This window comes from Martes martes (genome assembly GCF_963455335.1).
Source record: "Martes martes genome assembly, chromosome: 6".
Lineage (NCBI taxonomy): Eukaryota > Metazoa > Chordata > Mammalia > Carnivora > Mustelidae > Martes > Martes martes.
In genome coordinates this window covers 17,926,323-18,070,501 of record NC_137893.1, presented here as the reverse complement: position 1 = coordinate 18,070,501, position 144,179 = coordinate 17,926,323, and positions in this window count along the sequence as shown.

Genomic DNA, 144,179 nt, shown 5'->3' with positions numbered 1-144,179 from the left:
GCTAAGAGGAAACAAATGAAAATCAAGGGTTTCAGTTAAAAATATATTACCATAAAACAGATTAGTAAATTTCCATGAAATCTACCTATTCCCTAATGACTGAATCAATATAGCCATACAGAAAAGCTTTAAAATTTAGGTTCATTTTATTCATCTTATGGAATTTGTTATTTATCTGAGAAATATTAATCACTATTTAAATCATTTTAGTAAAAGAAAATATATATGTACACAGGAATCTTACATACTACTGTTACATAAAAATATGTTTTGAACAGAATATATCTAAAATATTATGCTTTTTAGCATGGTTCCAGAATCTTTACTTAAGCCTATCAAAATGTCTAACTGCAGTAATGTTTCATAGAAACATTTGCAGTGAAAAAAAAGAACTTTCATTAAAAAAATGCAAGATACTTAGCATAAACTAAGTATTAGTAATATGAGAGACTGTATAAAATGCAGAATCATTCAAAATTCCTACCCAGAATTTATATTATAAAAGCAATGAGCTACAATTACACAAGACAAAAAGATAGGCATCAAAAAATGAAAAAATATCTCATTGAAGCTTAAACTATTCAAATTGCTCATGGAGATTTGAACAAGGTTTTAATTCTAGGTAAAATACATCTTATTTTTCACTGACTCTTGCATCCACTTTTATTGTGGCATATATAGCCCTCTATAATGTTCTGGTAATGTTTGAATGTCCTAGGAATTTTATGTCCTATACTCACATCCAAAACCTGTCATTGTCTTCATCAAATTTATGTATTTTTTTCTCTTTGACTTAAGTATACCTACTTAGTTTTACAGTTTTCTTTATAAGTGCCAGATTAATGTTATGGTTTATTTTTTATAACACAATTTTTATTAAAAGATGTTTCTTTTTGTTTATTCTTCTCCTATTCCAGATCTCATGTCCTTAGCATATTCAGACAGAAGAGCACGGTAAGGTGGGCCTGGAGATAATTTTGATGTTATTCTCTGCCTAGAATCGCTCATGAAACAAATTCTTAGCTGACTCTGGCTTCCCCTGGAGAGGACAACTTCCAAGGGGGTCTCTGTCAGTCACCCTTATACCTGCAGGAGGAAGCACTGCACTGTTCACAGATGTGCCCCAGCACCACAAATTATAACAAAGAATGGGAACCAAAGTGAAAACTCAAAAATATTAGCTTGATTACTATGAGGTAATATACTATATTATATAATTATATATTATATATTATATAGCACTATAAAAATTGTGCTAGATGTCTTTGCTTTTTTTTTTAAGATTTTATTTATTTATTTGACAGACAGAGATTACAAGTAGGCAGAGAGAGAGGAAGAAAGAGAGAGGGGAAATCAGGCTCCCCGCTAAGCACAGAGCCCAATGTGGGGCTCAATCCCAGAACCCTGGGACCATGACCTGAGCCAAAGGCAGAGGCTTTATCCCACTGAGCCAACCAGGTGCCCCTGGTTTTTCAATTAATCTCATCCTTCACCATGTAATGACACTCCTTACCCTTCAATAAACTAAGTCTTAGAATAGTCTTGTTCCAAGTCTCATGAAAATCAATTGTGGAAGAGTGACGAGAGCCCAGATTTGTTTCAACAGCCCTTGTTTCTTCAGTTATGACAAATTGCTTCCTGATGCTCCAATCTTGGAATCGTAGGCTCCTATTGAAAAGATTTATGTTCAAATTAATTATATCCTACAAAGTGGGCTTCTTTAAGGAAAAATGAAATACTATTACTATGCTTTTTGTTTGTTTGTATTGTTTTATTTTTAACAGAACTACGTAACTGGTTCTCTGAGCTAAAACTTAATTTAAAGATGAATTCGGTACTCCTCAGGGACCAGTGGTGGTATGTCAGGTACTAGCTTCTTTCTGTTAAGATAAAATAAGTGTTAAATTGATTTAACTGACTGAAATAAATAGATAAGGGCATGAATAGTCAAAAATTGAAAATTCTTTTTTTGATTGTTTACCACATTTAATTTGGGATTCTCTACAATTTATTGCACTGAGTCAATAAAACGTGGGTGTATGTGTGGGAAAACAAATATAAAATAGCTTTATTTTCTCTAAGATTCTCCTTAATCATGCTCTGGAAAATCTCCCTTTCCCAGCTCTTACACACGTCTCAGGGAGATCCTTAACTCCCTGATCCCTTTCAGATTATAACATGAAATCATTCAGTTCTATCCATTTGTGTGATCTCATCTCTTATATTTCTCTGAGACCTCGCCTTTCCTCCACATTATGCTTCACTCTGGCTCTGGGGCCTACATTAGAAAGGTATGTATGACTGATTATACCCATCCTTATGTTGAGATGGAGAGAAGGAATTGGAGTGACCACCATAGTTCTGTTCTTACCTGCTTTCTGTTGATGATGGAAAGACATTGCTGATCTCACTCCAGCCAGATCTGCCTTTGCTTTCTCCTAGCAGCTAGTTTCTGTTATTGTGGTGATCTCCACATGGATGGCATGCCTGTTTTCTTAGTGTTTACCATGGCATCCAACATCATGCTCCCTAAGGCAGGTTCAGCTTCGTCATTCTCAGTCCCTGGCAGCCAGCCTCTCAGCCCTGACTGTAAGTTTTCTCATTCTCTTTCCTTGGCAGCCACCTAGGCAACATTTTATGTTCTTTTACTTTTATGTTTCTTCAGAGAGAGCCACAGAAACCATTACTATGCTCTCCAGATTTCCAAGAACCGTTGAAAACTTGAGAAGCTATGGGGTTCTTGTTCAAGGCATGGAACCCTGTAATCCCTACTTCTCATCATAATGTGGGCTTCTTTAACAAACATCCTACTGTCAGAATTATGCAGAAAGTAGCAAGCACTGGTGACCATGTCTATGTACAAGAACGAAATTGCAGGGCAGACAGGGCTAGCGGCTCCTCTCTCCCTTCCTGAGGGTTCCTTTCCTCAAGGGAAAGCCCCTTCTGTAGCAAGAAGCAGCTTCTTGCTACATAGTGGGGCAGAGGTTCAAAGTACATGGAGTATCCCCAGTGTTTATGCAGTAAAAGAAAATGGATGTCTAGCAACTCTAAGGATAATTGAAATGGTCTTTTCTTTCCTGAATTGTCTGCCTATAGACATAAAAAGTGTGCTTCTGGGTAAGGGGGTCTGGAGGGCAATAATTGCTGGGTTAACAAAGCCAATTATGTGGGCATCTTCAGCAGTCTCGGAAGGTTATCTAGCCCTGATCATTTTCTCTTTCTTTAAAATGTCAAAATCATTAAACTTTGTCTTCACTGTTGGATTCTAGATATAAATATCTGTGCAACAGAAAATGTGTATTCACACCTTTACATTTTATCACCTTATTTTAGCATTACTTGGAGATCTAAAAACCTATCTTGTGAAAAAAAAATGACATTATGTCTATAAGACATACTGAATAAATATGCCTGATGAGCAAATATAAGCCTTTGGTCTTCTTGACAAGTAGATTTCTTCAGGAAGATGAATTTACCAAGCTCTCAGAGCTCCAGGACAGAAATCCCTGTAGTCATTTAACTCACTCCCTTTGCTCTGTCTGCAAACTCTATGAGCAAGCATTTAAATTTTCTTTTTTCAAATATGACTTTCTGTAGATCTTCTTGACCATCAATATTAAATGTTCAGTTTTATGGTGTTCTCTGTGTAATTTTCCCAATCTTTTCCATGTTTCTAATCATAATTCGGGTTGCCTTCTCTTTGCTAATTTATTCTGTTTGTGAAAGGAATGTCCTCTCCATAAGTAACTATTATGTGCTAGTGTTATTGTCCAATTATACAAAGACTTTGGCTTCTCAAAGATAGTATGCAGAAAAATCAATCCATAGATGTTACCATTGGCACAGAGAGAAAGCAGAATAAATGGCTCTTTCAAGGAACTCTCGTTGATATTCTTAGAATTCTCTGTGCATCAAGTAAAAGTTAAGCATGTTTCTTTATATAATAAAATACTTGTAAATAGGCCATCTTCCATTTACTTTCTAATAAAATAATTTTATATTAAAAAATGTAAAATTTTCAAAGAAACCTATGAATATAAGAGAAAGTTAAAGTGTTCCCTCTCTCTCCCATTCCAACTGCCTTTTTGCAGGCTATTACCCTACCTATCAAATTCAAGAATAATTTCCACTAGCATTTTGGTTTTTCATAGCATAAAATTAACTTTTGTAATGATCTCTAACAACAGGAACAACGAAATTCCAAATACATCTGTTAGAGATATACACTGTAAATTGGGCTAACATACAAAGGAAAGTAGTTCTTTATCCAGTTTAAATGCAAGTGAACATATGTATTTGGTCAGTTTCTTTATCTACAGAGAAAGACAATTTCATTACTGTGATCTTAGAGGTTCACCTTCTGTTCAGAATCTCAAAGGATTTAGCAAGCTAGAGCAGGTCAACAAATACAACTCAGTAAATGTGATAGCACCCGCTAGCTAGTTAGACAAGCAATAAGGAGACCTTAGTTATAAACTACTTAATCTAGACTTCAGTAAGGAAATAAGAGACTTGAAATCTGGTTGTGTTAATTCCCCCCTCCCTTTATCGAACACTCCTCTGCTTTTCTCTACTTGTTCCTCAGATCCTAATGTAGTTATTATAGTTAAAATACTAGACAACATTGACTCCATTCATCTAGCACTTAATCTCTATTATGCAGAGGTTAGAAGTCAAAAAATGATTGTTCATATCAGTGATTTTGGCAGAAGATAGCTGCCGAACCATGTAGGGCTGTTTAAGGGAGAAGAATGAGTTTCCAGCTATTTCACAAGTTATATACAATAATGGAATCACATTATAATCCTTCACTGCTAAAGGAAACACTGGATCACACAGGATTGATGTTTGCAAAAGTATTGTATCTTAAGAAAACATAAGTTATCTCATCAATTATTTTCACTTAAATAGAAGATTTAACAATTGTCTGTGATCAGTGTTGTCTATTGATCTATAGGAAGTAATAAAGATTCTTATATTTGTCATCATTTAGCAATACTTATGAAATTTGTCCCTATGCTTAGAAAAATAGTTATTTTTGAATTTCTAAATTTGTAAATAGATGAATCTTTTTAAATTTTTGGAAACCAAAATGTAGTTAAAATCTGAGATAAAAGACACCTATTTTTAAGATCTCCCTTGAAATTCTTTTGTGATGTGAGAAAATCTGTTTCATTATGCAAATATTCTTTCATTTATCTTCTTACACCTTTCAGCTTCCCTCTCTTTTTTAAAAGATTTTATGTATCTGATTGAGAGAGAGCATGAGGGGTTGGAGAAGGAAAGGGAAAAATAGACTCCCAGGTCAACAGGGAACCTGATGCAGGTCTTGATCCCAGGACCATGGGATTGTGACCCAAGCCAAAGGCAGCTGTTTAACCCACTGAGCCAGGAAGGTGCCTCCCCCACTCCCCTTTCAGCTTCTCTTAAAGTAACATGTTTATTATTTAGCAAATGATTTTTTAAAAACACATTAGCTCATACATTTCTTCAGTCAATCTTTAACTCTTTTCCATAAAAAAAAAATACAGTCAGTACAGGAATAAAATAATGCCAACTGCTTCCCACCCCCCTTAGTGTATTACTGCTTTTCTTTCCTAAAGGCTTGAGTTCTCTTTACAAGACTGGGGGCATTCTATTTTGGTAGCCTTGTGAACCTCTGATAATCATCTGCAGGGCATATGGCTTTAGCACAGCCATATTGTGATGGAACATTTCAATCCAACAAACAAAGGATAAGACGTTTGAAGAAAATGGGAGAAAATCTCCCTGACAACAAAGACATGTATCCATGTGCAAAAATGATAGACGGAGTCACTTTGGCACCTTGACAATTCAGACACTGCACTCCACAGTTCTGCCTTCCTGGCTGCTTTTTCCCAAGTCCATACATAAGACAAGAATGAAAATCGTTCAAGTGGTAAATTACTCTTTCTGGAAGGAAAACTTCAGTTTGACCAGTATACAAATGAGGTTTGAGAAGGGAGATGTAGAATATTTTTTGTAAGGATTCTTTTTTTTTTATGTTTAATGGACAGAGACTGATACCTGGGGTTGTAGACACACTTATTCTCAACATCTTATAGCTCAGGAATTCCCTCGATTCCCTCAATATTAACTTCCTAGAAACTTTCAAGGGAAGTTTGAATTTTCCATAGAAAAGTTCCCATATTGGCTTTAGAAAACTGAAAAAACTTAACTATCATTTTAATTTTTCTGCAGAGACCACTGAGGTCTCTCCATACGGTTTTTACAGGAAAGAGATCCATCAAGCATAACTAATGAATACACCCTAAGCCAGGTGCCAACGATAGACATACTCTTGGCTAGTTAAAGAATGAAATATTAACATTTAATAATTTTAAACATTGGCACCTCAGTTTATTTTTTTATTTTACCTTTTAAAAATACTTATTTATTTATTTATTTATTTAGAGAGAGCACCCAAGTGAGGGGAGGAGCAGAGGCAGAGACTCTTCAAGGAGACTCCCCACTGAGCACAGAGCTCCAGGCAGGGCTTGATCTCATAACCCAGGCGATCATAATCTGAGTCAAAATGAAGAGTCGGATGCTTCAGTGACTGAGCCACCCAGGAGCCTCAGTTGACCCCTAGGTAGAAAATTTTTGAAAAAAAAAATCAGGTAAACAAAGACAGATTTTTAATGATACAATAATCTCTCTTTCTAATGATGGCTACTATATATTTTTCTGTATTTCTGTATGCATACAGTACATATATTATTGATACTCCTTCTCATAAAACTGGATCCATATAAAAATCATTAAAATTATGTTTTTGATTAATGACTTTTCAGTCCTTAGATCTATAAAAACATTTTATTATACACATAAAGTGCTTAATTTTGTTTTTTTCCTATTTAGTTTTAGTGTCATATTTAACTATACTTTAGAAAAATCCCTTCCCTCATCTATAAAATATTTCAAAAGAAAGCATACAATTTGGGAATGTCAAAGAAAACTGCACCAAATGAGTTATACAGGCAAGATACACTTTATTCAACACAACTGCTTCACTAGAGGGGTGAAGACTGTGATGGTAGAGGAGAGATCTTCAACAGAACTTCAGTGAAATAAAACTCAGGGGAATTTTTTTTTAATTTATTATTGAAATAATAGTAGTTGGCATATACTGTTATAATAGTTTCAGGTACACAGCACAGAGATTTGGCTATTCTATATATTACTCAATGTTCATCACAGTATGTGTAGTTATCATCTGTCACCATGCCATATTATTATATTACTGACTATATCCCTTATGCTGTACTTTTTAACTCTGTATCTTATTTATTTTGTCACTGGAATTTTGTACCTCTTAATCCCCTTCACCTGTTTTACTGCTTCCCCTCTGGCAACCACACATTTGTTCTCTGTATTTAAGAGTCTGTATTGTTTTGTTGTTTGTTTCTTTGTTCATTTGTTTGTTTTTTAGATTCCACATGTAAGTGAAGTCATGTGGTATTTGTCTTTCTTGGGCTGAGTTATTTCACTTAACATAATGCCCTCCGTGTCCATCCAAATTGTTGCAAATGACAAGATTTTATGGTTCAGTAATATATATATAAAAAATATATATTATATATAATATTATTATAATATTATAATATATATAATATATAATATCTTCTTTATTCATGTTTTAATGGACACTCATGTTGCTTCCATATCTTGACTATTATAAATAATTTTTAAATAATTTTTAAATCTGGGGTGAGCTAGTGGGAAAGTACTAAAAGATGTTAGAAGGGGCTTAACTAACATGATTAGTCCCTCTGTGTTTACTAACTGGTGCTTATCTTACCAAAATTATATACCTACCTTCACACAGAGACTAGAATATAGGGGCCTTATTTTTCTTGATTGCAATTTAAAATGTTGGCTTTCAGGTCTTTGAGAATGCCCATCTTAAGCTGTAAAGATTTTTTATCATAAAGAGGCTGACAAATAGTTACAATTCTGTTTTCTAGAGTGAATTCTCTAAGGGAAGGGAGATCAGCAGCCCCCAGTCAGGAAGACACTTATTGAAAATTCAGTCAAACTGAGGAGAACATTAAGGCCATCTTTGTCAGTAACAATATATTTTGTAAATTGTAATTAATTAATGAATTTTTGTTTTAATTCATCTATTGGGAGCATATGAGTGTTTGGGGTGAATGTAGAGCTGCATAACATCAGAAAAACAAAAGATAATGCAGCCAAAGCTAGTACAGCTCAAATCCAATCAATTATCAGAAAGTATTTAATTTCTATATAGAGTAAAGATGTACTACATGATATATAAAACAAATTAGACATGTTTTCAAACTCATAATTTCATAAGATAGCATACAACTAAGGCTATAAAGTGGGTGTTGGATTATTGAGCCTTTTCAAATACTATTTTAAGAGAAAGAATTCACAAACACGTATCATTATAGAAAATAATTCTTCCACTAAGTAACCAAAACTTAATAAGAAAAAAAAAAGATGCATGTGAATGAGATCATAAATAAGCCCTTACAAGTATTTTCATAATTAATTTAAAAGATAACATTTCAAATAAACAGAATATCAATATTTCAATATTGTAAGTTAGTAAAAATGTACAATTATTTTCAGTTCATTTTCTCTTCCTGTGAGAGACTTGGTAGTATAACATCCATCACCCATACTTCCGCTCCTTGTTAGTTCCAGAAAGATTTAATCAAAACAAATCAAATTATAGATAAAATGAATCCCAAATAACATTTCCTCTGTGTCTACTCCTTTATCCAGATGCTCCAGATGTTGTAATTCAGGGTCATTGATTCTTGTTTCTCTAGACTATCTCCACAGATCCTAAGTTGAAGAAAACTTGGTTATGTTGTCTAGATAGCTTTTACTTAATCATTTTTTATAGATAGACAGATATTATAAAGATATATATAGACAAATGTATACAAGGAAACTGATAAAGATGCAGATACAAGTTGGTTACATATATACATACATATTTATACATATATATTTAAATATAATTTTTTATATATCTTTATCAGTCTCTCGATATATGTTTGCATTCCTTAAATATATTTGCTTTTACAACTTAATTTTTCCCATGATCATTTCTTTCCAAAACATAAGCTGCCAGTTATTTCCTTCATAGTTATTTTTCACTCTCTGTTTTCAGGGTTTAAAAATTTTTTTACTCCCACCAAAGCCATTTCATAAAAATAGCCTATTTCTTTACTGCATGTTTTGTTCTCAAACTTTAGTGTTCACTTTCCTGCTTATGACAACAAGAATCACTTCCACATGCTAGAATTTCCAAAAAGGATTGTAACCTACAGGTGAGATTTCTGTATTCAGGAACAAGTAGAAAAGCAATAAAGGACAAAAGGACTCTAGGGATATAATTTTATGTTTTGTATTATTTTGGTCTTGTCTTGATTGCTGTTGTTCCTTTAAACTGTCTTAATGGTTTAAATCTGAGATTTGTGATGCAAGAAACATAATGATAGAGTCATAATCATCTCAAAATCATTTTCGCATTCCCCTCAATAGGGGGCTGCAATTTCATGTAGTCATGGAAATTAGTGTTGGCCACAGGCCTAGAAGGGAAAAGAATGGCACAACTAGAAAAAGTTACACTGAGAACTATTAAGTGAGCTATTAAAAAAAAATCCAATCCAATCCCCTACAACAATTTTTTTTTTCCTGGAATTCTGTACTTGCTTACATTAGTGTCTACATAAAACATTAAGTATGAGAAGTATGAGAAAGATATAAGGAAATTTATCCATTTAGTTCTCTGAAAGAGGTAAATAAATTGAAATGTATTTAGGGCCTATTGTAATTCATACATATGTTGTCAATGACTAATTCTGGTAACTACACCTATCTACACATTGTTGGAGTTCATATAAGACACACTCTCAGGATACTGAGGGCAAAAATTAGAGCTGCATCTCTGAGTGGACCATGGCAATAGCCTTGTAATCCAATCTCTGATTTTCCCTCATAAACTGTCAGTCAGTATTTGCTTGAAAAGCCGAAGTCCATCATTCAACTTCCATAATTAAAACTCTCCACAAGCCTCTATTCTGTGGGACAAGTTCCCATGCTCCTCAACACAACTGTGTGACCATTTGCGTGACAGACCCTGATTTAGTCTTCAGCTGCATTTCGCACCACTAACCACTAACTCCCTCATAATCTATGCTTCCCCCATTCCAGATGTGTGGAACTCCTTTCAGTTCCTCAAAGGTATCCTGTTCTCTCTTCTCTTTTGGACTTTGCATCTAAATCAGAGTACTGGAAAACGGACATGATCCATACAGGCAGAAGGTGCGACGGTTAAGAAGATAGTTGCAAGAGCAGGAATGTTAACATCTGAGTCCTGGATATGCCTTTAAATGTTACCTAAGCAAGTCACTTTTCCCCATTCAGCTCTTTGTTTTATGAGCAAACATGGAGATAATAATGGTATTCTACCTCATAGGTCTACTGTGTTGTAAGAGTGCAAGCAAAGTGCAGAGAACAGTGGATGGCACATAGTAATTATTCAATAAATGCCAGCTGTTATTACCATAAAGAACATGTTATGTAAGGGTGAAGAATTTGGCAGGTTCTTGTCTTTCCTTGGACGAAGCAGAAAGAGATGTGTTACTGCCTAATACAGCTCCGGTGAGAAAAAGCACAAATTTACAATATTATGTAAAAAGGGTCCTGTAACTGAAATGTTGGAGTTTCTCTTGTGGTTAATTTACTCATACAAATTTAAAGAAGAAACTAAAGGGATTCTAACTCTCCAAGCCTCATCAACATGATTATCTAGAATAAATTGTAATATTAGTGTTCTGCAGTTGACAGGGGAAGAACATTTTCAGATGAGCCTCCGGGTAATCAGATCTTTTTGAAATAGAGAAAATTAGAAGGTCAATTGTACTTTGAAGCTCCCCAGTGCTCTTTTTTTTTTTTTTTTTTTTTGTCAAACATGCAAATCCACAATGTTGCCTATAGAATCATCTTCACAAGTACTATCAGTTTAATAAAATACCTACCTTTATCTTTCTTATACACACATTATTCCAAGCTCACATCTAAGTCATTCTTCATGGTAAGAACTAATCTCATTTCCTCAAACCTGTCACTGAATCATGTTAAATATCTCACCAAGAATAATTACCTCGCAGCTAAACTTCCCTGGCCTTCCTGGGTACAAAAAAAAAAAAAAAGGAAATGGATTTATCCATTCAGAAACAGAGTCTTCCAGGATAGTCATTTTTATGTTCTGCAGAAGAGTGAATATATTATTTTGACATAACTCAACTATCTCATCAGTTCCAATATAACACTTGAGATATTTCGGTTATTTGTGTCCAAGTTACGATTCTGTGGACTTTGGAAATATGGTATCATCTCAGGAACTATTTCAAAATTCGTATTAATCTCTACTTTTCATATAAAGTAACCCTATCTCTCTCAAAGAAAGGCAACAGAAAAAAGCTAACTTCAATATCCTGAGTTGCATGTGAGCAGCTTGATTAATGTGCTTGTGGATTCTTAATAAGGGATGTGTGCATATTCATAGCGATGTTTATTAATTCATAAAGCAGCTGCTCAAAGGCAGCTAGTGGAGGGAGACATCGTCTCCTCTCACAGAAGCCTCTTGGCAGTGATCAGGCCTTTTCCCTGCCTGGTTGTAGATGGCAGCCCCAACATCCTAAACCAATGGCCCTTTATCTGCCCTGGGAAAGGAATCCCTTTTGCCAGCAGGAGGCCTAAGGGATCGGAGGTTCAGATCTAAATCCCCAATGTGTGGTGTTAGAAATATAAAGCTTAATGAGACTAGTAGAGTCCACAGCTCATTTCAATTATTCTTAATTGTTTTCAGATGCTGCCCGGCATGCTTCATTTATTTCTGCAATAAACAGAGCATGCAGTATGGTGGTGGATCTCACTTGAGACCCTGAGGAAACATCCCACAGGAAATGATGAAAAATAATAAGAGAGTTACATGTATTGGAGCATGTACTAGGCAGATGAGATGGGAAGCACAGGGGGGGAAGAAGTAGTGACTGTGCCTCATCTACCTGGAGATTTATAGAAAATCTCATGTTTACATTCTTATAACCACTCCTGAAATTAAAAACAAATAAAAAACCATCGAGATTGCAGTGAACTGCAGTTGACTGAAAGTTACCCATTTCTAGGCTCCTCTTTCCTGAATTATTTTCTTCTTACCTACTTGAGGTAAAGGCTGACCACACTTTCGAAGATTTTGAGAACTTGAGATACACAAAGTTACCGAATATAGTTAGTAACTTGAGATAGCTCGTTATATCAAAAGTATCTCCTAACTTCTTGATCTGAAGTGTGAATGCATATTTGTACGTTGCTTAATTCCAAAATTTTTCACTGGGCATCATTAGGGAACAGGCCATTCGATGAAATAAACATATTTTATTTTAATGACTTTATAATATTCTACCATTGACTAGAAGATTGTATAGTGAATTTTAATATGTCAGCTTGGCTTGGAAGGGATATACAGATTTTGGTCAAAAACCAGTTTAGTTGTTGCTATCAATGTGTTTTTTTTAACATATAATTAACAACTAAATCAGTAGATTTGGGATAAATCAGATTACCCTTCCTCACCTTGCTGACCTCATCCAATCTTTAGAAGGCCATAAGAGAAAAGACAGGTCTTTGAGGAAGAAAGAATTCTGCCTCGGATGCCCTCAGACTGAGGACAACAACGTCAACTTTCCTCTGGGTCTTCAACCTATAGGCTGCCCTGCAGATTTCGGACTTGCCAGTTTTCACAATAGGGTGATCCAATTTCTTAAAATAAATCTGTTTTTCCTTCTATATACAAATTTATTGGCTCTGTTTCTTTGGAGAACCTTGACTAATACAAGGACCAAGACAGAATCTTTAGAGCTCAATTGAAACACATATTTCTAATAAAAATCCAAATGTACTACGGGGCTTATTAAACAAGGTATGGAAGTATTTTGTCCAAGAAAATCCTTCTCTGAGTCTATGCCCAATGATTTCTAGCTTTAAGCATGAGTAAACAACAATAAAGACTTCTAAACATGAAGATGTCCAATTCCCACTCCCAGCCTGATTAGAATAGTGTTGCATGAGACTAGGGTATATTATTTTTTAAAAATATCCTAGGTAATTCTGATGTTTAGTGTCTGTAACAACCTCTGACTCATGGATTCAGTAATTTAAAATATGTACACATGATCCTGGCCCCCAACACACATCTGCACGTAACAAAACACTATTTGTGCTTTATATACACAAACACACACACACACTCATACACACACATGCATACATAAAGTATATGATAGAGTTAGAAATATTATGTGAAAGATGGAAAATATAACAAAATGATTATGAGCTCTGCTCTACAGAGCACTGTTGTTCTGAGGTCCATACAAACATGGTGGCACCCAGAAACAATGGCTTATGTAGGTGTTCTGGGGGCAGCTGGGGCCCATCCCGGTACAAGTCTCCTGAAGTCTGTGTCTTTAGAAGGTGGTTCTCCTTTCCATCTCATATTATCTTTATTTCCTGATATTTATATTTTATATTATTTTTTTCTGATAACAGAAGTATAACATGGTAATTAGGGGTAATTACAGAAAGTATAAAGATGAAAACATAAATTACTTACAATCTCACATTTCAAGAATGATTATCTATATATTGAAATAATCTCTTCCATTTTGCATTCCAGATACATATTTGTATATATGGTTTTGGGTGACAACTCCAATTTTTTTCAATAAATATTACATGATTAACATTTTACCATGTGATGGAATACTATTCTGACATAATTTTGATGATACTTAGTTCTCTTTCATAGCTATGTTCTACAATTTATTTACCAAGGATCTATTGAGATTGTTCCTAATGTTTACTTTTATAAATAATACTCTGAAAAATGTTGTTATACATTTAGGTCACATATATACATCTGTGCCCAATTTTTTTCATTAGGAAAAATTGCAGGAAAAAATAGCCAGGTCAATTGAGGACATTATTAAAGCTCTTAAAATATGTTTCCCAACCATTCAAAGTTCTTACAGCAAACACTCTCACTATGAGGGCATAAGAGTGACTATTTCATCTTCTCTTTCAGCCATATTGACAATTATAAGTTTGTAACATTTTAACCAATTCATATTGAAGCAATGCCACTGCTGCTGTAATTTTAAACTCACTCATTACTAATGAAGATGAACACTCTGGGAATTATCAGTTCATGGCCTTTATATTGGTTTATTAGTGCTTCCCCATCTATTTTAGGATTCCTTTATATATGGCACTAACCCAGTGCTTATCATATTTGTGGCACATATGTTCCTAGTTTTTAAATTGCCTTATAACTTAGTTATGATAGTCTTCTGCATTGAAATGGTTATTTTTATAGTGCCAAGTTTAGTGATGTACCTATGTATAATTTCTATCATTCTTCGTAAACTTAGAAAAACTCTTTTGCATTGTAAGATAAGATCAATGAAAAATCACTTTTTTTTTTCTAGTTTGTGTGGTTACTTTTTTTTTTTTTTTTTGCTTTTAAAATGTTTAAATGACTCAGAATTTATTTTGGGTGTTGTATGAGTTGCAAGCCAGCTAACTCGCTTCCCTCCCTCCAAACTCAGTTTATTAAATAATCAGTTGCTCGATGTTTAGATTTATTTAATTTTATACACTTACATAGGTATGTTTACATAGAGAGACTATTTGATCTATTTTTTTAACTTTTATTCCAGTATCAAGTTAAAAAGAAAATGGTCTAAGCTTAAACATTTAAAAATAGCTTAGATGAAAATTATCCTCTTGTTTTTCCCCCTTTAAATAAAATTTTCTCAGTTCTTCAGAATTCAAGTATCATTTTAATTTTTCTGTAACATGTGATGATGTGATGTTAATTTGGTCTCCTTTCACCATTGTGTACTTGGATCATTTTATTTTTAAAACCCATTCTAAACAATTTAGCCATTTAATATGAGATTAATTTATTTAAATTCACTGTCACCTCTGAGATGTTTGAATTTCTGTCATATTTTAGGCAAATTTTCTAGTTCTCCTTTGTTTAACTTCCTTGCTCTTTTTGTTTTGTCTTCTAATTTGTTTGACTATATTTTGTGTTGCTTTTTATAGTCAAGATAATATGACACATATGATTTTCCATCATAAAGTATAAGAAGTTAATCTTAATATTTTTCAGGCTTTGTTTATTTAATCCACTGTTATATACCCAATCTATTATACATAATTATTACTTCAATGATATGGTTCTTTCCTTCTGAAAAATAACTTTTGACTTCTTTATCAGCAAGCAAAACACCAATGCATATCCTGAAGAAGTACGTAATTCGCAAAAGAAAATAAATTGCTACTAATTGTACAAAAATATCAGCTTCACAACTAAAAATTTAAATAACAGCATATCAATGTTGCCTATTAATCACAAATTTGTACTTAAATTAGAGTAATCATTTTCAAATGGAAGAAGGGAAAATTTATCCTTCACATGTTTTCATATACTCTGTGGGTAAGAGTACTTAAAGTATTAAAAGCCTTTGAAAAAACCACCTCACACCTGTCAGAATGGCTAAAATTAACAACTCAGGGTACAACAGATGTTGGTGAGGAAGTAGAGAAAAGAAAACATTCTTACACTCTTGGTGGGAATGCAAACTGGTACAGCCACTCTGGAGAATAGTATGGAGGTTCCTTAAAAATTTAAAAATAGAATTACTTTACAACCCAGTAATTGCACTACTAGGTATTTTCCGAAGGATACAAAAGTAGTCATTCCAAGGGGCACATGCACCCAATGTTTACAGCAGCACTATCCACAGTAGCCAAAATATAGAAAGAGCCCAAATGTCCATCAATTGATGAATGGATAAAGAAGAGATGGTACACACACACACACAGACACACACAGGAATATTATGCAGCCATCAGAAAGAATGAACTCTTCCTATTTACAACAACATGGATGGAGCTAGAGTGTATTATACCCAGCAAAATAAGTCAGTCCGAGGCAGATAAATACCATATGATTTTACTCATATGTGGACTATAAGAGACAAAACAGATGAACAATGTAAAGGAAGGAAAAAGAAAATAAGATGAAAACAGAGAGACTCTTAATAAGAGACTCTTAACTATAGAGAACAAACAGGATTGCTGGAGGGGAGGGGGTTGTGGGGGATAGGGTAACTGGGTGATGATTCTTAAGGAGGGCACTTATTGTAATAAACACTGGGTGTTATATGCAAGTGATGAATCACTAAATTCTACCCCTGAAACTAATACTATACTATATGTTAACTAACTTGAATGTAAATAAAACCTTGAAAGAAAAAAAAAAAAAGATTTATCTAGCTTTGTGGGTAGCATTTTCATGCAAATAATAAGGGTTTTATATTTTGTAGTTTTTGGTCCTATTTTAATGCTCTTAGTATGGCAGTATGTGTATAGTGTGTAAAATTCCTCAAAACACTCCTTAACAAAGGTTGGATAAAGTTTTTTTGAATAAAACCATGACAGTGTTAAAAACAAACAAATAAATGAACACAAAAACAAAACAAACAAAAAGCCTGGAAATGTTCACATATTCTGACCTAGAAATTCTACTTGTAGGAATTTTTCCAGGGGAAACAATGGCATCCATATAAAGAGACATACCAAATGAATCAAACATTATTTATAATAATGAAAAAATAAAATATTTAAAGAGCTAACAGTAATAGTATCTATCATTTATCAAGGACTTACTATGTGCCAGACATATAATTTTATATGCATAAGTTTCACAGCAACTCATGGAGGCAAGTGCTATTATATTTCTGTTTGTCAGATTTGGAAACTATTATATTTCTGTTTGTCAGATTTGTCAGAGTTGTAAAGCTAGTAATCGTTCATACCCAATTTGAACCCAGGAAGCCTAGTGTCAGAATCCAGGCCTGAACCATGGTACAACAGATGCTTCTCAGAAAGGATGAATTTAATTTAATTTTTTTGGCCTCAGCAACATGAGATTAATTACCTATTCCATGCCTATACAATGGAATAATGTGCTTTCACTTGTGAGTTCCTGACTTTGATTAGTTTAAAATTATGTTTTGTCTTTGGGTAGACATTTAACAAATATGCATAAGAGTTTTATATATTCTGAGTCATGTCTTCTGCCCTTTTATACACATCTGGCAATTTGATTCAATGCAAAATTCTTGGGTCACAATATTTTTCTCTCGATAGATGTAGCTCCATTGTCTGCTAGCACCTAATGTTGTATGAGATACTTACAGTTAAAAAGCTGTGAACTCTGTTTGGACAAAAACATTTCTTTAAAGTACATTTATTTGGCTTATATTCTTAAAGTGATTTTCAAGAATGTGTTCCTTTTTTCATCAAACTTTCTTTTTTTTCTTTCTTCCTTCCCTTTCTTTTCCTTCTTTCTTCTACCCTTCTTTCTTCCCTCCCCCTTCCTTCCTTTCTTCTTTTCTTTTCTTTCTTTCTTTCTTTCCTCTCTTTATTTAATAGCTTTCAAGGTTCCTGTGTTGTTATGTGTCTGATTTTGTTTTTAGCCTTAAATTGAAAAGAGATTTTCCAGATCTCATCAGATTGTTACAGATTAGAAAGAATGATTTTATTCCTTCTCAATACCTTTTACTCAATATTTTCACCTGTTGCATTATTAAATAGTTCAGGTTAATGAGTACACTCCACTTGCAATATTTCAGCATCAATAATATACTTTGAGGCTGCTGGATAAAGGAAAAATCTTTCCTGACTTATATGGTCAGATATGCTAAGTTATGGGTACAGACGTTGGAGTCGACTTCAGTGCATGAAAGTCTACACCCTCAACTGCATGGTTCCCATAACTTTTCATGCTTTTCTTGTTTTCAATTTCCCCCTAAAAGAAACGTGTTGTCAGTGTGCCTTTTTCTCATTTTTCTTCTCTTTCATCTGTGTTATATCTGGTAGGTCAAGTCCTAGAAGAAGAGGTAGCAGATTTTTTTTTTTTTCTGGTTCTTAAAATGCTTCAGCATAGCAAAAGGCAATTATATAATATTCCATTCAATGTGTTAATTGTCCTGAGGTAGGGACAAAGGGTGGGAAAGTGTTAATGTCTTTTTCCATTTCCATTAAAAATACCTGTCTTATTCTGCTTCAAAGCGTGGAGCCCAAGGCCATAGTCTAGGGAAGTGTTTCACAATTTACACCATCCACAATGGAAGCAAAATAAGTGTCCCAAATACTGGCCAATGCCTTTGTCTTTAGTTCTCAGTGCAAATGTCAGTTTTTCAGCAATTTCATGGGAAAAATGGAAAGCGGCGTATGAAAATCATTTAGTCTATAACCACATTAACTCAAAAAGACTTCCTACACTGTCTTTACAGTTGCAAAAAACACACAACAAAACAATCAGTGACAGATACTTTATTTCTTTTCATGTGCAATTTAGATATTTACTCTGTCCTTGCCATCTTTTTTTAAAATTCCCCCTTGCATTACTGGCAGTTGCTGATGACATTTTAAGGGACATGTGAGAGGCAGATTACAATTCACATCAAATAGCAAAAAAATTAGTTTTCTTTTATTCAATTTCCCTTCCCCGTCAATTCCCAAACCAGGATTCCCCTTTCTGCCCTTAGACAATAGAGTCCTCAGGTTTATTGCTTTTAGTTGTCTTGCTTTCTGATTCCACTTTCCTCTGCAGCAGGGAGGATCTATCCAGCTTCTATCTCCAAATGTCATAATATTACCTCAGCCCATCTTTAATCTTCAAAACAAAGACTTTCAGATAAGGGCTGGAGCAATGGAAGAAGAGGAGAGTTGTTGCCTGTTCAGTGAGGATAAAGTTTCAATCACACAGGATGGGGATATTCTGAGGATTGGTTACACAACGTGCAGGTGCCTAACAGTATTGTATTGTGCACCTGGGAGGATGAATTTTATATGTGGGTTTACTTTTTTTGCCAGTATTAAAATAAAAGACTATCTATTAAACATCTTATGTAAGTCCCGTGATGAATCATACCTTGTTACTCAAAATATGTCTTTAAACTCTAACCCTCATCCTACAATACTAATCAAAATAATTCTTCAAAAAATAATAATTCTTCCAAACACATACGACGTCGTCTTCAAGAGAAAATCAGATGAATAAAACTGACGTCATCTTTCTTTACAGGCTGTTTGTTATAATTATGAAACATGACTGTATTTACTGTTTTCAGTACTGGCCGATTCTGCCTCTCCTTCCAAATTCAGGTCAGTTCCTATTTTCAAACTATTTCCAGTCTTCACGAACCCAGAATTGCCTTTTCTTCTCATGCACTTAGAATATTTATTGTTTATAGCAGTTATTTGTTAGTTAGATGTCAAGGCTTTCTAATATCTCTTATGTTAGCTACATTGAGTGAGATTAGCAATTTAAAACTTTAATAATTTGTTCATCATAAAACTTTGCATTAATTTGATTAAAATACTGCATTAAGCTGTTGTTTAATTAATATTTTGACTTTCTGTTAAATTTTTTCACCCAGACAAGTGCCTTGTTGGCCTCATCCTAGAGCTCATGACTTTAAGTCAAATGTCTGCTAATTGTGCTCTTTGGCTCTATTCCCAGTTGAAACAGAAATCCAAACTTGAGTCCTTCTCTTGATAATATATTCCAAGATCCCAAGAATGTTATCTCACTTTCTCTAGAATGAAGTATGTGCCTAGAGATGAGATTCCCTTATGTTTTACTCTGATGCTAAGTGGGGGTCTCATCTCTGACTTTGAACCATCTGCCTGTTTCTTGAGTATCATTTGTCATGGGGAGTGTACACGCTGGGATAGTCCTCTGTTGATGGACCACCTCAATAATGTCCACCTGACAACTCTCACCCACTGCTTAACTTTGTCTTTACTGTACACAAGTCTTTCTGATTTCCAGATCCATCCACAAAGCCTGCACTTGCCTTGCTGGCTATCTCAGTTTGGCCCATTAATTCTTAAATTTCAATTTCTTAAGTAAGTTCATTCTGCCAGATCCTGTTTTGACCAATAGAATGTGAGTAATTTCATGAAAGTCAATAGAAAAAATATTCCAAGGAGAAGGTATGGCTCAACAGTGTCAAATGCTATACTAAAGTTGAAATGACAGAAAATTCAGCTAGGACCATTGATTCGATTTTTTTGAGGTTTTCTTGGATGTCATAGATAAATAATTTTGTTTCATTCAATTCAGCACATATTTATTAAAAAGCTAATACGCTATACTCTGTTCATTTTTATTACAAGATTACAGAGGTTAAAAGCAGATGTACAAAAAATAAATATCATCGTGGCTTTTAACTTTCACCTATGATCTTTAACACAATTTCTGTAGAATTATTAGTAAGACCTTAGTAACCTTCAGGAGATTTTCAGTATAATGGCTGAAGAAGAAACTGAAGCGCAGAGTAAAGAGTGAATGGTGATAAAATGGGGCTGACAGGTAGATTATTTTTCAAGAAATGTGGTTATAAGAGGAAAATGGCCATTGTTTTAGAAGGAAAAGTACTATTTGTTTATTTATGGCTTTGGGATTACTGCTGTTTGTGCATATTTGGTATAGCTATAGCCTGAGCATGTTTTCTGATAATAAGGCAGCATATAACTGATAAGAAAAGCCTGAAGGATGTGACAGGGAAAAAATGATAAATCAAATCCTAGAGACGGGAAGTAGTATATATCAGTTGTATGTGAAAATATTCACCTGAACAAAAACTTGGCCTATCCTTCCACCAGGAGAGAAGGAGATAAACATGAAGAAAATGGGTATTTTGTTTGTTTCAGCTTTACAGAGTAAATTGGAACATTTGTTGAATGGCCTTGATTTTTTTCTTGTCATGCGCTACAGATGATCTGATCTCCAAATGGTGAAGCGTTTGGGGATAAGACTCAAAGCTATTAAAAATCAGAAACTACCGGGAATAATCTTCAGGCAATATGATAGGAAAGAGATGCATAAAATATTTGGCAAGGATAATTGAGAGTTTATTAGTTCCAGGTAGCATGAATTTTGGCAGACTCCATCAATGATTGCCCATCAACCCACAGTGACAGATCAGAAATGGAGTAATTAGTTAAATACGTCATTACTATCTCATTATGACATGCTTAATGACTTTTACCTCAAACAAAATTTAAGTTTCTTGAGTGCTAAAGCCATATCATATTGTTCATTATTTTCAAATTTCCATAACACTTAGTATTTTGTAGATGCATATCATATATACATAAATAATTCATTGATAATGATGTCTTTTCATAAATTTCAAACATGATGTTCTTTACCCTAAATCTTATGCAAGACCTGATACAGAAGTATATGTTTAAGTCTCTGGTATTAGCTCATAATTTCCAAAGGCTCAGGACAATCATTCTCAAAATTTCTATAGTAGTGTTTGATATGATGCACTCCAAGTTAGCAAAAAGACTTATGTATTTTTAAAATAGCTACCAGATATGTAGGAGAGAAGATGTAGCATTGCATAAAGTTCTCTCAAATTATTTATGTAGTATTTACAGGAAAAAAAATTATAACACATCATAAACCACTCAAGTTACTTTAAGGATTATACATCATATCGTGAAATGTTTGTTAAATAATTACAGAGCATTTGTATCTGTGTACAGTTTTCTATTATTCGGATGGCTTAGGAGATGGTTACAACTACTCTCAAATCACCCTAAACACATTTATATTATTTTAGGTTGTATATTTTTTATTGCAATATGTTCACTGAAAATACACTATTTGTAATATGATAGAAAATGCCTATAATCAATAAACACCTTTAAACTGGTAGTGTTCTAAGGGGATTCTAAAGTACTTAAGGGTAAATAGGCTTACCTGAGAGTAGTGGGTTTAAAAAATGCAATAGCATAACCTTAGGAGACATTACTTATATAATCAGGTAAGAGAAGAGCCTCTCTGCCTGGAAATATTAGCTCAGGCTGAAGTTCACTCAGCTTCACCTCAGCACTTCTCCAACCAGAGCAGCCCTCGAGCTGCTATAGCAAAATCCCTCAGGCTCCAAGAAAATAATCTTGAATCCACCGTTTTGGATGATGGATAATTTGTGAATTCTTATACCAACTATTCATGGCCTTGTTGGAGAGAGCCCTGTCAAGAAAAACATTATTTTTGAGATATGAAGATGTTGTTTTCAAATATTGACCAATTTTTTAGGATTGTATGGTGGTTCCTTGGTAATGGACAAGAGTATTAAGATAACAGAACTTCTGCCGCCATACCTTCAAGATCTCATCTATCTTCATGATGAATTGGAAACTGAATTCTTCTTTCAAGTTCTATGTAATTAACCTTGGGAGAACTCTTCACAAAGAAGAAACATTTCTGGTCTACAAGGCTGAATTTCTTCATCTTTAGCAGCCCAGCAGCATTTGACACTTTACAGGCTGTGTATCACACTGCGGTCCTTAACAGGTCTCATTATGGTTTATTGATGAACAGTTGCTAAGAGCACTGCATTCTTTTGTCACCAGGGAGTTCTTATTCCACTAGCCTTGTGATGCCTGTGGCTTGGAGGCTGATATGCCTAAACTGTTAAAAATAGAAGTTGAAATTGAACCTTGTCACACTAGGTTTAGGTTTTATCCTGAAGGCAATACAAAGTTATTGAGAGATTATAAGCTGGGAAGTCATATATCAGTTTTTATTTTAGGAAGATCAGTGTGATCTTCCTAGAATAGACAAGAAAGCAAAAACAGAGGAAATAGGGAGTAGTTGAGCTGTTCTTGCAGTAGACAAGATATGTAACAAATATAAATGGCAATTAGAGTGTATTAGAGAAGTAGATTGGGGGCGTGTCAGATGATACAATTTGCAGATTTTGTGTTTCAGCCAGATAGGGAAGGTAAGAGAGCTGGAGTGAACTAAGATTATTTCCGTATTTCTTGCTTGGTAAATAGTGACAAAGATGATTTAAAGAGTGCTTACCCTCTGCCATTCTCAAGGGATTACATTAATTAATTAATTCATATAATCATCCCAGGAAATTTATAAAAGAGGTATTTTCATTATCATCATTCTATGGAAGAGAATATGGAGCCACAAAGAACTTTCCCATAGGTAATCAGTGGCAGAAATGGGTTTTGGATCTATTCAAGTTCAAAGTCCATATTTTTAAGTTGTTTTGCAAATCATGACAGAACAAATGGGCCTTATGTATATCATGACAGGGAATATAAAAGGAGTAAGTGAGGTAAAGAGATGAATTCCTACTGAGATTTAGCTGGTGGTGATTGTTCCAATAGAAATTTGGGTGTATAGGTCTGAAACTCATGGGTAGGCTAGAAAGAGAAGACATAGATATTTAAGTTGAAAATTTATTTCATTTCATAGATTTTATAATGACTTTTCCTATGAATCTATTGTTAAATTTTTTTATTCTTTCAATCATTGAATATGAGTGAACATTAAATGTGTGCCATTTGCCAGGCATAGACCTTGGTTCGGGGGATACAGTGATGAAAACACAAGACAAGATCTCTATCCTTGATAAGCTTAAATTCTAGTGAAGGGAAACAGAGGAAGTAAGTAAATGTCAAAATATACTTTTCAGTTCCATGAAGGAAATGAAATAAACACATATGACAGTGAATGAGTAGGGCACAGTAAGGACTTGTTAAAACTTGGTAAAGGACTGTGCCTCACAGGGAATGCAATTATCGGAGACACTACATAAATGACAAGAAATAGCCAGCCATGGGAAGATTCTAGACAAAGGAAATCTTTGGAAGAAGGATAGCCTTATAGTAAAGAATGAATAAAGGTAAGAATGGATTTGTAGCATCTCGTAGGTAAAACTGATATTCCCTATTAGGGACTGCTTCGGCATTACACATTGCGGCCAGTATATCTGGTGAAATTTCCTACCATTTGTTAAATATTTACTTCATATATCCCACACACAGACACAGTAATAACCAAGAATTTCTCTCTAAGTTCAAAATAAAGAAGTATAGACATGAGAAGAGCATTGACATGACCTAAGAAGCTTATACATGATTTGAAGGGCATTGACGAAGATTTCTCCAAGGCTAATATTAGATGAATTAGATTAACTAGGTGCTTGAATTACAGAAATCAGGTGATGATTGTGGTAGTAGAAGAAGATTATAAGGGGCTTAGTAAGAGTGGTAGCAATACAGGTGAAGTTACACAGACAGAGTTAACAAATTCTAGAACTCTCAAAGTTAAGTCTACTTGCTGATGGCTTGGATGTGGGTTAAATGAAGGGAAAAATGAAAGTTGGTTATTTTTCTTGAGTGAGGGGATATTCTCAATTACTAAAAAGAAGAAGAGTGAAAGAAGAATAGCAGTATGAAAAAGTCAAGAGCTCTGTTTGAACATACTAAGCTTGAGATATTTATTATACAAAACAAGTAGAGATATAAAATAAGCATTAGGATAGATGCATTTGGAATTCTGTGAATAATTTAAAACTAGGGCTAGACATATGCATTTGTAATTGTCTTCGTTTGGGTTCCCCAGAAGCAGACTTTGGAATAAAAAATTATATGCTAGTAATTCTTTAAAGAATTTCTTCTGGGAGAAGCCAGTAAGGAGGTAGGAAAGGAAATCAGGACAAGAATTCCACTGGGAGCTCCAGAGGAAAACTTTTACTGTTACTCTGAAAAGTTTCCTTTCGTTCATTCTTAAGCAATGCCTTTACCTATGTTTCGAATCCCCTTTCCTACCACCATTTCAACAATTTTATTCCTTTCTCTGTTTTTAACCTTTTTTTTTCCTTTTTTTTTAATTTACTGGTTCCTTGCTGTTAATATTTTCTTTTAAGTACTACCACCACTTTTATTTTTTAAAGATTTTGTTTATTTATTTGACACAGAGAGAGAGCAAAAGCAGGGGGAGCAGGAGGCAGAGGGAGAAGCAGGCTCCCCACTGAGGAAGGAGCCTGATGTGGGCTCAGTCCCAGGACCCTGGGATCATGACCTCAGCTGAAGGGAGATGCTTAACCAACTGAGCCACTCAGGCATCCCAACTGAGGCCACTTCTAATGTAAGAACAAAAAACATCTACTAAAATAAAACTTAGGAAGAAATCTCTCAGGGTGCCCAGGTGGCTCAGTTGGTTGAACCCAGGCCTTCGGCTCAGGTCATGATCTCGGGGTCCTGAAATAGAGTCCTGTCTCAGGCTCCCTACTCAGTGGGGAGTCTGTTTCTCCCTCTCCCTCTGTTCTCTCTGAGTATTGGTCTCTCTCAAGTAAATAAATAAAAGAAAAGAAAAGAAAAGAAAAGAAAAGAAAAAGAAATCTCTCAGTCTGTCAAAAATTCTTACTCTAAGTACTGGCCTACCTCCTTCCTTTCACAGCCAAATTCATTTTGCATTGTCCAAACTTGAAATATCTACTTCATCTCCCACTTACCAGTCAAATCACTATCATTTGGCCTTAAAGGCTCTATGTTCTTTCCAAGGTCACCAATGATATCTTTGTCCTGAAATCAAATGAGTGCTTTTCAGATGTTACCTTTCTTGATCTCTGAGGAGAATTTTAAAATTTCACGTTTTTCTTCTCTTTTCAAAACTTCATTTTTCTTAGCTTCTGTGGCATTCAACATTATAGGTCTGAGACTTCATACTCTGTAATTTCCTTGTAACACACATATCTCTCTCAAACCCCTCAGTCTGTGTTGCATGCTTCCCTTTCTTCAAATGTCACTTATATGTTGCTAATGCCAAGATTCTCTTCTCTTATTTCTTCACTCTGCACTCACCAGTTGGGTACTCTCAGCCATTTCTATGGATTAAGTTACCATCTATTTATATATGAATCTCAAATTGAACCCAATGAGAGTCTTTGAGATCCAGATTCATATGGCTAACCAGAGGTAATCACTGGGATCTCTCACAGGTTCTTCAAAATCATTTTGTTCACTTCCAGTGCCCATTGAGATGGGGTAAGCCCATTACAACCTATCTCCTCCATTAATTACAACTGCAAATCCTGGACAGATGTGAAAAAGAACTAACTAAAGACATGAAAAATAAGCAGCAATAATAGGAAGGCTAGGGAGGGAAGCCAAAACTTGAAAAAACAACAAAATCAGTGGCGAGTTTCTTGGTTACTTTTTCCCCTTTAATTTTCAACTTTGACATAAGTTTAGTTCTTGAACTGAACTACCTGCACTACTACTACACTACCCTAAAGAAAACAATAGTGTGGATACCAAAACCTAGAAAGAAAATAAATTCCTCTGGCCAGGAGAATCAAGAAAAGGGTTCCCTGAGGACCAAATAGTATGTTTCAGGAAACTGATTTTTCACATTTTTTTCTTGTGCTGTTACTTCAAGGGAAGCCCCAGTTGCACACACCTATACAAGAGTACAGGGGCTAAAACCTTGAAATAAACCAAATTCTCTACTTAGATGACCTAGTAAAATGGGTCTCAGGGAGACCAAGCATATACAGGAAATCAAAAACAGGAGAGCGCTAAAGAAGTCCATAGGTGCCCCAAATCTTGAGGCGCACATGCATGCAACTGACCCAAAGAAACACAACATAGGCTTTGAGACCTGAACTGTTTCATAAACCACTGACCAACCACATTAACCTCAGAGTGATACATATGTAGTGCAAAAATAAAGAGGATAGCAATGGATTTGAAAACTGAAGTTAACATTGGAACCACTGCACACAGAAGGTGGGACTAGGCTTGTATTCTAAATCTGAGTTTATTGACCGCAAACACACACACATGCACACACACATACACAAATCAACATTCTCCAGATGCTTCTTATTTAGGATATAATCCAAAAGAAGGAAATGTCATCAATTTGAAGAGAAAGGAATATAAGGAGATGTCAAAAGCAGAAAATATCAGACTATAAAAGCCATTAGTATAACCATACTTTATGATGTAAAAATGAAGTTTCTAGAAATGTGTGGAAATACATGTTTTCAATGAGAGACAGAGAGAAGCTATAAATGGAAACCAAATGAAATTAAATATCTAAAAAGTATAACATTTAAATATAAATTCATTTATTGGGTTCAATAGTGGAGCAGAGGTAGCAGAGAAAATAATAAACAAATACGAAGACGGACTGATAGAAACTAGCTACTCTGAAGAACAGAGACACATAATAAAAGATTGAAAAAAAATGAACAGAGACTCAGAGAACTGTGGAACATCATCAAAAGTTTTAACATTTGAGGAAGGTAGAAAGGAATAGGTGTGAAAAAAATATTTGGAGAAATAATGGCTGAAAATTTGGTAAAAGACATAAATGTACAGATTCAAAATCTCAGCTAGTCCTCAAAAGGATAAAGATAGGGAAAATCACACTCAGAATCATCAAAATAAAACTGCTCCAAAATGTAAAGAATAGGGGTGTCTGGGTGGCTCAATTGGTTAAGCGACTGCCTTTGGCTCAGGTCATGATTTCAGGGTCTTGGGATTGAGCCCTGCTTCTGGCTCCCTGTTCAGGAGGATCCTGCTTCTCACTCTCCTGCTCCCCTTGCTTGTGCTCTCTCTCCCTCTCTGTCAAATAAATAAATAAGATTTTTTTTTTTAAATGTAAAGAATAAATCTTGAAATGAGGCAGAAAAAATGATCCATTTATGTGTAAGGGAAGTGTAATTTTTCCTAGAACAAATGGAGAGCAGAAGGCAGAAGAACACTATCCTCAAAGGACTGAAACAAAAGAAAGGTCAATACAGAGTTCTGTATTCATGGAAAATACCTTCTAGGAAAAAGTAAAACAGACATTTTCAGCTGAAGGAAAACTAAGAACGTGTTACCAGCAAACTGATCTAAAAGAAATGCTCAAGAAAGTTTTTCAAACTAAAGGGAAACAACAGAGGGAAACTTGGAATGGAATGAAGGCAGAGCCACAGAAGTGGCATATATCTTAGTTAGAATAAATAATTTTCCCTTCTTAAATTTTTAAAAATATAAATAACATTTCAAAACAAACTATATATAAAATAAACAAACAATATATATATGCATATATATATATTTTTTGATGATGTTTCCATGTCTGTAGATCTAATACATATGCTGTAAAGGGACTGTCTAGTTGTAAGATTTCTACATTTTAGCTGAAGTGGTAAAATATTAACCTTGAAGAAGTTATAAAATCCTGGTATATATACATTGTATTTCTCAGAGAAAATATTAAAAACAATAGAAAGAGGAAAAAATAAAGCACAAATAGATAAATTAAAATTAAAGGCTAAAAATAGTCCAACAAAAGATAGGAAGTTGGGAAAAGAAGAACAACAACAAGAGAGAAGACACCAAAAAACAAAAAGTAAAATAGTGAACCAAAATCCAACCATTTCAATAACTACAGTAAAAGCAAATAGTCTAAATACACTAAAAGACAAAGATTGTCAGGCCATGCAAAATTACAATATCCAGTGATGTACAGCCTTTAAAAACTAAATTATAGTACTACAAGTAAATTAAAGGTAACAGCACGGGGAAAGTAGGTAAACATTAATCAAAGGAAGATTAATAGCTATGTTAGTTGCAGAAAAAGTAAATTTCAAAACAAGAAAACTCATTAGCTAGGATAAATAGATTTTATAATGATCAAAGTGGTAAATGCTCCAAGACATAATAATTCTAAGTACTTACACAGAAGTTCAAAAGACATGAAACACAAACTGAGGAAGGTGAAAAAGAAAGTAAATATATCCATAAGTACACATGGAGACTTCCACATTCCTCTCTTCATGATCAATAGTTCGATACAAAAGAGACACAAGATTTTAGAAGGCCAAATAACATCATCAACATAATTTATCCAACTGACCTGTAGCAGTTATACCTAACGACAGCAGAATACACATTCATTTTGAATGTACATGGAATATTCACCAAGATGGATATCATACATTATAAGATAAGCCCTAACACATTTAAAAGGAATAAAATTATACAAACTACATTTCAGACCATAATAAATTGAACTCGAAATTAATAAGAAAATTGTACTTGGAAAATACCCAAATACTGGATATTAAGCTACATTCATCTAAAGCTTTCACTGATCTAAAACTCATTCCTGGACCTTCACACTTATTCTGAGAAAAAAAAAAATCCATGCCTGCTGCCTTATTTTGCATGGCTAATTCTAATTTACATAAGAAGTATCATTTAAGCTTTATTTTCTCAATACATCTTCTCTGGTCACCATGGAATGAAAGATGTGTCACTGCATTGTGTTTTTGTTACATTTTTATTCCCTCTTCCTTACTTCCATAGTGTTCTATGTAATCAAATGTTAGGGCCTTTTGTTGGAACCTCATATTCCAACCTAGAGGCCAATCTCTCCATAGAATAACATCACAAACAATAATAGAAAAATAAAATGTAAGAGCCAAAATCTGATACCAGTTACGACTTTCCCAATCACTTGGCCCAGCAAACAAAAAACTTCTCTTTCTTTAGAAACAGGTAGATGAGATCTTCATTACTTATAATTTGTTATTTTATTTTCATGTTAGTTCAGTTGCTTGTTTTCCCTATAACACTCCAAACTTCATGAGGAAGAAGACATCTATCTTACTCACCCTTTCACCTGGCCAAGTGCCCATGAGCAGTTTGTTTTTACCATCTGCTGCTTCTTCATTAGTGGTCGGAGCCACTAGTGCTCTGGGGCAACTTAGAAGAATCAAGGAAAGTCCAGCGCACAGAATCTTTGGAGAGATGATGATGATTATTACTATTTATGGTGTCCTTGGACATCAAAGAAATTGTTCAAAATGATGATCCACGTAGCTCTGAAATATTCATATTATAACCCTGTCTGCAAAGCCAGTTTCTCCATGCAAAGCCCTATTGTCTTGAGACATCCCATATCACATTTTATTGTTTGTATCTTATCTCTTTGTCCAGTATTAACAAAGTATTTCCAGAAGGCAGAGCATTTCTTATTTGTTCTTCCTATATCTACAGCCATACTCAGCAGGAATATAACTGCCCCTAGCAAAGAAGTGTCTGCTGAGAAGAAAATGCACTCAGGAAAGGCATTATGTGAGCAGAGACATTTCACTTCAGGGAAATTCAGACTTTACACTTATACAAGGTATATGGAAGGGAATGGCTTCAAATTACTCCACCTCAACAAGCAGGATACCAAGATGGTTCAGTTAATAAAAGTTTCACAACCAGTGAAGCTTCCACCAACGTATTCTGGAAAAACAGTAACTTATAAATAAAAATAGGTGAATAAAAGGACATTTTTCTTGTAAATATTTTAAAGGCATTTGTTGATTGAGATGTAGGAAACATCTACTGAGAGTCAATAGCAGAACCAGAATCAACAAGGAAAAAAAATAGTGTCTCTAGTATGACACAACCATATTGCATCATTTTCGTGACAATAATATGAAATCACTTTTTGCCCTCAGGATTAATATATACTTACTCAATTGATACCTTATGAAATTTTATATAAACTTTAAAACATGACTTAGAAAGTATGTAAATAATGTCTCCTACCACTGTCCCCCTCCTCCATATAATTACCGTCATTTGGTGGTGGGGGAGATCTTCTAAAATATCCCCGAAAAAACAAAGGCCTGCAATATAATTTGTGAACATATTGCATTAATATCAGTTAAAACAAGGATCTGATTAATGTGGCTTAAGAATCTCAGACAATTTATTGAGCAGCTCGCTGATTACAATCTATGATGCTCTCCCTGTCCTGTGTAGATATTGATTTGATAGATAAAGTGGGAGCAATTTTTCTTTTAGAATGCTGACATTAATGGCCACTGAACTCTCATTGACAACAGTAGTGAGCCACATTTATTGGAACTCCAGTAGTTGTTTCAGTTATTTTCCCCTTCTCTTTTGTTCCCCTCCCCCCTTTTCTCTTCCTTCTTATGATTTCCACCTTTTAAGGATGATGGGAAACCTAAGCCAGGAACGTAAGCCAGGATTTTAGCTTTCTTTGAAAGGTAAGATTAATTGAAAAAAAAAAGGGGGGGAGGGGGATAAGACACTGCTTCAGGGTTTATCATATGAAAATCTTGGTTAACTCTGACTTCACAATTGTTTTGTTTCTCCATTGTTTGAAATCATTTCCTTATTTTCACCAGGTCATACACCAGGGTTCACGATGTTGTTGACAACATCAATTAAGCCATAGGTGTTATCTTGGACAAGAAATTCTCTCAAAGCCAGGGGAAGCAGGAAAGAAATATGCATATCCCCTGTTTCTCATCATGTCGGGGCATCTGTTAAACAAGACGTTTCAGTGAAGACACCATGCTTTCCATGAGTTCCCCATCTTATCTGAAAAAGTATAAGAAATTATCTTTGCCAGTGGAAGAATAAATAAGCTGACAGTAAACTTGGATGTTTGCTGTCAGCTGTTTGCAGGAGACTATTGGGAATGTCAGTTGCCCAGCTCTTGCAGATTTGGGCCTGAAGAGGATTGTTTTCAACCCTGCCAGAAGGAAAAAAAAAATCAGTTTCTTGAGAAGCTGAGCCTGAGTACGTCAGCTCTCATTGAGAGGAGAGCGTCCCAGGTAGCTCAACATCTTGGCAACCCGGAGTGGGCCCCTAGGGTCATTTTCAGAAAATTTTATTTTCCTTATATAAGAAAATAAAACAGAAGACATATGTAATTTATACATATTTAGGTATAACATATCACAATTACACAATGTTTATCATGTTTACAACATGTATATTATATATGTACATATGTATATAATGAGCATGATATGTGTAATGTAATTGTTTGCTTATATGTGCATATACACACCCATGTCAATGGATAATTTACTAAAAACAAATGTTATCTAGGCACTTTCTTGAAGGCCTTTATGTTATAATAGACATGGCGTAAACTGGGGAATCAAATGTGTCAAGTGTGAATATTTACTCTGTCTCTAAGGGAGACCTAGGGAGACTTATGTTTTCTGAGCCTCAATTTGATAATAAATTAATGACAATCATACCTTCTCTGCAGAGTATCTTGAAGTCTCAAAATAATAACTGTAAAGCACTTGGTATACTATCTCACATAGTAAACACTGACATCTCCAGGTTATTACTGTAATATATTCCAAGAAATTGTTAATTTAACAGAGAATCAACTTCACTCAGTAATTTAATCAAGCATAATTTATTATAATCCATAATATTACAATTTATTTAGAGATATTAAAATGAAAAGGCCATAGACCCTAACTTTACTGGCTTACATTCTAGGGTGGCTACCATGACCATGAAGGGCATGATTCTGTAGTAGGTGAACAGTGGTATGAGATACTGATTGAAATCTACCTGCCCCAGAAGTTTTTGTTTTTGGTTTGATTTTTTTTGTTTTTGTTTTTTTTTAAATAGTGTAGAGAATATGAGTATAGGTAGTTTTCCCTTGATATATAGGGGACCTCATGCTAGCCATGAGAGTCTTTAAGTGGAGGAAGAGTGGTGTGCTAGTTTGGAAGTCTCTACCTGGAGAGGCATGTGAATGGAGAGGGAGCTTGGGGTCCCTTTGTGTAAATATATCATTCTGTAAGAAAGGTTATTCTCTTGCCTTTCTTCACCATCCTATCAATTAGGTGCATAGGCTCAACTGGTTCCCCTTTCTAAAGAAAGGGAGGAGGTCCCCAAGGAATCACCTATAAAGTGTAATTGAGGATGTGGAAGAAGAAAGTTAGTATCTCATATTCTGGTTAAGAATATCTCATATTCTGGGTGCCTGGGTGGCTCAATGGGTTAAAGCCTCTGCCTTCAGGTCGGGTCATGATCCCAGGGTCCTGGGATCGAGCCCCGCATCGGGCTCTCTGCTAAGCAGGGAGCCTGCTTCCTCAAAAAAAAAAAAAAGAGTCTGTTTTTTAGTTTGCCTCTTAAAAAAAAAAAAAGAAAAGAAAGAAAGAAATACATTCACAGGTGCCTGGGTGTCTCAGTTGGTTAAGTGGCAGCTCTTAGTTTTAGCTCAGGTCATGTCCTGGGATCAAGCCCTGCATCGGGCTTCATGCTCAGTGCAGAGTCCGCTTTAGATTTTTTCCTCTTCTCTCCCCATCCCTCCCCTACCCTCCCTGCTCCCACATTCTCTCTCTCTCTTAAATACATAAATAAAATCTTTAAAGAAAGATATGTGTGTGTGGGAGTGGTGGCTTAAATCTTTGAGTACATTATTTTATGAAATCGGAATGGAAACATGATTTTGTAATAGTATACAACGCAGAGAAAGAAATGTTCAATAGAGTACTGTTAGCAGCAAGTATTAGAAAATTAAAATAATTTTATGATGATAATCCCAATAAATTTAGTTAGACAGTTGTATTTATAACACACTAAAGTAAGTACAAGCATAAAGATATGCAGAGTTTTATTGTTGAACTGTTGTGTCATAGAAGGCCCCTACATTAGTTAAAGCCCATCCAATGGGGCGCCTGGGTGGCTCAGTGGGTTAAAGCCTCTGCCTTCGGCTCAGGTCATGATCCCAGGGTCCTGGGATCGAGCCCCGCATCGGGCTCTCCGCTCCGTGGAGAGCCTGCTTTCTCCTTTCTCTCTGCCTGCCTCTCTGCCTACTTGTGAGCTCTGTCAAATAAATAAATAAAAAATCTTTAAAAAAAAAAAAAAAAAAAAAAAGCCCATCCAAAATTTTAACACAGAAGTAGGCATTATATAATCAAATCTAGCTTGGAAGAATATTATAGATCATTTCAAGGAAAAGATGAACTAAAGAACTGAAACAAGAAACAGACAATGACAAATTGTGTTGCATAATTTGCTACATTTATTATCTGTGATATGTTTTCTCTTCATCCTAGTAAATCACAGATAAGGGAAATTAAGCTATTTCTCACACACTCATAAACAAGATGGAATTATTTTCTCCCACATGGAATGAAGCACTTTGCAGTAATCTTTTCTTTGCCACAGAGTAAAAGTAAAACAGTAATTTTGTTCCAATCTTTTTCTAATAGGAGGATCTTTGGGTAGATATCCAGTTGGAATGGAGAGCTAGGACACTTGTCAAAATGTTTTATTTACACTGCTTTTGCTTAAATTATATAAGGATTTTGGTGGGGATGAGAAGGGTGTGGTCTTTCATTGAATACCAATGGAAATAAAGCAGTAAATTACCCTGCAAACCATTTATTTGCTGCTGACATTGAGAACTCATTCTGTATATCTCTTCAAATCATTCTTTAATACATTGTATATAACCCACTGAACATAGATGATAGCTCTTTGCTTCGAAGATTGTTCTCAATGTATTAGTTCTTTAAAAAATAATTATTAACTAAAACATCTCAAAATCATTACAATAAGCCTTGGAGATACAAGGTCAAACAAAGTAGATACTACCCTTTTGTACAAAGAGTAAATGATTGAAGTAGATTTAATTTCTTTCAGGAACGGAGTGAGAGATACTTTTGTTTTCCTTTAGAATCTTTCTCAACCATCACAAATCACTTCCCCAAAGCAGTGATGTGCTAACTGATGTATTAATACCATATGCCCTGCTCACTACTGACAGAGGGTATAGGGAAATGAGGGCGTCTAGTTCTAATTTGCTCATTTATTGTTGATAAGGAGACCACACAATGTGCTAGTCATCTATCCAATAGTGAGGGTTCATTCAGATTTTAAATTCCTCTATAAGCTTCTCTTGTCAAAGAGAATTATAATACGTGGTCCATGATCATGATCACTTTGTTGCCTGTGAGTAAGCTGTGTTCAATACAAGTGTGAAGTTCCTTTAGACATCCATATATATACACCACTGTTTTGTACCTGTGAATATATGATTAGTTCAGTGGAAAGAAAAAAAAAATGATACTGTTTATGAATGCTACAGAAAAAACCCACCTTGATAAACTATTGCAATTTTCAAGAAACACTGTTTTAATGGAATATTGGGGGGGGGGAGGAAAGAAAGAAAGAGGGAGGGAGGAAGGAAAAGAAAAAGGGAGGAAAAGAGGCAGGGAGTGGGAGAGGGAGGGAGGGAGGAAGGAAGGAAGGAAGGAAGAAAAAGGAAGAGAAAAGAAAGAAAGAAAATTCTTTCGGTGAAATTCCTCTATTCCAAGCCACATTAAGTTGAATTTGAAATAATTCATAGTAGCTTCTGTCTTCGTTAGAGTAAAATAACACCACCACTAAAATTAACACTAGCATATAAGTAAACACTGGCAACAGGAGAGAAATTTTACTGTTTATGAATGAGGCATGAAAAGACTACAATTTTGGCTAAATGTTCAGAGGAGGAAACCACGTGATCCATACAGCTCCCACAGTAAAGCCAGTAGTTTCTCTAAAGTAGGCTGATTGCATTGAGATCCCTAAATTTAGGTTGACAATTTTCCAATCACCAAGTTGCCCCCCCAAAAGAAACAATTTTTAAAAATAATAATAATTGTGTAGAATTCTAAAAAAAAAAAAATCAGTTGCATCTCTTCCAATCATATTAGTCAGTGGCATGAAAATATGTGCACTCTTTTGAGAACATATTTATTTTACCAAAAGATATTGCAAAAGAGAGATAAACTAGTGTTTACTTTGTATCTTTATGAAAGAAAAGAAATTCTTAAAAATATATTTGAATATTCTTATCCTTATTAGGAACAGAATAAGCTCAGAATGTTGAAAGTATTACTGGGATTCTGCATAGTCATCTCCATTAATACAGCAATTGGAAAATAAAATTTACCATTCATGACCATAAGAAGAATTTTCTCATATCCGATATTATCTGCACAATATGTTGTCCAGAAAAGGCAGGCAACCCTGATATACAGAATTTGTTCTGCAGCTATATTCTGTTTATTTTATTTTATTTTATTTTATTTTATTTTATTTTATTTATTTGACAGACAGAGATCACAAGTAGGCAGAGAGGCAGGCAGAAAGAGAGGAGGAAGCAGGCTCCCTGCTGGGCAGAGAGCTTGATGTGGGGTTTGATCCCAGGACCCTGGGATCATGACCTGAGGCGAAGGCAGAGGCTTTAACCCACTGAGCCACCCAGGTGCCCCCATATTCTGGTTTTCCAGTGTACAATTTGGTGAATTACAGTTTTGATATTTAAAATTATTTAAATTGAGTACACTTAATTTCTTATTTTCCTCTCATGTAAACTGTACTTTAAAAGATGCTATGTATAGATCCTATAGATGCTATATATATTCAATTTTCTTAATGAGAAAAATCTATAGATGTGCTTGGTAAATATATGAGTTCATAAATCAAAGATTTAAGGTGAAAATTAAAATAAAGAAATAGAAGAAGATTCATATATTTCTATTAAATTGGCTCCTTAATATTTAACATAATATAAAAAGGATCTTCAAACTGATAATTCACGATTTAGTGGAAATATCAATTCTATGCTAAGGTGCTGAGGCTTGATTTTTTAAGGGAAAAAGAATGAAAGTGCTGGAGAAGTCAATCTTAACATCAGTAGTGGGAGTCAGGGAGTGTGTTCAAATTAAAGGTGAGAGACTATCAGCAAGTTATTGCAATAGTTAGAAGAAACAGTTAAGAAGATCTGCCCTGGGGTAGAAGCTGTGGGAATGGAAAGAAAAGCACAGATGTAGAAAGATATGGAGATAAAAGAACCAGCATGGATGGGAGTTGAAGCCTGATTACATGGTTGTAAGAGACAGGGAGGAACGAGAGACACTGCTGGGGTTCCCAGCTTGAGTTACTTGAAGTAGGATATTCAGGGAGAATTCTTGAGCTTGTGTGTACATTGGCACAGCTCCTGGGAATGCTGATGCTCATGTTCACAGAATTATTGTAGCGGTTGAAACTGTCCCTTTGAAGATACAGAAACAAGCTTAAAACGGATAAATGAAGATGGTATTTTTTTTTAAAGGTATGCAGTTATTAAAGCATAATTACCTTTCAGGGAAAGCAGAGGAAATGTAGAATTTGGATTGGTAAGTGGTGGGAACAAGCATGGGGATAAACAAATTCCATTAGAGACGTATTTTGTTTCAAAAAAATCAAGTAAAATCTGAGAATGTGTTATACATTTGTCCTGGGAAATTGGTCTCAAACAGAGGTTGACTTCATAAACCTTCTACCAGCCTATACACTTATATCGAACTTGCAAATCAAGCTCAGATCTTAGAAACACCACTGCGGTCTTCTTCGAGGGGTTTCTGAACACTGCTGTTAGGTATCTAGTCAGTCACAGCTGCCGTACGATTAAAAATTCTGCATTTGAGCAGTCAACAAGGTGCAGAGAAGAATCCAGCGGCCCTTAACACTACTAATTATTAAATAGGAAAAATAGTTGGAAGCTTAAGTCATTCGAGAAATATGAAACTGACATACACTGAACTTCAATCCGTTTTTTTCCCTGTTGTAAATGAGTTAACCTAATGCAGTTACAAATGGTTTTCTGAATTCCACGGCCCTGTGGGTGTGCCTCATTTCTAGTAAGGCTTATGGCCTTGATCCTCACATGGCTCTGCCTCAGGAAGCCTAACACGGGAGCAGTTGCTGTTAATTTAGAATTTATGCCCTGCTTACTTGCAGAAAAGATTTGACTTGGTGGGGAAAAAATAAAACACAACATTAAACAGAAACACACTCACATGTGTGTCAAATATATATCAAAGCCGTAGAGACATCAATATTACCATTCCAATGGAATGACTGAACCACTACAGTCTCCATGAAGACCCAGCACAGGCCCCGGGGGGTTTACATCGTGTCCTGAAAGGGAGGGACACAGAAATATCAATCTTTATCTTCTTGGCTTTTCTGGTTCATTAATAGCCCCAGTCCTGCTAGCAGTGCCATTACTACAATTAATAGCAGAAGAATTACTAGTGCGTGTCTTATTTCCTCATTTGGGGAAGGAAACACAAACCACATTTTATACATATTGTAAACACATAGAATGTTATAACATCAGGGTATATTACTGATGAATAGAATTAAACACTTGAGTAAACAGAATATGCTCAGCAACAGATGACCCCCAAGGAAATGTTCCATTCCACTGAAAAGCACATAATTTTTACAAAGAATAAAGAGACTCTTAGACATTGTTTCTTTTTTGGCCCACTTAAAGTATTTGGAAATATTTTAGTGATGCCTAAGGAAGAGAGAAGGAGAAACAATATAATAACCATACTTACCTATAACCCAATTATAATAAATCTTAACTTTTTGTCTTCTAATCATTTTTTTTTAAATTAAGCCTTAGAAATGCAGCTGAGAAATCTTCCATTTTTTCTTTCACTTCTAATGATAATCGGTCACCTAAAATTATTTAAGAGGCACTTGATATTGTCATCACATTGTGTGTACTCCTCAACAATAATCTTAGTTTGCATTATTTTAAAAATCTATATAAATTATATTATACATCTACAGCATCTTTTTTACATTCTACATTGTTTTTGAGATTAATAGTTGTTGGTACAGTAGTTCCCCCTTATCCACGGGAGATGCATTTTTAAGATCTTCAGTGGATGCCTGCAGTCACAATAGTACTCGACTCTGTATAAACTGTGTTTTTTCCCTATGCATACATACCTACCATAAAGCCTTAAAATTGGGGACAGTAACAGATGAACAATAGTAATTAATAAAATAGAACAACTGTGACAAAGTAGTGTATTAAAAGATATAAGAATGTGGTTTCTCTCTCAAAGTACAGTACCGTGCTGACCCTTCTTTCAGTGATGATATGAAATGATATAATGCCTATGTGATGGGATGAATCGAGGTGGGTGACGTAGGTACTGCGACATGGCATTAGGCTATTATTGACCTTCTGACAATTTTTCAGAAGGTGGGTCATCTGCTTTGGGAGCATGGTTGACTGTGGGTAACTGCAATCAAGGAAATAAAAATACAGGTAAGGAGACTACTGTGTATATATTTCCTAATACAGTTACCTTAACAACAGAATAGTATCCTACCTTATGAAGATACCAAATATTATTTGTAATTACTATTTTTTAATGAAGTAGGCTCTGCGCACAATGTAGAGCTTTAACTCATGACCCTAAGTTGCATGCTTCACTGACTGAGCCACCAGGTGCCCCCTATCCATTTTACTATTGGTGGACAATTGTATTCTAATTTTTGTTCAGTAATAAACAGCATTTCGATAAATGTTTTTGTACATGTCTTCTTTGCACATATGTTAAGGGTTTCTCTAAAAGTTGAGTCATCAAGACTTAATGTAGGTGAACTTATCTATGCAGTGGCAAAGTTTTCTTCAGAGTTAAAAATAATGTTCATCTATCTTTTTAAACAGTGATTAATGAGATTCTTACTGCTCTAAATCCTACAAAAAATGTAGTAGTGTTAAAGAATTAAATTTTGCTATCTGGTTGATATTAAATGGTTTCACATTGTGAAATTAATTTGCATTCCTTTCATTACCAGAAATATGTACATTTTTTAAAAAGACTTTATTTATTTATTTGACAGAGGGAGAGAGATCACAAGTAGGCAGAGAAACAGGCAGAGAGAGAGGGGGAAGCAGGCTCCCTGCTGAGCAGAAAGCCTGATGTGGGGCTTGATGCCAGGACCCTGAGATCATCACCTGAGCCGAAGGTAGAGGCTTACCCCACTAAGCCACCAGGCGCCCCAATATGTACATTTTTAATATATTCATTGGCCAGTTGGGTGTCCTTTTCCGTGAAATACTTACTTGCTTGTATCCTGACTCATGTATCCATTGTGTTGTCTTTCTGTACTCACATATATATTACATAATATTATACTACATATATATGGGTTATTAAGGTTTTGGATTAATCTGTGGCTTCCTTTTTCACATTAAGTGTGATATGTTTGGATTAAAAGATTTCTATTTGGTTATTTGTTTTGATTTTGGTTAAATTATCTAAATGACAATGTAGTCAAACTTATCATTTTTAACTTTTTTAGTTTGTGTTTTTTATCTTATTTAAAAAGTTTTTTCAATCAGTCTTAAAGATAATATCCTGTACATTTTTCTTAAAAATTAAATGGGTGTTTTTCACATTCAGAACTTAATCAGTTAGAAATTAGTATTTCTAAATGGAGTAATGTAGTCATGTAATATTATTTCTTTCAATGAATAAAGTCTTTTCCAGCCTAGTTACTCAATAGAAAGTGGAAAAGCATTTCCCTATTAAATGTAATACTACTTGTGCACTATATCAAATTCCACATACAAGACTGTCGTTGTGATTCATGTATCTCTTTGTTTATTTGTGTGCCAAAATCACACTGTATTAATGATTTTCTCTAATATATTATCTCTAATGATTTTCTCTAATGTTTTTCCTCTTCAATATTAGGACAACTAAGAAATGAATGTCTCATAAAGAAGGAAACTTGCCTGTCTTTTTAAAAGATTTATTTATTAGAGGGAGAGAAAGATGTGGGGGAGAAGGGGCAGAGGCAGATGGGGAGAGAAAGAATCTCAAGCAGACTCCACATTCAGCACAGAGCCCAACTTGGGCTGAGCCCACAACCCTGAAATCATGACCTGAGCTGAAATCAAGAGCTGGATGCTTAACAGACTGAGCCATCCAGGTGCCCCCAAACTTTCCTGTGTTAACACTAAATTTGAATAGGGATAAGAAAGATGTTCCTACAGAATAGAGAGCCCAGAAATAGACCCTCAACTCTATGGTCAACTAATCTTCGACAAAGCGGGAAAGAATGTCCAATGGAAAAAAGAAAGCCTCTTCAACAAATGGTGTTGGGAAAATTGGACAGTCACATGCAGAAAAATGAAATTGGGCCATTTTCTTACACTACACACAAAAATAGACTCAAAATGGATGAAGGACCTCGATGTGCGAAAGGAATCTATCAAAATCCTTGAGGAGAACAGAGGTAGCAACCTCTTCGGCCACAGCCACGGCAACTTCTTCCTAGGAACATCACCAAAGGCAAGGGAAGCAAGGGCAAAGTGAACTATTGGGATTTCATCAAGATCAAAAGCTTTTGCACAGCAAAGGAAACAGTTAACAAAACCAAAAGACAACTGAGAGAATGGGAGAAAATATTTGCAAATGACATATCAGATAAAAGGCTAGTATCCAAAATCTATAAAGGGCTCAGCAAACTCAACACCCAAAGAACAAATAATCCAATCAAGAAATGGGCAGAGGACATGAACAGACATTTCTGCAAAGAAGACATCCAGATGGCCAACAGACATATGAAAAAATGCTCCACATCACTCGGCATCAGGGAAATACAAATCAAAACCACAATGAGATACCACCTCACACCAGTCAGAATGGCTAAAATTAACAAGTCAGGAAATGACAGATGCTGGCAAGGATGTGGAGAAAGGGAAACCCTCCTACACTTTTGGTGGGAATGCAAGCTAGTGCAACCACTCTGGAAAACAGCATGGAGGTTCCTCAAAAAGTTGAAAATAGAGCTATCCTATGACCCAGCAATTGCACTACTGGGTATTTACCCTAAAGATATAAACATAATGATCCGAAGGGACACGAGCACCCGAATGTTTATAGCAGCAATGTCCACAATAGCCAAAGTATGGAAAGAACCTAGATGTCCATCAACAGATGAATGGATAAAGAAGAAGTGGTATATATATATATATATATATATATATATATATATATATATATAAATACTATGCAGCCATCAAAAGAAATGGAATCTTGCCATTTGTGACGACGTGGATGGAACTAGAGGGTATTATGCTTAGTGAAATAAGTCAGTCAGAGAAAGACAACTACCATATGATCTCCCAGATATGAGGAAGTGGAGATGCAATGTGGGGGGCTAGGGGGTAGGAAAAGAATAAATGAAAGAAGATGGGATTGGGAGGGAGACAAACCATAAGAGACTCTTAACCTCACAAAATACAAACTGAGAGTTGCTGGGGGGAGGGGGGTCAGGAGAGGGTGGAGGGGTTATGGACATTGGGGAGGGTATGTGCTATGGTGAATGCTATGAAATGTGTAAACCTGACGATTCACAGACCTGTACCCTTGGGGATAAAAATACATTATATTTTTATATAAAAATTAAAAAATAAATACATAAATAAAATACTAAAAAAAAAAAGAAAGAAAGATGTTCCTATATAACTCATAATCACAAATTCTCACCATATGTTTAATGACTGAATTCAAGTACTGTAACAGTACAAAAAACTAAAATTGAGAATCTAGTTTATTTCACCTAAGGCACTCACAAAAGGAAATGCAAATATTCCACATAAGAAATTATTCAAATTATAAGTGTCAAACAATTTCCAGAGATAATCTGTCCAAAAAAATTGGTGTTTAAAACTCAAACATACAGGCGCACACACGCACACACACACACCCCAAACAAAAACCAAGACATCTGTGGGAATTAGCTAAAACAAAATTATCCATGTGAGCCTCACAAAGACTTAAAAAATTTGAATGATATAACTTGGAATATGTTGAAAAATAACATTTGGGTATTGAATGTATTTAAAAAATACCTTTCCAAAAGCCTATAATATGTAAATAACAACACAAGGTAAAAAGCTAGCAGATTTTTGAAGCTATATAAATTTTAGCCATGAAATAACTACAAAAACACAAAATAAAAATTAAATGGATACATTCAGCAAAAGTTTAAGCACAGGTAAAATCAGTTATTGAATATATGATATTGCTGAAGAAATTTTCCAGGATAGATTTCAGATAATGAAAGATGTGGGAAATAGTGTTTTTATAAAACAGAGGTTTAGAAAGTTGTAGGAAAAAATGAGAAGGATTAGCACCCAACTAATCAGGTTTTAAGAAATATATAACAGGGATGATCAGGAAAAGCTGATATTTACTCAATAATGGATGGGAATTATTCTTTTATTAAAAATGTGGAGAATAAAAAGCGTATGTCATATCCAGGAAATTGATCATAACCTATTTTGCTTATAGATATCAGAATTTATAGACTTTTCTTTCTCTAGTTACAGAAATGTTCACCACATTTTTATTTAGCATAAAACCCTTAGTTTTTAATGCTCAAATGCTTTATCGAAAGACATTTTCAGTAAGATTATAAAGGTTCTAGATGTATGCATTCTGGAGACCACAAAAATATATTGTATAAAGAATGCAAATAGAACACTAGGCAAGTGGGCAAAATTCCTATTTAAATTAAAATGTTTATATATTTTATTTCTTCTCACAATCAGGGCTTGAATCACAGTCTTGAAGCACAGCGAAGGGATCAAGAAGCTATCCCGTTTATTCAGCTGTAACTAAAATTTTCAGTTTTTTTCCTGTAATCTAACTTTTAACCTCAAGTCTTGTCATCACCAAAAACTTAAAAGACACATCTACTGTGGGAATTATACTAATCCATTCAACTATGGAAACGTATTTATTTCAAAACAATATGAATAAGTTAGTTACTGCTTCTGAGTGGAAATGAAGTCCTGGACAGCAGAGTCCAAGTTTAAGCTGCAAATGACTCCCGTATGTAAAAACTGGTGAAGGAGAAGAATATGACAAAGGAGAGCATAAGAGGATCAGCTGAAGTTGGGGCGGGGAGTATGGTAGAGTCCTAGAAGCCATGAGAAATAATTTTCAATAGTGTGAATGTGGAGGATCTCATTGAATATTGAGTAAGCTACATGCAGAAATATCATTAGCAATATGGTGACCTTGACCTTGAAATATCATTAGCAATATGGTGACCTTTTTAAATAGAGTAGTAGGAAAATGATGAGCTTGGGTTGGATCAAAGTGTGACTGAACACATAAAGTTGGAGATAGCAGTGCAGACAAATCTTCTGAGCAGGTTGGCTCTAGGATAGGTCAAAGATAGGGCCAAATAGTTGGAGATAGTGTGGAATTGGATGTTTTATACTTTTTCCTCTTTTGCTTCTCTTTTGCATAATGGCGGAAGATACCAGAAGATGCTGTTACAACAACATAATTGCCATGGAAAGGAAGGAGAGAAGAAATTAAAAAGCAGAGTTGTGTGGAGAGTTAAGGGGAGGGGCTTCCGAGCACACATGGAAGACCGGCCTTTGGTAGAAGGAAAGACACTCCCCTTGCAGTGAAGAAAGAGATGAATGGAGGCAGGATTACAGATTTGTTGAGGAGAAGATAAAGACAGTGAGAAATTAGATGAGGTCAGCAGCTGGGAGTGAATATTGAAAAAGGCTAGGGAAAACTGTGGGAACTGAGTAACAAAGATAATCTAAGAAATAATCTCACTTTGTTTCTTCCTTTTTGTTTTGTTGTTCATGATGAACATGAGTGAAACAAATAAAACCATTTTAAAAATTCTTCCCTAACAATAGTCAACATTTCTGCTTTAGCTATTGCTTCTGTACATTGTAGGGTTTATCTAAATTTGGTGTTTGTGTCAAGAGGTGGTTGACAAAGATCAGTTATAATGGATTAGTGTAGTATTTAGTTTGGTCAAAGAAAAAAAAAAAGCAGGGGAGAGTATATTGCTAGAGAGGAAGTTGTGAGGCTGTAGATGAAGTAGATTGTTTTTGATGAAGGGGATATTTGAATGGGCAGCTTCCAACTGATATTGCAGAAGTGTTACAGCGGCTAATGGGGGACTCCATGCAAAATATAAAGAAAGGATTGTTAGGCAAAAAAGAGATGGTAACTCAGTTTGAACATAAGAATAGCCTGAAGGTACATCTACTCATTCATCACGCCTTAGTGACTTTGTCTAGAAAATCCAGAAGATCACAGTCAAATAAATTTCCATAACTGAAGCCAAGAAAAACTATAGGTTGGCAACTTAGAGAAAATTGGTGAAAGAACAGTTGGAAAAGTGTGATTGTAACAGCTGGTTATAAGGTTTTGACTTGGAAGAGAGGCAAGTGATGCTAGAATTAGAATTGGGAGAGAATATGCTACAAAAGGGACAACTGGAGATCTCCGTCTTGGTAAGGATAAAAATCTAGTTTCATAGAAATTTAGAAATGGGAAATAGAAAGCATCAGGAGGCACAATCAGACAGTGAGATTTGGGAATTGATCATCCTAAGGAAAAATTCAAATGATAGTGAAATGTACACTGTCACTACTCGTGTGAGCGATTGGAACCTACTGGTATGGAGGTCACTGTTCCCAAGAAGCTAAATTTAAGCCAGAGTGAAAGGAATATCAAATAGTCAAATGAAACACCACATATTTCTTCTAAGCAGCACCAAGAAATTTCACGTGTTAGTTTTAGTGCTGAGTGACAAAAGTTAAATAACCAATTTATTTTCCTAAACTTTTGATTAATTTCCTTACTGGAGGCTATCATAAAGAAAATTGACAATTTTAGAATTTGAGATAAAGGTCAATCATATATTAAATGTCATTTCTAAGACAAGAAATTGAGTCTTGACAGTAGAATAGATTCAAGGAGAACCACCAACTTTGTCCCCTGTTAATGCGGTTAACTATAGATTCCCTTGCCCCTACACCCCAGAAAGTAATTCTTAGCTACAGTAATTATTTGAAATAAGTAAATAGAGACAAAGTCTTCTCATGGAAACTGTTAAAATTGTCCTGAAATTGAGTAGGAAAACGTGTGTGTGTGTATGTGTGTGTGTGTGTGTGTGTGTGTGGACATGTGCTCACATGACTTCAGATTTTGGATTAGTTTTGGGTATCAGTATATATATTGTAGACAGATAAACCTGAATTGACAGTAATGAAGGACAACTTTCAAATGTTTTTCAAATTATAGTCCAAAGGGAGATGCCAGAAAAGCACACACTTGCTATGAACAAATCTAACATTTACAAAATCCTTTATACAAATAATAAATTAAACAGGTTGATTATTTGTTTTGCAAAATATCTGTTATAGTATTCCTTTAAATGTCAAGTTTCTTCATTGAGCTTTAATAATCAGATAATTCTTATAGAGCTCAATTATTTTGTAAATCAAGATATTGATATATGTTAAAATAAACTTAAAAATAAATTCTTGGAATAGAATAAACTTTTCAAAGACATCAGTAAGAACTTAGTAACTAAAGAAGCAGATATACTAAAGAAGGGGAAATTCCATGCACTGAATAAAATAATACATAGTCTTGGAGATCTAGAACTGACATATAGATTCTCAAGATGAAAATTAGTAAAAGAAACATAACTGATGAGAGATTATGAAAAATTCTTAGTGAAAAAATGCCGTGTTAAAAATATGTTCCTTTAAATATACTAGATTTAATATATATTAATATATGTGTAGAAATACAAAATACTGTTTTAAAATTAGTATTTCTGAAGTTTACTATGACTAATAAAGAGAAAGAATAAAAGTTAGGAAGTATGGTATTCCCAGAGTCTCCTACCTGTGAGAAAAGAATAATTATGAGTGGAAAAAGAAGGATATGATGGTCAATGGGACAGAAGAGCTTTTCCTTATTCCGATCTAAATGCAGGCATTCTTAGACAATTTTTCAGTTAATGTTAAATCAAGTTAAACTACATTATAAGTAGAAGATGTGGGAGCATGTAGACTATCACTCCCGAGGGTCCACAAGTACTATCAACAGAACTTTGACAACCTCTACTCTATTTATAGCCTAAAATGAAAAATGTATGTGTTTGCTTAGACCAGTGTTTGGAACCTAGAGGTTTATAAAAAGCATTTGGCATGCAGATTACTTTTGCTTGGCCTACAGAGATTTAAAAATATGTAAACATTTAAAAATTGGGAAATTTTATGTGAAAACAAACTTTCTGGCTTCATTAGAAAAATCATAATGTCTGGTGACACTGAGAATTGAGTAGCAACTGGTCCCTTTTCCCTGAGGCTTGCACTCTACTCTTCATAGTCCATTCCTCTTACCTGGGTGTCTGCTTACACCTGCCACTTAATTTACTTTGTTGGCACTTGTAAGCATTTGATTCTGAGATGCTCTGTTCAGAATGTAGGTTGTGAATACCAAGCACTTCTTGTAAATCCCATCTTTTAACAATATGTGAAATTTATGGCTTTATCCATATGTAGAACCATATTTTACCAATATGTAAATTAGAAGTATGAAAAGTCTTAAAGCCCAGGAAATAAGGGATTAAATGTAGCTTCACCTATGCCTGTGAAAATGCCAAGGAAGTAGAGAACAGAAAAATATCAACCTTGTGTGCTTGTGTTCAATAAAACATAATAGTAGGATGCATGGCAAAAGTAAATAAAATAGTTAATAAGAAGAATGAGAAGCATTCTATAAAATGATCAATTGATTGTGGAAATACATTTCACTTTCCTTTCATTATTTCACATCTCAACTTCCCTGTTCAATTAATGCAGTAATGAGAGTCTTTCTCATTTTCTTATTCCCTTGTCTTCAATTAATTAATGCAGTAAATTAGTGAGAAGTCAAATTTAAGAGAAATTTCTTATAGAGAACAATTAAGTCCACGGAAAAGATTTTGACTAGAATTTAAATAAGTAAATTAAATTCATAAAAAATGATAACCAAAATTATCATATTGTATTTTGTAATTTCTTTCACAATTTTGGTTGGATATTATTTACTTACCCTCATTTAATGGGCACAGAGATTCAGCTTTGTGAGATGAAAAGAGTTCTGGAAATGGGTGGTGGGGATGGTTGTACAACAATGTGAACACATACTCGGTACTACTGAAACTGTACCTAAAAATGGTTAAGGTGGCAAATTTTAGGTGCATTTTACCACCAAAAAAATGAAATAGAAAAGAATAAAAAAATAATATATTGAACCCAGCTGAAGGATTTTATGGAATCCCAAATAAGGAAAGTATCATCTTATTTTTTAGTTAATATAATAGAAGCAAATACAAAGAACTGCGGGTGGTTGAAGTTCAGAGGTTTCCTCACAAAGGTTAATTGAGGACATGGCAGGGAAACAATTGTAGGGTGCAAAGCTTACAAATGTAAAGTCCTTGTTTCTCACCAACACTGGTAGATATCCTGGTATAGAGTCTATGAGGCTGACTTTCCATGAAATTTTGAAATATTCCATCTTAGAATCCTTCAAATTCTCTTTAAGAGAATTTGAAGTATCTTTATTTATTTTTTAGAAAGATTTTATTTATTTGACAGAGAGAGACACAACAAGAGAGGGAACACAAGCAGAGGGAGGGGGAGAGGAAGAAGCAGGCTTCCTACTGAGCAGGAAGCCTGGCAAGGGGCTTGATCCCAAGATCACAGGATCATGATCTGAGCCAAAGGCAGACACTTAACCACTGGGCCACCCAGGCACCCCTGAAGTATCTTTAAAGTAGTATTACATAAACAGTGAATCTTGGAACACTGAAAAAATAAAATAAAATTTAAAAAAAAGTAGTATTACAGAAACAGATTTTTTTAACTTTGCTGATGCAACCTCTACCATTCTCTTTTTTGATTTAGGCTTTTATTTCTGAGAACTTCTGGTCTCTGCTTCTAGTTAGAAGAAAAATGTCTTTTTCCATTAAAATATTAATGGATCTTCATCAGAGAAAAATGAGAGAAAAAGAGAGAGAGACAGAGATAGAAAGAGAAGATTGAGACCGAGTCTCAGATGCTGAGAATCTAGTGAGAGCCAAAAATATCCAGCTGTGAAAAAAGGAAATGATAAGATGCACCCATTTTATTTCAATCAGGATTTCTTAACAGCTGCACTATTGGCATTTTGGGCCAAATAATTCCTTGTTAGTCTCCACTCACTAGATGACAGTAATGTCCCCTCCCTGAGTACTGGCAAAATGTCTCCTAGGGACAAAACTGTTCCCAGAAAAACTAGTGCTCTATATTTTTCCAGTTTCTCAGAGGTAAAATTTTTTAAGATACAACCATTTTCAATGTAAAGTTGACTGACTTAAACAAAAACTATCCAAGTTTTTACAACTCAAGGAGTCTCTGTTTTAATGTATTTTTATTTTAACTTCTGATTAAAATTACTTAAACCATATCATTTAAAAAATTTAATTCTTCATTTCACAGAGCATGCCTAAATATGTTGAGCTGAAACATAAAATCCCAAAGCAAAGAAATGTATCCACAAGGACAAGAAGCTCTGATCAACCAATATCTAATATCATGTGATATAATGATGTGCCTATAGATGCATAACACCTGTTTCCCTGAGTTTTTAAAAAATTTTACTTAATAGGAATAATGTTTTCCATTCGAATATAACACCTTGGTAAATACTGATTTGTAATTATGACATAACTCAAAATAGTCATCACTGTTGAATAAAAATATTCATTTTTATTCTCACATTTTTAGAAAATCATTTTATGACAATTTAGTATCATTTTCAAATAATTGCTGAAAATAATGCTAAATACGAAGCATAATGTTTGTCACTGTGAAGGATTCCAAGAATTTCACGTTGACATGATCGTTTAATAATGCTTCTTAGAATTATTACTTTCAGTGATTAAATAGACTGAAAAAAGGGAAGCATTATTTCTTATTAATAATTATAATGAACAATGGTCTCAACATATATTTTACTTTCAGATTAATCTCCTTTTCATTGACTATTAAAAGATCTAATTAAACACTTAATTGTACAGAATATTGCTCCAAATCATGTACAAGTTAAATTCAATGATCATCCTATATGAATTGGTCACCTTCGAAAATACTTTGCTGTAGATCACCCTATTAAATTTACAGAGTACTATATTCTCTGTGAATGTCCCTCCAACCCTAATCTTAACCCCACTCTCAAAGAAGAATTAGCTATCCCTTATTTTGTGATGTATACATTTCTATAATTATTCAAATTACACTGTATTATAATTTTTAAGCCAAAATCTTTTTGCCACTGTCTTATAGGTCAACAACAGAGAATTATTATTGTAAAACTATGTTACTTATCAGAATCTCTCAATGCTAGAGTTGGCAAATCTCTGAACTTCCTGAAATCCAATAATTTTTCATTCAAAAATGAAAAACTAAGGACCAAAGAGGAAATATCTGTACAACTTACATAATGGTGGAGCCAAGACTTAATCAGAATCTTTAGGTCCAAAATCTTCTACTAAATTGCTAAAAGGATGCTTCCCAGAAATTTAGAAGTATCTTAGCTATTTCTACATTATTTCTGATAGAGGGTACTAGAGTTGGATCTTGTTGCCCAAGTTTCAAGTAATGTAAAGAATTTCTACCTCCTTGGCCCTAAAGGTTCTGGTGTCATTCATCTATTGTTAGAGATTAAGAATATTCTCAGTTACTAGTAAAGACTTAACCTGAGGTACACAACAGGGAGTTGGATAGCTCTTTGGAGCAACTGCATAACTTGAATTATAAAAATATTCCCAAACATTGTGAATGTCTTATTTCATTAGGTAAATCAAGAAAGTACTTCATTCTAACAAGATTTACTGCCTAGGTAAAGCAGTGATGTCAATGGCCACATTCTGGGCTTCAAATGACCACAGGAACTCAATAAAATTTCCAGTGGATATCAGGGTCAAATTATAAGTTGATTTATACTATACATGACTGATTTTGAAAATGACCTTTGATCTCTCTCTTTAACAGAAGGATAAAGCCCAAGCTTTTTGAAAACAAATGTATTGACTGCATATTGTAGCTACCTCTACAAGCTCTTCTAAATTTTGACATTGGTTCGTCAGAAGGAAGTATTGTTTTATTTTGAGTCAGTCCTGCTGGAAAAATTTTATTTGTCTCCTTTTCTCTGGTGTGACTTCAAAGTATATTCCCAAGGAGCGAATCTCATTTGGAAGATCTTTTGGGTTCTTTGTCCTAATTCTAATGTCCTTATAAAGGCTTCCCTGCACCAACCAGCAACTCTTGGACACCAGATGGGTTCCTACGATTCAACTTGATTCTGACACTAACAACCTGGAGATACATCCGATTCCACATGTTAAGGGTTTAGTCCTACAAGACTGGATTCCACCGCAGATACCAATCTCAAGCCCAGGTTGTTACCTGTGCTTCTGAGCAACTGGCTACAAATCAGAACATCCATGATCCCCTCCCACTCCTGCTGTTTCAATTAATTTGCAAGAATGGATCACAGAACTCAAGAAATGTGTTTGTTCAGTAGATTACCAATTTATTACATAAGATGTTAAAGAATACAGATCTACAGCAGGTAAAGGGGGGAAAAAAAAAAGGCAGGTATGGAGAAAGAGCATGGAGCTTCCAAGCCAACCAGGTGTACCACTCTCCCAGCACCTCCGTGTGTTCACCAACCTGGAAACTCTTTGAACTCTGGCCTTTTCAGTTTTTATGGAGGTCTCATTACATAGGTATGATTGAATAAAACATTGGCCATTGGAGATTGATTTCATATCCAGCCCTTCTATTCCCCAGAGGTAGTCAGAGACTGAAAGTTCTAACCCTCTAATCCCATAATTACTCTACTAAGGATCAACCACATCTAGTTCCCAAAGTCACCTCATAAACATAACAGAAGACTTCTTTATGGCTCTCATCACTTAGCAAATCCCAATAGTTTTAGGAACTCTGTGCCAGGAAAGGGGACAAAGACCAGAAATACATTTCCTATTATAAATCACAATATCACACCAGGCAAGCTAGGTGTTCTGATTTCTAGTATATATTGTTTGACACAGTTTAGAGTCTCTGGATAGTTGATGCTGGTCTACTCTTTGAGCTGGTGGCTGTAGCTCTTACCCCTGATGACCTGGTCATCCAAGGCTGTTCTATGCTGTACAGTGTTTGGACAAGGGGGAAGATCAGCAAGGCTTGCTTTCTGGACTTCAAGTCTACATTGAGTCTTATTATAATCATTTTTTATAGATTTATTTTTTCTGTAGTACAGTCACCTCTTTAAAGGTAGAAAACAGAAACATTTAAACACTTTTATGTCTTCACATAACACCAAAATTAGCACATAGAAGGCCTTAAATTTTGCTTTTGTGATGAAAAGGGTAAGAAATGAGTATTCAATGGGTTATTATAGAAAAAATTATCATCCCAAGATGTTTATTTGTTTATTTATTCTTTAAATCAATTATTAATTAGGTTTGTTAGGCATTTCATCTTCTGGGCATGTTAGGAGATCTTAAAGATACAGAAAACAGATATAGTTTTGGTCTTAGTTTTCAGATCCAAGCAGTAGTCACACAGAAACATATGTGTAGACACAGTTATCATACCATGTTCTGCATTTGCACTGCCTATTCTCTTAGTCACAGCCAGCCACATGTGGTTATTTAACCCTTGCAATATGGCTAATGCCAACTAAGTGACTAAAGTTTGAATTGTATTTCATTTTATAATTAATTAAAATATGAATTTGTATTATATTGTATTATATTATTTTATATTTTAATTTATATAGGTATGTGTGGCTTAGGGTTACTGTATTAGAGAACATAGGTTGGGTAGTAATAGAAAAAAAAAATCAATGCAGTGTGGTACCCTCTGATTAAAATGTCAAGGTTCAGTGTTGACTAGAAATGGCACCATCCAGATATGGGGTAGAGCTATAAAGGAAGTGTCATCTAAGGCCAAGTGTAGAAGGATAAACAGAACACAGGTAAAGATGTTTTGATTTAGGCAAAGGCAGTGGCCTTTATAAATCAGAAAGGTCATTTGAGGAAGAGAAGTAAAGTAGTCATGGGAGAGGACTTTACTAGGAAAAGAAGTGAGGATAACTGGATAAATATAGAAATGGAGTTTTGTGTGGTGGTAAGAAGATGACATTAATTTTATGATTAAATTCAATGCAGAACCCTGATCAACAGCTTTGTATCTACCTGGGAGGTTTACAGGGTTGAATGAAGCACTTGACTACGGGGATATAGTTCCTAGCTGAAATGAGACATAGATATGAATGACATCAGAGAATTAGACTTCTTAGGACATGAAGACTGAGTGGATATAATAATTGAAAGACATTTTGAGTTTTAAGAATTAGTAACTCGCAGACTAATACAACTATTAATAGAAATAATCATATCAATCCACTTTGATGGAATTAATTACTCTTTTATAGGACTGTTGAAAAAAGAAATTAGATGATGCGTACAAATATTTGAACATAGTGCCTGAAACATAGTAGGCAATTAATAAAATTGGGTGACCCTAGAAATGTGCGAAAGAGTGGTAGACGTCTCATTTTCTTTTCATGGAGTGTAGAAATTGATGCTGGAATAACATTGGCCTGAATTACACCCTTCTGAGTCCAAGTCTTGGCTAGTCCACATACTACCATTTGACTAACCTTTCTGAATCTCAATTTCTTCATCTGTAAGTTGTAATAATGAATTTTTCAGAGTAGCCTAAGTATTAGATAAAATAATAATTGTAACAGTTATCCAGTGTGTTAAATTATACATCAATAAACATTTACAGAACATTTATTGTGAGTTAGCCAAATATACTAACTTCTGGGACCACTATGAATAAAAAATAATGTTTCTTTTATTCAAACATTATCAAGCAAAAGTTCGGATACGACATAGCATACAATATGAAATAAACTCAAATCCACTTCAATATATGAAGCCAGCTGTTCATTATTCATCAAGCAAACTAGCAATTCTTCCAGGTCTTCTGGTTTTGGATTTGCTGTTTTTCTCAAGACTTTTCCTGTCTCAGTGCCATTGTCTCTGACACAGCCTTTCTCTATTTTAAGCTATGAGGCTCTAGTCTAAGATTAAAGAACATTCCTGTTTTCTTTTAAAAAAAAATCTTTTAATGTCCAATGTCTGCATCAGATATTTTGGTTCTTAATAATTTTAATCCAATGTTATTTCAAGCTCTTTGGTCATCTTATTCTAAATAATTTCCTTTGGTGACTTCTTGTACTTCCCTATTTTTAACAATAGTTTGAAATCTGTGGACTTCCAATATGTATATCCAATCCATTATATCTCTTAAATTGCAGATTCATATTTCCAATTCCCTGGAAATTCCTGCTTCACAAAAGAATTCCCTCAAATCAAAAAAGAATCATCAATCAATAATGGAGTACTTAAACCCTGAACTCTTCAGTACAAACTTTATACCTCGCCTTGTTATTTATTAGCTTACTGTCATGTTCTCAAGGTAGCAACTTGAAAGTCAACTCATAGTCCTTGCTTCTTTCCCCCATAATTTTTCATCAAATCATTTTGACTTGATCTTTAAAAACAGGAATAATGCCACTGTCCTAACTACAGTCATTGCTGTCATACTCTCTTGGATTATTATCTTTACTCCTAACTGTACTGCTGTCTCTACGCCATACAGGCAGTAGTTCAGAAATGTAAATTTGTCCATGACATTCTCTCAATTAAAATTTTTCAATGACTCTCCATAACTCATAGCATAAAATCCAAACTCTTTAGCAAAAGAGCCTTCAAAATCTGTACCCCAATGTTTATAGCAGCAATGCCCATGGTCGCCAAACTGTGGAAAGAACCAAGATGCCCTTCAGTGGACGAATGGATAAGGAAGATGTGGTCCATATACACTATGGAGTATTATGCCTCCATCAGAAAGGAGGAATACCCAACTTTTGTAGCAACATGGACAGGACTGGAAGAGATTATGCTGAGTGAAATAAGTCAAGCAGAGAGAGTCAATTATCACATGGTTTCACTTATTTGTGGAGCATAACAAATGACATGGAGGACATAGGGAGATGGAGAGGAGAAGGGAGTTGAGGGAAATTGGAAGGGGAGGTGAACCATGAGAGACTATTGACTCTGAAAAACAATCGAGGGTTTTGAAGGGGCAGGGGGTGGGAGGTTGGGGGAACCAGGTGGCGGGTATTAAGGAGGGCACGTATTGCATGGCGCACTGGGTGTGGTGCAAAAACAATGAATTCTGTTACGCTGAAAAAAAATTTTTGAAAAAAGGTAAAAAAAAAAAAAATTAAGGGGAAAAAAAATCTGATTCTGACTACCATGCCACATTTATCAATACTTCTCTCCATCCATCTGTATCATAAGCAGCAGTATTAAATTAGCTTGCTTTACCTAAATAAGCTGTATATTGAAGTTTACTACATTTTGTGTGTGTGTGTGCTGTTACTAGTGTTTAAACTGCTTATTTTATATCACTGAGTGAAATCCTAAAGCTAACACTCAGTCAAGACTAATCATGTCTTTATTGGTCCTACTAATTTATTCTATATGTATTTCTACTACTCATTCAACATGTTACTGTGATTGTTCATATGCATTTGTCTTTCCTGTATAGACTTGATTCCTTTGGGAGCAGGAACTGCATTTCTTTCTCTTTGCATGTCCAACATAGTTTAGGTAAGTTAAAAATGCATGAATGAATGAAAACTGTACGTTCTCAGTCATGTACACGTATGTATATGCATATGTATATACATATATATGTATATATACATATATGTATATATATGTATATATACATACATATACATATGCATATACATACGTGTACATGACTGAGAACTTACACTCTGACTTAGGATATGTTATAAAAAATGCTTCATCTTATGAGTATTGCAAATTATAACATTCTCTAGAAATTGATGTAAGCTTGATTTTCTTGATTCATGATTTAATATTTATTTTCTTGACAACTGAAACTAATATTGAATAGCTGTCTAATCCTGCCCAGTGTTAATGTCTCTTGCTTCAAGACTTATAGTTCTTCCAGGAAGACTTGCTTGGCTCTTCCCATTTATGCTGAGTGTCCTCTTTGAACATTCATTGTTTTCACTCACAAAAACAGCATATCTTTTTTCATGTGCTTGTGGTTAGGAATTATGCATCATACTTTCTTTTTTTTCCTCTCAAGTTGTCAAGCTTAACACTGGGCATGTTTTCAAAAAACTGAGAATTAAAAAAGAAGAAGAAGAAAATTCTAGAAATAGAATTCAAAATTTCATTTCTGAGAATGGTCAGAATAGAATAGAATTCATTCTGAATGAATAGAATTTCATTCCTGAAATAATATGTGTCAAACCATGAAAGTTAGGGAATTCACTATATCTATACTGATGGCAAAAACTACAGTATTTTTGAAATTTAAATGGTTATTTAACTTTGAAAGATAATGGAGATATTTTCGTGCCAGTAAAAGAGTAAAAGGCTAAAACACTATTCTGCAGCCTTTGTTAGTGTTTTGAATCAAATACAAATAAAAAATTCAAATCCCACATAATACAGTGAATTCTGCTGTTAATTGTTTCACATGGTATTCTCACCTCAATAAACACACACCACTGTTTTTAAGGCTTCTTCAGCTTATTTGAGTCTTAAAAGAAATACATATATTCATGTGAATGAAAAACTAATATCTTTCTATAAAAGCTGATAAAATATAGTATTTCTGATATAAATCATTGAGATGGTTGCTCTTCTTAAGCTTGGGGAATTCCTCTTCACTGGAGAGGTCATTTTTTTGAATCTCCATCAGCCCTGCATTGGTTTGGACGGGCCATGTAACCTCCTTGCCTGGCAGTTATAATAGATCACTCTAACATATAAATTTTATTTTTTGATGGAACAGAGTAACAGATTCTTGCCTTTATTACACTCCAACTTCAATGATGCTGGCTCATTTCATTTTTCTTATTTATCCTTGATGCTGGAATTTCTCATACAATAAGGCCCACATCTACTCCATTTTCTGCATGGAAGTGATTGAGGAAAATGTTATTATTATTTTTTTTAAAGATTATTTACTTATTTATTTGACAGACAGGATCACAAGTAGGCAGAGAGGCAGACAGAGAGAGAGAGGAGGAAGCAGGCTTCCTGCTGAGCAGAGAGCCCGATGCGGGGCTCGATTCCAGGACCCTGGGATCATGACCTGAGCCGAAGGCAGAGGCTTTAACCCACTGAGCTACCCAGGCACCCCAGAAAATGTTATTATTATCTGATTGTAGGTGACTTGGGTGTACTTAATTTTCCCTGGTTTTGTTTTTCATACCTTTATTGTTTCTCCTTAATGATTTTTTGAGTGTTTCGTTTGTTTGTTTTGTTTCGTTTTGTTTTCCCAGAAAGTACTCTACCTAGAGTGTTGCTTGGTGAGTTTCTTCTTGTAAATCAACATTATTAATAAACTCAATGAGTTTGTTCTAAGCAAGTTTGGCCTGAAAAGCCCAGAGACTCAGATAGATGAGTTGCATAAACTTTGGTTCACAGGCAGGCTCGTGTCTCCATGAGTCTGGATCCAAAGCCTGTCTAATCTCCATTCTCAGAGGTCATCTGGATGAGAACTGTCTCCTATCTGTAAGAAACATTTTTTTTTTTTTTCTGGAATTGCGGGACTTTAGGCCTAAGACTGTAAGCTTTGTGGACACCTGGGGCTTTGTTGACCATATAGATGCTATTTTGCACAAAATACTTGCTATATCGTGAAACTCCTCGAGGGCTTGAAGCTCTGCTAAACTCGTATGGTTGACAGATCAGGGACTGGAATATATCTAAATCCCTCTGTTCAGCAAACTCAGTGCTAGAAATTTGAGCATATATTAAAATTCAGAATGTTCATTTATGGATGAGAGAAGTGAAGTTAAAACATAAGTGGTCTAATAGTCGAGAACTTTATACCATAGTCCTGGATTTACATTTTAATGATTTTTTTTGCCCCCCTTGTTGCTTTGTCCAAATATGTAGATAATGTATGATTTCAATTCTTTATCAAAGCCCTGATCATTTGAATTTCTTAAGAGATTTGCAGAGACTTTCAAAGTCCTCTGTGCAAGACTTGCAGGGAATGCCCTTATATTCTAGTTTGCACATTTCGGACGTAAAACAAGCATTGCAGTGTTGGATGTGTAAAATGCAATCAAGCAACCGCCTACCACTAGATGACATAATTATTAGAAACAGTGAAAGGGCAATATTCATTTTTCAAGCCTGAGTGGTTATTTCCTCATGTTAATACAACCTTAATCCAGATTTAATATTGTTCGGATGCATTCTAGGTATTCCCTCCCCCTTCCTTTCCTTAACAGGTAGCTCATTGCACCAGATTGTCACCATTACCATGGTTTTCAAATTCCTGTCTTCCTCCCAGTTTCAGGATGATTTCCTGAGCTTATTACCGACGTTTCTCCATTTTATATACAAAATTATAAGTTTACACAATTTTTTTAAACACTGTTTTTCCTGCAGCCTGCATTTCTTGCTTCTGGTAATCTTCTTCTCTAGAACGCTCCACATTATTTCTTAATTGTGATATTGGAATCTGCTGAGCCGACCATACTTGCTTCGGAGCTACATTCTAAAGAAATGCAGGTGTTGCAAAACGGCTAGAAACTGTCACTTTTTATCCAGCTAATCACGGTCACAGTTTGATTAACTGTTTGCCTTTGTCTGCTGCCTACAGCGATGTGACTTCAGCTCTCGCATCTTGATGGCATCTGGAAATTTCTCATAGGAATGAAACTGCAACATAATTACTTTACACAGAACAGAGAAATGAGACCATCCACTGAAAAGCTGTGTAGGTGTAAACAGGGTCCTGTACCTATGTGAGAAAATGACTGAAGAGTCTTTATTCACTAAATAGCTCTCATTTTCTTTCACACCATAACAGTATATGAAAACAGTTTCATTTTGATATAGTGCCTTCTGTCTCAGTTTCTTGGTGTACGTAGAAATTATTCTGTGCGGTAATAAGCAAACACATTTCCAGGATGCAGTTTGCCTGATTATGCACATTTAAACAAACAAACAAAAGTAACCATGAGGATATTACATTTTGGAATGAAAATTCCTAACAATTAAGTGCTAAAGGAAACTTGGGCCAATGAGGATCATGCGGTAGGTCCAAGAATGACACTGTCTTATTAAAAAAAAAAAAAATTCTTTATTTGTCCCAAAAGCTCTATCTCTGAAACCACCTTACAGAGGATGTATCCTCCAGAGAAGTCTCTGGCTTGTTCCCAAATGATTTATTAATGGATTTTTGATCAGCTGTGAATGTTTTAGCCAAAAATGGTATTTAGTTTGGGAAATTTGTATCTGTGGTATACTCTGCCAAGTTTGCTTAATTATGTGACCATTCTTATAAAAAAAAAAAAAAAAGAAGAAGAAGAAGAAGAAAGAAAGAATGTGAAGCCATGGAATCCCAGTGGCCACTGGCAAATACCAAATAATTGTTCTGTACCAGACACTGGATTTCTCAGTATAAGATGTGAAAAAGTTGTGTAACATATGTATTCTACAATAAGGTCTATAGGGAAAGAATTTGGAATCTCAAGGGAGAAATATTTTTTTAAAGATTTTGTTTATTTATTTGATAGGGTGCACAAGCAGGGCAGGGGGAGCGGTGGGGAGAGGGAGAGGGAGAAGCAGACTCCCTGTTGATCAGGGAGCCCAAAATGGGGCTGGATCTCAGGACCCTGGGATCATGACCTGAGCCAACGGCAGACACCTAACTGACTGAGATACCCAGGGGCCCAGGAGAACTATTATTTTGTTTTCAAAACTTTTTTCTTTGCAGAAAGTCATCTTAGGAAAGAAGAGCTTCAAAAGTCCCAGTCTGTCACTCATAACTCAGAATGCCCTGGTTAAAATGAGTGATGGTCTTTGAAACTAGTTTGCTTTGTATTCCAATTTAGTTCAGGGTCTCCACTTCATAACCAGAAAAAAAGTATTAGAAATGTGTCTGCGAGCCTCAAAAGTATTTAATGTAACAAATGCAAACAATTCAAAAAATCTATTTTTACTGTAAAAGACACATAACAAATTCACAAATGCTCATTCATTGGTAATCATATTTCCTCCCACTGACCAAAACTAACGAAAATGAGTAAGATAATTTCGAGCGCACAGTTGTGTAGTCTGCAAATATTCTCAGTAACATTTTATTTAAAAATTTGAATCTGAACAGAGATTTTAGAATAGAAAAGATAGAGAAAAAAAGTTAAGACACCCGTGAGCATATGAATGTTTAGATATTGATTTATACTCACACAGATTTTTTTGTCTTTTAATTTCTACCTCATCTTTATTTCACAGTATCTACAATTCTCTCATTTTCTCAGAATTGTAAGGATACCAAATAACTCAACAAAAGCATCATGATTTATTTTGAGTTATTGTTATCCTGGATTTTAAATTCTAAATCCTGTGATCATATTTCTTCCTCCTCTAAAGCTTTGAATAATCTCAACGGAAAACACCTCCCAAATAATTGGGTTACCTCTGTAAATCTCGAAAATCCTACATCCAGGATTGTTTCATCTGGCACAGAGTTTTGCTGGTCTGCATAGGTGAGTAACCAACCGTGCCCTAATACAGCCAGTCATGTAATTTAAAATGGAATTTGATTCCTCCAGTTTTGGAAGGAACAATCTTGTTCGAAAATGAAAATCACAGCCCATTTGTGTGACTGTTTCACCATAACATAAAATTGTCACTTTTTTTCCCCCGGCAAGGCTAGGAAACACAAGAAAGCATTGTTGTTCCATGGAAGAATGTCACTTGCTTACTGTGTAGGAAAACAGTTAACTAGTTTTGTTAACTAATGCTAGCAGGCAAATGGATCTTGGAAAATCGCTCCCTTGATATTAATAAAATTCAATGGTTATTTATTTTAAAGTGATAATCCTATTAAATAAGGGGTGAATATGCATTTAACATTAGAAATATACTCTCTGTGTATATACTATTCCTACTCTGATTATTTAATCCTTAAAAAGTCATAAAAAGCCCTTACTATGACTTGATTATCCATTATGTAAAATTTCTAGCTATACTGTTTTTGAAAGAAAATAAAGCATTAGTTTTTTAAGCTAATTCTATGCATGAATCAAAGTGATAATAAAACTGATCAATATTTGGACATGTGCAGAAAGTTGTTATCTCCAGATTAAGGATAAATTGACAAAAGTTTGTCCATCGACTCTAATCTGATCCTTCCCATCGAGTAGCCAGCAATTCTCAGGACAGTCTTAGACTTTGAATTTGTGATGTGGAACAGACTTAAGTTAACTAGTGTTAACTTAACGTTAACTAGACACTTTGGATCCCTACCATTGCTCTTGTCAATGACAGGCTAAGACTGAAATAATAGACCACAAACACCTAAGCAGCCGGGCCAGCAGTCGGGGTAGGTTTGACCAAATATGCTGTAAGAACTCCAGACAAAACTGCAGACAATGACTTTTTAATGATACTTGTAGATAGAAGAAGAGATGCTTTGGCCAAAAGTGACATTACAGTGCTTACACCTTTTTGAGAGGAAGCTGAGTATTCAACTACTCTTTTGCTTTTCCATCCTTATTAAGGAAAATGATAACTGCAGATAAGGAGTAGAGCAAGCATGGCTCAGAGGAAATTTACTAAGTGTGATGATTGTACCCAAGTCACTAAACCAGGGTCACTGGGAGTAAGTGATGATGCTCTTTGACCTCTGGGACTCCCTGGCAGTCCTTTATATGTAATGTATTAGGCCCTACATTAATGTGGTCATTCATTCATTCATTCTTTCATTCAATATTTATGGCGCTTACCTTCTGAAGGGTGATGGCAGCTGTATCAATAAGCATGTAAGACTGATTTGGAAAATGCAAATGCTTCAGAAAGATGCGGGTAGAAGGAATAATGAGTACAAAGTCCTGCAGATGTCACTTTCTTCTGTTTGATCGCTTCCCACTGCCTCCCAAATATCTACCTCTTTTCCACTGTCATGCCTTCTTCGCAGGATGTTTTCTCAGGGTCAGATCCCTTTTCTGTCCTCTGCTTAGAAAACCTGCTATTTGTTTTCAAAATCCAGCAGAAATAACGCATGCCCTGTGAAGCTTTCTCATCACTCACCTGCTTGAAAAGGAAGGAATTTGAGGATTAGTAAACTCTATCTAGTTATTCTTGTCACATGTTGTGAATGTCCTTTTAACAACATTTTTCATGTTACCAGTTCTTTCTCTTACCCTGTTAGTTTATGGGCTGTTTGAAAGAAAGAATCTCGTGTATATGTTTGTTACCTTGATCTCAAGGGTCAGCAAGACTTGTAATCTTCACAAAGATTGCCAGATTGTGAACAGTTTAGGCTTTGTGGGACTTAGGGTTTTTGTCCCAACTACTTAGCTCTGCCAATGAAGCATGAAGGCAGTCATAGGTTATACGTAAATGGATGGAGTGAGTTACTCCAATAGCAGTCCGTTTACAAACGGCAAGCAGTGGGCCTTTAGGAAGTAGTTTGCTAACTCGTGTATATGTTCTTTTTCTTTCTTTCTTTTTTTTTTTTAAAGATTTTATTTATTTATTTGACAGACAGAGATCACAAGGAGGCAGAGAGGCAGGCAGAGAGAGAGGAAGGGAAGCAGGCTCCCCACCGAGCAGAGAGCCCAATGCGGGGCTCAATCCCAGGACCCTGGGATCATGACCTGAGCTGAAGGCAGAGGCTTTAACCCATTAAGCCACCCAGGCACCCCCATATGTTCTTTTTCTTTCCCTGTCTCTCATTTGGAATAAGTCTCTTTGATTTCTACATTTTGTTACATGAAAACATGTAACATCGAAAGATTTTTTTCCTGCTTTTTTGGAAGATATATATCATGCTTTAAATCCTATTATTGGATATATTTGAGGGTCCTTTTAAATGTATACTTGAAGATATACTCCATAAAGAACAATGGCAAAACTTCAGCGTGTATCTATTGAGTGCTCTCAGGTAAAATGAGAAAAATAACACAAAACCTTTTCCCCCATCATCTTCCTTTTTTATTTCTAATTTCTATTGTTGAATCATAATTTCTAACCAAGTTTATTATTTTTTAATTAGTTTTGATATTAGGCATTTTTTTCATGGTTTATTATGATGTTTGAATTGTTTTATAATCATATATGTAAAATTACATGGAATTAATTGTATTTAAAAGCATTCAGTGAACATTATACTAATAGCTCATGCCACCTTTCTCCCATTATTAGGTTCCTTCTTTTTATTCATTTCCGAGTTGGTTAAATCACATTCTCAAGTAATTGGGGTGGGGGGACAACAAGGTTTATGTAGACGGTATACATTCTGGGCTCTTGACTGGTTGTGAACCTTTCTCTTAGTGCCTTAAGCTCATGGAAAATAATTATCTTAATCAAGAAATTTCTCTTCTTATGGTGTGTGATTCCCCATTCTGCACTCTCTTGACTTCTGTTTAAAGATAATTATTGAAAAAGGAAAATGAGCATTAAGTTTTATTAAGTTCTTTGAAATACTTGTGTCCTACTTTTGAAGATTTAAAACATCTCCATCTGCTTCTCCTAGCTATCAATCACCTATAACAAGTACTCATCACTGCCTTCTGAAGTATATTAACTTCTAGGATCCTAAATAGCAGTTAATATGGTTCTGTGATGAGCAAATTGTAGTGGACTACCAGAGAGAAAAGCGAGGCAGAAAGGGAAAAAGAACTTAGATTTGACATAGCTTATTACAATAAGACTTTTGATTGGATTTGACCTGAAAATTTCACCAAATTTGTAGGAAAGATTGATTTTGAACACATTTATTTTAAGTGTTATTATTTAACAAATTATTTAAAGATCTAATTCAAGGGAAAAGCAGTTATGATGGTATAAAAGGAATATTGATTTAAGAGAGATAAGATTGATTTTTTTTTCTGCGTTACATTGTTGCTATAGACCCTGGGCAAATTTTCCCATTAGTTTACTAATATATGAAGGAGATATAATACCTATTCTTAATTACCCATGAAACTGAAAATCAGTAGAAAATAGTAAAATAAGTTTTTTATGGCTAAGAATGTGTAGTATTATTTTTGTCTTTTATTAAAATAATTCATGAAATCCAGTAAGTCAAGTAAAATTATCACCATTATATATTTTTTTAAGATTTTATTTATTTATTTGACAGACAGAGATCACAAATAGGCAGAGAGGCAGCAGAGAGACAGGAGCAGCAGGCTCCCTGCTGAGCAGACAGCCTGATGCGGGGCTCGATCCCCGGACCCAGAGATCATGACCTGAGCCCAAGGCAGAGACTTTAACCCACTGAGCCACTTAGGCACCTGTCACCATTATATTTTAAAAATATCTATATAATTAATTCTTTTCAACATGAAATGGAATATGATACATAAAAATTATTCTTCCTTAGAACAAATATTGTGAAAATGTCTATTTTACCTAAAGCAATCTACACATTTAATGCAATCCCTATCAAAATCCCATCCATTTTTTTTAAAGAAATAGAACAAATAATCCTAAAATTTATATGGAACCAGAAAAGACCTCGAATAGCCAAAGGAATATTGAAAAAGAAAGCCAAAGTCGGTGGTATCACAATTCCAGACTTCAAGCTCTATTACAAAGCTGTCATCATCAAGACAGTATGGTACTGGCACAAAAACAGACATATAGACCAATGGAACAGAATAGAGAGCCCAGAAATAGACCCTCAACTCTATGGTCAACTAATCTTCGACAAAGCAGGAAAGAATATCCAATGGAAAAAAGACAGCCTCTTCAACAAATGGTGCTGGGAAAATTGGACAGCCACATGCAGAAAAATGAAATTGGACTATTTCCTTACACCACACACGAAAATAGACTCAAAGTGGATGAAGGACCTCAATGTGCGAAAGGAATCTATCAAAATCCTTGAGGAGAATGCAGGCAGCAACCTCTTTGACCTCCACCGCAGCAACTTCTTCCTAGGAACATCGCCAAAGGCAACAGAAGCAAGGGCAAAAATGAACTATTGGGATTTCATCAAGATCAAAAGCTTTTGCACAGCAAAGGAAACAGTTAAAAAAACCAAAAGACAACTGACAGAATGGGAGAAGATATTTGCAAACGACATATCAGATAAAGGGCTCGTATCCAAAATCTATAAAGAGCTTATCAAACTCAATACCCAAAGAACAAATAATCCAGTCAAGAAATGGGCAGAGGACATGAACAGACATTTCTGCAAGGAAGACATCCAGATGGCCAACAGACACATGAAAAAATGCTCCACATCACTCGGCATCAGGGAAATACAAATCAAAACCACAATGAGATACCACCTCACACCAGTCAGAATGGCTAAAATTAACAAGTCAAGAAATGACAGATGCTGGCGAGGATGCGGAGAGAGGGGAACCCTCCTACACTGTTGGTGGGAATGCAAGCTGGTGCAACCACTCTGGAAACAGTGTGGAGGTTCCTCAAAAAACTGAAAATAGAGCTACCCTACGACCCAGCAATTGCACTCCTGGGTATATATCCTAAAGATACAAACGTGGTGCTCCGAAGGGGCACGTGCACCCGAATGTTTATAGCAGCAATGTCCACAATAGCCAAACTGTGGAAAGCGCCTAGATGTCCATCAACAGATGAATGGATAAAGAAGATGTGGTATATATACACAATGGAATACTATGCAGCCATCAAAAGACATGAAATCTTGCCATTTGCGACGACGTGGATGGAACTAGAGGGTATCATGCTTAGCGAAATAAGTCAATCGGAGAAATATAACTATCATATGATCTCTTTGATATGAGGAAGTGGAGATGCAAGGTGGGGGGGTTTGGGGGGAGGTAGGAAAAGAAAAAATGAAAAGATGGGATTGGGAGGGAGACAAACCATAAAAGACTCAATCTCAAGAAACAGACTGAGGGTTGCGGGGGGGAAGGGGGATGGGAGAGGGTGGTGGGGAAATGGACATTGGGGAGGGTATGTGCTATGATGAGTGCTGTGAAATGTGTAAACCAGACGATTCACAGACCTGTACCCCTGGGGATAAAAATACATTATATGTTTATTAAAATAAAAAAATTAAAAAAAAATATTCTTCCTTAATATTGAATAATATTTTATTTAATAATTTCACTTATTTGAATGAAATATTTCTCTCATCTCCTAGGCAACATGGTAGACACTAAGAATGCAGATATAAAGTAATATAGAATTCACTGTAGTCCCCCCAACCTGCTTGCAAAGACTGATGTGCAAAACATTGTGTGGAAGTTAAGCACTAAACACCTAGGTTACAACGTGCAAAAGAATAACGATGGATTTTTATACCATTTTGTCAAAATTAACTCAAAATGAATCAAAGACTTAAATGTAAGAGCTTAAATTATAAAAATTATAATAATTAAAAGCTTTTGTCTCTCAAAGGACACAATCAAAAAGTGAAAGGACAACCCACAGAGTGGGAGGAGATATTTACAGATCATACATATCTGACAAGGGTCCAGTATCCAGAATATATAAAGTATTCTTATAACTCAAAAACAAAGAACACAGAACTGACTTAAAAATGGGTAAGACATTTTAATAACCATTCTTCCCAAAAGTTGCCAAAAACCACATGAAAAGATGCTATTGAGCTAATCCAGAGACAAAAGATCATACATGGTATAATTCCATTTATATGAAATGGCCAGAAGAATTAAATCTATAGAGATAGAAAGTAGATGAGTGTTTTTGGTTTTTTGTTGTTGTTGGGTTTTTGTTTTTTGTTTTGTTTTGTTTTGTTTTGTTTTTGAATAGGGAGAATAAGGGGTTAGGGAGAAGGTAGCTTAAGGATATGGAGTTTCTTTTTTCTTTTTTCTGGTCATGAAAATAATCTAAAATTGACTATTGTGATGGTTGCACGTATTTTGAATATACTAAAAAAATTGAATTATACACTTCATGTGAATTATATGGTATGTGAATTATATCTCAATAAAGCTGTTTTTTAAAAAGTTAATGATTATTTTTTACAGTTGTTTTAGCCATATATACCCAAGATTTCCCCATGCTAATGCTGGTATCTTTTTTATCCTTCTTTATACCGTAACATGAATATGAGAAGTTTGTACATGTCATTGTGGTAACTTAGTAGGATTGTGAACTTAGTCAAGGTTTCAGTGCTATCATTTACCAACTGTGTGATCTTAGGTAAGCAATACGATCTTATCTAATACAACAGGGTTAGTGTGATCAGTTAAGTAATATATGCAAAGGCCATAATTAACAGAGAGCCTAAAATGGTCTTATCTATTGGAAAGTAACAAAGTAACCAACAACTTAGTGAGTGACTTAAAAAAAAAAAAAACGTTTCATTTAGCTTACTATTCTGATGAATGGTTCTGGAAGAAACACCAAGATACCTCAGTCATCTCAGAAGACTCCACCAGTGAAAATGAATATGCTTTAGAATAGGGTTGGAGTTAAAATGATGTTTCCTGAAATTTAAAAACCATGACTTTCTGAGGACTGTAAATATGTTACCATGAGAAACCTGCTATTTTATCTTCCCGGAAAAGAAAAAGAAAAGAATGTCTATTCTGTTATAGAAGAGTGTGGAAGTTGTAAGAAATCTCAAGGAAATTTATGTACAAGGAGTCCAAAATTAATAAATCTGTGGCAGGAATGAAAGTAAAATTGCACCTGATTTTATGAGGGGGAGAGGTCATGGTGTGCTGCTGTCCTCACAGCTTGCCTTGTCACATTATTTTTCCAGTTCAAGGAACACCACACACCTGAGATTATTAGTACAAATTGGAAAAATGCTTCCCTGCTATAGATGATAAGAATCCTATATATTATCCTTAGGATATTTGTATTGTTTCCTAAAGTATTAGATAACTAATTCTTCAACTTTATTTCTACCAGTAATTACAAGCTGGTATAATATTGGTACCATTGTTATACCTGAATCTCCATAAACACATTTTTTAGTCCTTCCCTTGTACAACTGATATTCTTTAAAATTGTTACTGTATATCAGGAGTGTTGTTTTTTTTTTGTTTGTTTTCTGTTTAGTTTTGAACCAGAAACAAGGAATACAAGCTGCTGCTTCTTTTTCTTCTTCTCATTTCAAGAAAGAAGCATGTTGTATTTAATTGCCTAGTTGACGAAGTTGTTACATGCCAGTAGTTTGATATTTTTGACACAACACACTTTCCTAAAGTGTGCCAATGCTTTAAGAAAGGATACCCTGACTTCTAGTGCTAAAGTTTAACTTAAAGTATGTACAATTGGAAACTCATATATTTGTGATCATTTAAAAAAATGATGCTTTAATGAGATTGTCCATTATCTATGCACTTCCTCCATAATTTTACTCTCCCTGGTAGGTGGAAGGCCACTTTTTCTACAGTTTTATACTAGAGTCTAATGTACATTCTAAAACAATAGAAGCAATGTGTTCAACTCTCAAAATATGTATTTAACTTATAGTACATGTGATACTTACTAAATTAAAAGCACCTGACATGATACTTTACAGAGTTTTACCTACAAATAAAAATTTCCCAATTATTTTTCTTAATGCAGAAAGCCGTAGCTCCAGAGTTTTCGAGAGTTAATGGAATTTAAATTTATTTTCTGTAAAATAAATAAAATAAAACAGACTGCTTTAGCAGCCTGACTTTGTCACTTGAAATTTTATAGGAAATTGCTATGAGATTACACAATATTCAGTTAACAGTAAAAAATGGCCTTGGGCACTTTTTCAGATAAGCAAGGTAATAACAAAGAGCAGTAAACATATTGCAAGATTCTAATTACATTAAAAAACTGGCTGGCTTTTCTTCAGTGTAGATATGGAAGAATTATTAATATTCATTACATTTGCACAAGTGTACTCAGGGAGTGTTTAGACAACCTAAATGCAATATACACCAGATCTCAAAAGAATTGGAATAAACTTGTGACTCTAAAGGAAGAACTTACAGGGAATGATGTTATTTGCACTTGGAACAGTAATCCTATTTTTATATTTATACTCTGGAACAACAAAAAAAAAAGGTGTTTGCTTCTTTTTTAATTGTTTAAAATTTATAATAAGATAAAGGAAATTACTAATAAAAATATGATCTTTCTTAGATATTAGCTCCTGTACATATATTTATCTCAGAAAGAAACTTTTTTTCTTCATTCTATTCTGGAGTTCATGCTAAAATGTACTCTTCTGGGAGGATATATAAAAATAGAAATAGTAATGCAAAAGGAATTCCAATAGCTCTCAAGATAATATTGTAGAAGAAAAGAAAAATCCCGACACTCTGAGAGCTTATTTATATTCAAGTTGCAGGCCTTTCACGTTGCTCAGGTAACAAATCTGCTCCTGTGTTGAGATCTAATATCCTAGAATTTCATAAAGGTCTACACAGAATAAGTTCTGGAGATGATAGTCGACCATCAAAAGGTTCTTACTGCTAATTTCCAATCTGACACAGACTCATTAAATTAATCTCAAAATTTGCCCAAAATATTTCATAGCCCAATTCAGAGCCAAAAATATACTGATAGCTATTCAGAAAACTCATAAAGCATAATGAAGGAAAGAAAGGAGTGGTAGTCATTATGCTTTTGTTAATTTCCCTGGCAGTACTGTTTCAGTGGTAAATTAAAATTATTTCTGAGATCAGAAAATGACATTTCAAAATAGCATCAAGAAAAAAATGACATAACTCCAATCAGAATCTATGAATGATATTTTGCCAGATGCTGGGAATGTTGCCCAAAGGAAGCTGCAAGGTGATCAACAACCTTATCTCACCCCAGCTGGAAGCAGTTTTCTCTAATATTAAGATTGGCATTTAGGAAAAAATGTCTCTATTGATTCTTTGAATTAAAATAAAGAACAAACGTTGAGTGGGCTCGGGCAAAAGTGGGAGTTTCCCCCTGTAGTGATTCTCTGTGACAATTCAGAACAGCAATGGGATTGAAGTTGAAAAATTACACTGTGCTGTCAAGCCATTTATTTTTCTATAATCTAACCCCTCAGCCAGAGGAAGTTACCAGGAATAAATGTCATAGAAGAAGGCCAGGCAGGTAGTGAACATGATGAAGAGAAACTTTGAACAAAAGCACTTTGCCCTGAGCTATGCTGACACCCTGAATGCTATAAGCTTTGGAAGGGACTTTCTTCCTGGGTGAAGAAATGATAGATTAGGTAAGATGCATTGTGGCAAAGTCAGTAGTGTAAATTACTAGATCCTTATTTCTCTTTCTTCCCCACTCCTGTTTATCTCAAACATATACTTAGCACCATTCAAGGATAAAAGATAATCTGAAAGAAATCAAGAGAAAACCTAGGTATAGTTGTTGGATTTTTCCCCCAAAAAGAAGATGAGACAGATGAATAAAAGTACATGAAGTATATACATCACAAGAGGAATTGTCTAAGGGCACCATGGAAGAATATAGGTAATTATTTATCACAGAATCAAAGAAGTTGGCAACAATATGATATTTCCAGAAACTGGTTCGAAGAAGAAGTTATAAGTTATAGGAGATGAATAGCACAATAGCAGAAATTAGGAAAGAAATAGAGAAAAAATATTAAGACCACAGCCAAAATGAAAAGTATGTTAAAAGAAATAAAAAAAAAATATTGGGACACAGTTGACAAGCAAGATGAAATATAAATGTATTATTTCCTAAGTTCCTCAAATAAGTAGTCGATAATATGATATGAAGTTGGTCTCTGTGGTATAAAATAACCCTTACATTAAAATGTATTTCAGGGGTGCCTGGGTGGCTCAGTGGGTTAAGTCTGCCTTCGGCTCAGGTCATGATCCCAGGGTCCTGGAATCGAGCCCCGCATAGGGCTCTCTGCTCAGCAAGGAGCCTGCTTCCTCCCCCCCCCCCCCGCCCGCCTGCCTCTCTGCCTACTTGTGATCTCTCTCTGTCAAATAAATAAAAAATTTAAAAAAAATAAGATGTATTTCACAATTTTTTTCCTACCTTAATAAAAGTAATGGATTTCTTAATTCTACTATTTTTATCCTGTTAAATTTAGATAAATTAATACTAATGATCTTAGTTAAAAATAGTATGTGGGGGCTTAAATTTCTTACATGTGAAGATCTTGGAAATCATCACTCCCAGCCCTGCAATAAAGAACAGCTGGACTTGGGATGCCTGGGTGGCTCAGTCAGTTAAGCATCTTGGCTCAGGTCATGATCCCAGGTTCCTGAGATTGAGTCCCACATTGGGCTCCTTGCTCACCCGGGACCCTGCTTCTCCCTCTGCCTGCTGCTCCCGCTGTTTGTACCCTCTCTGACAATAAAATAAAATAAAATCTTAAAAAACAAAAAACAACAACAACAAAACAGCTGGACAAATTAAAACAGAACGACTTTTCTTCGACCCTTTGTAAACCAGTCCTATAGCTCTCTCCTTAACAAAGGACCTCTTCCAAAATACGGACCATCTTACAGACTTAATTGCAAGGTCACAGAATGCCTCTTCCATCCACCACTACACTAAGGAAGCTCCAGGATAACAACTGTGGACTATAGCTGTAAGACTGTGAGAGCTGTAAGGTTCAGGCCCTCCCTAAGCAGTAGTGACCAGGGGAAGGAAGCCCTAAAGGCAAGATGGCAGAAAAAAGTAAGAACACTAGAAGAATTTTAAGCCTCTACCTATAGCTACAGTAAACATTAAAATACAGCCCAGTTCAACAACATAAATTTTCATACTAAAGGCCTATTTTCCTCATTTCCCAATATGCCTTTTCACTTTTAACAAATGTTACAAAATTTTCTGAAAGACAAGAAAAAATACAGTAGGAAGGATAGGCTTAATATACAGCACAAAACAGGAAGGAAATTTTATAAATGTCTTTAAAAGGAAAGAACATTTTAATACACGTTGGACTAGCATTCTTCCCAACTTACAGAAAAGTCCTTGCTCTCCGTGCAAGGGGAAAGAAGAACAATTTGGTGGTGAAAAAGTGGGCATATGTTCCTTTATCAGCACTCCAAGGAGAAATTTTCAGACACATAGGGAGTTTCTGTGTGGAGGTCCAAGGAAGAACCATGAAGAGATAAAAAGAGAATGTGAAATCCATTTTCTTCCTGTGGTTCTCTTCAATTTAAAAATTCTTCTTATCTCTTTTAATTGCTGTCTTGTTTTAAAACTCAGGTTTATAGATTGCCAGACTCTAGAATGATAAGACTGTCTTTTTAAAAATTGCCTTTTAAAAGGCATATACTTTATTCAAATACTACTTACTAATTTCAAAAATTCTGTGCTTTTTAAAAATCCATCACATAGTTATATTTTTTAAAAACAAATTTATGTCACACTCCCATTTCATTGGGAATGCAAAAAAACAGGTAATTATCATTATCTGTGCCTTTCATTATTTTAGTTGTGCATCTAAGAGTTTCTAAAAATTGAAACAATAATTATAAATGATATTGATGTATATATTTTAAAGCTCACACAAAATCCCATATTCCACATACAAAAACAATTTTAACTTTACAGATCTTCTAGCCTTCGTTCATAAGGATAAATAGTTTATGGAATTGAAATTATGGGTTCCATTCATTTGGTTAACTTCTATTTTAATTCATATATTTTTTTATGCTCATATATTTGCTTATTTTTTATCATCTTTTAAAATAAACATATAATGTATTATTAGCCCCAGGACTACAGGTGTGTGAATCATCAGTCTTACACACTTCACAGCACTCACCATAACACATACCCTCCCCAATGTCCTTAACCTAACCACCCTCTCCCTACCCGCCTTCCCAGAAAACCCTCAGTTTGTTTTGTGAGATTAAGAGTCTCTTATGGTTTGTCTCCCTCCCGATCCCATCTTGTTTCACTTTTTCCTTCCCTAGCCACCAAACCCACCACTTTGCCTCTCAAATTCCTCATATCAGGGAGATCATATGATAACTGTCTTTCTCTGATTGACTTATTTTACTAAGCATAATACCTTCTAGTTCCATCCATGTCATTGCAAAGGGCAATATTTCAGTTTTTGATGGCTGCATAGTATTCCATTGTATATATCTATCACATCTTCTTTATCCATTCATCTGTTGATGGACATCTAGGTTCTTTCCATAGTTTGGCTATTGTGGAGATTGTTGCTATAAACATTCAGGTGCACATGCCCCTTTGGATCACTACATTTGGATCTTTAGGGTAAATACCCAGTAGTGCGATTGATGGGTCGTAGCATAGTTCTATTTTGAACTTTTTGAGGAACTTCATGCTGTTTTCCAGAGTGACTGCAACAGGTTGCATTCCCACCAACAGTGTAGGAGGGTTTCCCTTTCTCTGCAACCTCGCCAGCGCCTGTCGTTTCCTGATTTGTTAATTTTAGCCATTCTGACTGGTGTGAGGTGATTTCTCATTGTGGTTTTGATTTGTATTTCCCTGATGCCAAGTTATGTGGAGCACTTTTTCATGTGTCTGTTGGCCGTCTAGATGTCTTCTCTGCAGAAATGTCTGTTCACGTCCTTTGCCCATTTCTTGATTGGATTATTTGTTCTTTGGGTGTTGAGTTTGCTGAGCCCTTTATAGATTTTGGATACTAGCCCTTTATCTGATATGTCATTTTCAAATATCTTCTCCCATTCTGTCAGTTGTCTTTTGGTTTTGTTGACTGTTTCCTTTGCTGTGCAAAAGCTCTTGATCTTGATGAAGTCCCAATAGTTCACTTTTGCTCTTGCTTCCCTTGCCTTTGGTGATGTTTCTAGGAAGGAGTTGCTGCAGCTGAGGTCAAAGAGGTTGCTGCCTGTGTCGTCTTCAAGGATTTTGATGGGTTCCTTTCTCACATTGAGGTCCTTCATCCATTTTGAGTCTATTTTCGTGTGTGGTGTAAGGAAATGGTCCATTTTCATTTTTCTGCAAGTGGCTGTCCAATTTTCCCAACACCATTTGTTGAAGAGACTGTCTTTTTTCCATTGGACATTCTTTCCTGCTTTGTCAATGATTAGTTGACCATAGAGTTGAAGGTCTATTTCTGGGCTCTCCATTCTGTTTCATTGATTTATATGTCTGTTTTTGTGCCTGTACCATACTGGCATCAAGCTGTCTTGATAATGACAGCTTTGTAATAGAGCTTGAAGTCTGGAATTGTGATGCCACCAACTTTGGCTTTCTTTTTCTTTTTCTTTTTTCTTTTTTTTTTATTTTCAGCGTAACAGTATTCATTGTTTTTGCACCACACCCAGTGCTCCATGCAATATGTGCCCTCCCTAAAATTCATATATTATTTTCAAAATGTAAAGTTTTCTACATTATTTTAATTTTTCAGTAGACTTTATTATTGGAGAAAGAATTTAAACAAGGAACTCAATTGCTCAGAAGGAAGAAAGTGGATTAAGTTTAGATAGTACATATAAATGGAATTAACACAGTGAATTCAGAACAAACTATTCCAGATCAGTCTAACTTAGAGGGAGAGAAAGAGAACAAGACCAGAATACACACAGAAGTGTGAAATGGTTGTCATGCTTTTAACTTCAAAAGTGAAGGAAGCCAAGAACACTCAGACTCAACAGATTAGAAAATCTGAATCAAGGCAAAACCAGGCCCACTCCGTCCTGAATTGTCTTAGTAAAAAGAATGTCATCTTCTAGTTATGGTATTTTTATGGTGATGATAAAGAAACACGTTCAAATGAAGTAAGTAATAGAACAGGAGTTTAATAGAAAAGGACTGGGAGGGGAGAGTTGCCTCACACAAGATATAATACCAAGAAGGGCAAAATTTTGGGAATATATAAAAAGATTCACTTGAGCGCTGGCCATCTCCAGAGTATCTCTGGGTCCTTCTGACTCGTGTTTCTTTCTCATTCTGGAAAAATCAGTGTAGGCAGTAACACATGTCATTTCATTTCACAGTTTTCCCCCTCTGCTCATTATCATCACTCCTAAAAAGATGAGGAAAAGTCTGGAATATTTGTATCAACCATGACACTGTTCTAGGCTCTCTCTGGGGTGGGGAAGGGTGGGGAGGGAAGGTCTGTACAAAAAAACAGGTAATTCTCATTACCTGTGCATATTAAATCTTGTTAGTATGTAATAATAAACTGTCTTGAAAGGCACTTAGGCTTTTTTCCATTTGTGTTGCTGTTATCATCATAGACACAGAAGTAATAAGAAATATTACCATGAATTTTAATTTTTATTTCTGTCAAATTTTTTCCAACATTAATTACCCAAAGTGGGATGTAATGAAATCAAATCACTGTTATGTTAACTATAGTGGAATTAAAATAAAAAAATATTTTATATAAATCAAATAAATGAATAATTGATGTGGAAGTCTTTGGGTATTAAAAAGCACTTTACACCTATTATTTGATTTATAGTACAGAGAAATCCTTTTTATTTTCATCCTCTCCTCTTAGTTATCTTTCTCATGTGGGGAGCAATAGTAGCTCACCAAAGTGAAAATATAGGATCAACATATTCACTGAGTCCTTGAGTTTTTCCCAACAGATAAATCATCGATTAACAAAAGTGATTACAAATGAATCATCAAGTATCCAAGATCAATAACATAAAAAGTTTTGACAAGTGTATAAGGATAAATCCTCATACAATCTTCATTTATAAGATAAATTTCATCAGTTACAAACATATCACACAGGGATATATAGTAGATCCCCTGTAAAGCTACATGAATTAACTGACACATTTCCGTTTTATTTATTCATTTATTTTATTATTTTTTATTATGTTATGTTAGTCACCATACAGTACGTCATTAGTTTTTGATGTCGTGTTCTAAGATTCATTGTTTACATGTAACACCCAATGCTTCATGTGATACATGCCTTCCTTAATACCAATAGTCTAGCCATTTTAACAGATAATAAAATGAAGGAAACCAGTTAAAAGAACAATCAGAAAAATAAAAAAGATGTATGTACAAGCTATTCATTGTAGCAGCACTGTTATAATAACTAGAGACAGAAATCACCTACATTCCTGTTCACAGACAACTAGTTAAAAGATTAACAACAGGATACTATGCAGTCAGGCAGCTATAAAAAGGAATAAAGACTCTGTCCATAAATTAAGATAGAATGTTCTCCAGGATAAATTGTTAGCTGAAAAAGCAAGGTGGAAAAAGTGTATATATAGTATTACTTATAAAGAATCAATACAAATAAATCTATATGCCTCTCCAAAGATACACACACACATTTCACACACACACATATGTATACACCCCTTCACATGTATTTACTTATAACAATTGAAACCATAAATTATAAAAAGTTATTGTTAGAAATTGAGGAAACTAGTTGGAAGAAGATAGATTTTTCAGAATACACCTTCCTTCAAAGATTTAACATTGGAATTATGAAAATTTTATACAAAATTTTAAAATAGAATTATACCAGATTCAAACTAAAGTTTTTTAAAATCAAAATCAAATCAAATCTGGTATATAGTTGACAGTAAATATCACACAATAAAATTATTTCCAACTTAATCAAAGTGGAAATGGGGAGTGCATATACCTTCAAATGTCGTCCTCCCAACTCTATTACCTCCTAAGACTCCCATTTCACATATGTTAGTCCACTTGAGATAGTTTCAAAATTCACTGATGCTCTATTCTGTTGTTTGTTTTTTTTTTTCAGTCTTTTCCTTGTTTTATTTTGGATCATTTCTATTGTACTTAGTTTACTAATCTTTTCCTATGCATTGTCTATTCTGCTGTTAATTCTAGATAGAGTATTTTTACCTTCAGACATTTTAGGTTTTATCTCTGGAAGTTCCACCTCAGTGTTTTTTAATATATTCAAATTCTCTTATCATGATCCTACTTTCCTCTAATTTCTAAAACACAGAGTATATTTATAATAACTGTATAAATTTCCTTTTCTAGTAATTTGATTATTTTGTGCTATTCCTGGCACAAATTGATTGATTTTTTTCCTCTTTGTTCTGGATCATATACTCCTGCTTCCGGGTCATTTTTTATTGGATTCTTGACATGGTGTACTTTCAGTTGTTAGATCTTTCAATTATTAGATCTTAATTACTTACTATTATTGTTACTATTATTTTCTTTTTCTTTTTCTTTTCTTTTTGACTTATTCCTGAGAGGTAATAAAGTTATTTGGAAAAAAACATATAATACTCCTAATTCTTGCTTTTAAGCTATTTTATCAAATCAAAACCACCCTTCATTGTAGAATAAATATCCCCTTTCCTAAAACAATATCATTTGAAGAGTATTCATGTACTCTATTCATGTACTCTGGCTAATGAGAACATTTTGCTTACTGGTTATTTTTTTCTTTGGGTTTGATAGATTCCTTAAACACATATGTGGATCAATACTATACCTGAGAAGAAACTTCTTCTGTTCTTTGGCATTATTCTTCTCTTTGGCATCCTGCTTTTCTAGTCATCTTTGTTCATCAAATTCTGGATGCTACTTCCTCTTCTCCACAACACTGCCAGGCTCTTTGGGTTCACTCTCTCTGCCCTGCCATCCATGTGGTAAACTAGGGAAGTCATTTGACTCAGTTCGTTTTTGTGTTTTCCTTCTCCCAAGGATTACTACCCTGCACCATCTGAGAGTTGCATATCTTACCTGATTTTTTAAAATTGTTTCAAATATATTACCTATTTTAAAAAACTGTTTAAAGAGGAAGGATAAAACCAGTCTCAGTTATCTCCTCATGGTAAACATATTTTCTTAATTGTATATTTTATACACACTTATATAGACATACACATAGGGTAGTATATGTTTACAGCAGACTGTAACATAATTAAGATCCAAGATTATCAGTGCTACAGAAAAAAGATACAAATGGAAAATTGAAAAAGTTAAGCAAAACTTTATAATTCCAACATATTGACCTTTCCTCTTAAATATAAGCTCACTTATTTTCCAGCTCTATAAATGTAAACAACAGAGAAGAATGTCTGACTCAGTACCAACATTTAATCACGAAGCCCAGAGTACATCCTGTAAACATCATTTTCCATAAAGAGAGTTAAGATAACTTGGAAATGTGAATGATTCCTGATCTGCAGAAGGTAGCATGGATGAACCTAGACTATACTATCAAGCCAGAAAGCAAAAACAAACAATTCAAAATCTGAAGTAATGTCAAAGGAATCAAGGACCAAATTGAAAAGGTTACTACTAACAAAATAGGACAGTTTGAGCATTAATGTGAATAATAATTACAATGAATCAAAACACATTAAAGATATTAATATAGGGGCACCTGGGTGGCTCAGTGGGTTAAGTCTCTGCCTTCAGCTCAGGTCATGATCTCAGGATCCTGGGATCGAACCCTCCATATGGCTCCTTGCTCAGCAGGGAGTCTCCTTCCCCCTCTCCCTCTACCTGCCTCTCTGCCTACTTGTGATCTCCATTTCTCTTTCAAATAAATAAGTAAAATCTTAAAAAAAAAGATATTAATATACAGGTGTCCCCAATAATCTGCAAGAAGAAAAAAAAACACCTTCAAAAATTCCTAAGCAATAAATACATAATTTTCAAATTGTTAAATAAAGAGAAATAATAATTCATCTATTTTGCTTTTCCCATACTAACAATACCTTAGGATAAACACATTTTTGTGTGTTTTTTTTAAATAGAATCATTTGAGCTAATAAATAAAGAGTGGTAGAATTAAAATATTAACGTTCTGTACATCCCTAGTGGAATGGATCCAGGTGGTAGCTACCACTGTAAGATAGTAGTTATCACACACACACACACACAAAAATGACACATTTTATTTTGCTTGATTAAAGCACACAGAGAAAACTATGATTTCTTTTCTAGCCAAAAAGTCAAGCCTGAACAAATCCAGCCTCTAGATCTAACTCCCATTTTAAAAGAAACATAAGATGAGAGAGAAACATATTTGAACAAGACCCTACAGATGCAGGCAGGAAAATCCAGAGTATGGGACAACCAGGTTTCTTAAGTAAATAGAAGGAGAAGAAGAAAAAATATATGGTAAAGGAAGAGTTTTAAAACATATCAATAAAACTCTAAATAAAATCGACTTAGTTTGGATATTCTCCAAGCAATATTGCTCAAACAAATGAAATTGTAAAGTACAATTATGAAGTAACTGAGGAAATTCTGATTTTATTTTGGTAATTAGTTGTATTAACACTATTACAAATCATTTTATGTCTTAGTGTTTAAAGATGACTTTTGTGTTTAGATTTGAAAAAAAATAATCCTCTTATTGATAGATAGTACATGCCGAACTATTTAAGGATGAAACGATATGCAATCAAGGATTGACCAAAATTGTTTAGTGGAGGGAGAGGAAATGAACAACTCATTGTGGATGTCATAAATCTGCCAATTGCTGACGCTGGGTCACAGGCACGTGAGAGTTCATTGTACTTTTTTTTCCCTAATGTTTTAATTATTTAACACTTTTTAACTCCTTCTCTATTGTTTTTCAAAAATGTGTCAAATAAATTAAAAGCTCTTTGCAAGTAAGCGGGCTTTCCATGGACTTTGATTTTCATATAAGGGACAGATGTTACCCAAGCCTAGAACCAGCATAAATGGTAATTTTCTTACATGTATTCCTCTGTGGAATAAACATCACAATGCACAAATATGAGAGTTGGGAAGAGAAAGAGGAGCACACAATACATAGGAGGTTTCAAAAGACTTTTCCCTACTAGATGGCCCAGGATTCTAGGTATCTGGGTCTAGTTTGAGACTGCTCCATGTCCCTAGAGTCACTGTGAGAAGCTCCTTCCAGTACAGTTCTAGGTCAAGAAACTCCTTTTTCTGAATAAGAGCTGCTTCCTTTTTCCAGCTTCAGGAGGAGGATAGCTGGATTTTAAGGACATCCCTACCAGATAGACCTGACATGCCTACCAGAAGGATCTAGCTAAGGTAAGATTAGAGGATTCACCAACCTCATGTGGCTTCCTAACTAGAGAAACCGAATACTAACTTGATTTGAGCTAGTGATCAAATCCCAAGATCTCAGTTCCCAGAGCCTAGGTATACATGGTTGCTTCTCTTCTGAGTAGACCTTGAACAAATGAGTTCACAAACTTCAACTAAGCTTTGGTGATGACAGCCTTAGAGTTTCTACTTTTCCAAGAGATTGTCTCCCTGCTCACAGTCTTCATAATTCTGAAGTCCACAAGGAAGCACTGAGGCCTGATGTATAGAACTGTTATCAGGCATAGTGTTTAGTTCTGAGCTCTGTTTTAAGAACTGGAAATATGAAGATGAACAATGCACAGTTCTTCCCTGAAATAAAGCTTTTCATCTAGTTAGGGAGATGGATAAATAGATAAAAATTTTCTCCTAGTGCTAAACTCAATGATATTTATATACAATGTATTACATAGGAACATTAAAAAAAAAAAAAAAAAAAAAAAAGGACACTTAGCCCAACCTGGGAAATCTCAGGAAAAATTTCCAGGGACATTTGTTCCTGACCTGGATCTTTATGCAGCATAAGGGTTGCCAGATGAAAATGACAAAAAAAAAATCCATAAAAGAAAATAAGCAACATAGTTTTAAAAACCCTTTGTATTCTGATAAATTCCAAATTTATATTTCTTGTCCAGGCCCTTTTTACAAACTCCAGATATGTTTATTTTACTGTATATATACTCAGTATATCTACTTTAATGTCTAATAAATGTCCCAAATTCAGCATGTCCAAAATGGAACTCCTGAACTGACCCCTTACCATCAAATATTTCCTGAAGCTTTCTCTGCTTGGTTTATAGCAACTCTATCTTCCAATCCTCAGACCAAAATCCTGTAGCAGTGCTTGACTCCTCTCTGTTTTATACTCCATGCAGCAACTCTGCAGTGCCACATTATTGAAAAGAGTTCCCCAAAAAGAAAACACAGACTGGAGTGCCTGGGTGGTCAGTCGGTTGAGTTTCTGACTTAATTTTGCCTCAGGTAGTGATCTCAGGGTTGTGAGACTGAGCCCTGCATTGGTCTCCATGCTCAGCGCACAGTCTGCTTCAGACTCTCCCTTTCCCTCTGCCCCTTCCACCCCCTCTCAAATAAAGAAATAAATCTCAAAACAAACAAACAAACAAACAAACACAGACAAATATAAAAAATCTAAGACTTCTAAGCATGGTTCCCAAGGAACATTATTAATCACACAGGACATGCTTTGTCCTAGGACTGGAAAACAGTAAGATACCTCTTAGAGGTTTATTGTCTGTGTCTCACTTCTACACTATAAGGTCCATGAACACAAGAACCTTAGCAATAATTGATGATATATTTCAAGTACTGAGATATGCCTAGCATTTAGTAGATGCACAGTAAATATTTATTGAATAAAAGGAGTAAAATACAAAGAAATTTTTGTATTTGTTTATGCAGTGAGTAGTAGTACAGGAACTAAATATTCTATGAACAAATATGGAGCTGGGATGGAGGTAAAGAAAAGTAAGAAAAAGCTGTGTCATGGTGCATGAGAGCTGCCATGTTCTAGAATGTGGTTTTCACCTTACAAGGTAATGGAAGGTCAGCTAAAATATTTTTAAAGGAAAGTTCATGGTCTGATTTGCCCTTCATATAAATCATTCTGGTGTCTGCTTGGAGAGAGATTTGAGGAAGTCAAGAATGGTTTCAAGGTCATTCATTACAAAAGCTATTTTAGAAATGATGAGGGGCTGGCTTAGGGAAATGGAAATAGAGAGATGAGGCACATTTAAAACACTATACATTACTAACCATTACAGTAAGACATGTTTGAGTAAATATAAGAAATGAGGGAGAGAAAGCAGTCTACAATGACTTTCAGGGTTTTTTGTTGTTGTTGTTGTTTTAATTTGGTATTTTAGAGGATGGCAACTCTGTTAATGAGGTAATGTGTACAAAATCAGGAACAGATCTTGAGTGGACAATGGTGTGTTCTTTTGGACATTTTTTAGGAAGCCCACATAATAATATGGTACAGACTTAATTATTTGTGAAGTTATATAAACAAGATATGCCACTTAATAGCTTCAAAACTGAGACAATTCAGTTCCTTTTTCTGTTTCTGTTTTCTCTTCTTAAAAAAAGGGGGGGGCAGTAACAGTTCACAGAATTATTGTAAATATATAAATAAGGCATGTGCCTATCACAGATACACATAAATTACAACTATATACTTTTTTAAAAAAAGATTTTATTTATTTATTTGACAGAGAGAGAGATCACAAGTAGGCAGAGAGAGAGGGGGAAACAGGCTCCCTCCTGAGTAGAAAGCCTGATGCAGGGCTCCATCCCAGGACCCTGAGATCATGACCTGAGCCGAAGGCAGAGGCTTAACCCACTGAGCCACCCAGATGCCCCACAGTTAGATACTTTTCTGTGGTTTCAATGAAAAATCCCAACTATCTAGAAGAAATCAGGGTATTCCTATTAAAAACGTAGGAGAAATGAATATATATATTTGAGTTAATTAGAATACAGACACAAGATAAAACTTTGAGGACAGATGAGATTACAGAAGGACAAAAGCACAAGTTGAAGAACAGCAAGAAGTGGACAGTAACCCGGATGAGAAATTTAAATAGCTTTAGAGTAACAGCAACTCTCAAAGATGACCAATATAATTCAGAGAGAGAATGAGAAGCTTAAGAACAGAACGGTAGGAGTTTTTTGTGTGTGTGTTTGTTTTTGTTATTGTTTTATAAGATTACTTATTTAGCTTCTGACAATTGAGTAGAGCTCACCAAGACTACTAGTTGTGATTAAAAGTGCAATCTTCTACCTGGCTCATATTTCATACAACTCCACAAAACCCTGCATATTAGTAGCAGTCATGCTTCTTTATCCCATTCCCAGGATACCTTCATTCACAATGACATTTGTCCTGTGAGAGCCCACTTTCCCATAGTCCTAGACAAGGAAATGTTAATGGAAATCAATATATTTTGCATTAAACTTTCAGTTACTTACAACATCATAAGAACTATAATTAGTATAAGAACAAGGCTTTACCTCCATTCTGGTAACATTCCCTGGGTAGAAAAAATCCACCATGGGAAATAGCTGTCAGATTCTGAAGTCAGCTTTTCAAAAAGGACAGATTCTTTATGAAAGCCTAAAGGGGACTAAATTGAAGCAGTTTAAAGTTTACAGGAGAAAGCCAACCAAAGTAAAGGACCAGAAAATGATATGAGGGTGATAGAAATGTGTGTGTCTATTCCCCAGGACAAGATTAAACTAAAGATCTGAAAATTGAATGGGGTAGCTCAATGTGAAATATCTCAATTTGTCTACAATCCTGAGAAACCTCCACACTATCAATCATACCTGCTGTAAACTAGAGGAAGTCTAGAGAATCAAGTTAAAATTAGGAAAGAAGATATTCTATCTACCTGTCACACTATATTTGAAGCTAGGATTCAAAAACGAGTCTTTCGCATGCTTTGGATTGTATTAGATGGAGCTAATGCTTAAACTAGGGAGGTCTAATAAAAGTACTCTAGGTGCCCCATGCAGCCTGTCATGTGGCATAGAGGAAACATTTCAGTCCTATTGCTTGGGTCTGCCACAACTCAACATGACCAGTTAACATCTTTTTCCTTTCCACACCTGCACAAATGTAATTTCGGTTTGGCTTCTGCCCCCAGGAAAAGGAAAGAAACTTAGGCCATCTATAATGTTCCACAAAAGATCTTGTAACATTTAAGAAATGACAAAAGATCTTGACATTTGAGGGAAAAGACGTGTCACGACAATGTGGCTGCCTGGGAAGCAGTTGCTGTGTAGTGATTTCTGTGATGAAGTTTAATAAACACAACATCATTTTCATCACTAAATACCTGCAGATTTCAAGACTTGGCAATTATGAAGTATGCTTTTGTTGCTTCTTTGTATTTTAATAAGTACTTTGCTTTCAGTGAGTATTTTTCTCTTCTTTAAAAAATTTTCCTTCCTACTGAGTCTATTAAGAGAGGTAACATATTGCTAGTATCAAAATTTTTTTCTGAGGCATAAAACACACAGTAAAATGCACAGATCTTAAGCATACAAATTGATGATTACTTGTATGTGCATGTATGTACAAATAGAAATGTGTATGTAATATACATATATTCATGTAAACAGGATTCAGATCAAGATATAGTGTATTCATAGAGATTTCTTCATGTCTCTTTCAAGTCAATATTGCTCTCTGCAGAAGTAACCAGTGTTCTCAATTCTACCACCACAGATTAGTTTTGCTTGTTATTGAACTTCATGGAAATGAACTCAAATACTATGTGCTTTTCCATGTCTAGTTTTTTTGGTTGTCACTATGGATGTGAGATTTGTACATGTTATGTCAATGTATAATTTATTATCATTCTTCATCCACAATTTTTCATTATACTACTGGACATGAATTTGTGATTTCCAGTTTTTTCTATGGTGAGTTAAATTGGTTAAACACTGTTCCACAATATCTTTGTTGGTTATAAGCTCTCTTTTCTCTTGGGTATAGATCTATGAATACTATTTCTGGACCTTATAAAAAGCATATATTTAGTTTTATCAAATACTCCCAAATGGTTTTTCCCCAGCTTATACCCCAATCAGCAATATATGAAAGTTACGTTTTCTGCATATTTTTGTCCCTTTGGTTTTGTCAGGCTTCTAAACTCTAACCATTCCAGTAAGTATTATCCTATGTGCTTTTAATTTACATTTCTTTTATGAGTAGTGATGTTAAACATCATTTCATATACTTATGTGCCATTTGGCCATTCTGTTTTGTGAAATGACTTTTCAAGTTATTTGACTTTACCCTTTTCAATTTGTATAAATCACTTTATAGCCATACAAGGCCTTCACTGGGCGTTTTTATTTGAATATCATCCCCTGTGTTGTGGGTTGCCTTTCTATTCTTTTAGTGTTTAGTTTTGGTTTTTTTCTAGTAAATAGAAGTCCTTGATTTTAATTTGGTCCATTTTCTCAATTTTCCTTTTATGGTTAAATATTTTGCATGTTTAAAAAAATCTTTGCCAATTCCAAGGATACAAAATGTCCTTCTAAAATCTTTATAAATTTTTTCCTGCACATTTTGATCTGCAACTGATCTGGAATGTGTGTGTGTGTGTGTGTGTGTGTGTGTGTGTGTGTGTGTATCATGTGAGTTAAGGCTCAGAAAACACTTTCCATTTAAATATGCAATCAGGGGCACCTGGGTGGCTCAGTGGATTAAGCCTCTGCCTTCGGCTCAGGTCGTGATCTCGGGGTCCTGGGATCGAGCCCCACATCAGGCTCTCTGCTCTGCGGGGAGCCTGCTTCCTCCTCTCTCTCTCTGCCTGCCTCTCTGCCTACTCATGATCTCTGTCTATCAAGTGAATAAATAATAAAAATCTTTAAAAAAATTGTTAAATATGCAATCAACATAGCATCATATTTTGAAAAGACCATTCTTTAGAAAAGGCCAGTGTAGTGGGGATTATACTGTGGTGTCTTCTTTGCCATTGTAATATTAATTTTATGTATCAAATTGAAGGGTGATTTTGGATGACTTTAACATTGAAATCAGTAAACTCTGAGGGAGCAGATTGTCCTCCATAAGGTGGGTGGGCCTCGTTGAATCAGTCGAAAGACTGAATAAAACAAAAAAAGCAGCCTCCTGAACAAAAAGAAGTTCTCCAGTACACTGCCTTTAGACTTCGTCTGCATCATTGGCTCTCCAGGATCTTGAGTCTCTTGGCTCACATTGAGGATTTGGGCTTGTCAGGCTTCATAGCTGCATGAATCAATTCCTTATAATAAATCTTTCTCTATATATACATATCCTATTAGTTCTGTTTCTCTGGAGAGCCCTGAGTAATACAGTTATACATAAGATAAACAGGCATGTGTGATTTCTTTGAGCTTTCTATTCCACTTCATTTGTCTATTTTTTCATGCCAATATCTGTTTTTATAGTCATTCTCTACAAGACAGTTAATTTAAATCAAGCAACTTCACCAAAACCAGAATCAGAAGCCTCTGACCAAATATTTTGATGTAACAATATTGAGAAGAATGAAGGGGGTAAATAGGGAAAAAAAATTTCTTTAATTTTACCAAATCCTTGTCATTCATAATAGGAATTAAATAAATAAGATTTGAGACTAATATGTCAAGGAATACTCTGGTTAATTAATTATCTAGAAATTTGGAGTTATATGTCAGAAACTTCAAAAAAAGCAAAGAATGTGGAAAATTCTACTTTTGGCATGACAGTAAGAGGAACTCCATGGACCCACTCCTCTGAAACTGGTACAAAGCATAAAGGGACAACCACTTAAACTTTTTGTAAATGGTCAGGTCAAAAAAACTCACGCAGCTCAACAAAGAGTGCAGTACAAGCAGGGGGAGTCTATTTTGAACCAGGCCCCCATTCCTTCCTTCCTTTCTCCCAATTCAACAAGATGAAAATTCCAGACCATTGTACCTAAGAGCACAGGGTACCCTTCTCCTCATTCCCAGTTGAAAGGCTATCTTCTTAGGAAAAACAGGATATCAACATTTCTTATCCTGTCCCCAGTTATTTGCCACTGAAAGTAAGTTCTGTGTGAGTATGACCAAGACGTGAGGCTTCTTTATTTTACCCAGCCATCTTTGGTAGGGTGGAGGTTCTAACTAGGGCACGACATCGTTGAGAATACTGGGACCATATCACTGTTGTCCCATTATAGAAGGTGATCATTTTACACTGGAAAGGCAAGCTGAGAAGACATGAAGCTACTACACCTTATCCCCTTTACCACCTGCACTGAGGGCTCAGTTCCTAAGATAGAAATATTTTTCAGGGGGCGCTTCGGGGACTCAGTCAGTTAAGCCTCTGCCTTTGACTCAGCTCATGATTGCAGGGTCCTGAGATTGAGACCTACATCAGGCTCCGTGAAGTAGGAAAGCACTCATCGCTGTGGGGAGCATTCATTGTTGTGGGGAGCATTCATTGTTGCCATCCTCAACTCCAGAGCCTTGGCTTGCAGATTACCCCTGAGGGAGAAGCAGGCCATAAAGCATAAAACTCCTAATTTCTTCCCAGGTTAACTGACTTATTTGTAACAGTGTGTGGAAAAGTTTAAGCCTATAGGTGCTCTCAAAAACAATGGAGATTTTGGTGAGAGGAAACTGGTGGAATCACTGCATATAGAAGCTAAACTGCAGGCTAATTTGTTTAGCTGTGAGAGCTATGGAGAGAAGCAGCTGAAGAAGTCCTCCTGGAGGTAGAACAAATCTCAAAACACCAACGTAGGCATTTTTGCTTCAGAACTCCAATTTGATCAATTACTCTGCAAAGTAATGCATGCCCCAATGCATTGGTGAGAACAATAAATTGATCAGGTGGTAATTAGTGGAGCTTAATTAACAGCTCTATGGTCAAGGAAACAGTCAAAGGGAACCCCACCAAAATGAAGGTCTCCCAGGGCACGTGGGTGGCTCAGTGGTTTAAAGCCTCTGCCTTCGGCTCAGGCCATGATTCCAGGGTCCTGAGATCAAGCCCCGCATCGGGCTCTCTGCTCAGCGGGGAGCCTGCTTCCTCCTCTCTCTCTCTACCTGCCTCTCTGCCTACTTGTGATCGCTGTCTGTCAAATAAATAAATAAAATCTTAAAAAAAAAAAAAAAAGAAGGTCTCCCTGCAGTGACTGTGAGCTTACTCAAGGCTGTGTCGCACTGAGGAGCAACATCAGAAACTAAATGCTGCAGGTGTCAGCAGATGTAGGGAGTAATAGTCTGAAATGTACCCTCAAATAAAAATAAGAGGCCCTGAGAAAGATAGTACCCAGATTTCCTTCAAGATCTTATCTAAAGTGTCCAGTTTCCAACAAAAAATTATGAAACATGCAAAACAAAATGAAACAAATCAAACCAAAAACAAAGAATAAGCCCTGGAAAGTATGACCCATACACCAGAGACAAAGCAGGCAACAAAACACTTTAGGCCTTTGAGAGTGGCCAGAAGTCACCTATAACAGGAAAACTTCAAATTATCCATTTTATATATATTCCAAGAACTGAATTCAACCATGATTAACAAAGCCATAGAAGGTATAATGACAATAGTGAATGAAATAGACAATAAAATAAAGAGATAAAAACAAATTTTAAAGCTCCAAATGGAAATGCTGAAGTTGAATAGACAATAATTGAATGTAAAATTCACTAGAGGAATTTGAAAGTAGAGTTGAGACTGGCAGAATAAAGAATTAATAAACTTGAAGAGAGATTACCAGGTATATAACCCATAGAATACAAGAACAGATGAATGAAGAAAAATAAACAGAGATCCTTAGGGAAATATGGGACACAATGAAATGCACCAAAATACATATAATAGGAGAACCAGAAAGAAAGAGGGAAAGGCAGAAGAAATTTAGAAGAAATGAAGCTGAAAACTCAAAGTTTATTCAAAATGATTAACTTACACATCAAGGAAACTCAACAAACTTGAAGTAGGATAATTAAAAAGATACTAATACACAGAATTATCATAGGAAAAAGTTGAAAACTGAAGACAAGTGGAAAATCTTGAAAGTATCAAGAGAAAAATATCTAGTCATTTACAAGGGAAACTTTATAGGATCTGAAACTGACTTTTATCAGAAACAATGGAAACCAGAAGGAATGGGGTAATATATTCAAAGTATTCAAATAAAAAACTGCCAACCATTAACCTTAAATCCAGCAAAACTACTTTCAAAAATGAAAATGAAATAGAGACTTTTCCAGTTAAAAAAAAAATGAATTTGTTGCTAGCAGAGCCATAATAATAGTAAAGTTCTTTAGACTGAAAGCAAATGACCATATACCGTAATTTGAATCCACATTAGGAAAAAAAAAAAAAAAAAGACCACAGGAAAGGTAATTATGTAACTATATAATATGAGCCAAGGATCTGAATAGACAATTTTCCAAGGAAGATATACAAATGGCCAATAAACACATGAAAAGATGTCTCCAAATTACCAATCATTAGGGAAATGAAAATCAAAACTACAGTAAGATTTCACTTCATTTCCATTAACACAGCTACTGTCAATAAAACAAAGGAACAAAAAAATAAACAAGTGTTGGTGGAATGTGGAGAAACTGAAACTCTTGAGCACAGTTGGTGGGAATGCAAAATAGTACAGCTGCTGTAGAAAACAGTAGATTAAGTTTGGTAACAAAGAGAGTGATGGTGTTTGTTGTCTGATGTCACAAAAGTGTTCTAGAATTAGTGGTGATGATGGTTGCACATAGCTATGAATATAATAAACTATTGAATTGTGTGTTTTAAATGGGCTTATTGAATGCTATGTGAATTATAGCCCAAAAAATGTTTTTAAAAAAGAGAAAAATGGAACAAAAATGGTTGCCTCTAAAGAGCAGATGTCAGAACTGGAGAATGTAGGGAATTGCTACTTGTTTTGTTTCTAAGTCCTATAGTACTGTTTGATCTTACTCACGAACCTGTGCTTTACTAAAAATGAAGATACATTAAAATAGCATGTAATGAAAACTCTTGGCTTAGTAATGATTAAGTTAAGTGAAGACAAAAAAATACGTATATATATATATATATATATGCAGGAAGAAGTGTCACATTTATGCAATCTTTTATCTACTTCTGTAGCCAGATATATTTTGGAATTCAAAAACCATTTTTTTGTATTTTAAAAAGGCGATATGGCACATATACTGTTCATTATGTAATAACCCCAGTATGATCAAGGATAATGCTACATAATCAAACACATTAATATTTCTACAGCCAAATATGTGAATAGTTACACTAAATGCAACAGAGTCTAAAAAGCAGCTTTATGATAATTTCGGTTCAACTTTTGCTACCAAATGAATGAAGGCCAGATTTTCTGCCAAATTATTTAGGAAAAAATTGAAAAAACAATAATTTTCACTTTTTTTTAAATTTTATTTATTAATTTTTTACAGACAGAGATCACAAGGAGGCAGAGAGGCAGGCAGAGGGAGAGGAAGGGAAGCAGGCTCCCTGCCAAGCAGAGAGCCCAATGCAGGGCTTGATCCCAGGACCCTGAGATCATGACCTGAACCAAAGGCAGAGGCTTTAACCCACTGAGCCACCCAGGCGCCCCTTCTTTTTTTTTTTTCCCAAATCACAGATGAGGGTTGCCGTTCTATAAATCAACATGATTAAGCTATATTCCGTATTACCCTATTTCAACTTGTGACCAATGTAGGTTTTTATAACAATTAGTGATTCTAAAATATTTTAACTACTTTTATCGTTAAAATTTGTTACAAATGAAGACAATGCCCTGGTAATTTCCACACAAATGAGTCAAGGAACTCTTTTAATTTGGCAGTACATGAATTAGATTACTGTTTCATGTGGGTTTCTTATATTAATGCACCAGCTGGCAGGAATAGATGTCATATTCAAAGTGTATTTTGTCAATATTCAAATACACTCCTTCTTTTGTATGGTTCTAAGGTAGTTTTCAAAATTTCCTTTTAAAACTCTCTATTTTCTCTCTCCCTTGAATTAAAGTGTCCCCCCACTAAACCCTTTGGATTGGCTTTTAAAATTTTCTTTTCCCCCAAATCCATACAACCCCTCTTCCATGTCCAATTATCTTCAGTTAGCTGCCAAAATGCTTCTTGCAGACTCTTCTTAAGTCATTTCTTTAAACTCTTCCAAACTGAGGAAGATTTCCTTTCTCATGTCTTTTTATATTGAGCCTATCCAAGTTTTCTCACTGAAGAACTAAAATTTGTTTGGACCTGTGGAAATTTTGAACATCTGAGGAGCTAAAAGTAAGACCAAAAAACATCCCAGTAATGAGATTGTCATCACGTGGAAAGTCAAGGATTATGCAATTACATGCTAGTCATGTGAATAAAGCCTTGTGAATAAGGAACCTCAAGTTCTTGGCCAAGGCCCCCCCTGTGCTTGGATGCTTTTTTGCCTTTGGATTCCTCAACCATCTAGAAAAGATACAACCTAAAATATCCTCCAAGGCAAAGCCACTCATCTGAGGTTGTACACTCTGACATGAAAAGCTAACAAAAGTAGTATTAGTTTTCCCAATAAGATTGTAAAACTTTAGTTACATTTTAGAAAAAGGAAGCATTCTTTGTGAGTGGAGTTGGTCCAGAAGTCTTATCGACTTCAGTGACTGGCTATGTCCCAAATGTAGGAAAGGGATGGAATTGACCTGAATTCCCAAACATATTAGGAGATCCAAATAGAAAATGAAGAAATATTATAAGATTTCCTTTGTAATATTTTATCTGCAAAAGGGAGTATTTATTTATTAAAAAAAAAAAAAGGTCAATTCTGTGCATGGCAAAACCCAAGGAACTGCAAGATTCTGAAAAGTGTGCTTCCCATTTTGTTCATGACATTGTGAAAGAAAGGCTGGGGGCTTAGAAGGGCTTTTCCTAAAGGCTGCTTATTTTCGTTGTGGATAAAATTTGCCTCCACAGTTGCTTTGTGTTAAGAAAACACAATTAATTAAAAGGTGCTCATTCGAGGAAACAGAGCATAAATGCCAGTGATTATGAGTTATAATATAGCAATCTCATCAGGTAATTAAATAGGATTAGTTATTTTCCATGTCCCATCAACTGTGTTTGTATCTTGTAATTTACCTTCTCCCTCACTGTCAGAAAGTTTACTGTATTTTTTATTCTTTCAATTTTTTCTTACCATCACCTGTTTTCAGAATTCTTTCCAAATTTTTAGAATCTCTTGTTAATTATATGTTAGAGAATCACCAATTAAATGCTGCTTTTCATAAATTTGAAATAAAAGAAAATGACCCTTAGGAGTTGTTCTACCAGACTTAAAATAATTATGAAATATGCAATAGTCACAGGTATAGGAATAGGAATATACAAATTGACCAATAAAATAATACAGAACTCCAAGCAGATCCATATAGATGCATGAACTTGTTAAATAATTGATGTGGCATGGCAGAATTCAAATAAAAGGAGAGACTTTTGGCTGTATGATACTAAAAAAACAGCTTTATTTCCTATGAGATACCATACACAACAATCAATTCAGATTGATAAAAGATAAGTGTTTAAAAATTAGTCTAAAATATAAAAATGTATCTTTAAAATCATGATTCATAAGCAAATGTTTAAAGAAACCATTAAAATATTTATAATTAAAAGAAACTATAGATATACTTCTCTGCATGAAAATTAAAAACTTTTATTAAAAAGAGAACCAAGAGATCAGTTATAGACTAGAAAAGTTATTAACCCATGTTATTGATTAAAAAAAAAAAATTAGTATCTGGCGCGCCTGGGTGGCTCAATGGGTTAAAGCCTCTGCCTTCGGCTCAGGTCATGATCTCAGGGTCCTGAGATCGAGCCCCACATCAGGCTCTCTCTGCTCAGCAGGGAGCCTGCATCCCCCCCCCCCTTTCTCTCTCCCTGCTGCTCTGCCTACTTGTGATTTCTCCCTCTCTCTGTCAAATAAATAAATAAAATCTTTAAAAAATTAGTATGTGATATGAATAAATAATCCCAAAAATCAGTAAGAAAAATACACATAAAAATAGACAAGAATTTGAGCAGACTTTTCTCAGAAAGAGAAATAAGAATGAACATAGGTGCTCAACTTTATTGGTAATTAGGGAAATGAAACATAAGACCAAATGAGATACCATTTTATACCGATCAGATGCACAAATATTGGTGTCAGGATAAATCAAGTTCCTTGAACAATTCCTAGAACATAGTGAAATTCAATTAGTAATCATTGGGAGAATGAGTAAATAAGTAGGATTCATATAATTTCTGTGGGAGGAAAAATAGCTATGACATTTATAGAAACAACTTGGTGTTATCTAGTAAAGTTGACTTCCATATGCCTATGACCCTATGACCTGGGAACTCCTTATGTGTGTTTGTGTGTATCCTGAATAAGTGCATCAGATATATGTATAAAAACACTGTTAACATTGTTTGTAATAGCATTACAAATAAACAAACTGGACAAAATTCAAATGCTCATTAATAAGACATTGTATAAATAATAATATAATTGTGAATTGATTATAATCACCAAAATAAATGTTATGCAACAATCAAAGTAAGTGTACTGCAACTACGCAAATATGAATGTATCTTTGAAAATAACACCAAATGAAAAAAGCAAATTGCAAAAGTCTACATACTGACTGATTTTATTATGATAAAACTCAAAATCATGCAAACTAAGTAAGTGTTCTATAGTATATTATAGTATTCTATAGTAATATACATGTACTCTGAAAGAAAACCTATTTCGGGAAACCATTGAATGACAAACCAGATAAAAATGTTGGTTCCTTGAGTAGAGTAGGGCTGTGATGAGATGGGAGGGAACATATGAATAGATACTTCTAAGTAATAACTAAGTTCTCAGGTAGGTATCCAAACATGGGTATTCACTGTATTATTATGTCTCATAGTTGCATTTGATGTATATATTATTTGGCTTATGATTAACTTATATATTAATTTATAATACAGAAGTTTATATATACAAATATATATAATTTGTATATAAATATATATAGTTAATAAATAAGTGATTAAATTATAATAAAATTATTTAACATATGGAAAGCTTTTAGAACAGACACGTTATTGTCATATGCTAAAAGAATGTTGAAATTTAATTATTTACATTTTTCCATTTTTTTCTAAAGTAATGAATCTACAATAAGTGTACTAGTATTCATATGTAACTTTGTATATATATACATTCAGAATGTAAAATTTTTTTAATTTATACAATTTGATGTATTTGGTTTTGCTAAATCATCGATGTTTATTGGCAATGGTTAATATTCCTATGATTGGAAAATGCTTCAAAATACATCTACATTGATCTGTGACAGTTAGACATATGAAAATATAATAGTAATTGACATTTTTAAAAATTAGTCCTAAATTTGGCTTATAAAAAAATCAAGATATAAGTTAATCAGCTCGTGTATTTTTTTAAGAGTAGAATCAAATGAATTGAAAATCCTTTTATTGAAATTTTATAGTTTGTTTATTTATTTATTTATTTACTTATATGACAGAGAGGGAGAGAGCACAGGTAGGCAGAGAGGCAGGCAGAGGGAGAGGGAAACACAGGCTTCCTGCTGAGCCCCAGGTGGGGCTCAATCCCAGGACTTTTTAGGATCATGACTTGAGCTGAGGGCAGCCGCTTAATAAACTGAGTCATCCAGGCACCCCAGAAATTTTTTAGATTTTATAAAATACATTCCAATACCATTTATTTTTTCAACAAATGTGAAAAAACAGTAAAGGAAAAATGATACTAGAAAAACATTGGTGTGTACAAAACATTGAATGTAGTTTCATTTCATAAAACCATACTTAGCACACATGTGTAGTAATTTTATTTTGACATTTTGCCCAATTATCCTCGGTAATAGTTGAAGAAATAGGGCATCAAGAGATTTACTGAAGTGATGATTGTCAGTAAAGATTGTTAATTTTCATATGCACTCATTTTATGTCTCCTGAATGACCAAAAATGTGTTCTTTCCATTTAAGCCACGAATCCTTTTTAATTGCAGAAGACATATAAAATATAACCTAATGTCTCAGCATTTAGATCAGTAACATTTTCTTTTAATGCTGCATTTAGATATTGCTGTATCAGAGACAGATTTCTGTCTAATATTAATTTATAATATCAAATTTTTACTTTCATTACTATCACCTTCAGAAACTAATACATGCAAAAAGTAGGATAATCATTGATCATTTTTAATGTTGATGCTATTTCTTATTTTTAACAGTTTCCACAATTTCATGATAATGGATGTTCTAGTAGGTAAACATAGAAAAAATCAAATTGAATAACATAATTATAATAACTAGAATGATAAGTGTAAATCATATCCATATAGAACATTATTTTTGAAAAGGGATAATATTGCCTTGCTAGGGTATTTTGTAAATTTGTGAAGGAGACTATTGGGAGAGCCTGTTTAGTAAGTTAAAGAACCAAAAATACTCTCCATGGGAGGACATTGACATATTGTTCCTTGTTCTGTATGACTTCTAAATGTCTCATTGGACAACTCTTGTATATTTAAAAGCATGCTTGTAACTTTTTTAGTCTACAGTTAAGCTCTAGTTTGCCTACAAACAAAACATGTTTACAAACACATTTTTAAGAGAGAAGTACAACTACTGTGTAAATCAAACATTGTACTCAGTGTAACCCAGCACATTATCAAGAATTCTCCACTTCTTCTCATGCCCTAGCAGCGATACCTGATGGTACTTATGCTGCCAAAACAACTTGTATCAGTGTGTAATTGTGGTCATTGTATTCATACATATAAATGCACATATCCAACTACTTAATTATATTTTTTACTGCAGTAAGTACCTGAGCATTTACATATTGATATGTGTCTTCGTTATATCACAGTCAATATTACATTGACTACCACTAGGGAGAATGATATTTATGTGATTGGTTGTATTATCTATATATGTTATTTCATGATGCGAAGAGAACACTAGGAATAATAAGGTTGAGAACCATTGTATTAGAGGATATATTAGATGATGATCAATGGGAATATTACCTTATATCTTCAATGCCTACTGTGTTCTAGGCTTCTAAGAGATTTTGGGAAACTGAAGAGCCTGTCTGTAAACTTCTACAGACCAGATCCTATGTTGAGTCAATTTTACAAATTCAGTATCCCAAAAAATGCTTGTGGAGTACAGTTTATATTACATTGCAATTTTAAATCCATTCTATAGTTATGTACTAAACATAGAGATTACAAATAAAGAATACAGTTATTGTATTCTTTATTCAGTCAAAAACTTGGGCCCAAGGCAGACTTGTTTGTTACTAAAAATACACTATAAGATTCTGATGAAAAATCACCTAGAGAAGCATGGATAAAGTGCCAAGGAGCATGGAGATGACTGCATTTAGTTTATAACAGAGGTGGCCCTGGTTCTGGCCCTTGCTGCATTGATACAATCACAGAAAGTTGATATGAGGATGCACTTTCAAGGGGTGGTAGGAATAATTGAGCCTCAATGAAAGGTGTATTCATTAAAGAGGAAGCTGCCTGGGGGCCCCTTGGTGGCTCAGTCAGGTAAGCGTCCGACTCTTGTTTCAGCTCAGGTCATGATCTCAAGTCATGATCTTGGTTGTGAGATCGAGCCCCTCATGGGTCTTGATGCTGAGCTAGGATTCTGCTTAAGATTCTCTCTCCCTCTATCCCTCCCACTCCACCCTCTCTCTCTCTTTCTCAAAAAAAAAAAAAAAAAGAAAAAAGAAAAAAGTAAAAAGAAAAAAGAAAAAAAAGGAGGAAAAATAAATAAGGAAGTAGTCTGGTGTTGATTAAGCTTATAGTGATTAAGGTCCATGAAGTGGAGAGAATGGCAGTAGTACAATGAAAAATAAGCTGAGAAAAAATAAGTTTAGCATAAGTCAGAGCTAAAAAGAAAGGCATCAAATCTTTAGAGGTGATTACCAATCTTGTGGTGAAGAACAAGCCATAACATAGATACATTAGTTTTGCTCTGTCTGGAATGTTGAAAATCAGTATCACTACTATATTTAAAAAACCAAAGTAATCACTGACTTTCTTTTCTTCTAGGCTCACAAATCTCTGTGGCCATACTTTAATGACTGTTGATATAAAATTTGTTATAATTTATTTATATAAATTCTTTTAAATGTGCACTTCTTAAGCATAACAAGTATGGTATGAATTAGTATGGTATGGTATGAATTATTTCACAAAACCTAACACATATCAAGCTGATATTTGGTAATTACTTGAACAAATAAATAGTGAAATAAAGGTGTTATCATTATTGGTAACATTAACCACAAACTATAACATCCAGAATTTGGGATTTTTAATTCATTTTTCTCAGTCAGTGTATTAAATTTGAACCATTGTATCATTTGTCTCTATTATTTAAGGAGTAAGTACTGCTGTTATCCATCTCCACAGGCGGAACACTATTTGGTAGATGTTTTCATTTATTTTTTTTTTAATTAAAATTTTTTTTTTAAGATTGTATTTATTTATTTTGACAGAGAGAGAGATCTCAAGTAGGCAGAGAGGCAGGCAGAGAGAGAGGTGGAAGCAGGCTCCCTGCTGAGCATATTAGGGTACGGAGCCGACCACCCCTCATTTAGACAGAGAACACTCTCGATAATGCAAGTCACACAGTGAGGTTTATTTCCAGTTAGCTGGGGTCCGAGTTTCTGCCCGACGCAGCGGGTTTCTACAAGGACCCCGAGCACTCAAAGCCAAGGGTTTATATAGCATTTTTTTAAAAACATCCAACTCACAGTAATTTTCCATCACATCAAGGACCATACATAGTTTTGGCTTGTGCCCCCCTGGTGGTTTAGTAAGATAAGCTCTTTTCAACATCTGGTCCCCGTGGCGCAACCGCCTAGCTGTCCTGGTTGTTTAAGCTGATTAGCTGCAGCCGGGGTGTTGCAGGCTGGGGTACTTTCTTGGAACTAAAGCAGGGTGGGGGTCCCTGGAACTAAAGTAAACTAGGGGAAAGTTCAGCCCTTGGGCCTGGGATGGCTGCCCAAGCTAAAATGGCTGTACTTATGCTAACCCACTCTTACAAGCAGAGATCCTGATGCAGGGCTTGATCCCAGGACCCTGAGATCATGACCTGAGCCAAAAGCAGAGGCTTAATCCACTGATCCACCCAGGCACCCAGGTAGATGTTTTTAAACTACAGTTTATTTTTATATACTAGCTGAGTCAATTATGTCATGAAACTTTGAGCATTTAGAACTTTATTCTTTATCAATAACTATATATATATATATATATATATTTATATTTCAGACAGAGAGAGAACAGAGAGGGGCACTCGAGTATACATATAACAAACTTATAATAGTGCCAATATGCTTTTATTCTAGTGAGTTGAATTGCTACAAATAAAAATTCATTTACTTGAACATTCACTTTTGCCTTCATTTACTACAGTTATCCCTTCCAGCTCTTATTTTCATTATTATGTTTAATTAAAACAACTATAGCAAGCATTTTGTAACAATTGAAAAGTAAACTTAGCTATTTAAAGAACAACTTGGGGAGCGTAAGTGGGTGGCTCAGTTGGTTAGGCACCCCACTCGATTTTGGTCAGGTCATGATCTCAGAGCCCTGAGACTCAGCCCTCCATCAGGCTCTGCACTTGATGTGGAAACTGCTTAAGATTCTCCCCCTCCCTCTACTTCTTCTCCTCCTCTCTCTCTCTCTCTCCCTCTCTAAAAATATAAACAGAAGAAAGAAGAAAGAGGAGGAAAGAAAGAAAAAAAGAAAGAGAAAGAAAGAAAGAGAAGAAAGAAAGAAGGATTTGAGAGTATCTATACAATTTTTAAATATTCATAACTTTTGACTTGGTTTTTATTCCAGAAATCTACTCAACAGGTACACTCGCACATCGTTGATAGATGCATGGATGGATGGATGGGTGGATAGATAAATACATAGATAGATAGATAGATAGAGTAGATAGATACATTAATGTGGCATGATTCATAAGCAGGGAAAAAAAAATTGTGACCTAAATGTCTTTTTTTTAGAGTGATTAAATGAATTTTTGTACATGTAAATAATTCAATAATAAGTTTATTTAATTGATCTATATAACTCCATGTGAAAAAATATCTATTCTTATTATCTAGTTAAAAAATTACTCAAGTTGAAAACAGAATACAGAATATTACCTATTTAAAAAAGGAAAAAAGAAAGAAAAAGTAAAAAAGCATCTAGAAAGATATATGTCCATATATGTTCACTATGATTTCTTCTACAGAATAAAATTTGGGGATTTGGGAGAATAGGAATAGGGAAATACGTGAATATCTCTTATTATGGTTTGGTTCCTTATAATAAACATATATTAATTTATAATTAAAATATCAGATAGAGGTTAAGACAGAGTAAACAGGCAAGAATTTTCCAAGCCTTTTTAAAATTATTGCATATTTTGCACAAGACATAAAAATATATCTTTAAGAATCTAAATTCTGTACTCAAGTTGTCAAAAGTGAAGAATATTTGTAATTTCAAGTGACACAGTATGGATAAGAGACAGATGGAAGTTAATGTAATATTTGAGTTTAGACAATGATTTCAAACTATCCTCCACTGGTCTGTTAAAAAAAAAAAATAAAAGTACTAAGAATGAACAATGAAACTGACTGATCTGAAAGCGTCCTCATTTATTTTTCTCTGGGTAGTCTGTGATGGAGATGCCTAATGACTGGTGAAATACCCACAAGGCAGTCTGCAGAAAATGGTGGAAAAAGTAAAAGCTATGAGCTATTAGCACCCTGGACAGTTGAAAGTTGATGATTCTTTGAATAAAGGAAATGCAAGATAAATGCTAAAAATCACTATTTAATATCTCACTGTCCCCACTGATCAGTTTTGCTGGAACTGAATCACAACGGTCTACTAGATTTATATCATTCTAAACTATATTCAGAAACTTGAACAAATTTTACATATATATCCTATGTCATTAAAATTAATTCTGTCCTAGAAGCTTGTAATGCAAGTTTTCTTCTCTCTCTCTCCCTCCCTCTCTCTCTCTTTCTATCTCAATGCAAATTTTAAGAAATGTTTCAGATTTTTTTCAGAGCTCTTAGAGAATAATATTGGGAAGAAAATACCACGTGTAAACAGCTTAACGATTTACTCATGCTAAGAAAAATCTGCTCATTTTGTGAAAGAGATGCTCATGGCTTTGCTGAAACCTGCATAAGCAACCTTTAGTATAAAAGACATTATGAAAACTTCTCCCAAATCATTTACCTGAAAGAACCTGGCTGTTCTCTAGAGGAGCAAAGCTTCACAACACCCAAAGCTTCTTAGAGCTGCTTGCCCATTACTCAATTATTCCTTAGAGGGATGGTAACTGCATCATAGATTACAGCTTAACTCTATTTTCCACAACATGATAGTTTATAAAATTACAGTCTATGCTAGAGCATTTCTGTTTGATTTATGCCCAGCCCGAGGCATGAAATCTGCTTCCTTCCAGGAGGAAATTATGTTTCTTGAAAGGGGAGAGTAGATGACAGCCATAAAATAACTCTGATCCCCTCCCCCTCCTCTTGTTACCTACATTCTTTATTTCTCACAAAAAAAAAAGAGAATTAGGAGATTACTAATGTCTCTGGTTTGGGCAAATGGTAAAGGTTCATCTTTTCTTTGATTTCTTGGATGCATATGTTTCTAAACTTTTTACTGTAACCAGTGTTTGTCCAGAAATTGGTTAAATTTAAGGCTAGAGGGAAAATTAATAAATTCCAACTTTGTTATTTAGCCCATTTTATGCCATTGCTTTTCTGATGAAACACTTAATCATTTTTTGATGTGTGCAACTTAGTGAATAACGACGTTTAAAACTGACCTTGGTGGGTCACAGGTTAATTCAATTTCCATTTATTCATGTGTAAGAAATATTCCCATTGAAACAAAATGAGAAAAGGGATGAGAAAGAGCTATTTTAAAAACTACATTAACACATGTTATGGGAACACAAGTGAAACATTTCCTTTAGCCGTTCAAAGAAAAATTCTGTGTATTGATACTAGAGCATGAGAAAAGTGACAACGAAAAATGGCATAAGTTAGATAAGACCTGAGAGTACAGGTTATCTTATTTTTAACAGTCAATTCAGTTTTGGTGTGATGATTTAATGAAAGAGTGGGGTCTTTTAAATACTCTTGTTTGCTATTTAAAGTCTAAATGTGGTACAGTAAAATGCAGTGGATGGAAGAGAATGAGATATTTTCCTTTTTCAAGCTAGTCAAAAGCACATATTTCTTTTTCTCCAGTTTTCTATTTTATATAAGCACTGGTAATTGTTTTAAAGAAGAATATAAGGTTTTTCTGTGAATTGCAACAATACAATGGTGGTTACCCTTCAAGTTTCTAAGAATCTATAATTTGTATTTTTGCATCTTCTAGTTTGGGCTATGAAGACTACCAACAGATACAAGTAATAAGGCAACTAGTTTCCATTTGAATAAATGGTTTGAGACCCTGATGGTTGTCATGATGGTTCTTTCAATGGGAAGACTATCCTGTCTGAGAGCCCAAGCTATGCAGCCACACCAGTTACACAGGAACTTCTGATAGGTTCTTATTGCCAGAAGGGCAAAACAGATCTAACTGGTACAGTCCAAAGTTTCTTACCCATTGAAACAAACAAAATCTAATCAAACTTTTGAGTGAACTGGACAGATGTTTTTGTACCTTGTAAGCTGGGCTTCTAGTAAATGCACAAACATCTGAACTGGGAAAGAATTTACTAAATTGAATGGGAATTGCATTGAAATACACCACTGAGAATGGGACAATGTGTAGTCCCAAGGAAGGATTCTGGGCTTATATTGTAAGAAGCAGGAAATATGTTGCAGATTTGGAATTATTATAAAATACATGAAAACTGCAATGAATATTGTGAAGATATTATTTTAATGTGCCCTTACTTTATGGAGTAAATCAAATTATAATCTTCTTCTTCACCTTCTCTTATTCCTTCTCTTTCTTCCTCAAAAAAGAGATCACATTAAGCCAGGAGAACCTTGAGGGACCTATATTCTTTCCTCCAGAAAGTGTATCTAGGTGTGTTATTTTATAGCTTTAAATTAGAAATCATACCATCCTTCCATCCTAGAAAGCGAGATGAGTAGGTTTGAAGTATCTTTAGAACTTTATCTTCAGTACTAGGATTTATTTTATGTTGGAATTTAACATTTCTTATTTCTTTCTAAAGAAAATGACTCATAATCTATAAGAAAAAAGAGGAATTGGAGAAGTTAAAAAAAAAACACATGGTGTTACTTTTCTAAAAAATAACATTTCAAAGAACAATATTAATAAAATTGTTACAATAACTGGCGAATTTTCCTCATTTGGGGGAAATGAAAATATAAACAATTTATCTCTCATATTTCCATATTTTAAAATTAACAACTAGCAAAAGGTATATAAAGGATCAATATTTCCATTTGGCCTATCTTATATATTAATACATATTGAGAGAATGACTTTGTTAACATATGCCGGTATTGTATTTTGGCACAGGGCAGTGACATGTTTCAGTCACTTTTATTTCAATCATTCTAGGGTGAATAGAACAAAAATATGAACAATCAAAGTAGTTTTATGACAATAACCAACAGCCTGGCTATCCAGATCTAAAACTCTAATTTAAAATTCTGGAAGCATACTTAATAAAATATGCAAACAGCCAGAAGAATTATTGAAATAATCTTTCATTTGGAGACATGCCATATTCCAAGCAGATGGGTGATATGACTGGAAGTGGAGATATTGAATAAAGTTGTCAAAGAGGCTAAATATTTTCATCAATATGGCACTTTATTAGTCATTCAGCCTTTACAAAACAAACACCGAATCATCACTAGGGCCCAGGTTTACCTGTTGTGATGCTGCATCAATCCTTTACTTTCAAGCATTCCAGTCAAGCCATACATTTAAATGAAGTTGGTAGAAACAATGGGACTCCTACACCTGGTTTTACAAATCTATCCCTCCTCAATGGGGCTTGTGAATTGTGTGGAAATGTTTTACTATTGTAAAACCAGGTGGTTCAATTAAATGCATAAATTGATGCAAACCAGAGGGTTTTTTGCTGATACTATACATTTTAGAACAAAGTTGGAGTTATAATCTTATAAACCAATAAAATCTGGGCATAGAGCCGCTAATGTATTTCAATATGATTTCAGTAAAGACAATGGTTTTTTTGAAGATATACCATGGCTGGCAGCATTTTTCTCCAAGAAAAGAAAAGAAACACAATAGAGAAAATTATCTTGGCAATTTAAAAACAATTACATATATATGTTTAAGAAATTTTTCATAAAATAATCCGTTACTGAAGTTGAGAAAAAAAGATTTTGTTTTGTGTCTACTATAGTTGTTGAAAAGATCAATGCTTTATGGTTTAATGGGCATTACCTGAAGAGGTAAAAGCCTTTAACTACCATGAGGAAGAACCTACTAAATTCTTCACAATGTAGATGAATGATATTTTATACAATTGATAAATTCTAGAAATAAGTATCAACATCCATCATTTTAAAAAATGTTTTCCATATTATATAATTTTAAATATGGCTTTTTTAGTGAAAAAGCTAACACAAAATGAATTTTCTTTAAAAAAGACAAAATATCTTTAAATATTTTTAAGCTGGAGGAAGTGTTCTAATAAAATATTTACAAACCAAGTTAATTTCTGCACTAAAGAGAGTATTGCACATGCTTAGGAACTAGTGATTGACAGAGATATGGGAAGAGAGACAACTCCCTGTTCTATAAAAAATAATGTACTTCCAAAAAGTATTTAAAAACATATATTTTGATGGCCTCATATGGCCATTATCTAAGAGACCCCATGAAGAAAATGAAGTCTACAAAAATGCCATCATTGTACTCATAATTAACAAGAGCTCTGCAAGACAGGAAAGCCAGAAACGATCTTTTCCTCTAACGGACTGGAATACTCTCCTTATAGAAGCTTCTTACATAAAGAATAAGAGTTATGTCTAAATATGAATATGAATGTAGGTTTTGGGTTTTGTTTTGTTTTGTTTCTAGATTTTATTTCTTTATTTGACACAGAGAGAGAGCGCACAAGTAGGCAGAGCGGCAGGCAGAAGAAGAGGGAGAAGTGGGCTCTTCACTGATCAGGAAGCCTATTGTGGGGCTCGATCCCAGGACCCTGGGATCATGACCTGAGCCGAAGGCAGCCGCGTAACAGACTGAGCCACCCAGGCGCCCCTGAATGTAGATTTAAATTGTAATACCTGTTTTTCTTGCCACCACTATCCCTCCCTCAAAATCTAATCTGGAGCTAAATGCTGTCAACTGTGTGCACTATCTCTGTGAGACTGTGATAGAGGAAGAAGTGAATGGACTGAGGAAAGTAAAAAGGGACCTCGAGCAGAATTATATACATATAAGTAATTACAAAATCATAAAAACAAAATTATCTAAGGAAGTCAGGTTACTATAGCAATGTATTCAACACTAGTCTGCTTGTAAACTGTTATCTAATGAGCAAATATCTACTGTGATAAACATATGACCTATAAGTTTATCACAGACCTATGTGCCTGTGGAAGAAGGCACAACTTAAATGTTCTGTACATTTGATAAGCAAATTTTGGTAAACAACTTATAGGTAGGTAATATGTCTTTATATCACAGAATATACACAACAGTAAAACTGCTTCAATTTAAAACAAAATTCCAACCAACATAACATCATGTTTGTTATACAGATTATTTCTTTTTTTAAATTGTGTTATGTTATTCACCATATATCATTAGTTCTTTATTTTATTTATTTATTTATTTATTTATTTTAAAATTATTTATTTATTATTATTATTTTTTAATAAACATATAATGTATTTTTATCCCCAGGGGTACAGGTCTGTGAATCACCAGGTTTACACACTTCACACACTTCACAGCAATCACCATAGCACATACCCTCCCCAATGTCCATAACCCCACCCCCCTCTCCCTACCCCCCTACCCCCAGCAACCCTCAGTTTATTTTGTGAGATTAGGAGTCACTTATGGTTTGTCTCCCTCCCAATCCCATCTTGTTTCATTTATTCTTCTCCTACCCCCCAACCCCCCATGTTGCATCTCCACTTCCTCATATCAGGGAGATCATGTGACAGTTGTCTTTCTCCGATTGACTTCTTTCACTAAGCATGATACCCTCTAGTTCCATTCATGTCGTTGCAAATGGGAAGATTTCATTTCTTTTGATGGCTGCATAGTATTTCATTGTGTATATATACCATATCTTCTTTATCCACTCATCTGTTGATGGACATCTAGGTTTTTTCCATAGTTTGGCTATTGTAGACATTGCTGCTATAAACATTTGGGTGCACATGCCCCTTCAAATCACTACATTTGTATCTTTAGGGTAAATACCCAGTAGTGCAATTGCTGGGTCATAGGGTAATTCGATTTTCAACTTTTTGAGGAACCTGCCATGCTGTTTTCCATAGTGGTTGCACCAGCTTGCATTCCCATTCTCAACGGAGAAAAACTGAAAGCTTTTCCGCTAAGGTCAGGAACACGGCAGGGATGTCCATTATCACCACTGCTATTCAACATAGTACTAGAAGTCCTAGCCTCAGCAATCAGACACCAAAAAGAAATTAGAGGCATCCAAATTGGCAAAGAAGAAGTCAAACTATCACTCTTTGCAGATGATATGATACTATATGTGGAAAACCCAAAAGACTCCACTCCAAAACTGCTAGAACTTGTACAGGAATTTAGTAAAGTGTCAGGATATAAAATCAATGCACAGAAATCAGTTGCATTTCTCTACACCAACAACGAGACAGAAGAAAGAGAAATTAAGGAGTCAATACCATTTACAATTGCACCCAAAACTATAAGATACCTAGGAATAAACCTAACCAAAGAAGCTAAGAATACATCATTAGTTCTTGATGTAGTGTTCCAAGATTTTTTGTTTGCATATAACACCCAGTACTTCATGCAATCCATGCCCTGCTTAATACCCATGACCAGGTTCACCCATCCCCCCCATCCTCCCTCCCTCCTAAAACCCTCAGTTTCCCAGAACCCATAATTTCTCACTGTTCTTTTCCCACTCTGATTTCTGCCCCTTCATTTTTCCCTTCTCCTAATGTCCTCCATGCTATTCCTTATTTTTCACAAATAAGTGAAACCATATGATAATTGATTTTCTCTGCTTGACTTATTTCACTCAGCATAATCTCCTCTAGTCCCATCCACGTTGTTGCAAAAGTTGGGTATTCATCCTTTCTGATGGTTGAGTAATATGCCATTGTACAATGGACCACATCTTCTTCATCCATTCATTTGTTGAAGGGTATCTCAGCTGTTTCTACAGCTTGCTTAATGTAGACATTCCTGCTATAAACCTTGGGGTACGTATGGCCCCTCTTTTCACTATATCTGTATCTTTGGGGTTAATACCCAGTAGTGCAATTGCCAGGTCATAGAATAGCCCTATTTTTTTTTTTTTAAGATTTTATTTATTTATTTCACAGACAGAGATCACGAGTAGGCAGAGAGGCAGGCAGAGAGAGAGGGAGGAGCAGGCTCCCTGCTGAGCAGAGAGCCCGATGCGGGGCTCAATCCCAGGACCCTGGGATCATGACCTGAGCTGAAGACAGAGGCTTTAACCCACTGAGTCACCCAGGCGCCCCTCTATTTTTATTTTTGAGGAATCTCCACATTGTTTTCCCAAGTGGCTGCACTAGCTTACATTCCCACCAACAGTCTAAGAGGGTTCCCCTTTCTCCATATCTTCTCCAAGATTTGCTGTTTCTTGCATTGTTAATTTTTGCTATTCCATCTGGTGTAAGGTGGTACCTCAATGCAGTTTTGATTTGAATTTCCCTGATGGCTAATGAACATTTTTTCATGTGTCTGCTAACCATTTGCATGTCTTCATTGGAGAAGTGTCTGTTCATGTCTTCTGACCATTTTTTTTACTTGATTATCTGTTTCTTGGGTGTTGAGTTAGCCCTTTGTCTGTAGTGTCATTTGTGAATATCTTCACTCATTCTGTGCATTGCCTCCTTGTTTTGTCGACTGTTTCCTTTGCTGTGGAGAAGCTTTTTATCTTGATGAAGTCCCAAAAGTTCCTTTTTGCTTTTGTTTCCCTTGCCTTTAAAGACATAACTTGAAAGAAGTTTCTGTGGCTGATGTAAAAGAGGTTACTGCCTATGTTCTCCTCTAGGATTTTGATGGATTCCTGTGTCACATTGAGGTGTTTCATCCATTTTGAGTTTATCTTTGTGTATGGTGTAAGAGAATGATCAAGTAAATGGTGCTGGGAAAATTGGAAGTTGTGTATAAAGATTATTTCTTATCTGAAAAACAAAACCACACTATCTGAAAGCTCTTTAGACATCAGTGTCATAACATTTTTTCTGATGCTGTCACTAAAGGTGTTAATCACAATGAATATTCTTGTCTGGCCAATCCCAGCCATCAGTGAACCATCATGGCCTCTTGTCTATCATACTATCTTGGTTATGGTAGACAGCTTCCAAAAAGTCCAACACACCACTGGGTCACCGGGCACTCTATTTCCCCAGAGTAGAGCTTATTCAAACTTAAAGTTCACTTTATATATAATCATAAGCAGCACTGTCTTTGACATTCCTCATGTGTGATGACATATTTTTTTGAGCATACCTGTCAGGACAATAATTGACACATCTACTCTTTCCCTCTTCACTCTCATTGTCATGACAATCATCTACTTGTTTTGTTGCAATACTATCCTCCAGAAGTATTTTGTCATATTTTTCAGGGAGACTTGTGTGTCAATATAATACTTTTTTGGGCTTGAATCATTGCACTTCATTCAAAATTCAGACATTATAATATTTCTGTTTATCTGGTTTGAAACAGGCTTTTGGAATTATCATCATGTAGGATAATCCTGGCATGAGCAAAGGACTGGATAATTTTATGCTATATTTTAGCATCACCATTTCCCCCCTCAATTTCTTGTTTAACTCTTTCAGCTTTTCAGCTAATTTTCTTAGTTTTCTAAGCTAGCATTCTATTCAGCATCATTGATACAAGTCTCCATCATTGATACAAGTTAAGTCTCCTTGAATCGTAGTTCTGAATCCAATATTTCTATTATAGGATCCTTCTGGTAATGCTCCTCAAAATCTGTCAAATAATTAAACTATTCATCTCCTTCAACAACATAGTTCAGTTCCAACAGCGAATCATGACATGAGTCACTTGAAATTGCCATTGTTGCTCTGCCCTTTCTTATCATCAGTGAAGATGGAGAGAACAAACTCTAGGTCTGCCCTTCTCTCTCATTCCTTTGCACATGGAAGCTGCCAACTTTTGCTTTTCTGCCCCTTTTTCAGAGCATTGCCCATGTAACCACCACTCAGAAGTAGGATCTGTAAAATTCAACTGAGATTACAATTTAATAGCATCTCCATTATTTTCTGTTAATTGCTCATAATGTTCCATATAATACTGTAAAACAGCCAATGTCACTAATCTCTCTCCTCCATATAGGTCATTACAGTGAATCTTAATATTATAACAGGTAAATTTCTTCCAATGGAAAGAGTTAACTATTGCTAGGCATTATCTATAAATTGCCATCAACTTCTCTTGCCAACGGTTTTCTATTTCTATAGCAGTGATATTTGGGTGACCCTATCTCTGTGACATCATATTCTTCCTGCTATTTGCCCATGGACTACTCGTCCTATTCACAGGCCAACCTAAGGGAGGCCCCCTCAGGGCAGGCAAGAATGAGGCAAAGCCAAAGCCACACACATCCCACTCCAAGCCTGAGAATTCTGAAGCTGTTATAGCCACATCCTCAAGACAGGTGTATTCTTACATTAGCTATTATTTTTTAATTATATTAGTTAGGAAAATTAACCTATCATAGCAGTAATCTCATCTATTTTATTACTTTTTTCTAAATATTTATCAGAGGTGCCTGGGTGACACAGTCAGTTAGGCTTCTGACTGGATCTCTGCTCAGGTCTTGATCTCCGGGTCATGGGATCCAGCCAGCGCCAGGCTCCATGGTCTATGCTCCACTCCAGTCTGCTTAGGACTCTCTTTCCCTCCCTGCTGCCCCTCCCTCACACTCTCTTTCTGTCTCTCTTTCATTTTAAAATAAATAAATCTTTAAAAAAATTAAAAATAAAAAACTATCAATTCTGATAGAAACCCCTATTAATGTATGAATTAATTGCACAAAATAGTTCACGACTAATAGCACAGAGTATTTCAGACAGATCCCATGTTTCAGACATCTCCTCTTAATAATCAACTTTAAAAATCTATCCTGACTTAATTAATTCATTAGGAATCTATCATGTCTATTATGTACAAGACGTGTATTAGCCACATGAGATAAAGCAGTGAACAAAATATCCAAAGTTATCATCCTCTATGAACTTGCAATCCCATGGTATGGGGAGATAGAGAATAAGAAATAAGTAAGTAAAATTTAAACTCTATCAGTGTCAACAACTGTGAAGTGTATGAGATTTTACTCTACTTATAAACTAATGAATTAATCTGCCACAGTTTTATGGATATTGCCAGAAAACACAAGACTCCTGGATCAGAGGCCAAAGGACTTTATTACCTGAAACACTTTAATATCTAGGTATCACAATTTTCTTTTGCTAATTCTCTGAGTCCCATTTCCACGGGAAGAAGTGAAGGCAGGTGACACCCACACACACAAAGTGTTGCATTATCAAAAATGAACATTAGCTTTGGGAATCTGAATCTTTTATAATAGCAGTGAGCATGCCTGACTTTGCTCCAAAGGACAATGCCACTCTATCTTGCAACATTGAGATGTGAGCATTTTTGTTTTTGTTTTGCAGAACAAAAACAGGAAGTTGTTCTGCTTACAAGATGTTCAAAAACACAATGGACAGATATATGGAGAATTGTCATACAACTACCAGATGATGGTATATGTAATGGAGGAAAAAATTGAGCGATAAGTATGGTGGGAAGGAGGATTTTGCAATTTTAGGAAGTGTAGTCAGGGACAACTACAATGAAAAAATATTTCAACTGAAGCTTGAAGAGACTGAGGGGTCAGGAAAACAGAAGTAATAAAGATTTTATCTTTGACATGTCTTACTGATCCAGTAAATATTGGATCCATTAAGTATTCCTCTTTTTCTTGCTTTGCTAGAATATCTTTAAAATTTTTGTTTAAACTGTTATTCAATAAATTATGGTACAAATGTGAACTCATATGGAGCTAATGAATTCTGTCCATTATTTTAGAAATAGTAACATGGAAAACTGGTAACAGACATAGATATAACATAGAATTATCAAAAAGTAAATGGAAAACAAAGACCCTTTTTTTTTAAAAGCTGAAAGTTTACACCCTCTACTAACTTCCTATTTCCTCCACCACCAACCCCTCACAACTACTTTTCTACTCTCTGTTTCTATGAGTTTGACTATTTTTTTTAGGTTACACATATAAGAGATACCATATAATATTTGTCTTTTTTGTCTGGCTTAGTTCACTTAGCATAATGCTTTTAGGTCCACCCATGTCATCCTAAACGTCAGGATTTTCTTCTTCTTCATGGATGAATAATGATCCATTACACACACACACACCCACACACACCACATCTTTATTCATTCATTTGTTGATGAATACTTCAATTGTCTGTATATCTTGGGTATTGTGAATAATGTTGCAATGTTCATGAGAGTTCAGATAGCTCCTTGAGAGCCTATTTCCATTTCCTTTGGATAAATACCAAGTGGAATAATTAGACCATATGGTAAGTTTATTTTTAATTTTTTGAAGAACCTCTCCACTCTTCTCCATATTGGCTGCACCAATTTGCATTCCCACCAATGGTGCACAAGGGTTCCCTTTTCTCTGCATTCTCACCAACATTGATGAAACCATTCTGATAGGTATAATGTACTACATCATCACAGTTTTATTTTGCATGATTAGTGATGTTGGTGATCTTCTCATGTACCTGTTCACCATCTGCAATTCTTTGGAAAAATGTCCATTTAGTTCATCTATCCATTTTTAAATCAGATTGTTTGTATTTTTGCTATTGATTGCACGAATTACTTACATATTTTGGATATTAACCTTTACTAGGTTTGGTTCACAAATATTTTCTCCCATTCTACAGGTTGCCCTTTTATTTTTTTGCTGATTTCCTTTGCTGTGCAGAAATTTTTTAGTTTGATGTAGTCCCACTTGTTTATTTTTGCTTTTGTTGCTTTTTGTTGTTTTGTTTTGTTTCAAATCCAAAAAATCTTTGTCAAGAATCATGTTAAGAAGCCCATGTTTAAGGGTGCCTGGGTGGCTCAGTTGGTTAAGGGGTTGCCTTCAGCTCAGGTCATGATGTCAGGGTCCTGGGATCAAGCCTCACATGGGGCTCTCTGATCAGTGGGGAGCCTACTTCTCCCTCTCCCTTTTTCCCCATGCTTGTGCCATCTCTCTCTTTCTCTCTCTCTAAAATAAACAAGTGAAATCTTAAAAAAAAACCCAAAAAACTATGTTTACTTTTAGGAGTTTTATGGTTTTATAGTCAAGTTTTATGGTTTCAGATCTTAATAGACTTTTTTCTTTTTCTTTTTTTTTTTTTTTTTTAAGAGAGAGAGCAGGGTCGGGGTGGAAGAGCCAGAGGGAGAGAGAGAATCTCAGGCAGGCTCAGAGCCCAGTGCTGATCTCAATCCCAGGACCCTGAGACCATGACCTGAGCCAAAGGTAGATACTTAACAACTGATCCACCCAGCCACACCTACCTACACCTTTTCACTTTTTAACTGAAATGTAGTTGATGATTACATGAAAGTCTCTAATCTATTTTGAGTTGATTTTTTAAAATTGTATTTTGTAAACAGAAAATTCACTTTTTTATAGTAGTATTTTGTAAATAGAAATGAAGGTCACTTCTATTATTTCCCCCACTAATTTTGGGACCAATATAGCCATTGCTATGGTTTTTCAAAAGCAAACATTGATATTAAAACTCACCCAGGGGGCACCTGGGTGGCTCAGTGGGTTAAAGCCTCTACCTTCAGCTCAGGTCCTGATCCCAGGGTCCTGGGATCCAGCCCCACATTGGGCTTTCTGCTCAGCAGGGAGCCTGCTTCCCTTCCTCTCTCTGCCTACCTGTGATCTCTGTCTGTCAAATAAATAAATAAAATCTTAAAAACAAACAAACAAAAAAAAACCCACCCAGGTTTAGGGACACCTGGATGCCTCAGTTGGTTAAGCACCTGCCTTTTGCTCATGGTTCCTGGGATTGAGTCCCACATCAGGCTTTCCGCTCAACAGTGTGCCTGCTTCTCCCTCTGCTTGCCCCTTCTCCTGTTTGTTCTCTGTCTCTCTCTGACAGAAAAATAAAATCTTTAAAAGCAAGAACAAAACAAAACAAAACAAAAAACAACAAAAAAACCCTCTGGCGTTTAATATGTTAACATTGGTGTTGTACTTTCCCAAATTGGACTTCAATTTGGGAATATCTCTAATGAAAAAAAATGTAATACAAAATAGAGGATCAATGACAGAAACTAATAGAAACCATTTTAATAAAAATTTTTTCCAAGAACTTTAAGCAATACAATTTAAAACAAAAATTCACTGAAAATAAACTTTTTAATAAGCACATGTAAATAAATTTGGGGATAAGAACAATTCTATAGTCAGTGAAAGATTCATGACTTAAAAGACTTTTCAAAAAATGTAAAATAATAGAAAAATTTAAAAATGACAAAGGATTTAACTGAGGAAACTATAATTAGAAAAATAATGTTAACTAGAGCAAATTAAAGCAAAAAATAATAACATATCACAAGAACTGACTCTTTGAAGTTGTATTAAATTATCACATAGGTTAAGTGCGTGCGTGCACATGCACACACACACACACACACACACACACAAAACCCCCAAATATCAATTTTGGAAATTAGACTAAAGAATCCTAAATAAAACATTATCAATTGAAATTTATAAGTATTTTCAAAAACTAATGGCCACACTTGAGTAGTGTTCACTCTAAGGATACAAGGCACCTCAACATAAAAAAACCCGAATCCATATTTAGCTACATTAATCACCAAAAAGGGGAACATCTATAAGATTACTTTAATAGTTGCTAAAACATAATTTTATCAAATTTAACAGTGCATGAGAAAACTAGTAATAGGCCTGAAATTACTTAGTTGGTGGAAAAATATTGGCCAAAATTTCTGTGAATTTATTCATCATCTTTGTGTATCTCTCTTGGTTTAAACATTCATACTTTTTGTGCACAGATATTAACATGTTGATAACTGAATGCTACACTGGGACATTATATATGTACTATATTAACTTTCTAAAATATGACTGTTCTAAATCCCAATACACATCTTAACTAAGGGAGTTTTGGTTAGGAGGTTTTGTGTTATATTAAATGGTGAGTATGTGTGTGTGTGTGTGTGTGCGTGCACGCCCACACGCACGTGTGCTGCATCATAACATACATTTAAAAAGAACAAAGAAAATCAATGAATTTTCAGTCAAATAATATATCTTTGTAAACATTGTACAAGTCAGGATATAGATCAAGCCTAGTACTCAAGGATAGATACCCTCTCATGGCTCTGCCCAGTCACTACCACTGTCCAGTGTTAACATAAGCTAACATTGCCACTTTGGGTAATTTATAACTGAATAAATTCTGAAAGCACACAATTAAAAATCACCTAATATTTTCTATTTAGCATACTTTGTTCAACATTATGTTTGTCAATTTTGTCACTGTTATTGTATGTAACTATATTTCATTCATTCTCTTTGCTGAACAGTATAGCATTATATGAATGCAACATGTTTATTCATTCATTCTACTACAAGTGGACTTTTGCTTTGATGCTATTTTGAGACTGGTGCATTTAATTTTTATTTTTTCTTTTGTATGTATTTCTTGATTTTTCAAAATAAATTAGTACATTATTCTTTGGTAATAAAAAGCATCCAGTTATAACATTGACCTCAAGGCAGACACTTTTGCATAAAAATAACATGATGTTGATCTTCCCCAAATATGTTTGACACTCAACACCAGACCAAGGTCTTGTCTATGATAAATGAAAGTAAAAAACATAACTCTATGGAACTCCTGGGTGGTTCAGTCAGTTAAGCATCTGCCTTATGCTCAGGTCATGATCCCAGAGTCCTGCGATCGAGTCCCGCATCCTGCTTCTCTCTCTGCCTGCCACTCCCCCTGCTTGTGCTCTTTCTCTCTGACAAATAAATGAAATCTTAAAATAATAATTCTAAACTCAAAAAGAAGTGGATAAACATTTACTAGCAAAGGTTCCTTAGCTTGTTTGGTTATACCTAAGGTAACTAAAGGAATAAGGAAGGGGAAATTAAATTAATCTAACTATTCCACATTTGTTGATCAAAATAATAAATGCTATCAGTATTTTACTTTTTATATGTCAAGGTCAGTACTACACATATTTTATCTTGTTTCATCCTGTTTCTTCTCCCTTTCTATCATTATAGATATAATCCCTTCCTGTGACAGTACTCATGACCTATTGCTCTCAACCACAGCCCTTAGTTTCCTATAACATGACAGTGATTTTGCTTCTAATACCTCAGGAGGAAACCGGGCATCTAAAATCCAGCTCCAGTAGAGAAGGCAGAGAGGTAAAGACACCAAGTGGACAGTGGACAAAAGAAAAAAGGATGTTCCCATTATTCTGTATTCCACATTTGAACATAAACTTCTGTCAGTAATTAGAAAGTTAGATGATAGATAGGTAATGAACTGAATTTTTTGTTCCTTCAAAAGTTGATGAATGTAAATGAGAATATTTGTGGTGGGAGCTATTATCTGTGTATTTACAGCTGAACTAAAGACAGAGTTTAATCTCTCTTGGAAAATTTCTGGTAGATAATTAAGAACAAACAAAATAATAACTGTAAAGACAAGACAAGGTCATAGAATAAAATATTCAATGGAATATGAATTTTTGTTCTCTTTTTCCTAAAATGATTAAGAAATATTTCCTTTTTCCAGCTTAATAAGCAGTGCTTTCCTTTAACAGATATGCATTCCAGTCATTTTATGCAACTATTCTATTGATCAAGTAATTTGACTATATATGTATAAATGTGCTGTACTTATGCTAGTTTTATGGCAAAACTGACATAGCTTATGTAATTAAATCATTATTCTTGACCTCAGAGAAGCTACCATTTCAAGTAGTGTAATGTTCTTGTGAACTTTAGAACCATGTATTGTGGAGAACTGCAAAATCTTGAAAAATAAAATACAATTATTAAACTAAACAATGGTGGTGCTATTTACTCAGGCCATAATTCAATAATAACTAAAATATCCTAGAAAAACCAGGAAAAGAAAACCTTATGCCCTACAAATTTATACTTAATTAACTATGTATGTAAGATTTAGCTTGCAACGAAGAATAGTTAGCAAGCATGATTAAACCAATTATTGATAAAAATGGCCAATGCTGCAGTTTTTAACCAATTTCGTCATATGCCCAGGAGATCTATGTTTTTAAAGTTCATAGAAAGGACAATTTTCTCATAGAAAAAATTCAGTGTTCCTTTGTTTTCTTGTGAGTTAAACATATTTGTTAATTTTAAATGTCCTTAAACATCTCAATTATAGTGTTGATGAAGCATAGATATGAAAATATTAGCAGGACATTTAAATTTCCAGAGAAGATGTTTCAAATCTGAAATATGGATAACATTGGAATAAGATTTTCACAGAACAAAAACAAAAAATTACATCAACAGATATTCTTGCTGGGTTTTGTTTTGTTTTTCATTAAAACATAGTCAACACCAGTTTAATAGGCTTGGCTTCTAGTACAGTAATACTATGGTCCACAGGATAATTTTGGTGGGTTGGAAGTCATTAGTCTTTCGTAATATTTGTTCTTTAAGGCCCCAAATTACATACTTATCTCAATTTCAGAAATTACCTGTTAGAATATTTGTTGTAACAGGAATCTTCAAATAAGAGAGGTTTAATTAAGGACATTTGGTTACACAGTTGTCCACTAGAGGCATTCTAGTTATAGTAGGTTTTTGGATGAACTCATTTCATAATCCCTTTGTTTGAATAGAAATGTATAGGAAATATCCCACAAGTACTCTCTGTGTTTACATTGTTTATGTAGTGGAGAAAATAACAAAGCAATGTCAAGTTGGTTTTTCAATGGTAAGTGTTGTGATTTAAAAAGAAATGCAAAAGCACTAAACTTGCAGTGGTCAGCGAGTGCTAGCCCAATCACAGAAAAGTTGTAATATTTATAATCATTAAAATTTGTCTCATCAAGCAAAATAAACTAGTTGAATGAATAATTGTTATACCCCACTAACAATGATCTGACCTCAGGAGTTTGTGAGCCAACAGAAAGTAAGCCTATTGTTTTTTCATTTTGGGGGTAAAAAATTCAAAACAGAAAACTGCATCTGATGATAGCTAGGGATGTAATAGGGAGTGGGTTAGAAAGTGGGAAAGAAAGAAAGAAAGAGCTAGAAGGAAGGAAGGAAGGGAGGAGGAAGGGAAGGAAGGAAGAAAGGAAAGAAAGAGAAAAACAGTAGACTAAAGTAGAAGCAGCTGGCTTTAGGGAGAATCATTCATCAACATTCACTATGAGCCATATCCCTGAAGAGAACACCCTTGGGGCGCCTGGGTGGCTCAGTGGGTTAAAGCCTCTGCCTTCAGCTCAGGTTGTGATCTCGGGGTCCTGGGATCGAGCCCCACATTGGGCTCTCTGCTCAGCGGGGAGCCTGCTTCCTCCTCTCTCTCTGCCTGCCTCTCTGCCTACTTGTGATTGTCTGTCTGTCAAATAAATAAATAAAATCTTTAAAAAAAAAAAAAAAGAGAACACCCTTATCCTGCAAGTATTTTGCCCTGGAACCAAGGTAGGAGATTGGGTTGTCAGTGAACTCAGTGAACAACATACAGAACTCTCTCTGGCTCTCTGTTTCTCTCTCATGTGTGTGAAGAACCCAGTGTTAATAAAGAAATAGGGAATGATGATTAGGACATAAACTCTGTGTGCTCAGAAGCACACTCCACTAATTAGTACATGTGTGGACGCCATCTTTAATTGGAATTACAGAAATGGGGCTGTTGTAAAAATGAAAAGATTTAGTATATTTAAGATGGAACAGTCCTTAGCATGCAGTAAACACAGTTTTAATCAAATGCAGGATAGGAAATATTATTTTCCCCTACTTTTATTCTTTTGGTTAAATCAGTAGCAACTCAAACAAAAAAAATCCTAAATAAGAACCCAGCAACTTTTGGATTCTATAGACTGACTATTTCCATATCTCATTCTCTTTGCATTTAGAAAAGTTTATACATACATATTATATAATAGTAATATTATATAAAATATATGTATTATCCACAAGTAAGACTTCACTCTTACAAAATCAGTCTTTCTTCAGTTTTCTGGGGAATATCACTATGCACGATTTAGTCAAACATATCTTTTACACACTACCACAGACTTTGACACTGGTGCCTGCTGGATGAAGAGTGAGCCTTGGAATATTTTGGGGTAATAAAGTTTGAAAAATAATCTACAAATGCAAATACATATACATATGTGGCAAAAGCACACTTTATTATGTACAAAAGAAATTCTTTAAAAAAAAAACCTACACACAACTGGATTATGCTAGTACAAATTAGCTAAATTAGAGGGACTTGACAGCATTTGCAACAAAGATTTGAGGAATCAGAGATTTGGTGGAGAAAAAATCTCAAAGAAGCCACTTCAGTTGCCACTGTTACCCAGACCACACTCACCTAAGAGATAAAACTCTGCTTTCAACTATCATGGGTTTCTGAAGACTTGTTTGAAAATCAAATATACGAGTGGTTAGATTGTCTTTAATCATATATACTGAACATATTTAAAACTTTTAATCATTATAAATGGCCATTTGTCTAATAATTAAACACACAATGTGTACATGATTATTAAAATACTCTTTCTCAAACTCTCTGTGGATAAGGACCTCTTTTTTTAAAATCTCAATTAGTCACATCATGGCATCTTTATAAAAGTGAATAATTTTTTTTAAGATTTTATTTATAAATTTGAGAGCGTGAGAGAGAAAGAGCACGAAGGAGGGGCAGAGGGACAGGGAGAAGCAGACTCCCCTCCAAGCAGGGAGCCAGATGCAGGGTTCAATCCCAGAACCCTGAGATCATGACCTGAGCTTACCGAATGATTCACCCAGGCACCCCAAAAGTGAATAAATATTAATGACTAGAAAAATGAATTTTAAAAACAGAAGTTAGTCACAGAAGACCACATATTATATTATTTCGTTTATATGAAATGTCCAGAATAAGTATATAGAGACAGAAAATAGATTAATGGCTTATCTGTGACTTGAGGGAGCATAGGCAGAGGTATTGGGAGCTAAGTTTCCTTTCAAAGTGTTGAAAATGCTCCAAAATTAGGTTATAGTGATAGTTGTAGAATTCAAATGATTAAATTGTATTTAATAATTGTATCTAAATAAAGCTTTTTCTAAAGCACAGACACACAAAATACAAGGCAATATTTTTATTATCAAACTCAAAAGGCAGAAAGATATTGCAAGATATATACTTAGAACTAGCCTGACATGTAGAAAAAGGAAGAATGATGGTAACTATGCAGGGCACTGAGCTAGTCATCTTGCAGGTTATTGAGCAAGAAATTAAGCATGGATTGTAATACTGACTTTCATTTTTTTTTTTAATTCAACAAGTTACTGAGAATTATCTATGTGAAAGTTACCGCTGTGAACACAACAGTGAATAAAATTTAAACATTCTTCAAAGTGGAAAAAGAGGTAACACTATATTTTCACACACAAATACTATGTACACTTGCATAGCATGGCACTTACCATGAAAGAAAGTCACAGGCAGTTAGAAAAACATAAGTAAGAGGAAACAGTTTAGGTTGGAAGGGTTGCACTAGTGGGGGAGAGGGCAATTGGAGGCATTTATCTATCAGCAAAAGTTAACCTGATGAGAATAGAGGTTCTGTCAGAAGCCCTGGGCTTGGATAAGTATTCTGAGGCAGGAAAAAGCCCTGGGCTTGGATAAGTATTCTGAGGCAGGAAAAAGCAACTATGCCAACAATTGAGCAATTCCCATGTGTAGTAGATGAGAGAGAGTGACTGTGTAGAAGGCAGAGTGGTTGGAAAGAAAGAAATAATTTGCCTTATATACCACACTAAAATTTTTAAATTTTATTTCAAATACAATTGTAGTATTTGAAGAGTTCATTTTGATCCATTTTGTGGTTTAAAAGATCACTGGTTGATATATTGAGAACGGACTGGTGGACAAAGTCAAGTATGTCTAAAATGTTCTTACAATGTTTGTCACCCCCACCCTGCCAAAAAAAAAAAAAAAAGAAAAAAAAATCAGGAGTAGCCATCTCCTTAAAATGAATCTATAACCAAGTTCTATCTTTACAAATATCTCATGGATCTTATCCTATCACATCTTCTATTAAATACCATATTTTATTTTATGTGTGTATATATACATGCACACACATGTACACATGCACATAATGTACATACACAAGTAGATATACATATACACAAGCCTACATGCATATATATTTATATGTGCATGTGGAAATATATATACATGGGTGTATGTGTATTTCAATTATGTGCATATATGCATGCATATATGTGTATACAATGTGTGTATGTACATATAGCATGTTGAACATATTCTTTTTAAAATTCTTTCTTCACATTTGCACTAAGCTTAAATCTACTGAATGTCTTATTGACACCAACCATTGATTTTTTTTTTTTTTTTTTTACTAATGTTACAAAAGCAAATCAAGTTTATTTGAACTATCTAACTGGAGAGAAAGGATAAGTGAATATATTACAGAGGAGAAATATTCTATGTCAAATTTTAAAGCAGAATGACAGAATAAGCTAAAAAAATTAATTTCTAAAGGAGCTGTGTGAAAAGAAAACAATGTTTACTATGACATGACATATTAACTTGATGCCTTACAATGGTAGATCTACCACTTGAATGTCTAATCCAGTCTTTTTAATATTGACACCAAATGTAAACTGTTGTCTGCCTATATAAATAAGGCTTAATGCAACAAAACTTGTTCTCTGATTCTATCTAATGAAATACTGAAAAAGAAACAAATTCAATCACACAGACTTTCAAGATATGCTAGTAACAAGTTTTAAGAAAAAAACTCAGGAGAAAGAGTGTGAAGTGGTTTCAACAAGTAATTCAAACATTAGATCAACTTTGGCTTATATACCAAGTGGTGACAAATGCTAACTTAAGGCTATCCATTGCTTTTAACATGAAATATAACTTGTATCTTTGTCCCAATTGTATTTCCACTAATAGACTTTTAAGGTTTGTTTCCATTAATTTTAATAAAATAATAAGAGCAAAAAGTACAGTAATTTTAAAAATAACTGCATAATCTGCGTTGCATTACAAACAGATATGGCAACCTGCCAAAGATGTCAATGCCACCATGAGAACTCTTGACGTTTTTGTTAAGTGAACTATAAAATATTAATATAGAATATGTAGAATATTAATATATAGATAATATACACACATATCTGTAAGTAGTTTGTTAAGAGTCATCAATATTTACATGTTGTAAAAGAGTACAGCTAGGGCAGAAAGAGAATATCTTGTTATCTCTCTACACTCTGTTCATTTACCTTATACCCCCACCATCAGCCTGCACAAGGTTATCTATATCTTATACTGAGCTCTTTATACATGTTTTGCACTTTTTGTATGTATACTTATTATCCACAATTTCAAATTATATCACATCAGTGAATTTAAAAAGAGTTTAAGTACCTTATACCAGAATATTGGCCATGAATACAATCATTGTAAATTGTTCTAATTCATTCTTTTTTTTTTTTAGTTTACATATTGAAGATAAAAGTTTTAAAGCATGATATGCAAATATATGCAAACATGCAAATTAGCCATTTCATTTTCATCTAACGCTCAAGATAAAACAACAACAAAGCATAGTAATGTAACACAGTAAATAATACCACCAAAGAATGTTAAATCATTCAGGATATCTGGAAAGGTGGTTATTTTCATCTAACTTGGATTTACATTAAAGCCGTGTTAGCTATTGAACTTTTTAAAGAAATCAGCAATATACTATTCCAATTAATTTAAGCAAAATGATCTTTAGAGATGTTTTGCATATTATTGGTCACTGTTCAGTGATTGAATTATTATTAGGATAACTTCAATTTGATAGATATTCTCATAATAATTAGTTTGATTAATCTCATCACTGTACTCAATTGAGGATTTCTAAAGGATAGTAGTTATCAATTTTTTTGTTTTTAAACTTTTTTAGGCGCTTAAAATATATGAGAACTTCAAAGAACTTTGGTTATACAGGTTTATATATTGATATAAACACACAAGAGATTAAAAATAAATAAAATATTTTATAAAATCATTTAAAAGTTAAAATAAGCTTATTACATGTACAATAAATATTTTATTTAAAAAATTATATTTTCCAAAAACAATAATGAAAGCAGTCATGATTTACATTTTTCAAATATTAATGTCTGAATATAAGACAACTTTAGTCTCATTTCTGCTTTTGTAGTCACATTGTGTTACTTGTTATATACAAAAGCAATCCAGTCTCCCACCGATATGTAGTTAGGAAAGGGAGGAGTATTTTGATAGATTTTTCAGATAATTTGGGATATTTTTCTTTGTTACAACCCCAAAATTTGACAAGTGATATAGAAACTGAAACATGCCAGTAAGCTTTTTGTGTCCTTTACAGTGAAACCCACTGATTCCTCGTACTCTGAAAGGATCTGTTACCCATTCATGATTGTTAACATCATCCATTGGTCATTTGGAAAATATCAGTTCACTTCCTTATACCAATCTTCTGAGTTTTGACACATCTCATTATACAACATCAATTATGTCTGTTAGTTAATATCATCACCCATCCCTATCTCACCAGAAAAGTCTTCAAAGATTGAGCAGTTGTCAAAATGATACCAGTGGGTACAATTTCCAAAATTCTAATTTTCACTTGACATCTCAAATCTCATCATTGGCAACAAATATTGTCAGTTATTTTCTTTGAAGTTTCAGGCTACTTTGTTTAAGAAAATGTCTGCCAATACCTACATCTGAATAATCATAGCTTGTGAATTTTTCTTTCAAATAAAAATAACGACCCAAGAGAAAAACAACCAGTTCACAATTCAAACAATCACACAAGTCTTTTTCTGGGAGACAGACATTGGACTGGCACTTAGCAGCGGTACTGCTTGTGTACTTTCATTTTGTCACAGCCTAGGTTGTGAGGTTTAGTAAAATTAAAGGTAGACATTTAACAAAATAAATAATTTTTACCACTTCACTAAGGACTTTCTTAAGTGAGACTGGCTTCTGTTTTCCTTGTGTGCATATCAGGGGAGAATACACAGATGACCTGTGTCGATGGGCGCACCATGACAGTACGGTATTGGCACATTTACCCACCATTGCATTTGCTCCATCAGTTCAAATGTCAACACGGTGAAAAGGTAAATGATGCTTTGGGATTATTATTAAACTAGTTCTGAGCTCTTAGAGTTCATGAAAGGTTCTCAAGGACCCTCGGATGTTTGCAAGCCGCACTTAACCGCAAATACAAAGGGAAAAGTAATGTCAGTATTTGACAAGAAAAAGAAAACATCTCAGAAACACTTTGCCTACTGAGAACTAAGATGAAGAGTGTAGCCAAAAGAGGAAAATATATTGTTTATGTGTGGAAAAAGGAGACATGCTAACCTTGTCCATAAGGGAAAAGGGCCACAGTCATTCTCTCTAACAAGCCCTGGCAACCATCTTCAGAGCTTTCCTCATTTTAACTCCTCCGTGAAGATTGCATCACTCTGATAAAATCATCCAGAAACAGAGCAGATGTGTTCTATGGTAAATTCCTCCTGCAATTAACTTTTTTTTTCAATTAAGTTTTTTTTTTCCTTATTCTTTTCCATAAAGAGGAGATTCTCATACCTGCCATACAGACATGTTGCAAAGACTAATTAACAAAATATGTAAAATATTTTGTGTTCTTTAGAAAAAGGATCATTTTGGTATCATTCCATGACTCCCTGATGTGTGAAACTCAAATTCAGACAACTAGTCAGTTCAGCTTTGATCTGGCATCAAGGTCACTAGGGAAGGGTCTTCTGAAGGCAAATGATGTCGTGTTTTTAAAATCAAATTGTAGAGGACCCAAAACATACAAGCAAGAGGGTAGTCATTTGAACTTAAAGGTAGATTATTCCTTCCAAAAGCGTTGCTTGGGTCTAAGAATTTGTGATTTGTATTAGCATTTGCCCTCTTCCAGGAGAAAGAAAAACATTTACATCTTATCCAGCTGACATGGCGCTAAGCATTATCTAGTTCTCTGTGCCTTCGTACAAATAGAAATGTGCCCGTTTGTTTTGGTTAGCATTCAGTTAAATACCTATTAATTTTGAATTGATAATATAGTAGCTCCTTCACAAAACAAAAGATGAAGTTTGAAAACAAGTAAAAACTGAAGAGAACTCTCACTTTTATGAAATTTTAATTTGACTTTTTGAATCAATACTATATGCACATAGTTTAAATTTCAAAAGATATATAAGCATATTCAGTCAAAATCAGTCTCCAACCACCTACTTCATCCAGGAGGCAAACAGTACTGGAATGGATTATTAAAATGACATTTTTGGCATTTCCCCTTATTGGAGTATTTTGTATGCCGTGTATGGAAGAAGAGAGATTTTATTAATCTTCAAAAATGCAGGTACCATAATTTTGCCAAACTGAGCAAAATATCATAGTCCAACCTGGTAGATGTTTTAAAATATTGCTTCCTGATGATACTTGTTTGTAAAAGAAAAGTTTAGTCAAGGACCTTTTAACAAACATATTTGGCAATTGCAAATTCAGAGTAATGGAACAGTTGGATGCCAATTTGTGTCAGTAAGACTAGAAAAGTCTTGTTCTGACTTCTGATTTCTAAAATAAATAATAAATAAATAATAAAATAACTAAAGTATTCTCATGGCATATTCAGATTTCATTTTAGAAAATTGTGGAAACCGTCAATTTTGGTAGCTTTGTTACATAGTTCGTTAAAGCTACAGTTTTTTATTTCCCTGTCAGACGCTATTGCATATTATACAGAACCAAGAAAAAGTCCTGCAAACTCAGTAGGCTGAAGAAATATATTATTTCTAGTGAAGAGATATTTGATACTGCTCAACTCATTTACTATAGAAGTTAATGCATTAAAAAATATTAACACCATTTTTTAAAAATTCCATGGACAAATTACTTTGTAGTACACTACAAAAGAGATTAGTGTACTCAGATCTTCCTAATTTTGATTTACTTCTATGAGAGATAAAAAACACACATATATGGATTTTGAACACTGTTTCAGGTTGCATGACCATCTAACAACCAGTGAAGTAATAGTTGTACTTCATTATTTATTTTGGAAAACAGGACATTTCCAGTGTTCTCTTATAGATGCAGCAAGTAAATTGAACATGAAAGCAAGGGAAACATCTGAGTTACAACTTTCATCAAACAAGACTAGATCTGATAACTGTGAATGTTCTTGAAACTTTTCTAAAAGGACTTGGAATTGGATTTCTTTAAGAACTTTTCCTTCAGTATAACTTACCTGTGTAATACCAAAGCAGAAAAATAATACTATATATTGGGCACCCACCAAGATTTCATCTTTTTCTTATTCATTTGGTCTTCATCTCAATTTTTTTTTAAGATGAGCATATTTGAAATTATTTTTATTATTCTGATGAAACAGAAGAAAAAAGAAGAATATTCACCAAAATTACAACCAACTGTTTATTTTACTGGCATTTGCATTTCATATGGATATTAAAAACTCAATTTAAAGCATATCCACAAAATTATGTAAATTTTATTTTAAATTTCTGTGCTTCCTTGGTTTTATGGAAAAAGAAAAGCATATTACCTCTTAAGTTATGAGCGCCTTTACACATGACAATCAAGTGTTCAGTCTTGTTTCTCTCATCTTGTCATATCCACCTAACATGCTTTTCCAGAAAAGGAAGAACAATCAAACAAAACAAAACCAAGCTCTCTTTTGGAAGCATAAAAACAAGCAAACAAAAGAAAAATCAGCCATATGATGAGAGAATGTAAATATACTCAATGAATATTGCTGCTGAAGATATATGACTTTTATGTGAGTTAATATCCAGTTTTTCCCCCTTTTCATGGCTAAAGCATTGAAAAATTGGTATACTATTATGGCAAAATTCTTTCAATGTGACCACAATGATTGTTTACATAGAAAAGCAAATTTTCCTAAATGTACTCTGCCTTTCTCCCATCAGTGGAAGGAAGAGTTTTGAACCTAATTCAAGTGAAGTCTTTCCTTCCTCCAAAAGCCACACTCTTAACCTTCATCTACATTTAAAGCCTCCTTAGATTAGACACTTAGACTGGACAGTGATCTAATAAAAAAATTAGAGGTAACTAGAGAAGTCGAAAACCAAAACTAAATGTTTCTTTTGCTTTCTCCTTCTAAGAAGTGGGGACATTTACCATGTTTAAAACTTTTTTCCTCACAAAAAGCTGCAATGACAACAATGATAATGATAATTAGAATGATAGACGGCTCCTGGCATTTGGAATTTTGTAAACAGAACAGCTATATTTTACCTCATGCAGATTAAATTTAGATTTCTTAAATTAAAAAAGAAAACATCTCAGCTGCACGTGCCTTACAGGAAAGAGCTGTTGATTCACACTTGCTGAGTAAAACAGCTGATACGTAGGGCCCCCTGTGGTTCATCAGGGAATAGTGTGATGCATGGGGAAAACTGTGTGAACTGCCCATGATGTTTGACAACGAAATGTTTAGTTTTTACATATAAATTGATCTCAAAGTGTTGCTGTATCAATGAAGTTTTTGTTTTTATTTATAAATCTCTACAGATTCATATTCCATATTTTACAAGTTCCACAACTACACAAACAATACCCTTTTATTCTGACATCTTCATGTATAATATTAAAGACATATTTATGATTTTATTATTCCTGACAGAATATGTTCTTTATAAGTTACACAAATTTATCCACTCAATTAGTATTTATTGGCCACCTACCTTGGGCGGGCCATTGTTGAAGGCACTTTGAATCTAATAGTACATAAATCAGAGATCCCTATTCTCATTCTGATGGGGAGACAGACAATAATAAGATGCATAGATAAAATATATAGTACATTTTATTGTAATTAAATGATAAGGGACAAGATCAGACAGACCAAAATAGGGAAGAGGGATTATAAGTGTCAAAGGTAGGGTAAGATATTTTCATTACTCTCTAGTATTCGGAAAATAAAACAAAACAAACAAACAAAACCCAGTAATTGTGTAATGACTGTGATCAATACTTATAGCCTACACTTTTTAGGCATTATCTAAAGAAAAATCACCTTTTCTAATCCATCCTTTATCAGAAATTTGCAGGCATTATGAATATAATGTCATATGCTTATTTTTTCCTGAGCAACTTTTATCCTCTTCTTCCTCCTTTTTCTTCTTCTTTAGATTAATCTCTTGGAATATTTTTTCATGCCACTCTGGTATATGAAATGTGTATATTGTAGAAACAAATCTACAGCAGTTATACAAGTTAGCACAGTTAGGCTTTTTTTTTTTTTAACTATATGTTATAAATAATGTTATAATGTTATAAATAACAAGATAATGTTATAAATAACAAGAATTTCACTTTATAGCATCTTAATTTTTTTAGGATTAGAATTTAAACATTATATTTTAAAGACCAATGCTTTACATCTCCTTTTTTGGTACAGTCACTATTATTCCCAACTATAGTGGAGCTAAAATAAATATGCCATTAGTTAAATGAAATTCTGAAACAACTCCTTTCAGGATTTATAGGAATGATTTTAGATAATTGAGAAAAAAAAAGATTAAGAACATTCTGGTCCCTAGATTTATTGGCAAGCTCACATCACATGTGTAAAAATGTTCATCTTTTCTCTTTTTAATAAATTTTCTTTAGACATAGTACAACGAATGCCTATATTGGATCTTGAACTGGAGCAATTTTAAACAATGATCCAACTAATAAATTATATGTTTAAGGAAAATATTAGAATAGAAAGCACAAAAGCAATGTTAGACAACTCTAGTATAATGTCTAAGAGTAAATAATTCATTTGTGGAAAGATCTGTGTTTGGGTCTAACCTTTGATACTTACCTAACTAAGTTTCCCTGGATAAGCAAAGTAAGTTTTCCAGCTTTATTTTACCGTCATAAAATGGAAATGAGTCTCCCCTACCGAAGTGTTGTTAATATTAAATAAGATAATGCATATAAAATACTAAACGCAAGTTTTGCCTTATATTGTGTCTAATGAATGTCTAATCTCGATGATCTGAATTGGTGAGGGACATTGAATTTTGCTAATATTCACCTCAGTATTCCTAGGAAAGAAAGTGAGGTTTGAAATCAGTCTTTTCAGTGCAAATATAAATACTGTGTCAGCCGTATTTGGAATTATAGGCAGAAAGCAGATCTATGAGAAATGTAATTCTCAAAGGATTTATGCAAAATTGTGGAAAATCTATATTATAAATAATTTCAGCACCTCTTCTCTTGGAGAAGAAATGTAAATCTCATAGGAAGGTAAACTCTTCTTTCTTAGCCAATGTTCAAAAAAGAATCATATCCAAATAAAAATGCCAAGTACAGTAGTTATATGCAATTAAGTTTCAAGAATACTAGGATTAAATGATTCATCTGGGTATAATATAATCGCTATGCCTCACATGGTACACTTAAATAAATTCAATGACAGCTGGCTAAATAGTGCATGGGAGCAAAGGAGAATCAATACCTAAGAGAGACCTGGGAGAGAAGACACTTCATCAGTAGCACACAACACAGGGACAGGACGCAAGAACGCATCAGGTAGATAGGATATCAGGACTATGGCATCTGATTGTGAGTTTGTCCACAGGAGAGGTGAGCAGAAAACAGATGCATCAGATATTGTAGAAAGGGAGGCACTGACTCTCTGTGGTTGTCAGGTCAACCTCTCCAGACTGCCTGTGGATTGACAGTTCATTTGCAGGGGGACATTAGGTTTGGAGGTATACTGACCACATGTAGATTCGATGAAGACCATGAATTAACACTGCTTTAATAACAATAGTGTTTGGAAGGCAGTGGATTTCACAGAAACTACAAGGTTTTTATATAAGGTGATTCCTTCAGAAAAATTTTGGTCTTCCATTTGTCTTTTATCAAAACCTTACCTGAATAATTCCAGACACGTGGAGATGGATTCTTGTAGGAGAGCAACCAAAAATAAATCATTCTGTGTCCTGATGTAAAAATGCATTTTGTATGTTAAAGTATTTAATGCTTGGAAATTTGATCATGTTAACTTTATATATTTAAGGATTAAAAGTTACTAATAAATAGCCCCTGATGTCCTCGACTTGATGAGATCATGCAGTAAAAGGCATGATCAATATTTTTAAGGAAATTTCAATCTTGGGACAAAATGATTATGACAGGAGTTCTGGCAAAGCCTCAGTGCCTGGGCAGACTTGATTTTGAACACAACCTCACAATTTTTTTTTTTTTTTTTTTTTTTTTTACTTTTTTGAATAATGAGTTTTCTTTTACTAAATGTGATACTGTGCTTAAAATATTCACCAGCTGTCTACCATAATAAGTAAACAGCATTATTTTCACTTATTGTTAATATCTGAAAAACATAAAAAATACAAGAGAGAGTGAAATTGCGTCAAATTTTATGGTGCACACTGGTATTCAAGAAAAAGTAGTAAGCAGGCAACATGCCTGTGGGGCACACCCTTATGCCTGTAATGTTCAGTCACTTGGTCTACCGTGTTGAAAAAAACCTAAGGGATATGGAAAATTTCACCCCAGCTAACACCTGTATAATTTTCTCTCCTTCTGATCCCTAGGTTTCTACAATGCATTGAGAAGTGCGAGAATCAAATTTAGATTCTCCCCTCATTTGCATAAGAAGGAAGGAAATATTCAAGCACAATCCATTCTCTTCTATCTTTTCCAAGTCTTTACTCCTGGTGAGGATGGTGTCTCTGGTGTAACTACTCGCTTCCAGGAGTGTAATGAATCCTCAAGAGTATGTGCTCTCGGGGCACCTGGGTGGCTCAGTGGGTTAATGCCTCTGCCTTCGGCTCAGGTCGTGATCTCAGGGTCCTGGGATCGAGCCCCGCATCAGGCTTTCTGCTCAGCGGGGAGTCTGCTTCCTCCTCTCTCTCTCTGCCTGCCTCTCTGCCTACTTGTGATCTCTCTCTCTGTCAAATAAATAAATAAAATCTTAAAAAAAAAAAAAAAGAGTATGTGCTCTCCCACAGACAAGGCTGTCATGGATATCCAGACATCTGCTGGGCTACTCTTTATTGCTCACTCTATCCATTTTCAGGACTGGAGTTGTAGGTGCTTTAGATCCTTACCTAGAAATTGACTGACTATGGCTGCCTTCCCAACCCCAGCTCTCAGAAGGGAAAGAATCAGTAAGGATGTAAGAAATGCATTCAGAAGTACTATCATGCAATGAATTGGATTTGTTTTTGGATACAACTGAAATCTTAAGAAAACCTCTCACACCAAGATTCCATTGTGAATTTCTAGTTGCTGCTATAATAATAAGAATTAATATGCTACAGATCTTTTAATTAAGAAGTTTCAATAATTTTGGTATCCTATATAAAGGACTTCCATGGCACAAGGTTGCTACTAATGTGGAAATAATGTCCTATAATGATTAATTTGAGGTAGCGAAGAAATACATAACTAGCAGTAAGAATTATACTGTAACGTTAGAGAGGGAATGGCCTTGGGGAAACCACCAGACAAGCCAAATATATACGTTTCTTTACAAGTTACGCTACTTCCCAGAGTACCAAGGTCTCCTGTTTGAAGAACAGTCTATAAATGCATGGATAATAAATTCTCTCAGACTGTTCCCAGATTAAAAAAATAATAATAACTTTGCTACAGAAGAGCAAATCAGGGGTAGATTTAATGTGTGGAAAAATTAGCCAAAATTTTCACTTCAAGCTAAAAGAGAAACACATTAAATACATCATAAAGAGTACATTTTGAAATTTAAAATTTAGTTCCTAGTAATAATTAAAGAGTATTTATTATAGCCTCTTTTTACTTTAGGAATTAAGGGACAGAGGTAAAGACCTTCCCAGTAAGTGTGACCCTTCTGGTGGCCAAGGGAACACAGTGGAGGAATTCTGTTGTGTAATATACCTGAATTGTTAGTGTATAGAAGCAATTTGTACTATTTTGCTAGGATGCTAGATATTTACCCAGCTTCTCCACTAGATAGATAACTATTGTAACAATTTCACAGAGGTTTCCCAACCTCTATTTTTTGTTTGTTTGTTTTTCCTATCTCCTGTCTATTAAGATGCTTCATCAAAACAAACAAACAAATCAATAATCAGAGAGAACTAAGGCAACAAGAGATTGATCAATCATCAAATGCTTACTATAGGATATAAGTCTAAGAAGAAACACACACGTGTATTTTCTCATTCCCATCACTCAAGACAATGTAACATGATGATTGTGAGTTCAGGCTTTGAAGCCAAGTTACTGGGGATGCAATTTCAGTTCTGCCATATACTTGCTCTGTGACCAACAGGAACTTACTTCACTATTCTGTGTCTCAGTTTCTTCATCTGTAAATAAGTTAAACTACTGAACATACCTCAGAAATTTGATATGGGGATTAAGTTTAAATTTTTAGAATACTTGTGATACCTTAAATTGTGACTTGCTGTTTAGATGGTATTTAATAATCTAGAAAAATATTCTACAATTATAAATTGATATTGTTCATTGAATAAAAGAATAAACACAGAATGAAGGTGTCCTGCAAAAGCTGCAGGGTCTGAGTTGGTTTAGGAGAACCTGTCATCGGTCTTTTGTCACTGAGTAATTATGCTTTATGTTTGTTAAATGTTTCTCTATATTTCTCTGCATATTATCCATAACCAAATTGTTAAAATCACCTGCGTAACAACTAAAGTAAATTTAGAAATGACAAGTGCTTATATTATATCAGTATAGTTTTAACTACATAATCATAAAATAATGGTCAACATATGCTAGCTACTGTCGTTAGCACTTTACAAGGATCAACCGAAATAATGGCACTTTGTATGGATGGCCCACAATAACCCTCAAACAACACTATGAGAAAGGTAGGTTCCCGTCCCTGTTACCAATGTAGAACAAATGCAGACACTAACTTGCTCTAAGAATTATACCTCGGGGATGTAGTTAGGATTTAGAATTAGACTGAGTTAAGGTGTGCAACGAATATAGTTCTCATTATATTATTGCAACTTAATTTATTTTACATTTGCCTACATGTATTTCTTTTATATTAGGGGTATTTCTCTACATAAAGCAAATTAATTCCCATAAGCAAGCTAATTCCATGAGTTAGTCTTTTCAGTTCACAGCAGATAACAAAACAGAGTATGTCCATTACACAGGACAATTCATAAAGTAATCCAGTTTTTTTTTTTTTTTTCTAGCTGACTTAGTAGAAAACTGACTCAGATTATTGGGAAATCAGATAGGACATGTTCAATACTGTTTCTTTAGGTTTAAAAACTACTAAAATCTACTTGGGCTGGTAAGTAACATTGCCAGTCAATCTTATGCTATAAATTACAATTCTTAGAGATGGGATGTTCTTTTGTCTCAAAGGAAAACCAGGAAAGAGAATATTATTCTTCTACTTAAAATCTTTAATGACTTTGATAGTTTCTAGAGTAGTAGGAAGTTATTTATTTTCGTTTTGTTTTAAACCTATCGTCTTTTAGCTTTTTATGTAAGATTTTGTTTTGCAAATTTAAAGATAATTAATCCAAGTAGTATTACTACTATTCAAGTCATTGAAGTAATTGAAGTAATTCAAGTAATACTACTACTACTAGCTAAAGCTTAAATAGTATTTAACATTGCCAGTCACAGTTCAGTTGTGTGTGTGTGTGTGTGTGTGTCTACCCAATAACCCTATAAATTTAGTGTTTTTATCATAACCCATTTTAATGGGAGAATATTGGTACTCCAAGAGGTTAAATAACTAATTCAAGTTAGTAAGTGGTGGATCCTTGTCACATAACACATGTGTAAAATGTCTAAGTAGAGTATATTTTGTCATATAATTTTTTAGTTGATTAAGATGATTAGGTTGATAAAGGTATACAGTTAAAAAGCTTGAGTGTCACTGTCTTTGAGAGTATACTATCTTGGAATTTGGGGACCAAAGGTTGTGGTGGAAGGGAGGGAAAGAAGAAGGAAAAGATAAGAATCAAGAATTACTAGTGAGGATTTATGATTATCTATGACTTGGCATAAATCTATCTTTCTAATATAATCTTCCTTCACATGTGTTCTGCTGCTCCCCTGACTCACATAAGGCCATTCATTCATTATCTTTTAGAAAACACTTTATTTGCTCCCTTTAAGCCTTAATTCCTTCATTCCCCATAACTAGAAATTTTTTCCTTAAATATGACTTTTCTAAATTTTGCTTATTCTCTTTGAGGTCTTGACGGTATGATACCTTACCCAGGGGACTTCTCCTGCCCTCAGGTAGAAGACCTGTAGGGCCGTCACTCCATCCTTGGGGCTCCTATGGCATTCTGTCTCAGAGACAGCTCTTCTCACTGCCCGTTACTATTGATAAGTGTTTGCAAAAATATGCCCTTCATCAACTTTAACATTTGGAAGAACGGCAATATGATTCGTTGTCTTTTTCTCCCCCAAAACAGACTTTAGTAAAGCCAAAGAAACATTTTCTAGCAATTAGAGCTGACCACCAGTGAAAAGGCTGAATTCTTTTTCACCCGAATTATTTCAGAAAGAATGAGATTGCCATCGACCAGTGACATTTTAGAAGGGAACAACTCCAGATGATCTCTGAAATCCTTTACAACTTCAATATCATGTGGCCATTTGACTTTAAAGAGTCAGGTTGAAGAAAGCAACTTTTTTTTTTTTTTAAGATTTTATTTACTTGACAGACAGAGATCACAAGTAGGCAGAGAGGCAGGCAGAGAGAGAGAAGGAAGCAGGCTCCCTGCTGAGCAGAGAGGAACCTGGGATCATGACCTGAGCCGAAGACAGAGGATTTAACCCACTGACCCACCCAGACGCCCCGAGGAAAGCAACTTTAATAAACCAGTTTAAATAATTATTTTTAAAATACGTGCATTATTTATTTACATAAAACTGGAGCAAGGGTTAAAAATAAGAGAGCTTGGGAAACTAATTCATAGAAGGTTAATAAAGGTAGATAAAAAGCTGAAAGATTATGAAAATGGAAAAAAGACCAATTTCATACTTTAAAACTGTAGTTGACAGCAAACGTGTTGTGTATTTTTTTTAATTTTACCATAATACTTCTTACCACTAAGCAGAAGTAGTCCAAAATATCATTATAGGAATTCAGAAATTGAGCACAAATATATGTAAAGAGTAACACCTCATTTTGATTACCCCATTTTGAACCTTGTGTGGTTTTCTTCTTCAATTTTAATTTTCATAATTTAAAAATGAAAATTTGTTCATTTGTGACATTTAATAAACTCATAGATACAGAGAAGAGATTGGTGGTTGCCAGGGGTGGATGATCAGGGGAGAGCAAAATAGGTGAAGGTGCTCAAAAGGTACAACCTTCCAGTTACAAAATAAACAAGGCCATATAATATGCATTGTGATAGTTATAGTTAATAATACCATATTGTATATTTGAAAGTTGTTAAGACAGTAGAATTTAAAAGATTTCATCACAAGAAAAATATTTAACTTTGTGTGGTTATGAATATTAACTAGACTTATTATGGTTATTGTTACACAACATATACAAACACTGAAACATTATGTTATACACCTTAGTTTCAGGTATTAGTTTCATATAATCTTAGATGCTACTTATATCTCAATTAAAAAAGAAATCCTCAAATCAGTAAAGATTGATCATTGAAGATATTATTAGGCGGGAGCTATGAATATATTTTATAACATTCAAAGTGGATTAAACATATATGTATTACGTTTATATAAATACTAAATATAATATTTAATTATGTTATTGACTTAACTTTGAAAAATAACCAAAGTGGACAAATTAAATAAGGTAAAATCTGAAATATGTTTTAGAGACATCCAGTATCATCTTTTACTCTACATCTAATGACAAAAGGCTCAAAGCAGGTGGTGCCCCAATTTTCACATGGTCAGTCCATTTCTCACACTATACTTTGACATCATCAAGTGAAGGCAAGGTGAACATTTATACTTCCATCCCTTTAACTAGAAAATAGTAAGAGTGAAGTAAATAATTAGTTGAATAAGTATCAACTCAGTCAATGTTGAACAAATGAATGCATGAAAGAATGAGAAATTATTTAACTTGACTGGCATTCTACCTTTTCTGTCCAGAGTTCCTTCTGAAATACTATCTTGTATCTTTAAGTGGTTGCTGTTGTCTGTTTTCAGGAATGAATAAAATGAAATTACATCCAAGGGCTTTTGCATGGCAAAGAAAAGCATCAACAACAACAAAAAAAGGTAGCCTACTAAATAGGAGAAGATATTCATATATGCTTTATTTGATAAGAGGTGTTAATATCCAAAATATATGAAGAACTTACACAGTCCCACACCAAAAAAATAATAATAATAAAAATAGACAGAGGACCTGAATAGACATTTTTCCAAAGAAGACATCCAGATGGCCAACAGAGACATAAAAAGAAGCTCAACATCATTGATCATCAGGGAAATGCAAGTCAAACCTACAATGATGTATCACTTCATACCTGCCAGAATGACTGAAATTAAAAAGACAAGGAATCACATTGTTGGTGAGGTTGTGGAGAAAAAGGAAGCCTCATGCATTGCTGATGGAAATCCAAACTGGTACAGCCACTGTGAAAAACAGTATGGAAGCTCTTCAAAAAAATTAATAAGTAAAATTACCATATAATCCAGGAATTCTACTACTAGGTATTTATACAAAGAAAACAAAAACACTAATTCATAAAGATATATGCAACCCTATGTTTACTGCAGCAATTTTCACAATAGTCAAAATATGGAAGCAACCCAAGCATCTATTCATCTATAGATGAATGGATAAAGAAGATGTGATATATATATATATATATATATATATATATATATATATTTTACATATATATAATTATACATATACATTATATATATAGATAGATAGATAGTGTATATATATATATAATTCAGCCATAAAAAAAGAAAGAAAAGCCATTAAAAAAGCCATAAAAAAGAAAAAAGCCAAAAAAAAGAAAAGCCATAAAAAAAGAAAGAAATCTTGCTATTTGCAACAACATGGATGGACCTAAAGAATATATTGTTAAGTGAAATAAGTCAGTCAGAGAAAGACAAATACTGTATAATTTCATTCATATGTGGAATTTAAGAAACAAAACAAAGAACAAAGAGAAAAACAGACTTCTAAATACAGAGAGCAACCTGGTAGTTGCTCCAGAGGGGTGGTGGGTGGGGGGAATAGGTGAAATAGATAAAGGATGTGAAGGGTACACTTATCTTGATGAGCACTAAGTAATGTATAGAATTGTTGAATCATTATACCATACACCTGAAACTAATATAATACTGAATGTTAGTTATACTTCAATAAAAAAGAAAAGTAAATCTGATTTGATTTTGAAATATATTAACAAATAAAATTGTATAAGTTATTAAAATAAAAAGATGTAATATAAGTATTTTTCTTATGACATATATATAAGATGATAGACTAAAAATGTTACTTTATTGAAAAACAACTGCTTCACAGAAAACACTTCAATATTTGGCAAAGCACAAAAATATTGATGTTCATGAATATTCTAAAGTTTATATATATACTTATTCTTTTATATTCGCATTATTTTATTTATATACACTTACTGTATATTCTTTTATATTTGCACTATTTTATTTATATACATTTACTGTATTAAAAGAAGGAAATTAATTCCACCTAGATAATTTTAATGGATTGAAACAACCATAAATCAAACAATTGGAAATACGAGTAAGTTGGAAAATGTGTTCAATGCATTAAAAGAACAAATTTCCCACACTTTATCTACAAGACCTTTAGTGTTATTAGTCTAAACTGACCGTTTTTGAAGTGCAGTTTATAGTTTGGACTCACAGTTACTAGGAAAACCCTTAAAAATGTGGAATTTTGCTTTGTATGTTTTTACGGCAGTCAAAAGTTTTTGTCTCATAGAATAGAAAGATTTTTGCTCGCCACTGCAGAACGATGATGAAATGAAATATAAAGGTCCAGAGCATTTAGAGGCAAACTATGAAATGTATTCATAAAGCAAAAGACAAGACATAATTACAGTAAATTATTAGTACAGCAACTGTAAATGTGGACTGCTTGGTTTGCATTTTGCGAAGAATCTCATTCTATTGTAACTGACTGCTGTAGAAGATCACCAGATCATCTTGCCAGCCTTCGATTTGAAAGGATGTGTTCCAGTTAAGAGTAAAGCAAAGCCCACTGGTTATTCATCCTTTGTAAGAACTTTGTAGTCTGAGAACAAGGAGCATACCGTGTTTTTCATCTCCTGGATTCCCAAAAGAATACTGGGTAGCAAGGTACTCTTGTGCAACTATTTTTCAGCGGCCTTTTCTACATGCCGGTGTATTTTAGCTTCTTCCTAAGAGGATTTCATTACTTCCTTAGAGTGGCATTGCCTTTACAGAACAGTACACCTAGAGCTGTGAGCTGTTTCTGTGCGTTTTCTTGGGGAAGCCCTGTGCTTCTTTTGCGCCTGACAAATCCTCATTCCTATTGCTTCCTTATTGTTATTCGTGGACCTAAAAAGCAAAATTTAAAAAATATATAGTTAAACTTTTAGTCTATTGCCCCCTGCCCAATTGATGGAAATGGAATAATCCAGCTAAAATAAGCCATATCAAGAATATGTATGCGTATTTAAGTCAAAAATTACCTTGCAAATAGACATCACTGGGAACATGAAACCCAAACTGAGACTCATTTTTGAATATGAAATGACTTATTCTTTTAGAAATTTCAGTGAGAATCCAAGAGGTGACTGTACACTAAGTGATATTCCGACATGGCCTCCGTTCAATTTTAAAACATATAATTATCAAATGTGGAACATGATACATTAATTATGTATCATTATAACATATATGTCATATATGTGTGTTAACTTTGAAAAAGTTATATATATAGTTAGATATATACTTTATATCTAAAAAGTTATATATATATAACTTTTAATATAATTATATAACATACAGCTAACATAGTTATATAACTTAACTTTTTTAAAGTTAACACACACATAGATTTTTGAAAGTTAACACTCTTGGTAGATTTCTACTGTGGATAATTATAACTAATAACAAAAAATCAGATAAAAAAAAGCAGATGAAGCAGATGATGTTTTGGTTGTTGTCAGGAAAAGTACATTAGTAAAGAACAACAACAAAAGGAACACTAAAAATATATATTAGAGTTCAGTTCAAAGCACCTTTAACAATAAAACCAAGTTCTGTTTGAGTGTTTGGTATTACTTACATTGAAAATACTTCTGTTAGAGCTCTACCCTCCAGAGCTATTTCAACACATAGATCTCCTAATTTTCTTTTCAGTCTGAATGCTGATTAAAGACAGGAAAACTGACATTACAATGGATTGGGAAAAATGCATTGTGGGACTCCAGTTAGGATATTGAGGACATTTCACTACTTTTAGAACAGAGCTTGTCAAAGTACAATCCATTCAAAAACAACCAGGCTGGAAATATCTCTTCCTTGTTTATGGATGATGCCATGGAGTTTTACTGATTCATAATGGAGCCACAGCCTTTTTATTTGGACAGTTTAAGCACCGAGAAGAAAAATAAAACCGTTGTGTGAGAACCTCCCCCGTAAATGGCTTCATGTTAAGACTTTCTACATGTTCACATTAACAGCCACAACAGGTCTGGCTTCTGGAAAAGCAAGGCTTTCCCTTTGTGTAACAAAAGGCAGTTCAGAGAAGAGGAAGGAAATGCAACTTAAAAGCACGATGAGCTATTTTTAAGTACAATTAAAATTTTATAAATCTGCATGGTAATTTTCCAGAATATACAGAGATGTCTTTATCTGCATAGTTAAAATCAAAATATGATCACCTATACATTTTCACACACTTTCCACCAAAATGCCATCAGCACATTGATTAGACTGTGCCAGATCCCTAGAGAGAATGAGTGCTTTTTCCACTGCAGCCCGTAAACCCAACTCGTAATAAGAGACAACACACATTAATAGGTTTATCAAAAGGGGGAAATAGCATTTAGAGATGCAAAATATCATTTTGAGGTTTTCCAGGTACCATAATGATAGTTTTTCTTACCACTGAATATTCATGACACCTCATAAAACTAATGATAAACATAAAAATTGATGTGAACGTTTGACTAATCTGCTCTTATTTGTTTGGAAGAGCTGTCGTAATTGCCTGGTTTGTAAATTAAACATCTGCTATGGGAATAAACAAAAACATAACTGAGCATATTCAAATAAATTGAATTCACTCTGGTTCCATAAATTTTATTATATGGGCTCATCAATTTTATTACACCTGAGCGCAGCATTGCCGCCAAAGTCAATGCATTTTAGGTGTCCTATTTGTAAGAATAAATGCTTTCTTTTTCACTAAAATGCAGATCTTATTTTAGATCATTTTTAAAGGAGTGTTTCAATACTAGAGCTCAACTGATTGAAGCCACCCACCATGTTGGTTGGACATTTGCTGGGGCTCTGCCGCTGTGTATGTACCTTGAGTTTCGGCAGATCATTGAAATCATCTTTACAGCACAGCAGCACATGTCAAACAAGATAATAATCATTTCACTTCAGTGAAATTAGTCTGTCTGATGGTTGGCATAGCCATATTTTTCTAGTTTCTAAGCCATAAAGATGAAACATATTGCAGAACAACTAACCAAAACAAGACCCAGAGCAGAAGACACCAACAAGTGTGCTTGCTAAAATGAGGAAGTCATACCTTTGATGTAATCACATATATTTTTCTTCTGTGTCTATTTCTTGATGCTGCAGATCTATTAAAATAAGTCCCACCAATATTTTAATGGTTTTTGTAGAGATTATCAAGGCAAACTAAGTTTCAAGCAACAGACAAGTAAAACATGGATGGAAATAATACTTTGCTGATATATTAGGATGACTGCCCGTGAGAGGAAAATGATGTAAAGTCGAATAACACAAAATATGAAATGGCTCAGAAATCCCTGACCTCTGATATTTGTGAGGCATGTTTCACATTATTCTGACAAGTATGAGATACAAATGACAACAGAAGGCATATCGTGTGATGATTCCCTTCAAACTTTTGCATAAAGATGACTTCAACATGCTGACAAAGTAGATTCCCTTTTTAAAGAAAAGGAAAATTTCCAGCTAGTAGGAGAGACCAGAACTTTACATTTACTTCCCTTGAAATCATAGGTGCTTATCTAGAGGCCTAATACCTATAACCCTGATAAGCTTGGCATCTCATGGCCTCTCGTTTTTTTTCTGGGGAGAAAAATAGGAATTCCATCATTGCTCAATCAAGAACTCTGTAAGCTGAAGGAGGCCCATGGAAGCTCGAGAGGGAGCAATGCTCTTGACACATTTGTCAGAAACTCTCAATTTCCAAATAGGTTTAACTGAGAACTTTTCGTATCTAGACTTCTTTTATAAATTGAGAAAGACTTTTTATTCAAGCAGGTAATGACAGGATTCTAATCAAGTTCAATCCCTGAATCACCCAGTCTTCTGAAACGTAAGTATAAGGTAAGAGAGATAATCACCAAGATTTGCTCAGAAAAACAAAATCAAAGACATACTGCAGGCTCATGCAAGGACAGTATCTTATTACATCAAAGTTGATTGGATAGTTAACTGTCACTGACCCAGAACATTTTAAAATCCATATCACACCCAGCTGGAGATAACACACAAGAAATACCAACCCCAACTTTCATACTGTTCAAGAGGCTTCGATTTAATAACGACAAAAACCTTAGAGGAGAAATTCATCCTGTTTTAGTCCACTAGATATGCTTCTAACAGTATCTGATATAGTTATTGCTTAATTTATGCTTCATGGTGGTAGTAGCAATTAAGAAGAAGTAGTTTCCATTATAATTGATGGACAGATAAACTATTATTCCTTTACAGTGTTTTTAGTAAAATTTCAGCTACCATAATACAGATTAAAATTTCAGTCTTATTGAAAGGCAGCAGAATATGCCACCCAAAATATGCCAGCTTGGCATATTGACTATTTTGAATTTAATTTACTTGCAAAACAGCCATTGCCAGAAGGACACTCTGACTCTTTGTCCCCCTGAAAAGAGGAAATAAATTTCCCAGGTGAAAGTAACTTCCCTGTACCTGGAGGAAGAGAGACATCCTTACCACCAGAAATAAGAAATCTAGGGCTGAAAAGGCTTTTAAAAAAAAACTTGTTATTTCCTCACTAATTCACTACCCCAGGCCCAATCTTTTCTACCCTACACTACAAATATATTTTCAGAGGTACAAAGAATAAAATAGCATTGCCTTTCATTGTCAAAAAAGAAAGAAAGAATCTTTGACTTCAACATTCTCATAATAGCTAACAAACAAAACATATTGAAAGATCCATTATTTTTTGTGTGTCATCTAGTACTAATTTCTTGAGTACAGACATTTGGTAGTATAGCCATTGGATACTTTTGTGAACTCTTAAAACTAATACATATCAAAGTTCAGATTTACATTTTATATGAACTGAATATGAAATAAAATAGTATGCTCTGTGTAAGGTGCTATATTAATTACAGCATTTTATCCTTTGGAGAAAAGACAAATTTAAACAATTTTATAGCTATAGGTCATCTTTGCTAGATTGTTCTAATCATTTAGATTTATAAGTGTGTTCCTCTATACAAAATAGGCAAAATCTGTTGGTCTTTCAATAATTATTTGGAGTGGTTTTTTTATTTGTTTTGTTTGTGGGTAATGCACTCTACCAGGAACTGTGAATAAAGCAGTGAAAATGACAGACCAGGTTGCGCTCATGGAACTCATCTGTATATAACTGGAGGATTCTGTGTTAAACAGTGGATTCCAGTCCTGCCTTAAAATTGTGAGAGGGGTTCTGAAAAGACAGGGCTTCTTATCTTTATGTGCATCTGAATGACCTGGGGATCTTATTAAGATGCAAATTTTGGTTCAGTAAATCCTGCAGAAGCCTGAGGTTCTCTATTTCCAGCAAACTTCCAAGTAATGCCAATGCTGCAGGCTGGCCTTACAGTATTCACTTTAAGTAGCAAGGAGTTTGGATGCTGCAGAATGCACAAGAGGGAAAATGACCACACTCAGGAGATTAGGAATAACTTCTCCTAGAAGTGATGAATCAATCATCAAGATCTAAAGGAGAAGTAGGAGTTAAATGATGAATAAGAAGAGGCAAAGATTATTTCATGAGAGGGAATAGCAAGTGTGAAGGTCCTGGTGGGACAGAATCATGTTGCACTGAAAGATCTGCAAGTGCAAGGTGGCTCTAACATCAAGCTGAAAAAAGAGCAAGGATTGATCACAATGACATTGGCAGGAGTCAAATTACTAAGGGGATAAGGATGAGATGCAGAAGCATGGTGGTGCAAGTCTGAAAACAAGAAACTGAAAAAAGTTTGGGAAAATAGTGAAAATCTGAAAGCAAGAAGTTGGAAAAAGTTTGGGAAAATGGAGTTTCACAGGTGTTTAAAAGATAAATGGAAGCATATTAAAAATTTTAAGAGTTTGAACAAAAATGGATTCATAGCTGGCAGCATCCAACCTAGCAGATAGAAAGAAGCTGGAGCTCCAAAATGAAAAATTCTGATAACCAGAAGGAAATGGGAATAAGAAAGGTGTGCTGGTCAAAAGAATGTCAGTTGGTTATCGCAAGGTTACTTTCCTTTATGGATAGCAGGGGTCTCTCAGGAAGATGACTTAACTTGAGCTGATCAAGCTACTCCTGATTGATTGGTTTAAGATTCCATTTTGGAGAAATGAAACTGTAATTAAGTTTTGGCTTGGCGATGTCCAGCTTAACATAAATAACTCTGTTTTTAACACAGGCAATGAAGTTTGCAGAAGAGAGAAATGTAGATGAGAGCCAGGGTTTCAGAAAAGTTATTTACAGGTACTCTTTGGGGTCAAGAGTCAGAGAGAAGCCTGAAAAGTTAAAAGAATGACCCTAGGAATTCCCAGATGGTGATGTTGCAAGTAGGAGGAAAGGCTGGAGGACAAGCAGGTAGAACTCTAACTGTTCTGATGAGGTCACACTAAACAGTAGAAGAGGAAACCAGTTTTAAAATGATCATCTCTGAGCTTTAATCCAGAAAGCTGTCATGTGCCAACGAATGAGAGAAAGCATGTTTTTGTCAAGAATGAGGGCTTTGAATTGCAGGATTCAAGACTTATCTCAGCATCCACATGGCCCTGTGAACATGGACAATGTAATTAACCTCTCTGCTCATCAGTTTTCTCATCTCTAAAGAGAGATAACACAAATATCAATTTCTTAGAATTGTTGTGAGGAACAAATGCAATAACATATGTGAAGGGCTTCCTGGTATGTGGTAACTAGTCCAGAAATGTTGGCCATTACTATTTTTGTTCTTATACAAACCATGTATTTATTTTTGACCTTCATTTTCTGAGGATATTAAAATTAAAGTTGATTATATCCAACACATTCTCTAATTTAAAGATCTATGATTTCATCATAAGAAGAATATTTAAATATGTAAATGATAAAAATAGAATGACTCGACCTTCTGTTCCCAGGTTCTTGCCTAGGTGTTTTTATCATTTACACATTTGGGGGATCCCTCTAAAATAGCTCTGTATTCTGTTCTACCAGCTCTCTAACTGTATTTTCTGAACATGGCCACCAAAAACCACTCATCCAGGGTAGGATGTCTATAAATTATTTTATTTTTTAAACTTTATGTAAATAAAGTTTAACAGAGACACCTTGCACATATATTAGTCATCATTTTTTCAGAAATTAGTGTTTTTAGTTGCTTAAAATCAAGACTATTTTTCATGGTGTTCCCTGTTGTGGGATATAGAGCCCAGTGATTAAGTTCTGGCCAATGAGAGATACATCAATATGCTGTAGGTAGCCTACAGGAAATCTCCCCAATGTTGTTTTTGGCTCTTCTTTTTCCTGCTTACTGGAATGTGGATGAGATGCCTAAGCTGAAGTAGCCATATATAAGAATCAGGTGGACATCATGTGCTGATGATGGAGAAGCAGTAAGATAAAAGATGCCTGCATCTCTGGCCTTATGCCACTACACCAGGCCAGAATAACCTTCATCTTACTTCTTTTAAATGAGTAGTGAATTAACTTCTATCTATTTAACCTAGATATTTTGGGGTTTTGATCAGTAAATGATAGATAGATACAGATAGATGTATACAGATAGATGTATCAAAGGAAGACCTTAGTCTCATACAAATAAAAATTTGTTTTATTGTCAAAATTTCTTTGACATTTTGAACAAATTTGAACAAAGTTTATTAAAATATGTAAATTCACATCTATGTAGAAATATATTGAATTATAAAAACCCAATGATAGTTTATCACTTGTAAAAGTCAAACACATAATCCACAAAAATGCAAATTTAGGGTTTATCTTATTAATCAGAACCAATATTGTTTCAAGGAAGGAAAATCTATTTAAACATGTTCAGGGAAGGAGGAGGGAAGGGAAGAAAGATCCTGTAAGGTTATACATATCTCAGAACATAAGGGGAAAAAAAGTCCAGAATAAAACAAAATGACCAAAATGAACAAACAGAGATCATGAAGTATATGAACCAAGTTATCAACCACAGTAGTTCCCAAAGAATATTCACTGATGAAATAACTCAGGATATGATATCTCATAACTCAAGCTACTGAAAGAATGAATCAAATATAATTAGTCCATTCAGTCAATAAATTGGTTCACCTTTGGTCAAATGTCCAGCTCTAGTCTAACTATATCCAGGTTATCTAAGTCATATGATGCTATCAATGTTGTCAGGTTTCTGGTGAGAAAAACATTCTCTTAGAAGGGAGTTTGAGGAGGTAAGCAATTATCAACTTCTTTAATATGCTAATATTTAGTAATGTAATTTTGAGATCTATCTATCTATCTATCTATTTATCTATCTAATCTTTTGGACCTTGTACTGGTTATTATCTAGCGATCAATACTCATTCTCAGCCTCTTTTATGTCAATGATTCTGTAAGAACTTATATATTGGTATTAAATTCATTTTTGCTTAAATACTAAGAGAAGTTTTTTTTCTTACCATGTGTGATTCACTACTCTGATGATGAAGACAGCTAGCAGAACTTCAAATATTAAATGAAGAAAATTACTGTCCCTGAACAACTTGATAAAAGTATTTTGACATTTAATCTAATATGGGGCTTGATCTCACAATCTTGATTTTGGCTCATGTCATTATCTCCCAATTGTGAGATCAAGACCAGTGTAGGGCTCCACACTGGCCATAGAGCCTGCTTAAGATTCTCTCTCCTTCTTCCTCGGTGCCTCCTCCCCACTCTCTCTCTAAAACAAAAATAACA